This window comes from Oryctolagus cuniculus, chromosome 4 (genome assembly GCF_964237555.1).
Source record: "Oryctolagus cuniculus chromosome 4, mOryCun1.1, whole genome shotgun sequence".
NCBI classification, from domain to species: domain Eukaryota; kingdom Metazoa; phylum Chordata; class Mammalia; order Lagomorpha; family Leporidae; genus Oryctolagus; species Oryctolagus cuniculus.
This window is the reverse complement of record NC_091435.1, coordinates 168299845-168444023: the sequence shown is the minus strand read 5'-3', so window position 1 is coordinate 168444023 and position 144179 is coordinate 168299845. Positions and strand designations below refer to the sequence as shown.

At 41.8% G+C, this 144179-nt stretch overlaps 2 protein-coding genes and 1 long non-coding RNA gene across 6 annotated transcripts in view; 1 reads left to right on the top strand and 2 right to left on the bottom strand.

Annotated features, from left to right (window-relative positions):
* OSBPL10 (oxysterol binding protein like 10) overlaps positions 1-6732 on the top strand; it is a 300684-nt gene extending 293952 nt beyond the window's left edge. For all 3 annotated transcript variants that reach the window (XM_051858914.2, XM_008266099.4, XM_002716244.5), the window contains 3 exons: positions 1-21; positions 3510-3663; positions 5479-6732. The exon at positions 1-21 is cut by the window's left edge and continues 162 nt beyond it. In XM_051858914.2, coding sequence (XP_051714874.2) covers positions 1-21; positions 3510-3663; positions 5479-5523 — 220 coding nt within the window. In that variant the 3' untranslated portion in view covers positions 5524-6732. The remainder of the gene's footprint in view (positions 22-3509; positions 3664-5478) is intronic.
* A 20295-nt stretch (positions 6733-27027) lies between these two features.
* Positions 27028-138497, bottom strand: STT3B (STT3 oligosaccharyltransferase complex catalytic subunit B). 2 transcript variants are annotated; one of them, XM_051858910.2, is made up of 16 exons: positions 137684-138495; positions 97071-97179; positions 83826-84113; positions 65876-65941; positions 63556-63655; positions 52691-52789; positions 50540-50686; positions 49596-49644; positions 48106-48260; positions 44124-44335; positions 42269-42456; positions 41526-41697; positions 39867-40040; positions 36408-36521; positions 33371-33583; positions 27028-28643 (listed from the first exon to the last, which is right to left on the bottom strand). In XM_051858910.2, exons 1-16 carry the CDS (start codon positions 137995-137997, stop codon positions 28563-28565), a joined length of 2481 nt encoding a protein of 826 aa, XP_051714870.1. In that variant the 5' UTR covers positions 137998-138495; the 3' UTR covers positions 27028-28562. The 2 variants fall into 2 exon arrangements, with proteins under 2 accessions (XP_051714870.1, XP_051714869.1); XM_051858909.2 differs by having other exon boundaries at positions 28593-33089; positions 137684-138497.
* LOC138849409 (uncharacterized) lies at positions 102228-137231 on the bottom strand. The gene is made up of 2 exons (XR_011388236.1): positions 111161-137231; positions 102228-103830 (listed from the first exon to the last, which is right to left on the bottom strand). It is a non-coding gene; the product is annotated as an uncharacterized lncRNA (long non-coding RNA).
* Positions 138498-144179: the final 5682 nt, after the last annotated feature.

Below are 144179 nucleotides of genomic sequence, written 5' to 3'. Positions count from 1 at the left end.
GCAGGGGCCCATGGAGTCCAGGTGAGGCCCCACGGCCCCTCTCCGGCTGGGTGGGCGTAAAGCTGCACTTGAGAGAGACACGCAGGGGGCACGGCTGAAAGCTCAGCCAATGGAGATGGCAGCGGGTCATGGTCCTCTGGCAGCTTTAGGGCTTTCTGCCGTGTGTCACTACGGTGTCAGTTGCTTCAACTTCAGTTAAGTCATTCTGTATTTATGGGGTGGGGTGTGAAGATAGTCTACAGAAGCCTTTTAGTTAAAAAAATTGTTTATTTGAAATGCAGTGTGATAGAGAAATGAGATAGAGATCTTGCACCTGCTGGTTCACTCCCTACTTGGCTACAACAGTCAGGGCTGGGCGAGGCCAAAGCCAGGAGCCAGGAACTCCATCAGGTCTACCACATGGATGGCAGGGGCCCAAGCACTTGAGTAGATGATGGCTACTGCTTTCCCGGGTGCATTAGCAGGGAGCTGGATTGGAAGTGGAGCAGCTGGGGCTTGAACTGGGCTGTGCTATGGGATGCGGGCTTCACAAATGGTGGCTCAATTCACTGTGCCACAACACCTGCCCTGCAGTGAATTTTTAAGCTATCCTGAAAACACTTGTCAACTCAACTGATACGTTGCTGACTGCAAAGTTAAGTGCAGAGAATTGCTGGTCATCACAGAACTCTGCAGCCATGCCCTGAGATTCTGTTTTTCTTCTTACCAGATTGCCAGCACCTGATCTTTTAATAATGATGGCAAAGAAGTGGGGAAGTGGCCAGTCTGTACCCTGCGCTTCCAGCCACAGTGTGTGCATGGATCGGTAGCTTTAAACTCGTGAATTCCGCTATATCTTGTATTCTACTTCCGGGACTCTAGGGGAGAATTCTGAGATTCAGAACAGATTGAAAGAAAACTTAAAAAAAAAAAAAAAAACAATAGAAGAAAGAGAAGCCACCTGTGTTTGAAATAGTTAAATGATGGAGTATTACTCTATTACTATAGCCACTCTGTGGGATAAATATAATACAGCCACTTAAAATGATACTTACACAGGTACAAGCAGGATCTTCTGGGTATATGCCATTTTAATTTTAAATCTAGGATATTAGCAAAGTATAGTCCATGGGTCCATTTCAGTCTGTGGCTGATTTTGTAAATAAAGTTTTTTTTAAAGATTTATTTATTTGAAAGTCAGAGTTACACAGAGAGGAGAGGCAGAGAGAGAGAATGCACGCACATGAGGGAGAAATCTTCCATCCGCTGGTCCACCCCCCAAGTAGCCGCTACGGCCGGTGCTGCGCCGATCCGAAGCCAGGAGCCAGGAGCTTCTTCCGGGTCTCCCATGCAGGTGCAGGGGCCCAAGGACTTGGGCCATCCTCTACTGCTTCCCCAGGCCATAGCAGAGAGCTGGATGGGAAGTGGAGCAGCCGGGACTTGGACCAGCGCCCATGTGGGATGCCGGCACCGCAGACGGCGGCTTTACCTGCTATGGCGCAGCACTGGCCCCAAGCCGGGAAGTTTAAGAGCCAGCATTATGTTGGATTCTGGTGAGGGCCTTGTGCTGCTTCCACACATGGCAGAAAGTGGGCGTGCAGTGGGGCGCCCTTGCTTTGTCACAGCCTGCTCCAGCCGTTCGCCCCCTCCCTTGAGGATGTCTGGCAAGAGGGGGCTCCACCCCACGACTCAGACACCTCCCACCAGGCCCCAGCTCCCCATGCTGCTGCTGCGCTGAGAAATTACGGTTCCCACACAGGTTGGCAGGGGAGCGCCTGCACCGAAGCCATCACTGGGCTAAGGTGAGATTACAGCCGGTTCTGGGGCCGGGTCGGCTGTGACGGGGGAAGCCTGTGGCCCGGAGGAAGGCGTGCTGGGGGAAGGCGTGTCATAGCAGGGCCGCGTGACATGCAGAGAGTCTACTAAGGCTGAACCTAACACAAGGAGCCCAAACCCTGGCTTTGTGGTAGGCTTAGTGCCCTCTTTCTTCAGATCTGTTGGTTCTGGTGTAGCAAAGGCACCCTTCCCTGTGTCCACCTGGACAGCACAGACTCATCAGTCATCGTTCCAGCCCAGCCTGGAGGGCAACAGGAGCAGAACAAGGCAGAGATACGGGTCCGCCTGCCCGCTCTGCCTCCCAGGGGGCATTCCCCGAAGGAGGAGCCCTGGGGGCCCCCTCCTGGCCTGCCTGGTTGCTGGGAACGAACCTGATTGCCTGCTGGTTGTCCTCTCCACCATATCGAGCCGAGTAGCTGCTCCGCATCAGGACTTTCCCTGCGCCACTTTCTGTCCAGTGATGTGGACTTTCCCTGAGCTATGGAGGAATGGAGCCCAAACCCTTGCTCCCTTTAGAAGTGCGGCAGCTGCCGCAAGGGCTCCTGTTCTCCCCAGCAGGTCTCCAGGGCCTTGTCTGCAAAGGCAGAGCTGGGAGGTGGGGTGGGCATCAGTGTGGCAGGTGTGTCCATGGGAGACCTGTTGCCTGTTCCCTCGTGGTGGTGCCTAGCCCTGGCCAGGCCCCCAGGCCCCAGTGAGCCCTCTTGGAAGGCGGCAGAGCCAAGTTATCCTCTCGTCTGGCCATGCCTGCAAAATGTGCTCTTTGAGCTTGGTCTGAGCGAGGTCCGGTCTAGACCAGGATCCTTCTCCCCTCACAGCTAAGAGGCAGGGCCGGCCGCCCTGCTGCAGCTCCTCCCCAACACTTTGCCTGGCTGACCCCTCCCCTGAGAGGGCTCCCCGGGCCTCCTTTTGCTTTGGTTGGGGACCCTGTGCCCGGCTGGGGGAAAACTTCATCCGTGGGCCGGTTCTGCTCCCACCACCCTCCTCTCCAGTCCTTGAGATTCTGTGTCCTCGAAACTTGGGCCTCTGTCTTGGGCTGGTACTTTGTGCCCAGCCCCACTCCTTGCGTTTCCTGCCCTCACCTCCCTTCGCGGTGCTGGCCAGCCCCTCATGTGAGCCGTCAGGGCACAGCACAAAGGGCCTTATAGCTCGGTTCTAGAAGCTTCTCTTGTGAGACAGTGGGGGCCAGAGCCTTGCGTGCTCTGTATATCCTTACAGCGGGATCATGGTGGGCCCTGGGGCAGGGCAGCCTGCAGCCACCCTTGTGTTTGTCACTCGCCCGAGGGGGCGCACGCGGCGCCTCCTCCCAGCCGGGCAGGGATTCTGGGATTCCTGCAGGCTGCCCTGCATGATGAACGAACGCACGCGGCGGGAAGCAGCTGTCTGTGCAGAGGCGGAGGGCGTGTGCACCCACTGGTCCCTGGCTGCCTGCTGGGGAAGCAGGTGTTGTTCGCCGCTTACCTGCTTGGCGGTGTTGGGCCGGTCGCTTAAGGTCACATCGCAGATGACGGTAATACAGCATCTGTACGCTGACCACTCCCATTTCCAGATTGGTCCTCAAACGGATCCCAGGGTGCAGCTCCTGGTCCCGGAGAGCCGTCCCTGGAGAGGCCTCGCCTGGGTGCTGCTTCCCGGCTCTGGCTGCTCCCAGCCAGCCGGCCCCACCTGATGGGTGCCTCTCCTCCGTGTGTTCCCAGGAACCTCTGGCGGGAGGTGACCCGATACCTGCGGCTGGGGGACATCGATGCAGCCACGGAGCAGAAGCGGCACCTGGAGGAGAAACAGCGGGTGGAGGAGCGGAAGAGAGAGAACCTGCGCGCGCCGTGGCGACCCAAGTATTTTATCCAGGAGGTAACCCTGTCCCCCGGCCCTGGGTCCCTGCTCTTGCGGGCGTGTCTGGGCGGGAGGGCAGATGGGCGTTCCTGCTAGCCAGGCAGCTGAATGAATGGGGACAGGCGGGCAGCGGAGGCCCTGGGGCGGGCTGGGGGCTGCAGCCCGGGGCCAGGCTGGCTGTAGGGTAGTTTTTCTGCTAATGTGTTCGCGATGATGTCTGGAGGCCTCACACTATCTCAAGGGCTGAACTGTGCAACTGACACTTCCCCTCTCTCCACCGACTGCCAGCCTGCAGGGAGGGAAGGGAATGGGTTGCAGGCCTGGGTACTGTTTTGGTTTTTAAAAGAAAGTTAGTCGTCATCCCGACGGCTGTATCAGTAGCACTGATTGGCCTGAAGTGCCTCAGAGCCCACCTCCACACCTGCCAGGGTGATTGACAGCTGCCGTGCATGGCTTTGCCTTCCTTGGCAGGGTGGACACACCTGCATATGTCTTGTGCCTAACATGCTGCTGCTGGCACCCAGGAAAGTGGCATGGCGAGGCAGAAATCACATCCACGTGGCCGCCCGCTGCACGCCTAGCTGAGGCCCTCGTGCTAGGGAGGAAGTTCATGGAGTAACTGGGAAGAAGAGTGGGCAGTTACGAGAGCGTGGGAGCCACAGTTTTTAGCCCAGGCCCTGAGGAGCCCCCAGCCAGAGGGGGGAAGGCAGGAGTCCACCTCTGAAGAGGGCGATGCTGCTCACCTCCCGGCGGCCATGGACTTGGCCGTCTCGTTCTTGAGGAGGAGTCAGAAGTCTGATACTTGCACAGTGTTCAGGGTGTTAAACACCCAGGAGCCGTCGAGGTGTGTCTGTGGGTCTGTCTTGTTCTGTGCAGACACAGGCTGTGGGGTGGATTCAGGCCACGTCGGGAGCAGCTGGAGGTGGACTCGGGCCAGGGGCGGGGAGCTGTCGCCACTCCTCCCCACAATCAGGAACCCAGGGCTGCGGACCGAGACTTCAAGGTTGCATTCTGGCTCGTACCGGAAGGCGGCTTGGGGACACTGTGGCTTTCCGGGTCATGGAGTTGGGGACCCAGGAGAGGAAACCCCTTGAAGCATCCTGCTCTGTGGTTCTGGTCTCTCTGAGACGGCTGATTTGCCTGGCTTCCAGGGACAGTTCCTCTCCATCCACTGGGTTTCCTTTAGAGCCACTGTGGAGGAGACTTGGGGACCTGTGCCCACCACTCACGGTCTGCCTTCCACCAGAGCCGTCACCGCGGGGATACGCCCTTCTAGTTGAGCACCACGCTGGATTTCCCAATCCAAGTCTCGGCTTTTTCTCACGTGGCGTTTGACAAGCAGTGGTGGTCATGTGTGCCGGTTTCCCGGTGACCGCTGCCTCCTGGAGCAAGGCTTTGGTGGGCCTTGCCCTGCGGGCAGGGGGCTGTCAGTGTCTGGGCGTATTTTGCGTGTGCAAACCCTCAGCTTTCCTCCCTGGCCACTCATCCAATCACCCTCTTGCCCTCGTCCATCTCAGAGTGCTTCGTTGTTCTTGTCGTTATTTTTGGTTTTTTGCCAAGCCGTCTTCCTTGATGTAAGCCCACAGAGCCTGCTTGAATTTTTGGTCATTTTGGGTCTTGGTTTCCTCCTGAAAGACCAAGAAAGGAAGATCCGCGGGGATGTCAGAAGCAACAGGCTGAGAAGGGGCAGCAGGAGCAGCAGCCTGGCCTGGGTGCTGGGGTGTCGGGGACAGGGCACCCCCCAGGCTGGCGGCCACCCTCGGCGTCCACTCCTGGGCCTCTGCACATCCCGCGGAGAGGGCTCCGTGTAATGTCTCCTTCCTCCTCCTACAGGGCGACGGCTGGGTGTACCTCAGTCCCCTCTGGAAGGCACACTGACCAGGAAGAGGTGCAGAGCTTTCTCAAACAGCCCTGTTTCGGGGAGGAATTAAAAGTGGTGCAGTATCACGGTTCCGTGGGCACTTGCTGAAAACTCTTGCTAGCATTCGAGAAATGGTAACGGAGGTTATCTACTGTGAAAACTGCACCGGCAGACTCCGCTGGGACATCGGATCTCAAGAGCCATCGGGGCATGTGTGTGGACATACTGTGTCCACACACACACACACACACACACACAGGATGATGCACCTGCTGAGTGCTATGACACATGTAAATACTGCACTCACCAGGGTTTAAGTGGGTCACCATAAGCTTTTTATCAATGAAGTTTGAATTTTTCTATTTTTCACTTTGCCAAAAACGTTTTGCACTTACCAAGTTGTTCTGGAGTGGCACAGTCCAGCTGATGTCCACGTGGTAGAAGGTGGCTCATTCCTGGTAAAAGGGTGAGAGGCGATCAAGTCAAAATTATTGTTGTGATTCTGACCTCTCTCTCTGCCTTAGCATCTTGTCTGTCCATTCTCAATCAGGACGGTTACTGCTGGAGGGGGGTGGCAGGAACTGTTCAGGGTTCGTACCTGAACCCCTTGGGAGCTGAGCCAGGCCCCACAACGTGTCTCTGGGACAGTGTCTCAAAGCACTGGTCATATATTTTTCAGAAGCTGTTCCATTTACAGAAAAACACAATCATAAGGAGACGTCACTACTTTCATGATGAAAAAAAGGGCTTTAGAAGTTAAATACACACAAGCACATACAGACACGCACAACCACCACCCCTAACTTATATGTAGTTTGGGGAACGACAAAATAACTTCCTGCAAATTTTGTTTCTAAGTGCATCTCTCTGGTTTGATCCAAACTCCACAAAAAAAAAAAAAAAAGCCACTGTGATGAGAACATACATAACATACATAAAACCTACATACATGTGCTCCATGGTTTCAGTTGAATTGTAGTCTGCAGTCTTGACTTTGAGATCAAAGACATGACCAAGATAAAAATCAAGGGGAAAAATGACTTGATTTTTGCTCAGTGCTTAATTTATTTTTTACTGTACCACTCCAATGATATTTATAAAATCCAATAGCATGAACGCTTCTCTGTAGTAATACTAATTTTGTGCCTTTTGTCTGATTTCTTAAGACCAATTGTTCACACTTTGTAGATATTAGACAAATATATTTCGATTAAATATTATACTTACCTGTGTGTCTGCATTGTGTTTTCTGGGATTCCAAAGTTCTCATAAATCGGTGGCTCTGAATAACTTGTTTTCTTGGGTAGATGTTTCCAGTTATTGATATGAATAGCAACCATGTCCATTTCAACACAGTTTCTTATTTAATGCCAACACATAGAAAAAATCCAACGGATAAGCATTATGTAGGGTGTGTTTGCAAGTGCGTATCTGAAAGGCAGGGAGAGAGATCGAGATCTTCCTTTCACCGGTTTGCTCCCCAAATGCCTGCCAGGACTGACTGGGCCAGGTGTGGCTTGGAGCCTGGAGCTCCATCCAGGTCTCCCAGGGGATGGCAGGGAGCTAAGTACCTGCGGCCTCCCAGGGTGCGCATTCCCAGGAAGCTGGAGTGGAGGCAGAGGAGCCAGGACCCGAACACCTGCCCTGAGGGTACGTCCAAGGTGTGTGCAGTGTTGCGTGTTGTGTGGAGCTGTTGCCGGAAGACGTCATATTGGTCCTCTCTAGGGCATAGCCGTAAAACACCTGTGTGAACGGAGTGTTGGGACCTCGTTGGGCTGTGGGGAGAGCAGAGCAGATGCTGTTTCGAGGTGTGGGGGTGTAGGGGACCCTCACTGAGAAGACTGAAAAGTACCCACTGTGGTGATTCTGGTTCTTGCAGTCTTAACGAAGCGTTCACCATCTCGCTTTGCTTTTGGGGTGGGTGGGTGTGAATTTTGTTTTATACAAGCTGTGAAATATCACATGCTGGGAGAGTTATATCAAAGAAGTTCAGCTCCAGTAATAAACACTCGTGCGCCCCCCGATTGCAAGAGCTAAGTGTGTCAGTATTTTAAAAGCCTCTGAGACCTTCCAGGGTGCCCCTTTGAGGACTGTTGCTGCTGTGTAAGGCTACTTGTGTATTTGTAAGCAGCATTTTGGTTGTGCCTGGTCTTGGACTTTGCACAAATGGACTCCTACTGTGTCACACTCTCGTCGGTTTATTTGGGCCACCATTTTATTCCATGTTGCTATGAGTTGCTCTATTTGATTCTCCTTTGCTGAATTCAGTTTTTTTTTTATTGTGGTACAAAATAACAGCTTGCCATTTTAACTTTCAGTGCACAGTTCATTGGCATTCAAGTGCGTTTTATTTTTGTGCAACTGATACGACCATCCACCTGCAGATGTGGGTACATGCTCCTACATGAAACTGTTCCCATAATGGATAACTCTCCAGTGTCCTCCCCACTGTCCCCCTGCCCAGTCCTGGCAGCAGCCACCTATATTCCATCCCTCTGGACTGGACCACCCTAAGGACCTCACCCATATATACGGGATGTCAGCATTGCCGGCGGCTTAACCTGCTGCGCCACAAGGCCAGGCCCAACACTTGGCTTCCATGTCTGGCTTATTGCACTTAGCACAGTGTGTGCAAGGTTCATGCTGCGGTGGGTGTGTCAGAATTGCCTTTGGTTTTGAGGCTGAATATTACACACACACACACACACACACACACAAATATTGCTCATGCAGTTACTTGTTAGGTGTACAAATTTCCGATTTTCTGCTTCCAAGTGGTTTGGGAATTTACCCAGCCGTGGAGTCACTGGATCAGTTCCGAGGCACTGCCTGCTGTTGGTCATGCTGGCTGGCTGGACCCGTTTGCAACCCAGCCGGCACAAAGCGTCCTCCTTTCTCCACATCCTCACCGGGGCTGGTTCTTCCTCTTTGCTCGTTGGTTGTTCTACATAGGAACCACCCTGAAGGTTGGGGTGTGCGCTCTCCCTGTGGTCTTGGTTTGCATTTCCCTGATGACTTGTGCTGCTGCGCTGCTTCCCTGTGTTTGCGCTCATTCGTGTCTCCTTTGGAGACCTGCCTGCTCAAGTCGCTGGCCCACGTTCGAATGGGAGTGCTCGCTGGACAACTGTAGGAACTCCTTCCACATTCTGGATGGAAGTCTCTTACCAGATGAGTGATTTCCAGATACTTCCCTTGTAATCCGTGGGCTGTCTTTTCACTCCATTGACAGGGACACTTGATGCGCAGAAGTTTTTAATTTTAATAACTTTTAATTACCTTTTTAAATGACTTTTAATGACTTCTTTTTTCCTTTTGTGGCCTGTGTTTTTGAGATTCTATCCAAGAAATCATTCATGCTGTGAAACCTTCGCCCTGCCTTTTGTTTTCTCATAGTGTTAGGCCCTGCATTTAGGTCACTTCGTCAGTTTTAGTGTGTGGTGAGGATATCCGGCTTCCCCGACATTTGATGGAGGACTGTCTTTTGCCCACTGACTGATGTTGCTATCCTGTTGAAAATCCATTGCTGCATACAGGAGCCCTGGCTTCTGTACTCTATTCTGTTCCATTGGCCTGTCTGTTAAACCATACTACCTTGCTGCTGCTGTTTTTTTTTTTTTTTTTCTTCAGTTGGTTTGGTCATCAGGCTTCCTTGAGTTTCCATGTGACTTTTTTTATTTTTTTATTTTTTTTATTTTTTATTTTTTGACAGGCAGAGTGGACAGTGAGAGAGAGAGACAGAGAGAAAGGTCTTCCTTTGCCGTTGGTTCCCCCTCCAATGGCTGCCGCGGCCGGCGCGCTGCGGCCGGCGCACCGCGCTGATCCGATGGCAGGAGCCAGGAGCCAGGTGCTTTTCCTGGTCTCCCATGCGGGTGCAGGGCCCAAGCACCTGGGTCATCCTCCACTGTACTCCCTGGCCACAGCAGAGGGCTGGCCTGGAAGAGGGGCAACCGGGACAGAATCCAGCGCCCCAACCGGGACTAGAACCCGGTGTGCCGGCGCCGCTAGGCGAAGGATTAGCCTAGTGAGCCGCGGCGCCGGCCTCCATGTGACTTTAGAATTGGATTTTCTGTTACTGTAAAAAAAAAAAAAAAGTCATTGGGATTTTGATGGGGATTGGATTGACTCTTAGATCACTTCGGCTGGAGCTGTCATTTTAGCAATGAGTCCCAGTTCATGAGCACAGCATGTGTTTCTGTTTATGTCCGCCTTAATTTCTTTCTGCAATGCTTTATGGCTTTTAATGGACAAGTTTTTCACCTCCTTAGTTAAGTGGATTTCTAAGTATTTCACTCTTTTTGGTATAAGTGGAATTTACTCAATTTCCTTTTCAGTTTGGTCATTGTTGCTACATAAAAAAACCTGGATTTTTGTGCATTTATTTTGTACCATGCACCTTTGCTGAATGTGTTTATCCTAATTCTGTAGAATCTAGAATTTTTAGATAACATTATGCCATAGGCAAAAAAGATAAGTTTACTTTTCTGGTTTGGATACTTTTTCTTGTTCTTATGTAGTTTAGCTTTTTATTTTGATTTTTATTTGAAAGGCAGTGAGACAGACAGATGGAGAGACCTTCCATCGTCCGGTTCATTCCCCAAGTACCTGCAACAGCCAGAGCTGGGCCAGGCCAACGTTGGAGCCCAAAGGTCGGTCTGGGTCTCCTACACGAGTGGCAGGGATCGAAATACTTAGGCCATCACCTGCTGCCTCCCAGGGTGTGCGTTACTGGAAACTGGATTGAAAGCAGCGTAGCTGGGACTTGAGCACGCGCTCAGATACGGGATGCAGGGTGTGCTACGTGGAGACGTAACTGCTGTACCAAGTGCCCAGCCGTATTGCTCTGAGTGTCTACTTGAGCTGGCTGGAATTCTCAGTACTCTGTAGAACACACGCGGTGAAAGCAGCTGTTCTTGGGTCGTATCTGATCTTAATAGACAAGCTTTCAGCCTTTTCCCAGGATGTTGGCTCTGGGTCCTCACATCGGGGTTCAGCATGCTGAGGTAGCTTCCTTCCAGTTTGTCGAGGGCTTTTATGAAACGGCACTGAATCTTGTCACTTGCCTTTTCTCCCGCGTGAGTTGAGATGATCGTGTGATTTATTTTTTTCCTCCCTATTTTAATTGATTGATTCCACTGATACTCGTAGTTTGAACTACACTTGCTTTACAAGAATAAATCCCACTTTGTTGCAGTGTATATAATAATTTAAATTATTTTTAAAAAGATTTATTTATTTAAAAGAGAGAGAAGGAGAAGTGGTGGTAGGGGGGTTGTTTTCATCCGCTGGTTCACTTCCCCAGTTGGCTGCAACGGCCAGAGCTGCACTGATCCGAAGCCAGGAGCCAGGAGCTTCTTCTGGGTCTCCCACGTGAGTGCAGGGGCGCAAGGACTTGGGCCATCTTCTACTACTTTCCCAGGCCATAGTAGGGAGCAGGATTGGAAGTGGAGCAGCTGAGACTAGAACTGGTGCCCATATGGGATGCTGACGCTTCAGGCCAGGGCGTTAACCTGCTGTGCCACAGAGCCAGCCACTAAATATAATGTTAAATTTGTTAGTATTCAAGATTTTTGAATCGCTTCTAAGGGATATTGGTGTGTAGTTTTCTTGTACTTTCTCTGTTCTGATGTCAGGACATGCAGTTCTCATAAGTTAGATTCTCCTCTCTAATTTTTTTGGAAAATTGAGAAGGACCAGTGTTTATTCTTTACATGTTTGGTAGAGGTCACTGTGTGAAGCCAGCTGGTCTGGGCTTTTGTTAGGTGGTTTATAATTACTGATCCAATTTCTAGTACAGGTTTGTTTAGATTTTCTACTTCTACATGATTCAGGCCTGAAAGCTTGGAATTTGTCAATTTTATCTAGGTTATCCAGTTTGATGGTATAAAATTAGTCTTATAAATTCTTTATTTTTGTAGAATTAGTAGTAATGTCCTCTTTCATTTCTCATTTTAGTTTTTCTTTAAAAAAATTTTATTTGAAAGGCAGAGGCAGAGAGTATTCCATCCACTGGTGCACTTCCCAGATGGCCGCAACAGCTGGGCTGTTCTGAAACCAGGAGCCAGGAACAACTTCTGGGTCTTCCATGTGGGTCTCCCATGTGGGTGCAGGGACCCAAGGACTTGGGCCATTTTCTGCTGCTTTCCCAGGCCATAGCAGAGAACTGGAGCAGAAGTAGAGCAGCCAGGACTCGAACTGGTGCCCACATGGGATGTTGGCACTGCAGGCAGCGGCTTTACTTGCTACGTCACAGTGCTGGCCCCACAGTTACTGTTTATTAGTCAATGTTGTTCTTTTTGAAAAATGAACTTTTACATCTTTTTTAATTTTGCTTTGATCTTTATTTCCTTCCTGTTGCCAGCGTTGGGATCAGTTCCTAGTTCCTCCAATGGTAAACTTAGGCTGTCGCTATGGAAGTATTTCCTATTGGGCATTGTTTTCATGGCATGCCATCCTTGTGCTTTTGCTAATTTCCCTTGTGATTTCTTTCACCTGTTAGAAGCATGTTAATTTCCTCATTTGTGGTTTTTTCCAGTGTTTCCTTGTGTTTATTTCCAGTTTCATTATATTATTTAAAAAGTGCTTTTGTAGGATTTTTTTCTTAAAGCTCATTAATTGCTTAACAGCACCTGTCCCAGAGAATGTCACGCACACGTGAATGCTCTCTGCTGTTGTTGGCTGGAACGGTTTGTTACGCACGTGAGGGCCGTGTAGACTCTGCTGTTGCTCAGATCTGGAGGTTTTACCCGTTACTGAAGGTAACGTATGGAGGTCTTCTACTTATTCGTGTTTCTGCTGTCAGTTCTGCCAGTGCTGATGTATTCTGAAGCACTGGTGTTGGATTCCTCCTTTTAATTTTGCCTAATACCGGTGCTCTTCGATTACGGTGTCATGACCTCATCAGTGGTCTCACTTTCCGTGGTTACTTGCAGTCAAATATTAAGTGGGAAACTACAGAAATGAACTCATGGACTCGTTTAGAATTTCGAGTCGCGTGAGTGGATCTCAGTAGCTCCAGTCTCGTCCATCCTGGGCGTGAATTACTGCTTTGTCCAGCATCTCCATCCTGGACATGCTGCCTGCCCATTAATCAGTTAAGTAGCTGTCTGGGTTCAGTTTCCTCTTCTGTATCAGCTATGACTGTGTGTCACGTGCCTATGTCATTCACTCCATCTCCTCACGTAGGCACTGTATCCTCACGTTATCACAAGGACAAATATAGTAAAATAAGATATGGAGAGAGCAAGCAAGTGTGAGAGCACATTCATGGAACGAATTACAGTATGTAATTGTTTTATTACTAACCTCTCGTGCCTACTTTATCATCATAGCTACATTTATGGGTACGTATGCAAAGGAAAACACAGTATTGGGCCGGCGCCGCGGCTCACTAGGCTAATCCTCCGCCTTGCGGCGCCAGCACACCGGGTTCTAGTCCCGGTCGGGGCGCCGGATTCTGTCCCGGTTGCCCCTCTTCCAGTCCAGCTCTCTGCTGTGGCCAGGGAGTGCAGTGGAGGATGGCCCAAGTGCTTGGGCCCTGCACCCCATGGGAGACCAGGAGAAGCACCTGGCTCCTGCCATCCGATGATCAGCACAGTGCGCCAGCTGTAGCGCGCCAGCTGCGGCAGCCATTGGAGAGTGAACCAACGGCAAAAGGAAGACCTTTCTCTCTCTCTCTCTCTGTCCACTCTGCCTGTCAAAAAAAAAAAAAAAAATTTGAAAACACAGTATTTATAGCGTTCTGTACTGTCCAGTTTCAGGCCTGGACTGGGATTTGGAATAGATCCCCCATGGATAAATGGGAACTGTTCTTTTTCTGCCCTTCCCTTTGAACGTGTACTTTTCCTGACAACTGCTCGCTTGTGGTATACGGTGTTCTAATTCATTCTGCCAATGTCTGATTGAGGAGTTTCATGTTTAAAGACATTACCTCTATAGAGGGAAGAACTGACATTTGTAATTTTGTTACTGTTTTATTACTGTCCCTCATTTTGTGTTTGGTTAATTTTTTTTTTAAGATTTATTTATTTGAAAGAGGTACACAGAAAGAGGAGAGGCAGAGAGGTTGGTCTTCCATCTGCTGGTTCACTCCCCAGTTGACCGCAATGGCTGGAGCTGTGCCGATCCGAAGCCAGGAGCTTCTGGGTCTCCCACGCAGGTACAGGGGCCCAAGGACTTGGGCCATCTTCTACTGATTTCCCAGGCCACAGCAGAGAGCTGGATGGGAATTGGAGCAGCTGGGTCTTGAACCGGCTTCCATATGGGATGCTGGCGCTTCAGGGCAGGGTGCTAACCCACTGCGCCACAGCGCCGGCCCCACATATAACATCTTAAAGTAATAGTCTTTTAAATTGATGCTGCTTACCTTCAATCACATACAAAAACCAGCCCCGTACAGCTCTGCTTAAGCTGCATTTATATACTGTGTACTCATTAAAATATATATAATGATGCCTTTTCAAAACCATAAACAGTAGAGCTATGAATCAAAAGTACAATACCAGGGGCTGGCGCTGTGGCCCAGTGGGTAAAGCTGCTGCCTGCAGTGCCGGTATCCCACATGGCTGCTCCAGTTCCGATCCAGCTCTCTGCTGTGGCCTAGGAAAGCAGTGGAAGATGGCCAAGTCCTTGAGCCCCTGCACCCGGAAGAACCTGGCTTTGGATCAGCACAGCTCCAGCCATTGCAGCCAGTTGAGTGAACCAGCAGATGGAAGACCTCTCTGCTTCTCTGTGTAACTCTTTCAAAAAACATTAAAAGAAGTACAATACCCACTTTTATTTTTGTCCATATATTGCTTTTAGCAGAGATCTTTACGGTTCTGTATACTGAGAGGAATTCTGGGGGTCAGGGAGTGTCCCTCAGCCCTGTCTGTCTCTGAGGATGTCCGTTTCTCCCAGACACACTCCTTGGTGCACACCACCCAGCACACACGCTTCGTGCCCCAAATGCCTCACACCGCCGGCTGGGCTGCCTCAGGTTTCCGCCGAGGAATCTGATGGTGCGCTTACTGACAAGTCGCGGCTCTTTGGCTTCTAACAGTTTGATGGTCATGTCCAGTGTCAATCCCTCTGGTCCCCCTACTTGCAGTTGATTGGACTGGAATTTGTAGATTCACGTCTGTCTGCTAATTTGGTTGTTCCTCACTCGCTGCCTCTGCTCCTTCTGGAGCTCCCCTCGCGCCCACGGTCACCTGCTTGCCGGTGTCTCCCAGGTTCCTGAGGCTCATGTACCTTGTCTTCCCAGACCAAGTCCAACGACTCTGTTCATGATTCTGCTTCCTATGTGGGGCTGCAGCCAAGTCCACGGAGTCAACATTCCAGTTGTTGGTTTTCAGCTTTCAAATCTGGTTTTTCAAATAGTTTTAGTTCCTTGCCCGTGTTTTTCTCTAGTTCTTTAAGCATATTTAAAAAGTTGTTTTAAAGTCTGTATCTAGTATGTCTAATGCTTGTATGTGATGGACAATTTATGCTGCATTTTTTTTTTTTAAAGATTCTGAGATTTCACTCCCCAAATGGCTGCAATTGCTGGAGCTGAGCTGATCTGAAGCCAGGAGCTGCTTCGGGCTCTCCCACTCGGGTGCAGAGGCCCAAGTACTTGGGCCATCTTCTACCACCTTCCCAGGCCCGAAGTAGAGAGGTGGATCAGAAGAGGAGCAACTAGGACAGGAACTGGCGCCCAAATGGGATGCTGGTGCCAGAGGCAGAGGCCTATTTTCTTCCTTTTAATGGGCCACGTTGTGTTTCTTCATATACCTTTTGTTCTTCCGTAGATTGGGCCTTTGAAAAAACGTCTCCTCATTGTTGCACACCGGCTCCATGCCAGGGAAGGCTTCAGTGTAAATTACGCTCTGAGCCTCGGACTCTGCCCAGGCTCACGGAGGCGAGTTCTCGGGACTCCGGTACGTCTCGTGTCGGACTGTCCATCTCGGGGCCTTGGCTGCACTGTATCCCTCTACCTGTATATTTCTTGTAGAACTCCTGCAGCTTTTATGTAATGCCTGCCAGTTTTCACAGCTTTCCCCACCTTAAACTCTATGCTGTTACTTTTCCTTGTCTAAACTCCAAGCTAGACAAAACAGCCTAGTTCTTCCTGTAGCTGCCCCCCCCCCCCCAACAGGTGAGACTGTTGCAAGTAGAGTCTACTCTGCTCACCTCTGGATGTTGGAACTGAGCTCCCTGCATCTTTCCAACCGCATCACACCTAGGAGAGGGTGCAGAAAGAGGAATTGGGAAACAAAACAGAATTTGCTGCCATTTTGAATAGTTTTTCTTGACTGGGGGAAATTTTTGGTTTTTCCAGGTCTATGCTTTCCAACACTCATTTTTTTCTTTAAAAATATGCACGTTAAGGGTAACCTTTTAGTTGTCTTGTTCATGTTTTCTTGGAAAGATGAGGACCTACAGCTTCTTAGTTTGTCATCTCTCCCTTTTTTCATAGAACAGTATAATTAGGCATATGTAGCCACAATCCAACTCAGGAAATGTAACATGGCATTACTCTAAATTCCCTATCGACATCTCCAGTGCTCTCTCCCGTTTATTCTGAATTCTGAGCCATGATGTCCTTCCTTTGCTTTATTTATTTCACAGGTAGATTTATAGACAGAAAGGTCTTCCTTCCATTGGTTCACTCCCCAAATGGCCGCTATGGCTGGTGCTGTGCCAATCTGAAGCCAGGAGCTTCTTCCTGGTCTCTCATGGGGTGCAGGGCCCAAGCACTTGGGCCATCCTCCACTGCCCTCCCGGGCAACAGCAGAGAGCTGGACTGGAAGAGGAGCAACCAGGACTAGAACCCGCTGCCCATACGGGATGCTGGTGCCGCAGGAGGAGGATTAACTGTTTGCCATAACTAATACTATGTACCTCTAAACAGTTTTGTACTATATATAAGTGCAAATACTTCGCTTGGCTTTTAATTCAAATTATGCTTTCATCATAAAGGAACATGTCCCCCCTTGTGTACTGTTTGATTATATGAACATACTGCTACCAATGACCTCTTTCTGGAAGACTTTTGAGAACTGCAGAGACACAGGGTAGGTGTAACTAACCATGTTTGAGATTTCATTGTTGCACACCCTAAGACTTATTTGTACATTTTAAACTTTTCACGTACATGTTGGCCATTTCGATTTCTCCTCCTGTCAGTCTATTTATATATGCTGAATATTTGTCAATTACAGAGTTGGTGAAAATACAGCCCTGTTTGTCCAAGATACCTAGTACACATCTGTGGCTCCACATGGATAAAAGATGTAGAAAACCTGTGTAACCTTATTTCAGACTTGCTGTAAAGGTATAGTAACCGAAATACCTAGTGTTAGACACTAAATAGATCAATGGAACATACGAGTCCAGAAGTAGACTTTATATCATTTTTTTCATAAAGGTGACAGTTAAAAGATGGAAAATAATGTTCAACAAATGCTGATCAACTGAATTTAGAAAAAAACAGCTAATATACAAAAGTAAACTCCAAATATGGTACAAACTCAAGTGTAAAAGGTGACTTTGTATATAATATGAACTGAGGTTTGCCCAGACAGGTTGCTGCTACTTACATTCCTTGGGGGAAAGGGAGTAACAACTTGACTAGCACCTGACACGTCTTTTCATTAACAAGCTACAGGTCATTAAACTCCAATCCATATTAATCTTATTTTGCCAAAGGAACACGTTTCATCTATGTCACCTATCTGAACAATATATAGACAGGGCTGAGGTTACAAGACAATGCACTGTTAGTCACTCTGGCTGCCCTGTAGGCTTGGGTTGTCAGCCTGATGATTCTACCTTTCACCTAAGCCCATCTCACAAAGGCAGACAGTGGACGTTCTAACCAAAATGCCTGCAGGCTGCTTTCAAAGACCTGTTAACAGCATTCCAAGTCCCGGTCCAAGAAGGTGGAATAGGGAGAGTGCGTACTGCTCCAGTTTAGGAGATACTTCAAAGAAAAGTGGAGAGCAGTTCTCAGGGGTGTTAGGGAGAAATCGCCAGAGGAAACTCCATGCAAATCAGAGGTGCACTGTGGACGTGCACAACTCAGGACCCCAGCAGCAGAGAGCCCCAGCACCAGCTTTGGAGGGGAGACCAAACTGCAGCAGCCCAAGCCTCTGGTGCTAATGCTGCAGGAAGAGCAAGGCACTAGTCTGGATGACACCGTACCTGCCAATCTGGAGGAGAGAATCAGGCATTTTTCTCTCCCCAACCACCCTGCACCAGGGTAAGAAGCCAAGATGGGTCAGGTGCTGTTTTGGACATACGTATAGCTGTGCTAGCTCAGTCCCGCATTCAACAACCAGATGCCTAAATCTGAGAGAAATGGCAGGTGGCTTGAGTGCCAGGCGCTGTATATGCCTGAGGGCACAGGGTGTGACTGGGACTTTGGCAGTCACTGTGGGCAACTCTACACACGCAGGACTCCCTGGTGAGGGTCGTTAATGTGGGAGCTGTACTTATACTGAGGACTGCACAAATCCTTTGGGTGTTTTTTTTTTTTTTTTTTTAATAATTTTTTTTGACAGGCAGAGTGGACAGTGAGAGAGAGAGACAGAGAGAAAGGTCTTCCTTTGCCGTTGGTTCACCCTCCAATGGCTGCCGTGGCCAGCCCGCTGCGGCTGGCGCACCCTGCTGATCCGATGGCAGGAGCCAGGTGCTTCTCCTGATCTCCCATGGGGTGCAGGGCCCAAGCACCTGGGCCATCCTCCACTGCACTCCCTGGCCACAGCAGAGAGCTGGCCTGGAAGAGGAGCAACCGGGACAGAATCCAGCGCCCCGACCGGGACTAGAACCTGGTGTGCCGGTGCCGCAAGGTGGAGGATTAGCCTAGTGAGCCACGGCGCCGGCTATTTGGGTGGTTCTTATAGCACCAGACAAATATTGTACCCACTGGGACTAGCGCCCAGAAGATAGTTAGACTATGACAACAGAGCAGAACAAACCTCCCTTGTCTAAAGATAAAAACTACCACAAGGGAAAAAAAAGTATCTCCACAAATGCCTAATAATAAATGAAGCAATTCAAGAAACAAGAATATGGAAGATAATATGAGGCCCCTAAAAGAATACAACACTTCAATAGAATGTGAAGACTGAAGAAATGCCAGAATTGGAATTCAAAAACCAATCATAGGATTACTAAAAACTAATCAGAAGCAAATCCACAAACTAATTAAATCTATACATGACTTCAAAGAATTTCTCCCATGAAATCAAGAGCTTAAAGAGAAATCAAAGTGAAATTTTAGAAATGAAGAATTCAACAGAATAAGAAATGTGGTAGAAAGCCCTAACAGACTCAGTGAAGAAGATAATATCTAAGTTAAGGACAGAGCTCTGGAAATTTTACAATTAGGGCTTTTGGCGGGGGGACGGGGTATGGGGGTGGGGGTGTGGTGGAGTGCGGGGTCTTTCAGATGACCCAACATACAGTTCCTGAAGGTGTGGAAAGAGAACTGGATTAGAAGGACTTTTTAGTGAAATCATTACAGAAAACCTCCCCAATTTCAAGAAAGAAAGGGACGTCCAAGTACCACATAGAACTCTGAGTAGACAGGGCCAGAAAAGATCTTGGCAACAAAACATTGTAGTCAAACATTCCACAGTAAGATAGATTCCAAAATGGGCATGAGAGAAAAGTCAGATTTTTAAAAGATATTTACTTCAAAGAGTTACACAAAGAGAAGGAGAGGCAGAGAGGTCTTCCATCTGCTGGTTCACTCCCCAGTTGGCCACAACGGCCGGAACTGTGCCAATCTGAAGCCAGGAGCCAGGATCCGAAGAGCAGCAGCCAGGATTCGAACCTGTGCCCATATGGGATGGTGGCAATGGAGGTGGCTTTACCTGCTACATCACAATGCCAGCCCACCAATTACTTTCCTAAGATCTCCAATTAGACACACAGATGACTTCTCATTAGAATGGCCAGCTATATTCCAAGTCTTAAGAGAAAACTGGGAGCCAAGGCTGTGGCGCAGTGGTTAAAGCTGCTGCCTGCAGGCATCCCATATGGCCACCAGTTCAAATGCTGGCTGCTCCACTTCCAATCCAGCTTTCTGCTATGGCCTGGGAAAGCAGCAGCAGATGACTCAAGTCCTTGGGCCCCAGCACCGTATGGAAGACCTGAAGAAGTGTCTTGCTTCTGGCTACAGACTGGCGCATCTCTGGCCATTGCAGCCGTATGGGGAGTGGACCAGTAGATGGAAGACCCCTCTCTTCTCTGCCTCTTTTTAACCCTGCCTTTCAATTAAATATTTTTTAAAAATAAATTTTCAGAAAATGAAGGATAAGAAAAAAACTGTAAACCCAGTACACTATGCAAAGCTCTCATTTATGAATGAAGGTGAAATAAACACTTTCCATAACCAACAGAAATTCAAAGAATTTCTCACCACTCATCCAGCCTTACAAAAGGATGTGTTAAAGACAGCCACAAAGATGGTCATTACCACAAAAGAAGGTAAAGGCAGGAAATCTCCCAGTAAAAGTAAAAAAGAAGTCCAAAGCGATAGGAATATTTATGGGAAAATGGCAGAGCAAAGTCATTACTGATCAATAGTCACCTTGAATGTAAGTGGCCTCTACCCTCTAGTTAAAAAAACAGACTGGCTGAATGGATTAAAAAGATAAAAGCCATCTACCTACTGACCACAAGAAACACATCTCAACCAACAAAGATGCATGCAGACTGAAAGTTAAGGATGGAAAAAGATATCCCACGCTAACAGAGGCCAAAAAAGAGCTGGTGTCGCCACCCAAATATCAGACAAAATAGATTTTAACACAATAACTTAAAGACTAAGAAGGGCACTATGTAATGATTAACAGATCAATTCAACAGGAAGATATAAATATTGTAAGTGTAAATGCACCTGATTACATGGCACCTGGCTATTTAAAGGAAATGGGAGCGGATCTGAAGGGAGACAGACTCCCATACAGTAATAATGGGGACTTCAATGCCGCACCAGAAAATCAGTGAGGAAAGTGCAGGGTTAATCGACACTACAGGCCAAATGGACCTAACAGATACCTATAGAACTTTCCATCCTACAGTTGCAGATTATACATTCCTCTCAGCAGTGTATGGGACTTGCTCTAGGATTGACCACGTTCTACGCCACAAAGCAAGTCTTGACAAAAAAATTAGAACCATACTGTGCATCTGGAAACGCAGAAAACCTTGAATAGCTAAAGCAATCTTATACAACAACAACAAAAACCCAGAGATGTCACAATACTAGATTTCAAGACATACTACCAGGCAGTGATAATCAACAGCCTGGTACTGGAACAAGAACAGATGGATAGACCAATGGAACAGAAAAGAAACACCAGAAATTAACCCACATATCTACAAGCAACTTATCTGACAAAAGAGCTAAAACCAATCCCTGGAAGCAAGGACAGTCTCTTTAACAAATGGTGCTTGGAAAACAATCTCCACATGTAGAGTATGAAGCAAGACCCCTACCTTACACCTTACACAAAAATCCATTGAGACTGGAATAAAGACCTAAATTTATGACCTGATAACATCAAATTAGAGAACCTTGGGGAAACCCTGCAAGACACTGGCACAGGCGGCATAGGCAAAGAATACTTGCAGAAGATCCCAGCAGCACAGGCAATCAAAGCCAAAGTTAACAAATGGGATTACATTTAAAAAACAAACAAACAAACAAAAAAAAAACACTCAGCAAAGTGAAAAGGCAAACTATGCAACTGATAGAGGTTTAATAACCAGAATATATAAAGAGATCAAAATACTCAACAAAACAAACAACCGAGTGAAGAAATGGGCCAAGGACTTAAATAGCATCTTGCAAAAGAGGAAATCCATACAGCTGACAGACACATGAAAAAATGTTCAGGATCACTAGCTGTCAGGGAAATGCAAATCAAAACCACAATGAGGTTTCACCTCGCCCCAGTTAGAATGGCTTTCAAACAGAAATCAGCAAACAAATGCTGGTCCTCACCTTCTGCAGATCAAAAGGTACCATAATCCACTGTTGGTGGGAATGTAAGCTGGTAACACCACTAGAGATACCCCAGAAATCTGAATATAGATCTACCATATGACTCAGGCATCCAATGCTTGGGAATTTACCCAAGGGAAATGAAACCAGCATGAGTTACCTGTACTCCCATATTTATTGCAGCTCAGTTGAAAATAGCTAAGATATGACATCAATCCAAATGCCTGTCAACTGAAGACTGGATAAAAAGTTATGGGACATGTACACTATGCAATACTACACAACAGTAAGGAAAAAAATTTTGGTTGTTTTCAACAAAATGGATGAAACTAGAAAACCTCACACTTAGTGAAATAAGCCACTCCCAAAGGGACATATACCGTATGTTCTTCCTGACCTCTGATAATAGAGCACCTAAAAGGCAATTTATAGAATTGAAATCGACACTTTGAGGAGTAACTTTGAATAGCCCTTGTCTCAACTCTTGGAAGTTTTCTTCCCCATACTATTTGTTGAACTCTTAACATAGCTAATCATATATATATAAATTAATTGAAAACAGATCTTATTAAAAAATGGGAGTAGGAGAGGGAGGAGGAAGAGGGGTAGGAGGATGGGTACTGCGGGAAGTATGTCTCTAATGTTGTAATGATAAAATGAATTGTTATTAATTCCTTAACTAAAAGGTTTCTGGGGGAAAAAAACGGCATTCCAAAAAAAACAATGTTTTCTATGTAAATAAAGTTATTCAGAGCCACAAATTAGGACCGGCAATGCTTAGCTGCTGAACAGTGAGGCTGGAGAAGACTTCAGAAAACTTCCATGCGGGTAGTTTCATTTGGTATAAAATACTTTGAAATCCATGTATGAGTTCTTTACTGCAATTATAAAAATTTGCAGTAAAAGCTATCCTTTAATTCCGTTTTCCACAAACTTTTTGAAGAAACCTCATTATGCAAATACCATTAAAAAAGCTGGTATGCTAATACTAACCAGACAAAATAGGCTCTCTTAACAGGCATTACTGAAAATGTTACTTCCAAAAACCTTAAGTTTCAATACATTGCTCTTAGTAACAGAAGAAACAGTAATTACGTAAAATTCAAACATGTTTACCAACTGCCAGAAGAACTCACATTGCTTTCAGGAATGTAAGAAAAATATCCACAAAATAAAGTTTGAGGAACTATGGAATTAAGATGTTAAGTTTAGGGGCAAGTGTTGGTACACTGGTTAAGATGCTATTTGGAACATCCCCTAATTCACACTGGAGTGACTGGGCTGGAATTCTGCCTCCACTGGTTTACTCCCACAAATGGCTGCAACAGCCAGAGCTGAGCTGGTCCGAAGCCAGGAGCTTCTTCTGGGTCTCCCACACGGGTGCAGGGACCCAAGGACTTGGGCCATCTTCTGCTTTCCCAAGCCACAGCAGAGATGGATTGGAAATGGAGCAGCTGGGACTTGAACTGGCGCCTATGTGGTATGCTAGCACTGCAGGCGGTGGCTTTACTTGCTGTGCCACAGCGCCGGCCTCTCAGATTTTTCATACTATGCATTCTCCATGAACTTTTTGAAGACTCTGTAGTAAGTATGTATGTATGTGTGTGTGTGTGTGCATGCATTAAAAAAAATTTAAGCCAAAATGAACATTTTAACTCCATTTTCCACAAACGTTTTCAAGTCTCCTCATATAAACTTTTTTTTTTTTTTTTTTTTTTTTTTTTTGACAGGCAGAGTGGACAGTGAGAGAGAGAGACAGAGAGAAAGGTCTTCCTTTGCCGTTGCTTCACCCTCCAATGGCCATCGTGGCCGGCGCACCGCGCTGATCCGATGGCAGGAGCCAGGTGCTTCTCCTGGTCTCCCATGGGGTGCAAGGCCCAAGGACTTGGGCCATCCTCCACTGCACCCCATTTCCACTGCAGAGAGCTGGACTGGAAGAGGGGCAACCTGGACTAGAACCCGGTGTGCCGGCGCCGCTAGGTGGAGGATTAGCCTAGTGAGCCGCGGTGCCGGCCCTCATATAAACTTAAAAATCTATTTCCATATATCCCTGAAATAAACTGTTTTCAGGAACATATTGGTGGTGGTGGGGAAGTCAGTAAAATATTTATTTAAATCCATCACCATCTCGGTGAAAGCACTATGTGCTCTTTGGCAATAGTGCGGGGAAAAAGCGAGCCAGGAGAGTCAATCTTAAAAACGGGCAGGGAAATTAGGTAGCAAGGTGGCAGCAGGGGAAGCATTAATGCAAAGGAATAAAAATGCTCAATAATGAAAAGTCGCAGGCAAAGAACCTGCAGGCACTGACACAATCATTCAGTGATGCTAGCAACAATTTCATATTAACCTAACTGAAAACTTAGATGACAGGGATACATTCTTTTAAAAACACAATTTATGAAAACCAAAGCATATACCAAAAGTATCTGAAATAATCCTGTGCCTATAAAATAAAATCTACAACTTAAAACCTCTACACTCAAAAAATGATTTCACCAGTAAATCTTACCAAAATAGGTAATTAAGTCCAGTTTAACTCTGTGAACAAGTCTGTAATTCACCAGATAGCAAAATACCAAAAGGTGAAATATTGTAAGCATTCTCTTTGAAATAGGGCAGTTGACTTTTCTATGCAGAAACACATTGGATGTCTTAGCCAGTGTACCACAGCAAACACAATAAAAGTGTCATTCTGATTATCTATGTTATGATGTATGATAAAGTTCACAAAAAAAGTTTTGACAATTAGGAAACAACTTTGTAAGATAGTATAAAAGCACATTTTGTAATAAAAGTTTTCTAGGGGCCAGCGCTGTGGCGCAGCAGTTAAAGCCACTGTCTGCAGTGCTGACATCCCATATGGGCGCCAGTTTTGAGTCCCAGCAGCTCCACTTCCAATCTAGCTCTCTGCCTGGGAAAGCAGTAGAAAATGGCCCAAGTCCTTGGGACCTTGCACCCATGTGGGAGACCCGGAATAAGCTCCTGGCTCCTGATCGGCGCAGCTCCGGCTGTTGCGGCCATGGGGAGTGAACCAGCGGATGGAAGACCTCTCTCTCTCTGCCTCTCCTTCTCTCTCTGTGTAACTCTTTCAAGTAAATAAATAAATCTTAAAAAAAAAAAAGCAAACTATGAAACAAACTGCCAAATTCATGGACAGAAGGCTCAGTATTTTAAGTGTTGATTTCCCCAAAACTAGTCTATAGTGTCAATAATGATCAAATGCTCCACAGGTTTTTCTCTGTGACTTAAAGGATAAGGCTCTTATCTTTGACTATATTACGTCACTACACAACTCTCTGGAATGTAATAAACCATACAGAATAGGATCTGTTGCAAAGGGTACTCTAGAGCAACATTAAAAGGAGTCTTTTCACTATTTGGTGCTGCTACAATTAGGTATAAACATGCCAACAAGACAACACAACACACACAATAAAAACAATTCACACTAAACAAGTGGACTGCAAAACTAAATAGGTCACACAATTTTCTGGAGAATACCAAAAGAAATTCTCTTTGTAGCTCTAGTTTTGGGAAAAAAAATTTAAAGCAGGGCATATATAAATCAGACATGGGGCCGATGCTGTGGCAGGACACAGGCACATAAAACATTCTAAAATGCTACATATACGTTAAAATTATTCTTAGACAATTTGCAAGGCAAATGAAGGGGTCACATACAAGACAAAGAAATCCTACTAATGTTATTGATTTTTGAAAAGACCAATGGAAATATGCACTTTATAAAAGAGGAATTTACAAATGGCCAAACTTATTTATAACCTGGAAAGGCAAACTAAATACAATGAGAAATCAGGCAAAATTTAAAAATGACAAAGGCTGATTAAGGTGTGGAAGCAACAAAAACTTTCCTACCTTCATTGATGGTTCCACTTTTATGTAAATACCCACAGAAATGCATGCACATACACATTCAAATGTAAAAATACGCCACAATATTCTTAAAGCCGTATTTGTAATTTCTGCAAAACTGGAAGCTGTATCAGCAATCAAATACTGTGTGAGGAGCTAGAAAGACATGGGGAATACTACACAGCAATGCAGGTGAGTAACAATAGGTGCATCCAAGAACCTGGATGAATTTCACAAATACTGAGCAACAAAAAATCATATATATGTGTATATATAAATTCCCCTCTTTCGGTTTACACAGTTCACAGAACAAGTGCACCTAAGCATGTTTAAGTGGTAAAAACATCAGAGCAATTACCAGCAGAAAGTGAGAACCAGCCAGGTAGGACTGCCTCCTGGACCGGGAAGAGGGTAGCACAGCCACTGGGGAGGGAGCATGTGGAACAGCAGTACGCCCCTGGCTCCTGATCTGGGTCGTGGTTACAAAGACGCATGCTTCGTAGTAATTCACTAAGGTCTACATTTTATGTTCTTTCAATAAAAATTAGATCATGACCATTTCCTTACTGTGTGCTTTCTCTCCTACTATTGTAATTGCAGATTGCTTTTGAGCTCTGCGTTTATCTGTCCCTCGATCTTATGGTTTGGCTAGGATTTGAGTGTTTTCCCCAAGGGTTCATGTGTTGAAATGTTAACCCCCCTCCTTGCTAACCCCTGTTGTGATGTATTAAGAGGTTGGAGATGCAATCAACTGGAGTGTTTTGACACACAGCCTTTAAGGGAAAACTTGGATTAGGTAAAAATCATTAGAGCAGAGCCCAAGCGACACACACGCAACCCATGATCCTCGTTTCTTGCCATGGGATGCCTGCACGGCCTTGAGACTGCATGGCAGCCCCTTGGCCTTGAACCTGTAGAATCATAAACCAAATGAGCTTCTTTTCCTTGTAAGACTACCCAGTTTCAGGTACTTGTTACAGTAATGTAAAATACACCACTACACTACACCTACCTCCACTGAGGGTCCTGAGCAGCAAGGCAGAAGCCTGAAAACCCCCATCAAGCAGCAGCAGCTCCGGCAAGACAAACAGCTCTGAAGACCGGTTGCAAAACAATGCACTTAACACTACCAAACCCAACACTTCAGTATGACTAGTCAATTTTACGTGCGTTTTGTGACTTTTTTAATGGAGCAGCTCAAATTTTATGATCTTATGGCCCCTTTCCTTTAGACACAGGATGCTCCTCTAAATCCAGTATAGATTCTTGATCACGGCCTAGGGGCTTAATGAATTAAAACTCTACAACTACAAACTCAAGTAGTAATAATGCAAGTCTCAACACTGAACTGTGTCTTTGGACCTGCTGCCTCCCTGCCCTATTTATACTATAAAGCACTACAGCCTAAAAGCTATTTTATAGTTTAGAAACTTCATGGTCACAATCTTCAAATTCCTCTGTGATACACAATTTCAGAGATCATACATCAAATGAATTTGGAGCTCTAAACAATGTTCCAAGCCGGCCATCGTGTGTGCCAATGAATTCAAACTAAAACTGCACCGCTACAGTGTGGTGTTCTAGTGCTTAAGCTTTGTGAAAGTGAACAAGGAAGGATGTTTGTGCTCAGTACTCTGTAACTCCTTTCACAAACATTTGTCAAAGACAACACTTAACACAAAATTTGAATTAATTTTATTTCCCCTACAGTCAACAACTTCTCTGCATTTGAATTTTAAAGCAACAAAGTAAAATAAAATCCCCCAAATGTCAAGGTATCAGAAATCCAGATTTAGTTACACTTTATTTGTGAAAATGTTCAGCCATTTTATTGGTCTGTAAAAGAACCATCATCTGGGTCAAAAAAGGAATTCTATAAATCAAAGAATATTCTACACCTTGAAAAAGAAAATCAGCAGTAACATTCTCACTGAACATTGTAAATTACAGTTTTCTTCATAAAAGGTACATACTATTCTGCACTTCTCCACCAAAAGCAGTGGTGTGTTATGCTTGTTATATATATATATATATATAAAAAGTTATATCCTGTGGCAGGAAAACCTTTTCTCTTTCACTAAACAACTGGAGAAATTTTTCAAGTCTGTATAAAGTTGCCTATAAGCTGGAAAGTGAACATGTTCAATCTCCATTTATATTTTAGTGCATTTTTTGACAACTGTCATACTTAATAAAAGTAAGAAAATGCATATAGCACTAAAGAGTGTTTCATCAAATGGTAAAGGTATTAAAAAATATGGAGCAGAGAACAAAATCACTGTAATGGATGGAACTCCTATAAGATGAAAAAAAAATCCAGGCAAAGTTTACAAATCCTTTGTCATTCTATAGCGTCACAGAAGATGAACTTTGGATACCTTTCCACCCGAAAGGTGTCTGCCTAAATCTTGCATGTAAACATAGTGCTAATCTCCGTACAAACTGCTAAACTTCATCTTGGTAAGCAACATTCTGTGCAGTCGCCATGATTTCCAAAGGATATAAATTTAGCCCTTGAATGAACAATAATGTACGCAATCTGCTCTGCACGTACCTGGTGAAAACATACGCTAACAGCTGTAATAATGCATCAACATAAACTACTGGAATCAAATAGCTACTCAGAGGCCCACCTTTCAAAGAGCACACAGTAATAGAACATGTACATTTGATGAAACATTCTTTGCACTGGAGAAACATGAAAATAAATATAGTTCAAAGAAGTGTAATTACTTTTCTAATGCCTCTTCCTCATACATGTACTACTTTACTGGTTCAGCAAGCTCTCATCACATTTTATCATCTGTATTTTACATATTGCTATTTGGGTAATTCAAATAAATCCAGGTCTTGTAGAAGAAGGAAAAACACTGACAAGTACGCATGTGCCAGGGACCAGATCGGAGGGCTCTTTGGTGCAGTTAGTCCAAATTCTCAGGTTTGAAGGATAATATGTACCAATAAAAAAATCTGCTGCCAGACGTGTGCAGCAGTGCTCTGTCTTGCTTCACACTACAAATTGACAACAGCTGTTCTCAATAAGCCAATTTTATTTCTTAAATCAGGCATTGCCAGAAAATTTTGTACATTAACCTGGACCAGTGATGGTTCTGTACCCTCTGTTGCTGTGAAACACGACATGAGCAAAAGGCAAAGACCGGTTCTCACAAGGACAACTGCTTCAAGTCAGGAACCAGAACATTGTGTTTAAACAGTCTTCTTAGATATTTTCTTGCCTTTTTTAAAAACTAGCTTATTTTTAATGTAGCCACGCTTCCTTTTGGTAGTCTAAAAAGAAAAAAAGAACACATGGTGTTAAGTGCAGGTTTTCTAGACTAAAATTTTGGTGATCGCATAAGACTATTTTCATAAACTCATAGCTTTTCCTATGACTGGACTCCTTGAACAGTGATCACCACTGTTTTACATCGAGAAGTCCAAGACGACTAGTACTGGGTCCCTAACTTTTAAGACCAACGAACGATCAGAGCATTTCTCAAATGCACATCACACATGAGCGAACCTCAACCACTAAATGCTTAGCAATAATGATTACTCAAATTTCCAAACAGGACATAATATAACACTAGACTAAGGACTTAGAAAATGGTAATGCTACTCCTGGTTTAGTCTCTAGGGAATTAGTTGTGCCTCAAAAATACAAGTCAGGGGTAGGCATGGTAGTTAAGACACTGCTTGGAAACGCCTGCATCTGTTACAGGAGGCACCTGGATTTGAGTCCCAGCTGTACTCCCGATTTCCAGCTAACGTGCACCCTGGGAGGCAGCAGGTAAAAGCTCAACTGTGTCCCTGTCACCCAGGAGCGATGTGGATTGAGCTGGTGGCCTTGTCCTGGCCCAGTCCCAGCTTTTGCAGAAATCTGGAAAGTGAGCCAGCAGATCGATCTCTGTCTACCTGCCTTCCAAATAAACAAAATTCAGAAATTCAATTTAACTTAGTAACTTTTAGAGCCCAGGGATGACTGCACTTTTCTACAACACTGAAAGACAAACTCCACAAAATAATCCTCTTTTAGGTAGGAAAATAAGGACTTAAAAATGAAAAACAACATTCCTTGATTCTCTGAGATTCACTTTCCACAGCAATCCAGTATCATTTTCCCTTTGTTTTGTTAAAGTTCTCCATCTAGCTACGAAGCCCCTCATCTGGTCTTTGGCTAAAGGGAGTTAGCTTTTGGTGCACTTTTTGCTTTATTAAAATTTATTTATTTGAAACGCAGAGAGATCGAGAGCCAGCCAGCCAGCCACAGACATTTCCCATCTGCTGCTTCATCCCTCAAATGCCTGGCATGGCAGGGCAGGGCCAGAGCAAAGTGAGAGCTGTGACCCAGGTAACTGTGTCATTGTCTGCTGTCTCCCAGAATGAGCTTGGCAGGAAGCTGGACTTGAGAACGAGCTGGGACCAAACCCCAGTGATTCCATTATGAGAGGTGAGCACCCCCAGGGGCATCTCATCCACTATGCCAAACACTTGCCTATACTAAAATACTTTCCCAATACATGCTTCCTAGTATAATACACAAACTGCTTGCAGTTCAGATGCCCACAGTCCACATCAGGGTGCCTGGATTCCACACTTGGCCCTGGTTTTTCACTTTAGCATCCTGCTAATGCAGACCAATAAGAGGCAGCAGTGAAGACTCAAGGGACTGGGTTCCTGCCACCCACATGGAGATCTGGATTCAGCTCCCAGCTCCTGGCATTGTCCCAGCCCAACTTGGGGCTGTGGTAGACATTTGGGGTGTGAATCAGCCGAGTGGAGCTTTCTCTGTTTATCTCTCAAATTAATTAAGAAAAAAAAATACTGCAAATCTGGTAGAAATTACTGCAAAAAATATTCACGGATCAAATAGGCATATATGCCTATCAATCTGACGCACATTCCTAGATAATTTATTTTTTGGAAATAAGAGATTTAATGAACACACAAGTGCTAGGTTAGGAAAGGCTGAAAGACTCAAGAGATTATTCAGTTTTCACATTTATATACAACGCATAGATGATGTGTCAGAGACTCAGGGTAAATGCTGCAAGGTGTTTCTTTATATTCATGATGTTCAGTTCAAAACAATTTTTTCTAACAAGGAAAAGAACACAAGGCTAAACAAACCCTTAAGACTACATAAATTAGCCATTGTTAACTTGTTAACCAAATAGGTCACCTTATTATTAAATAAACTTAGACAAAAAGGAAAAAAAAAATTGGAGAACACAATTTTCAAAATTAACGACTAGCCCAAGGAGTTATTTCCTTTGTTTTCATTACACAGATTTCTTTTAAAAATTATTATTACTTTGAAAGGCAGAGTTTACAGAGACAGAGGGGGAAAGACAGATCTTCCACCCACTGGTTCACTCCTCAAATGGCTTCAATGGCTGAGGCTGTGGTAGGCTGAAGGCAGAAGCCTGGAGCTCCTTCTGGGTCTCCTACAAGGGTGCAGGGGTCCAAGCACTTGGGCCATCTTCTGCTGCATTCCCAGGTGCATTAACAGGGAGCTGGATCAGAAGTGGAGCAGCAGGGACTTGAACCTCACCCATATGGGATATTGGCACTGCAGACAGAAACTTAACCTGTGATGTCACAATGCTGGCTCCTATACAGATTTCTAATAAGAAATATTTTCTCTAAGATCTTGTAATGTGTCTTAGGACTGTGCAAGAATGTAACTGAGCCCTCAGGGTATCCCCTACCCTGCTCTGGAAGTGAACCATGCAAACCTGGACTGCAATCCTAGTACCTCAGCCATGCCAGCTTTGTGGTAGAAGGAAAACTCCCAGAATGACTGTTGTACCCACAACCTCAAAAGTCAAAACCTTTCTCCAAAGTCAAAACCTTGGTTTGGAAAGGAAGACAAACACAAAACAAGAGGCTAAAAATGCTTAAACAGATATTCAAAGTCCACGTTACTAGCTACTAGAATATATGTCCTAAGCACACAAATCTTTATTTACCCTTTCATACTTAATTTATAGATGGTAGGAAGATAAAATTCAGAATAAAAAACTTTATACTACATCATCAGTTAGGAAGTTCAACAGCAGCCCCCACATCTTTTGTACTTTTTTTTCCAGAAAAAAAAAAAAAAAAAACAGATTTTTAACCAGGTTATGATGCCTTTGGAGTAACTGCTTTGGGACAAGCAGCATTTGCTCTGACTTTTGCACTGGTGTGACTCACTAGTCTGTCCTATCTTCATGCCTATGGAAACCCAGATCATTTGATTTCTTTGTCGTTTGATCTGAAGACTGGTAAGTGAATTTGACAGCACAAACACAACAAGGGCCAGCTGTATGTGGTGTCTTTAAACACATTAGTCTAGATAGGTAGTCTGTATCTGGCACAGAAAATACTCACACGAAAAGTCTCTATTTATGTATCATAGCACTATTCATCACTGTTATATAGTACAAACTGAAGTCATCTGTATACTGAATATATTTGATGTATATTTTAAGTGACAAAGGGACAAGGCAGTTGCTTCTATGACTTAAAATAGCTGATCCACCTTACATAAAAGTAAATGCCCCTTCAGAAAGACGGAAATCAGTCTAATAATAATCAGTAAAATTAAAACTGTACCTTATAACATTTTAATATTTTCACTGCTCATTATTTCCAATCTCCCACAGCTCCACAACCTATATTAATATCCATTTTTAGTAATCTTTCATAGCGAAGATTAGAGCTCTATTTAGCTTAAGTGAGCAATAATGACCCCCAATAAAATACTTCAACTTATTAAATATTTACTAAAGGATTTCAATAGTCTCATAAACCTTTCCTATAATCTGTCAACAATGATCACATTAAAAATAATTAATGTTAAGAGAAATTGGTTTTTGCCTTAGAAGAACTCACCTAACTGAAGTCCATTTTTTTAAAAGATTTATTTATTTAGTTAGTTAGAGAGGCAGGGTTACAGATGGAGAGGGGGAAGACAGAAAGTTCTTCCACCCGCTGGTTCACCCTCCAAATGGTTGCAACGGCCCAAGGTGGGTTGATCTGAAGCCAGGAGCCAGGAGCCAGGAGCTTCTTCTGGTTCCCAAGTGGGTGCAGAGGCCCAAATACTTGGGCCATGTTCTACTGCATTCCCAGGCTACCAGCAGGGGGATGGATTGGAAGAAGAGCAGCTGAGACTTGAACCAGCACCCATATGGGATGCTGGCACTTCAGGCGGCTGCTTTACCTGTTATGCCACAGTGCTGGCCCCTTGAGTCCATTCTTTATTCATGAATAGTATAGTAACATACTAAGAATGGAACATGAAGACGTAATATAAACTTGTTTATCACAATTTTACTGATTGACAATTTGATATTTTTACTTTCACAACGGTTTGGAAAATGATGGACAGATACAGCTTAGTTTATAAATAAATCTTACTAATGAGAATGGCATAAACTAAAGCCTCAATATTTCTAGAAAAATCTCAGCTTAATTCACTGACTACTACCATGCCAGCCAGAAGCTGCTGCTTTGCAATAATGGACAGGGGAGTCTGGTATTCAGTTTGTATATAAACCTAGTTTTCAGTAGCTCTTCATACACAAACCAATCTTGACTTACTCTTTTATAGAGATGGCTTCACTTGGGGCTGGCGTTATAGTGTAGGAGGTTAAGCTGCTGCCTGTGAGGCTGGCAAGTCCCATCTCCATATAGGTGCTGGTTTGTGTCCCGGCTGCTCCACTTCCAATCCAGCTCCTTGCTAATGGACTGAGAAAGCAGCGCAAGATGGCAGAAGTACTTGGACTCCTGCCATCCACGTGGGAGACCTGGATGAGGCTCCTGGCTTGAGCCTGGCTCAGCCCTGGTCATTGCAGCCATGTGGGGAGAGAAACCAGAGGATGAAGACCTCTCTCTCCCCATCTTTCACTCTGTAACTTTGACTTTCAAATAAGTAAATATATCTTTAAAAGAAAGAAATAATGAAGGAAGGTTGGAAGGAGGGAAGGCAGGCAATATGGGGGGAGCGCATGACTTCACTTGACACGCACCTTCTTTGACAAATACTTCTGTTTTGGGAAGATGTTGGTGACTCGAGGTTTGTGATCCAGCGTTTCCCTGTTATCAGGAGCTTTCACTTTATATATCCTGACAAGCCAGTGTTCTGATGTAAAGGCTTCTTCTAAGTGTTTGAATTTAATGTCCTTGTTCCCAATCTCAGCATTACGTGTTCGGTCAAAACCTGGGGGTGTACGAAAGTCCAGCTGCAAAAGTAACATTAGTACTGGATGTTAACCATTTGGATAACACAGTGTTAGAAGGTAGCAAATGCTATCATTAGAGCAAGGCTCTTTCTTTAAACAAGGAAAAGAGAATCAAGTCATACATCTTAACTGTTCTCAAATACTCCTACCTAGATAGGTAGAAATCAGCAAGAGAAGAACTAAACACATCAGAATCAGAAATTCCTAGAATGCCTAAGAGCAGAGGAGCAGCCTACAGTCACAGAGAAACCACACACCTGAGCAGTCATTGGATATGTGATTAAGACACCCACATTCAACACTGGAGTACCTGGGTTTGTTGCCCGTTTCCAGATCCTACCACCAGCTCTTGCAAACACAGACCCTGACAGCAGCAGTGACGGTTCAAGCAACTGGGTGCGTGCCACCTACTTGGGAGATCTGGATAGCATCTGGGGAGCCTGGGTTCAGCTCCAGCTATGATGGACATTTGGAGACTAAACATGCAGTGGGAGCCTGCTCTTTCAAAAACCCACATGTGCATGCATGTATGTGTATACACACACACACACAGGAAACAAACAAAAAAATCACCCAAAACCTAAAACACCAAGTGACTTTCATCAAAATCCTTTCGTGTAGGTACACAAGGCTGGTGCTCAGAAGGGTGCCCTGCTCCGCCTCCTGCCTGCCTGACACGCCCTTTTGCCAGTTCTTTGGCATGACTGGCTGGTGCCTGGATTTTAGCCCAGACAGCACCTCTACTTTCCTGAGGTGGTTGTTTGATAAGACTCTCCCATTACTTCCTTACAGCACCTTGTACTTTTATTCTATGGGCATACACTGCTAACATTTTTATGTATTTTTAACATTGTCTGTATTCTCCAGCTACATGATGACTTTATCTTAGAAGTGCAGCCTTATCTCCCAGTGTTATTTCTTAAATAAATACAAAAGGAAGGAACACTACTGTATCCTGAAAATGGGAACTATAGGTTAACAAGCCAAACAACAGGAGGATTGATTCACAAAAAATAAAAAAAGGAAAGAAACAGTGCGGAGGGAAATTACAATCAACTGCATTCCAAAGCTGGATGCCTTGTTCTTATTTATCTACGTAACAGAATCTGTAGTTCCATTTAACCCTATATTATTCTTGATTAGAGCAGGCATCAAAACTGAACACATACCAGAAACATGACTTTAAAATTGCTAATATGAGAGGTAAAAGGGGCCTTCAATGCAACCATTAATGAACAGAGAAACTAATGGTTAATGCCAGAAATTCATTCTTAACATGTGGTGTTTCTTTCTCAGCATGAGTTTGCAGACCAGGCAATGACCTACAAAAGAAAAGCCCCAAAACCTAAATCTAGATTTTCATGTTTTGTGTGTGTCCCCTATCTGCAGGGTAATTCCAGGTGAATAATTATGACAGACATCTAACAGTATGGATCTACCTTGAAGCCATGCTCTGAGCAAGAACAGAGCAATAAGCAAACTTTTTAAAAAACTTAGTGCTTTATAGAGCTACACTGATATTTTACACAAGAATAAAACTTATTTCACAAATTGAGGTTTTTCAAACCCCTTCAATTTGGATAGTTATATTGGGCCTTGGTGACAGCATAAAAGTTAAACAAGCAATTTATGCTCTGATTTTAGATAATCCACAAGTCAATTTGGAATTGAGCCGTTTTCACTGAATTCTTGGTAAGAAGGTAGTAACTTGGTATACAGTTACGTAATCTAAAAGCTATTAAAAAAATCTTTGAAATGGCTGAGGAGGGAAATACTATTTTCCTCAAGCCTTGTGAGTTTTTGTCAATATATTAACAAGAGAAAAACAAAGTTCAGCAACATGGGCTGTGCACCTCACACTTAAGAAATCTCAAAAAAATCAAACTCAAGAGTAGTTTAGAACTATAGCTCAGAACAGCGTGAGTTTGTAGAGAAATGACAGAGGAAAATGGTTCCGGGCATCCAAGGCAGAAGAGTGAGGGAGGTTAACATAACTAAGAAACTAATGTAACGATGTAGATTCCTCTGGTGCCTTCGCTGGGCTGGTTAAGAGTGAACTGTCTTTAGGAAAGGAGGATTTGTATCTTGCCTTTTGGATAGTTTTTTCTCCATTTGATGCTTTGCAACTGCCTTTGTCTCAAACATTTTTATGCCATAAAGGAATATCCTGTCCAAATCCCCATGATTTACAGATGAAAACTAACAAGTCTTGGGAGGCTCTAAATGTGAGGGTTACACAGATTGACAGGGCCAGATCCCCACACAGGAATTATGACATCAAGTCTGCTGCTCTTCTTGCGGCTACAATGCCTCTTTGCGTATTCATTTTGCAGACTTTTAAGCTTTTCTATCACATCCTTCTAATTTAATGGGACACTCTGAGCCAGGCAGTTCTAGCCATCCGTGGTAAGAGAGAATACCAGTGGACAGCTGCAGTGACTACACATTTCAATGTAATTTGGGACTTTTTCCCACCAAGCAGCAAAGTGCCTTACATAACCCCATTTCCCCGCTGGGAGACCTCTCCCCTGGAGAATGATGCCTTCCAACAACGTGAGGTCAGAAGGCCAGGTGGCAAGCAAAAGCTGGACTTGAGACTAGTGTCAATAAATATTTTGGAAAGAAGTCTTTGATCTAAAATTCCGCTTTCTAATTTCTCACATGAAAGTTTCAGAAATCTAAATTCAATGAAAAAGTGAATCTTTAGATAAGTACATTTCTCTATAAGTGCAGTCAAAAACATCATTATCTTGTTTCCTAGACACAAAGACTTTTAGAAAATATTCTTTTGAATAAAGATCACAGGGAAACCAATGCAACTAACCTGCATTTCTCCAAATCTGTAGTATGACATTTTATACATAAGGCAATTCAACAGAGTGGGGGATCCTGCTTTGTCTACCCGGAATTCTCCCTGTGGGGTGAAATAGTCACTTTCCTAGAAGAAACAAACCAAAAATTGCCTTGTCAGTTCAATTTAACACATTCAAAGTGATATATCAGTTTTTGAGGTGTCTTTATAAAGCTATATTCAGTTACAACTAAAAAAGCCCAGATTTTTACCCATGTTATGAAGCTTTGGAACGCTGAATGACACCCATGCCATGGTTTGGCGTCAGGTGGGCTGGATCTTCCCAACAACTGTCCTGCCCTTATCTCCATTACTCCTTCTGAATTCCTGTAAATGTTCTTCCAAAATTTTTCCATACAGACTCTTAAAATGGACTTCTTTAGTTACGGAGGGGAATGTTAGTAATTTCAATCAGGTTAAGTTACAAATTGGCAAGAGGCCGGCGCCGCGGCTCACTAGGCTAATCCTCCGCCTAGTGGCGCCGGCACACCGGGTTCTAGTCCCGGTCGGGGCGCCGGATTCTGTCCCGGTTGCCCCTCTTCCAGGCCAGCCCTCTGCTGTGGCCAGGGAGTGCAGTGGAGGATGGCCCAGGTGCTTGGGCCCTGCACCCCGTGGGAGACCAGGAAAAGCACCTGGCTCCTGGCTCCTGCCATCGGATCAGCGCGGTGTGCCGGCCGCAGCGCGCCAGCCGCGGCGGCCATTGGAGGGTGAACCAACGGCAAAGGAAGACCTTTCTCTCTGTCTCTCTCTCTCACTGTCCACTCTGCCTGTAAAAAAAAAAAAAAAAAAAAAAAAAAACAAAAAACAACAACAAAAAAAAACAAATTGGGAAGATAGTTTATTCTAATTTCTGACTCAGAAATTCCTCATTTAGGAATTTACCCTACAGGTAAATGGCTGAAATAATGAATGTAGGAAGTCATTTATTGTATCCTTTTGAAACTACATAAACTGGAAACCACTCAAATGCCCACGAATAGGGACAAGTTAAATAAATCATAGCCACACAAAATGGAACACATTGTGCAAAAGCAAAAAAAGGAACAAAGTTCTCCATATTCAAACAAGGAAAGATTGTCAAGATGTATTATGCACGGGTTACACATCTTGCTACTAGTTATCTGTTTGAATAAGAACCACACAAAGCAGCAGAGACTACCAGGAATGTTTTTCTTTTTTAACTGACAAAATCCTATACATTTCCAGTGTACATCATGTTTTGAAAAACACATACATGGTGGAATAGCTAAATTAAGCAAATTTAAGGTCACCAGTGAGGGTTCAGAGTGAGTGAGCGAGCACACAGCACGGTTAGAGTTGCAGCCCCAACTCTGCCCCAACCCTGCCTGTCTCATAAGGAATTGGTCACAGATTCCAAATAAAAATTGGGAAAAGACATATATTACCTCACACATTTAAGTACTTGTGGTGAGAATACTTAAAAATCTATTGTCAGACAGTATTAATTATAGAAAGACTATTTTTTCTTTTTGGGGGAGCTAAATATTTGCTACATATCTCTACTTTTTGAGTGAATATATTGATTAATAAAGTTTAAAAATTAATTTAGAAAGCACAGAAATTTAGGATTTCTACATATATAAAATGTCAAAGCATGTATTTGGAAACAGTGATTTCTCATCTTCCACATCATAACATCGTAACTTGGCATTGCTAAGGCACATCCACAAATGAAAATCTCAAACCAAGAGTTCAATTTAATAGATTCATTTAATACGAGGCAATAATGCTCATTATCACAATTTAGGAAAATCAACACATCGGACCAGAAAATCCAGGGCTTTAATTCATGTTCGTCACTAAAACAAGTGATTTTCCCCTGAATGACTCTATTATACTGGATCAATAGCAAATTTTACTATCTTTTTTTTTTTTTTTTTGGCATGACCATTCTCGTTAACAGCTCTCAGGTGAGTAGGAGAGAGAAGATAAAATCTTCTACATAAATATGCAATCTAATGTTGAGTATAGACATGGGTGTTCCAAAACAGGTTTCCAGAGAGGTAGGTAACAAGTCTATGGGAAGGAAGGAGTCCAAAAAGGAGACAGTAAAAACAAATGTAGCAGATCAGTTGAGGATTGAGGGGACAGTATATTGGCATAGTGGGGAAAAAGCTGGCAGAAGAAGAAGAGATCAGCAAAGGAAAGCGAAGCATAAAAAGGCTCATGGGGGCCAGCACTATGGCATTATTAGGTGAGGCCTCCACTTTGACCCAGCAGCTCCACTTCCAACCCAGCTCCCCGATAATAGCCTGAGAAAGCAGTGGAGGAGGCCCAAGCACTTGGGCTCCTACACCCACTTGGGAGATGGGAAGAAGCTCCTGGCTCCTGGCTTTGGAATGGCCCAACTCTGGCCACTGTGGCCATCTGGGGAGTGAACCAATGCATGGAAGACCTTTCTCTCTCTCTCTCTCCCTCCCTCTCTCTCTCTCTGTAACTGTCTCTCAAATAAACAAATCTTAAAAAAGAGGCTTGTATTCCATGTTAAGGAATTGGGACTATTTACAACGTTTCATCATAGAGAATATTCTATTTTGCATCAGCCAGTAGGCTGAGGCTTCATCCACATTACTAAAAACTCTTACAACAGCACTACAAATTCTTGATCTGTCCATTACTGATAACCTAGTCTGCATTATCACTCTTATATCTCCAGATACTACAACAAGATCCAGCACTCAAAGCACATATGCTGACTGGCTTAAATTAACTTGTACACAGAGGACTGGTGCTGTGGCATAGCGGGTAAGGTCACTGCCTGAAGTGCTGGAATCCCATATGGGCGCCAGTTCAAGTCCCAGCTGCTCCACTTCCCATCCAGCGCTCTGCTATGGCCTGGGAAAGCAGTAGAAGATGGCCCAAATCCTTGGGCCCCTGCACCCTTCAAGGGAGACCTAGAAGAAGCTCCTGGCTTTGGATCAGCGCAATTCTGGCTGTTGCAGCCATCTGGGTAGTGAACCAGCGGTTGGAAGACCTCTCTCTCACTCCGCCTCTGCTTCTAACTTCAAATAAATAAATACATCTTAAAAAAAAAAAATTAACTTGCACACAGTACCAAGCTGACAGAGTTTCCATTCTTAACACATCTGTCTGGTTTTAAGGTCTTTCTCCATAATCTGCTGTAGGCTTCTAAGCCAGGAAGTGTTTAATGATCAGTGTCATATTACACTGGGAGAGGGAACAAAACGAAAGCAAAGACAGCAATTTCAAGGGATCTCTTCACACGGCAGAATGGGAAGTATCAGGGAGGAGTTTCAAACTGCTCAATCTAGGAAATGTCTCCAGTATGGTTAATAAATAAAGTCAGAGTAAGTGACTAATTTGGGGGGTGGGATGAAAATAAATGTAATTCGCAAGATAAGGAATTCCTTGGACATTGTAAGCTGTTTTCATATACGTGAATTATCTTACCCGAATGTCTTTTGGATGTTCCCCTTCAGCTATCCTAACCATCCAGAGAAACTTGTTGATATCATCACCAGAATAGCCAATAACCCCTCCAAAAATAACCAAAACATAGTCTACATCCAGAGTCCTCATTATCTTATAGGCTGCTGTTTCATTAGAAGACATAGCTTTTCCCACCTAGAAAATAAAATTAAAATGAATATACACTTTTACCTCAAGATGAAACTCAACTTTTATATTTTTGCAGAAACTACTTACTATAAATTCAACAAACTTACTAAAATGTATAAACATCTCACCTACTATAACCAATTTATAGCAGATATGTCAAAATCAAAATGTGTTCTAATATCTTGCTAGTAATTAAGTTTTAGGAGATTAACATATTAAAATCAGAGACAAGCTCAAAATAGACAATTTCTTACAACCCCAGACCACAGCTGGCAGTGATCTTGCTAGCACATGTCTATACATTCTTCTATCAAGTGTAGCAGCCAGCAGACGACTAGGTAAAACACTAACACAAATTACTTTAGCTAAATAAAACCTAGTTATCAATACAAAATATTAAAGCACAAGGAGGTGATTATCTTAATTTCTGCAGAATATTTTTAATAAAGAAAATACCATTTGCATAACAACCAATACACTGCCTTTGCTTTATATATTTGCAAATAACTTTCTTGGTTTATAACACAGAAAGTCAAACATTTTTTTTTTTTTTTTTTTTTTTTGACAGGCAGAGTGGACAGTGAGAGAGAGAGACAGAGAGAAAGGTCTTCCTTTGCCGTTGGTTCACCCTCCAATGGCCGCCGCTGCAGCCGGCGCACCGCGCTGATCCTGGCAGGAGCCAGGAGCCAGGTGCTTTTTCCTGGTCTCCCATGGGGTGCAGGGCCCAAGCACCTGGGCCATCCTCCACTGCACTCCCTGGCCATAGCAGAGAGCTGGCCTGGAAGAGGGGCAACCGGGACAGAATCCGGCGCCCCAACCGGGACTAGAACCCGGTGTGCCGGCGCCGCAAGGTGGAGGATTAGCCTATTGAGCCACGGCGCCGGCCAAACATTTTTAAAGTTTCCAATTTTGCCTACCTTTCCAGTAAGCTGAATTTATTATGAAATCTACCAGAAATCAGGCTACAATTCTGCTTACATACTATTCTTAAAAACAAAATAAATAAGCATATTTTGAACTAACTTTATTGGATACATGTGTAAAGAAATATCTTTTTTTTTTTTTTTTGACAGGCACAGAGTGGACAGTGAGAGAGAGAGACAGAGAGAAAGGTCTTCCTTTTGCCGTTGGTTCACCCTCCAATGGCCGCCACGGCCGGCGCACCACACTGATCCGATGGCAGGAGCCAGGTACTTCTCCTGGTCTCCCATGGGGTGCAGGGCCCAAGCACTTGGGCCATCCTCCACTGCACTCCCGGGCCACAGCAGAGAGCTGGCCTGGAAGAAGGGCAACCGGGACAGAATCCAGCGCCCCAACTGGGACTAGAACCCGGTGTGCCGGCGCCGCTAGGTGGAGGATTAGCCTATTGAGCCGCGGCGCCGGCCAAGAAATATCTTGAGAATTCAGTAGGCAAAGAGTCCTTTCACCTACATCTTTCATGTTTAATCCTAAGTGAAGACTGATAAATATTTCTGTTTATCAAATCCTTACCAGTGCTATGTGACTGTTATTCCAGGTGTTATTATCCACCAAAGTAGTTCTGTTAGCCATTCCAGCTATCTGATAGCCATAATCCCACCAAGACATCACCCGCGCATGTTCATCTGTATTTTGTCTCAGCCAAAAGTAAGCTTCTCTAAAATCATCTAAGATATTCCTCGTGCTGAAAAGAACAACAATATCCCTTTAAATGAGATCTTATAAATGTGAAGTGGATAACTAAAAATCTTGAGGTGCTAAACCACTAAATAATTTCACACTTTAAGGATGATAGTTAAAACAGCTTCCATATAAGGGGAGAAAAATCAACGAAAGCTAGAGTAACGCTTCTTAAGCTAATATGCATACAAATCTCTCACATATCTTATCAAAAGTGATTCCTCAGTTCTGGGTAGGGCTTGATCTTCTACAAGCCTAATAAGCTCCCAAGTGAAAGAGAAGGCAGGAGGCCAAGGCAACACGTAAGTTGGCTGCACCCGTCCCTGCTGAACCACAGATTCTTTCTGTGTTCCACTCCCAGGTTTCTGACTTAGCAGGCTTAGTGTGTGACTAAAGTGTGAATTTAGTCGCATGGTAATGATGATACTGTGTGTCATAGACCACACTGAGAAAAACTGAGATCCAAAATGTAGAGCCTCGCGAACAATACTCGTCTTTGAATTCTACCTTTCATAACAAAAGACAAAAAGAAAGGGTGGTTATGAAATCTCGTTGCAGTCAAATTATTTTCCTACCCATCATGATTGTAAGAGGCGAGGACCACACTTGGACTAGAGTAGGCGTTGCTTGTGACCCAGGTACAGTGGACTGCAAACATCATCAGTAACATCAGCATCAACATGGTGACAATGCTTTTTATGTTAGGACCTAATCCCTCTTCAGTTTTCTCCTGTTCAGTTACGTGTTTCCTCACTTTACCTGCCTGAAAAATACAAAACCTGGTTAGACAAATCCATCACTTCAAGTTGGGAGATTGTTAATCTATCACTTTCATTCTATGACTTAGAAAAGGTACAACCATTAGACACTCTTCCATGAGTGATGAAGTGTTTACTAAAAACCAACAAAATAGATTCTAAAATGCCAATTGTTTCCTGGGGATATGCCCAATCTAGAAGCTAGCTCTGTAGCAGAACAGTATCTTCAACAAAAGGCTGCTTTCAAGCCCAGTTGTTCTTATGTTTTAATTAAATACAAAGAAGATAACCAAATGGCTCTATTCCTGCAATATAAAATCTTAATATATAAATCCTTAATTTTAATTCCACATCCTTAAAATAGATGCCCAGCTCTAATCCAGACCACAGAGAGCTTTAGTGTAGGAAAAAGTTGCAGTTGCTTTTTAGAATCATCTTTCAATTTCCAAATCCTAAAACCAAGACTTGTTAAAACTCAAAATTACCTTTCAGAAAACAAAACAAAACGAAACAAAAAACATGACAGCACCATCAAGAAACCCACCAAAACAAGGGAAAGAGGACAGGTCTATGCTCATCAAGTTCCACATTACAAAGCTGGTACAGAAACCATAAAAAAACTGAAAAATTAACAACAAATACAAAAACAGATATGTGTTTTATTAAAATAAATCTTTGTGAATTACCCTGATCTTACAATAAGGAAAGAAGTTTCACTGCTTATTACTATTTAAAAATCCATTCTATATATATATGTATATTTTTACAGGCAGAGTTAGCGAGAGAGAGAGAGAGAGACAGAGAGAAAGGTTTTCCTTCCATTGGTTCACCCCCCCAAATGGCCTCCACGGCTGGCACGCTGTGCCGATCCGAAGTCAGGAGCCAGGTGCTTCCTCCTGGTCTCCCACGCAGGTGCAGGGCCCAAACACCTGGGCCATCCTCCACTGCCTTCCCGGGCCACAGTAGAGAGCTGGACTGAAAGAGGGGCAACCGGGACAGAATCCGGCGCCCCGACCGGGACTGGAACCCGGGGCACCGTTGCCGCAGGTGGAGGATTAGCCTAGTGAGCTGCGGCGCCGGCCAAAAAACCACTCAATATTAAAAAAAGTTTAATATGTCATCCAAGGCAAGTACTCCAATTTTTACAAGTTTTTCTATACTTGCAAATACAATACTGCTGTTATAAATCTGAAAGATAATAGGTTAAAAATGCTTTACATTGTATGGGTGCTTTATTCCTGGTATTTTTCACTAATCAACCAAATATCACTTTGAAACATCTTTCAATACCATTTTAAAGCTTAGCAGTAAATGTGGACCTCAATGACAAGAACTTATCCACATGGTTTCAAGAGGGGTTGATAATGCCAAATATATGCAATTTAGTAGACTACCAAGTTTTGCTCTCAAAAATGGAAGGTTATTAAAAACTTCAAGGTTTTTGGGTTAACAACTGACCAAAACTAAGAATTTCTTCTATGATTACATTTCTAATTTCTTGCTTGAGATAAAAGCCCAAATGGGATTTAAATTTCGAGGCAGTTAAGTGATGAACTAGAAACATATTTTCTCTAAATCCTCAGATCAACCACATTTCTTACATAGCTCTTACAACAGTGAAAAAACTTAAAAAGCACATGAAATTTCTAAAGGTCTTACTTTAATTTCCCACCTTATCATACAAATTTCCTGGATTTCTTTTGTCATCCTCGTCACTGCTGTCTTCCACAGGTGGATTTTCCCTTTTCAAGTCATCCCCCAAATAGTGCTCAAAAACATTTGAGAAGGCAATTGCAGACAGCATACAGACAACTGGAGTCAAAGTCAACATCAGTCGCACCATCACTCCAGCAAAGTAGACAGCGCTGATCGCATACAGAGCAACTGCAAAGACAAATTCTCTTACCACACTTCAGAGTCAAAAATGTTCACAGGAAACTAAACTTGAAAGCTGACACCACAGCACACAAGTCTAAAAGCAGACAACTGTTTCACAAAAGAACTGTTTTTAAATTAGTTAATACCAATCAATTGATTAAGTCATATTTAGAGATAATTAATGTTGAGTAAATAAAACTATACATCAAAAGTACCAAAAAGGGTTATCATGACTAAAATTAGATATAGGGAATTTACACTTAATTTATCATTATTTGTCAACAGCATCATATGAGGGGACTTCAAAAGGCTCAGGGAAAAACAAAATAAAAGATATGTATATATACTTATACATACATATATACATAATAACTTCAACATAACATACATCAAGTTCAAGACATTTCTGTAAGTGATACTAGCTTGCAGTCAATACCTACAGAAAGGAGCATCCTGGGAATTTACCTATGTCAATGCAGTCTTTTTAACATTATTGCATTTTTACATCACTGACTAAGGAGAAACGGGTGTCCTCTACAGAAGACGACAGATAACAAGGTGGATGCCCGCTGACTTCCATCCAAACTTTCACAAAGCTGTCACTGTCTGGGGAGAGGAACTGACCAGGGGCACTGTCACGCAGGAGGCCTCTCTGGTGACCCTTCCCAGGAGTCTTCCTGCTGAAACTGTAGCCAACTTTCTCAAAACTCTCACAAAACAGCGGAGGTCAGGGTTATCTGGCCCACCAGAAAGTCAATCAGAAAAGCCCCTGGAGCAGAAACTCCTGCCATGACCTTTGCTCTTATCTTCTTGCCTTGACTGCACCAGTCCCACCTCTTGGAAGTCCATGCTCTGACTGTGCTGCGTCTTCAGGAATTACACTAATAAAGCCATGTTTCATCTTCTATTAAAGTTCTTCAAGGAACTGTTTCAGGATCTTGATCCCACTTGTTCAAAATTTCCATTCTAAGCATTCTCTCATCTGCAGATCTGGGCACAACAGTTTGGCACCATGCAGCAGAAAGTCTGCTCCACTTTAATTTTCCCATCAGAACTGAGTAAGCTGGGGCTGCATTGTGGTATAGCCAGTGAAGCCACTTCCTGCAATGCTGGCATTCCACACAGGGCTCAGCTCATGTCCTGACTGTTCCATTCCAATCAGCTCCCTGCTAATGGCCTGGGAAAGCAGCAGAAGATGGCCCCTGCACCCACATGGGAGATCCAGACGAAGCTCCTGACTTCAGCCTGGACCAACCCTGGCCACTGCGGCCATCTGGGGAGTGAATCAGTAGATGGAAGATCTCTCCCTCTCTTCAATTAGAACATGAACAAGATTAATCATCCCTTCCCCCAAATTGATGTAGATGCTCTGCCACTGTGAGTTTTCATCTTCATCTTCAACACAGTCTTTTCGTAAACTGCTGATTTGCCACACTTTTTCCATAAACTTTGTGTAAAGCAATGATTTTACCACTTTTCTACCCACACTTCATCACAAACTGTAAGCTTGTTCTTGCTTTACTTTTAATGGAATTCATGTTTCTCTGATAGGGACTCTTTTCAAACTCAGTCTTCTCCTTCCTAGTGTCTCAAGCTAAATCCTGTGCAGACGTAACATGTTGGTAAAGCCTATTTTGGTGCAAAATAAAACTTGAAATCCATGTATAGCTTTTTCATAATATGCATTTCCATGAACGTTTTGAAGACCCCTTGTACATTATAAAATCTACAGATGACAAACCAAAACATCTGTGAGTTATATCATTAAGGCACAGTTTTGATAAGGCAGTGTCAATATCTCCCAAAAGTGTGCTTTAAATCAAGAAGAGGATGAGAATGTTAAATCATTAATCAAAGGAAGAACCTGTGAAGTTACTACCAAGAAACAAGTTTCCAACAACCAGAGCCTCCTAGATAATGCGCTAACCACAAGAAAAGGGTTCACCATTCTGGCTAAAGGCTATTACTTTGGACTGTATTTGGACTTACTGGGTTCTGTTATTTTTACTCATATGATTCATTTATTAACTGCCCATTGTATTGCAGTGTATAAATATATAAAAACTTTTTCTTAACCTATTCTCTGCTAACAACCTTTGAAACGTTTCTAACTTGGGGCTCTTAGGGATAAAATTGCTATGTGAATTCTTTAATACATCCTTTGTGGCTACATGCACTCTCTTCTCGTGGATATATATTGGGGATGAGATTGCTCAGTTCATTCCTAAAACCCAGGTAGGCATATGTTTAAGTTAAAAAGTTTTCAATTAACATGGCCTTACACAGAGACCATTAATCTAAATAAAATAGAGAAGAATAAGTGTTATGGTTTAGTCAGAACTCTTGTGGCTGCTGTTTTTTCTCTCCAAACTTCACTCTGGAATAACTTGAGGTGTCACTCACAGGAGTGACAAGGTCCATACTTGTTCAAGTCCTAATACTATAAGGTGATTGCTTGTGTGATCCTGTGCACACCACAAAGTTTTTCTCAGCATCAGTTTTCATCAAGCGTAAAACAGTCCAGCATCACCCACTGTGATAATTAAATCACACAGAAGCCTGTTGTTTGCTCATTTTTATCTATTTACATTTTGATTATCAGGTAGCTTTTATTTATTTTAGAGATTTATTTATTTAAAAGGTAAAATGACAAAGAGACAGAGAGATCTTCTATCTGCAGGCTCGCTCACTCGCTCTCTCTCTCCAAATGGCTGCTACAGCTGGGGACAGGACAGGAACCAGGGGTCAGGAATTTCATCCAGACTGCCCACATGAGTGGCAGGAACTCAGGTACTTGAGCCATCATCTGCTGCTACTCAGGCACATCATCAGGGAGCTGAGCCGGAAGCAGAGTATCTGACATGGGACAGACATTCAGCTCAGGCAGCAACATAAGCCACTGCACCAGAACACCTGCCCTAACAATTAGCTTGTAAATATTTTGCATTTTCATTCTGTTAGTTGGAAACAAACTACCAATGAGGATGGTGCTCACTCAAAGGTGATCCTCATTCCATTATAAAGTGTTCTTTGCTTTGAAACTTGGGAGAATGGATACCACTGAAAACTTCCTGCTACTTAATCAAACCTAACTTAGAAAGTGAAATTGGGCCTGCTGTTACTGTGCAGTGAGTTAAGTGGCCAGCCACCTGCAATACAGGCATCCTGAGTGCAGGTTTGAGTCCCGGCTGCTCTACTTCTGATCCATCTCCCTGCTAATGTGTCTGGGAAAGCAGCAGAAGTACTTGGGTCCCTGCCACTCATGAGGGAGACCCAGACTGAGTTCCAGATTCCTGGCTTCAGCCTGGTCCAGCCCCAGCCATTGTGGCCACTTGGGGAGTGAACCAGCAGATGGAAGATTTCTGTTTCTCCATCTGTCTCTGTAACTCTGCTTTTCAAATAAATCAATCTTTTTTTAATAGAAAAATTTTAATAAATCTTACAAAAAGAAAATGAAGTCAACATATGGTGACTACAAAGTTAACACGTCCAACTCTTAAACATAGACTATAGTAATATTAACCTCTCAGAAAACCAAAATATACAAAATGTAAAATTTAGATGCTAGGTCTAAGTTAAACAGCTAATAATTAGAATGTTTATGAGGCAAATTCAATGAATTTTTTCATGTTTAAGCACCTATGCAAAATTAAGAGAAAATTAATCTTGAATATACAGGCTGAAGCAAAGAAAAACCATATTTTACAGTGAAGTAATAATCCCCAAAAGGGAAATAATTTTTCTAAATCAAAGTATTCATTAAAAATCTCTCTTACCAAATACTCTTTCGTCGTTGATATTTTTGATGCAGAACCACAGGCCTGCTGGGAAGGTACATACAAGAATATGTAGATCAAAGAAGAAAGACACCCAAGTCGTAGGCTGATGCTCAGACACTGATGCAATAATTGGAATGTGTATTTTTGCATACCTGGTATTAAAAAAGTTAATATTTTTACAACTAAATGATAAAACAGGAGTTCCTTTTAGATGAAGAGATCATTCTGATTGTAGATATGGTTCCTACTCCATACTCCTTTTTGTTTAACTGGACATTCCAATGGAAATATGTTTGGTTCACACTAGTAAAACTGATACTAGTATGTCCTGCATAAAATTGAGAGAATTATCTAGAAACCATCATAAAACTATTGTCTTTGGCTTCTAATACAAAAATCTTTGCTCAAATTTGCAGTTTATCTCAACATCTCCAATATTTATATCAATGAATTTGAAGTTTTAGAATTACCTGAGGGAGAAATACCTTACTGAGTAAGATACCACATTGCTACAACGCTTTGCTTTTGACAAAGAGCTGGCATGGACGAAGGTGAAGGAATTGGAAAGGAATAGACAAATTATTCCTGAAATATCTTGAGACTCCAACATAGTCAAACTTTAGAGAGTGCAAAAAGCAGGATCAAGTATAACCAACAAACGCCAAGCCAGTGATTTAACCTAATCAGAATCCTCTGCAACTGGGGCTTTCCCTCAAACCCTCCAGTGATCCAGAGGACGAACTCCTGGAAGCATGTGCACAACTGTTAGTGTCAGTCATCTGCTTATGTCCTTTACATCAACCTGGACATGAGCCTTTTTGGGATCACATCCAAAGGTGTGTTCAATAAACTGTGGTAGGCTTCTATTGGGTCCCCCAGAGAGTAACAAAAGAGACAGACCTGCAGGAAGGGAGGGAGGTAAATTATCACCCAGTACTTTCCCAACCTTTAGGAAAATATCTGAGATTTACAAGTTCTGTTGGAATGGCTGTGCAATTTAAAAACCAATGTTTAAAAAATGTTTAGATAGTAGCATTCCAAAGAGAAATGCAACAGATATTCATTAGTGTACTGCTCAGATGAAAAACAAAAATGAAGAAAAAACCAGAAACTTGGATCATGAGGTATTAGAAACAAATTGTTTTCTTCGTATCTATGGCATATAGCCTTGTAAAGTAGCATCTCTCCTTAACAATTAGCATTAAGAGATGAAAATTTTATATAGAGACAAAAGTACAAACATTATCTGAATGTTTCAACAAACAATATTAAAATAAGGAGCTGGTCATGCAGAACAGAAATACAGGACTAAAAGCACATTCAAAATAAGTATTATATATGTATCCTATAAAAACACATCTACATATACCTTTTAGGTACTTTAGAAATGCTTCCCAAATGCTCATTAAAATGCTAACAAAGCAAGAATAGAGAGAGGAGCAAAAAGAGTAATATAATACGAAGTCAAATAACTTATCTGCACTTACCCAGTGTCCCACAAAGAATAAAACCTTCCACTCCATGGTGCAATGTAACCTTGGAAGGAAAAACGCCAACAACTTATTTTATTATTGTTTTTATTGTTTTGGCTTTTTCAGTTTATTGTTACTTATGGATTTATTTAAACTAATGCTCAAAGAATTTCAGTTTTCTTTTATAGGTACTAACATATTCATATGGCCAGCAGTTAGTTAATAAGGTAGTGAACCAAGAAAACTAAATCCGTGGAGATCTTGTTTCCACAGAAATACACACTTAAGTTCACAGATAAAATGCCTTCCAATTCTCTCAAGTTTTTATTAGCAAAGAAGGTAAGACGTTATCAGATAATTTTAAAATGGTGAGTTATCCAAATGACACAATCCAGAATGCTAAAGCCTACCAAATAATTACAAAAATGCTTTTCACATTAATACTGTTTATTCTTGTCAGTTCTTCATGATTTTATGAGCTATGTATGCTGCTATGTTAACTTGAGAGATGGAATATGTGTAGAAAGAATTTAATATGTTTCTAAGGAACAATGAAATAAGGATAAGAAACTCGACTGAAACTGACTGGGTTCACTATTTACGGGAAGAGAAAATATATGTACACAAGAGAGAGTGAACATGTAGCAGGATTAACACTAGAAGTTCCGATTTTTTTTTTTTTTTAAGTTTAGGCCTTTTCACCCAACAGGAGGAAGTGTGAATGTGGATTTATGAGAATCTGCTGCAGCAGAAATAACTTTGGTTTAAAAAAAAATCAGAATTTGTAGAAATACTCTTCAGATTTTAAAACTTTGATTATTCTTTTTATTTTGCTCATACAGAAACCCACCACAGTATCTGACCTACTAAGATAAATGGAATATGTAAAAATTTCATAGAAGCAGCTTTTTGAATAATAATCTAGATGCAATTCATAACCAACAAGTTATGATACCTACCTGTATATGTCAGATAGATGACACTAAGGAACACAGCACCAGCAGCCAGAGATACACCCAAAAAGAAGAGAGTCTGGAATTCTTGTTTTGTTAATCTGTCTCTCAGATATTGCAAGAAAGCATAAGCTTGTAGCAAAGCAAAGACACCTAATTAAAGAAACAGGTCATATAAATAATGAACCAAACACTTTTATAAGGCATTTAAAAACTTCTATTTGAAAGAGCTCTTACAATACTCTGAGCCATTCATACCAGACTAATTATTTCATCTTGTTAACATCTCATTCCTTTCTCGAATGAATTAAATAGCCAATTAATATGTTCAAAAAAATTCCATTACACATTACTTCATAATGATCAGAGTCCCCACACTTGCAAAAGACAAAAGAAATCCTATTTGAATGATGGAAGCCTATTTAACATATTCAGTTCCTTCCTTTCCCTTATCTTATAGTGACATGGTGAGGTGGAGAGATAAAATTGTCACTTATAATTCCAAAAATGTGCTTTCCTGAAGGATTCAAATGACCTGAATCAGGAGAATTCTGAACTCCTTACTTTTCAGAATGAAGAGCAAGATGTGTGATAGGATGTGACGAGTGAATGAATGAATGGTAGGCTGTGACCTTATATACACACTTCAATAAATTTCCAATTTAGAGCTGGAGTTCAGGACATGCGAGCCTGAAATACAGCATTTGTGAAAACAGAACATCCCCTGGAACAGGTCATAAAAGAATTCTGAATGCCCTATAGGAAACTCATAAGCTCCTCCTTCCAGAGGGACCCGCCTGGTACCAGAAGAAATGGATGAGAGCCGGCGCCGTGGCTCAATAGGCTAATCCTCCACCTTGCGGCGCCGGCACACCGGGTTCTAGTCCCGGTTGGGGCGCCGGATTCTGTCCCGGTTGCCCCTCTTCCAGGCCAGCTCTCTGCTATGGCCAGGGAGTGCAGTGGAGGATGGCCCAGGTGCTTGGGCCCTGCACCCCATGGGAGACCAGGAAAAGCACCTGGCTCCTGGCTCCTGCCAGGATCAGCGCGGTGCGCCGGCTGCAGCGGCGGCCATTGGAGGGTGAACCAACGGCAAAGGAAGACCTTTCTCTCTCTGTCTCTCTCTCTCACTGTCCACTCTGCCTGTCAAAAAAAAAAAAAAAAAAAAAAAAAAGAAGAAATGGATGAGGATACAGATGGCCAGGAACAGTTGAACAAATAGGACTGGCCAACTTTTCCTCAGTTTATGACCATTAGATAGCACATCATTTTTTCTAACTACACTGGTACATGACTGTCTACTTTTTCCTTGTATTTTAATTTCCCGTGTCATGTAAAACCTATACTAATATTAAATAAACCTGTATGCTTTTCCGTCATTAAACTGTCTCTTGTAAAGGGGTCTCCGTTATTCGCCTTATGACACTGAGAAAAACATACTAATATTTTCTTCCATACATCAGTAAATATAAAGGTGAACACAAAGGTAAAAATTAAAGCAACAGAAGAAAATTATACGTAATTGACAAAATGTACAAAACGTTATACAAAAACACTAGGTGTAAATCTTCAAACAGGCTATGAGAACCATAATCCATCTGAAATACTGATTTTTTAAAATAAATAACCACAAGAACTTTAAAAAATCCATTTTAGGTTAAGTATGCATTATCAAAGATTCCAATTTTGGAAATATAAAGACAGGCGATTGTGTATCTATATAGCATTGCCATACATTTTTCAACACTGAATATATATTTCTCTATCAGAAAATATTCCATGGTTTTCAAAGTGCTATAAAACAGCACAGTAGAAGTTACTACCTTTCTTAGCAAGGGGGTGAAGGATGGTTCAAGTTTTACTGAGAATCTGACGATAAATATTGTGGGATATCACTTCAAAAAGTTATATAATGCAGATTGGCATTTATAAAATGTGACAAGTAAAATGACTACCCATGGACTTCCTTGTACTGAGAATCTCTGATAAAATTTGACAGATATCCCATAATTGTGACTAGGGTTATTTGGTGATTGCTGAAAATTAAAAACCACCACCACCTAAGTATTAGTAAAAACCTGTTATTTCCTTGGAATACTGGCCAATCATACATTCACATATTCTTTTAGAAGAAGGAAAATAAGCGTATTTTTTTAATACCTGCAGCTGCCATGTGTTCACTTGTTCTGATTGGCTGGAATCCCACAAAAGGTATTTGCATGGATAATATTAAACCCACAATGTAGAAGGTGCTATATGCTAAAAAGACAAAATAAAAAAAAAGGATAGTTTACTACCATTAAGTTTTGAAAACACATGCACATGCACAAATCTTTTTTAAACCACAGTTCTCAATGAACTTACTTTAAGAACAGAATCTTAGAGCGAATGCTAATGCACTTCTTAGCCACACGATAAATCACGAACAGTCTGTCCAGTCGTAAAATCTTAAGTACCTTATTTTAAAAAACATGATTTATAATAGGAGACTTGAACTGCCTTCCTTTCCCACAAATGAATTAACTTTTTTTCCATCTTCCATCAATAATCATTGACATGAACTAAGAAGCCATGTAATATACATGAAGGAATTTCATAGAGATTATAGAAAATGTAATAAGAGAAGTTAATTTAGATGCAAACAATTTGAGATCCACGTATAAGAAGGTGGGACGAGTAGTTGGCACAGCAGCTGAGAGGCCAGCATCCCATAGCAGGGTGACTGGGGTTCAGCCTCTTCTAGCCCCCTGTCGCCCACGCAGGAGACTCAGGCTGAGTGCTGGGTCCTGACTCAGCCTGGCCCACCCGCAGTTGTTGCAGGTATTCAGGGAACAAACAAGCAAATGGAGATTTCTTTTTATCTGTCTTTTTCTGCCTTTCAAATGTCTTTCAAAAAGTTAATGGAAATGTATCAATGGAAAGAACGAGGCAAGGATTTCAAAAAGTTCTGAATCAGTAAATGTGAAGTGAGAAATATTTCTTCCAGGTATTAACCCAAAATACATATGACCTAATAAATACGTATGTGAGAACTTGCTATTATCTCAAAAGCTCTCAGGTATTTCACAACTTGTTTATAATCTCACAGTATTTTCTGCATAATATTCACAGGTTAAAAAAAAATCCCATATCCACCAAGCTTTCAGTGATTAAAAGAAAAGAACTAAATATAGGTATGTTATTGAACTTAGTGTTTTTGAAACGAATCTTAGTTGTTATTAATACTGAGTATTACTACAATATTCCATTCTCAGCTTATTTAAATGTATACTTTGGGGCCACCACTTGTAGTGCCGGCACCCAACATGGGCGCTTGGTGTTTGAGTCCTGGCTGCTCCACTTCTGATCCAGCTCTGTTATAGCCTGGGAAAGCAGTAGAAGATGGCCCAAGTCCTTGGGAGCCTGTAACTGTGTAGGAGACCCAGAAGAAGCTCTGGCTCCTAGCTTCCGATCAGCCCTGCTCTCTGGCCATTACAGCCATTTGGGGAGTGAACCAGCAGATGGAAGACCTCTCTCTCTGTGCCTCTGCCTCTCAGCAACTCTGCATTTCAAATAAATAAATAAATAAATTTTTAAAAAAGCTGTATACTTAAATTCGGGGAGAGGTTATAGCTTGTGTGAAAGACTTGTTTTGTGTTTACATATTCAGATCGCTATCAGACAAGTTGCTCAAGGATAAACTGACCACCTGGAATCACTGTAATAACATTAATTAGAAAGCAGGCCATCTCTGTGCACTGTGCACTAAACAGCGTGGTATATCTTCAGCCTACACTCTCTTCACCCAAGTTAGATGATAAAGAATATTTATTTGCTTTTAAAAGAATCCCAGGGCCGGCGCCGTGGTGCAGTAGGTTGATCCTCTGCCTGAGACGCCGGCATCCCAGATGGGCGCTGGTTCTAGTCCCGGCTGCTCCTCTTCCAATCCAGCTCTTTTTTTTTTTTTGTCTTAAACTTTTTAAAAAATACACTCTTTGGCTTCCTTTTATTTCTTTGAGGATTACATGAAACGTGAAGCACACAGGAATGGTCCCCGGGGGGCGCCGGTGGCCCCTGCCAACTGCCTGCTGTCCGTGGCCACCTGTGCGTGCCTCGGCCGTCCCAGCTCGGCCCTACTTGGAGGAGGTCATGAAGCTGTTCTCGATGCAGAGGACGGCGTAGGCAAGGTGGCAGCTCGCGGCCGTCTGCTCCAGCAGTCTGCCCGCCAGCAGCAACAAGGCCTGGCCTATGGCCGTCAGCGCTTCTGTCCGCCCCGTCTCGCAGTAGCTGTTGGTCAGCCTGCGCCCGCTGGGGTCCGAGCCATGCTACACGCTCTTCTGGGGCCAGGCTGGGTGCCGCAGGATGTCCCGGCCGTCAAAGGAGAAGATGCGGGCTCCTGGCCTCAGCTGGCCCTGGGTGCCTGAGAACAGGGCCTCCCAGCTGGGGGACAGCTCCTTGTCCTTGAGTTTGACCACGGGCAGCTCCCCGCGGGGCAGCTCCCCGCGGTCGGCACGGCGCACAATGGCCAGGGAGAGCAGTGGAGGATGGCCCAAGTCCTTGGACCCCTGCACCTGCCTGAGACCAGGAAGAAGCACCTGGCTCCTGGCTTCAGATCAGCACAGCTCTGTTGCGGCCACTGGGGAGTGAACCAACGGACGGGAGACCTTTTTGTTTCTCCCTCTCACTGTCTGTAACTCTACCTCTCAAATAAGTATATAAAATATTTAAAAAGAAAAAGAATCCCATCTACAGAAGATAAATCATGGATAATGGGCTCAAATGTTAAGCTGCCTCCTAAGCTATCTGATGAGAGATGGTTACAATGTTAGGCAAAGGGTAAGAAGCTCATTGATTTAATAGGATGGATCAAAATATGTCAATCATGCTTCTCGTGACCTCAAGCTATCTAAAGAAAACGACACATGTAATCTACCCATCAATGTACTTCCACACATATTAATGTTGGAATGGAATTACCCTCTACATGAAACTTGAACCCAATGAAAATGAAGAAAATAAGAATCTCTGTCATGATACAAATTGTCAACCAATTTGGTTGATAGGTCTTGTATTAATGTTTCTTTTACAAATCAATCTCATGTTGAAGCCTAAACATAGAGTCACAGACGCAGAATCAGAAAAAAAGGGAAACAAGATCTCAAACAATCACTTAACAACTTAACACACAAGTTTGTTTTCTTACAACAAAATGAGAATTGGACAAAAATTTTAAGATCCCTCCAACTACAAGGCCTTTAAGATAAATCCAGAGTTGAGAAAACAAGCCAAGACAAACGTTGGACACGCCACAGCACAACTAGAGAGACTAGCCCTGACAGTATCGTACATCATCTCTGGGTGTTCGTTATGGTAAAGTCCACTTGTATCCAAACATCACAACCACTAGAGGCTGCATTTCTCTTACTTATAAATACGAATGAACACTGAATGCTGTAGCACTGTCACAGTATTTGGACTCGATTTTATGACAAATATTGCAAATTGACTATAAACAAAGGAAAGAGGTAAAATTCATAGAACACAACCATTTTAGAGTGAACAATTCAGGGACTTTAGTACACTCACAATGTTGTGCATCCACCACCTCTCTCCGGTCTTGAAATATTTTCATTACCCCCAAAGAAATACCACACTTACTAACAAATTGCTCTCCCTTCCCCCATTTTTCCAGCCCATGGTATCTACAAATCTGTATCTAGGATTACTAGGTGACTTTAACTTCAAAGGTAAAAAAAAAATTTTTTTTTAAGAACATAAAAACTAGAAGTCTTCACTCCATTTATTTCCCTCTACATCCCATTCTCCAGTAATAAACACTAGAAGGTATAGAGGCATAGACACATTCATTATCATATTCTCCTTTCAAGTGGGATCACACTTTGCTTGACAATGTAAGTATTTCAGTAATCATTTGCTTGATAAATAGAGTTCCTTCTGAGACATAAGCTTAAGTTCATTTCCAGGCAAACACAAAGGGAGAAAAATAAGCCTGATAATATTCACAAATCAACACTTTTATGCAACTTTGCAGGAACATTCACTTTCATTAGTAAAGAAGAAAATACTTTATAGAAGCAGATGTCCTGGAGTTGAAGTTAATAATAAGTGATGGAGATGGTTCAAGAAAATACAGGCAATCAAAAAGCCAGGTGGGACTTTATTTGTATCACATCATAAACATAGCTTAATGTCAAATAAAGGTGAATTAACAGAAATAGACAAGGTTTCAAATATATGGTACCATTGAAACTATCCCTATTAGGTTCATTTATACCTGCTTACATGCAACAATGAAACAAATCTAATAAATGTGGTATCTGCAATAATTCAAAGATGAGCATCTTCCAGAAACTAGACCCAAATCATTCCCGTTTTTTTGGATCAATGATCCTGAACCATTTACATAGGGATGCGTGTCCTCCAAACCACAGAAAGAAACAAACTAGGGGCCAGTGTTGTGGCACATGCAGTCAAGCAGCACCAGCATCCCGTGAGTACGGACTGGGATCCTGGATGATCTACTTCCAATCCAGCTCTCTGCTAATGCACCTGGGAAGACAGCTGATGATGGCTCAAGTGCTTGGGCCCCTGCTACCCTTGTGGCAGACCAGGATGGAGTTTCAGGTCCTGGCTTCACCCAGTACAGCTCCAGCTGTTGCAGACATTTGGGGAGTAAAAGAGGATGGAAGATATCTCTGTTTCTCGGTCTCTCCCTCTCTGTTAACTTTGTCTTTCAAATAAATAAAATAAAACTTTAAAATAGGAACAATTATAAAAAAGAAACTAGCACATCAATAAAAATGGAGAAATAATTCAAGTCTTAAACACAATGTATCCCCACTGTTTTTCTCCTGACTTTGTATTACAGCACTTAATACTTTGAATGACTTAACCTATTCATTTGAACATTAACTTTACATGCACGATGGTCAAGTCGTTTTAAAAACAGAAAAATCTATTATCATCAGTCCTTTCCTCTAGGAGCTGGTAAAAGCAGAGATGTACACAACCATAATACAATGAAACAAGTATATGCAATATTGGTGGAAGAAAAAAATGCCCTATAGAAATTTAAACAGGGTTTGGGGGAGCTCTCTTCTGCTTTTGACATGGGTATGCAAGAGGCAATTGACAACAAATATATTGATCTCTAATGGTCTCAAAAAACTCCCAACAGAAATCCATAGCAATCACCCTCCACCAATTCTTCTTAAGAACTCTCTAGAAACCCTGGCCAAACTATTATCCCTGAACTACTCCAACTTTCTAACCAACCATGTTAATCTATTTTTCTTACCCTTTAAACCAGAAGAATGAAGCACTCCATCAAAGTGGTGAGCTCTAAGCAAATATACACCGCCATTAATGTTGTAAATCACTTATTACATCATGAAAATGTTACCACACTGCCATCCTGTGGAAGCACAGTTACTGGCATTCATCACCACAGATTAGCCTTCTAATGTGTTATAAAATATATAAAGGATACACTTTAATGCAAACATTTTTTGAAATCCTTGCATTTTCATAATATGCATTTCCCATAAATTTTCTGAAAACCTCCTCATATATGTGTAAACACACACACACACACACGCATCATTCAACTGAATTATTTTTAACCAAAGAAAAAATATTTTTCATCTAGGACAGACAAAAAATAATTTAAACAGAGCCTAAACATATTTTTAGATTTAAAGTGCTGTACTTATTTTATAATCCAGAGGTAATATACCAGTGCCCTTGACTTGATTTGCTCAAACAAATTGTTCTGTACAACAAACGACACCAAAAAGTCTGGTTCAAGTTCCACCGAAAATCAAGTATTCAAGAAGTTTCTGCTGTTCTCCAAACTAAGCTTGAACTGTCTTCTCTCTGAAAAGCATTACAACTGATGGTGGGCAGAACTCTTCACACTCCTAGGTTACTGTTCTACTTATTACATTCCCATTAATTTAAACCCTTGTTGACATCACATTAGCATTTTGGAGCTGCTTTATCCCCTGGTTGATATTTAATGGAAATAGCCAACAAAATATGCCTTTGCTAGCCAATTTCACTCTCAACCAAAATGGCATCAACCAAAAGAAACACAGTGGGGAAATACAGTAAAATCCAATCAGTTTTGCTTCATTAACAAATATTATTGAAGATTTGTAAGAATGGCCAACTTATTAATAAGATGCCTTATGACTTTGTGATTTTTGGTTACCTGAACCTTAACAAATATGCAGGATGGAAAATGGAAAGAAATTGACATGTATTAAAGATTCAAACTACCAACACATAGAACACAAGAACTCGTTTTTCTTGAGCAGCAGAGAGAAACATAAGATTAACTTAACAGGCATACATAATGAAAAAAAGTAATTTTTCTATTCTAAGGACACTAGTTCACAGCGAACTATGTAGAGAAAAGAGTGTTACTCATACACTTTTTTTTTATAAGCTCCAGATTTGCAAAAACAAAGACTTGTTCAAAAACACCTGAGACAAGCACAACATTAAAAAAACAGCACATATATCTCATACTGATATCTACAATGAAAACAATAATTGAATAGAAAAAACTTTTGTCAAAATGCATCTGGATTAAAATTCTAGTTTTATCATGTCGAAGCAACTACATGAAATCACAAACCATGTTACTACTGTCCTTTGTACCATATCTTTTTTTCTTTTTAAAGACTTTATTTATTTGAGAGGTAGAGTTACAGAGAGAGGGAGAGACAGAGAGAAAGGTCTTCCATCCACTGGTTCACTCCCTAAATGGCTGCAATGACCAGAGCTGGGACAATCCAGAGCCAGGAGCCAGGAGCTTCATCGGAAGAGGAGCAGCCGAGATATGAACCGGTGCTCATATGGGATGCCGGCACCCACAGGTGGAGGCTTAGCCCACTATGCCACAGTGTAGGCCTCTACCATATCCTTTTTACATTCTAAATTAGTGCATTACCATAACTTGGGTTCCTAAATTCATGTAATACCACTAAGACTCCTTTAATGTCTATATAGAAGTTAATTCTTCTGGACTATTTGAGTACCAAATGACATTATTACATCTGTTCAGTTTGTAGAACATTATTCCAATTCACTGAAAAAAGACTTTTCGATCGAGCCAATGATTACTAGTAAAGTGTAGGTAGGACCCTTGCTCTAAATAGTCTGAATCTTAACACAGACACTAGAAGATAAACCTGCTGTGAACTAAATGCGGAGCGACACTAATGGTATGGGGAAAGCAGCAGCAACATCTTCCGTTTGCATGTGCACTGGACGGGGAATTCTCCCCCTAGATAACCTCTAGAACACTGACTGACAAAGCTACAAGGAGATCCTTACGTGGGACAAACAAGTCTAAGGAAAATTCCCTAGACCTTTCCCGCAACTAGCTCCAATGCCCATTACAACATTGATCTGGACACCTAGCTTTACATAATCAATATGGTAAAACTTCTAATTTTAAAGCAAACCTAGGAAAAAAAATAGGGGAGGGCAGTTATTGTCCTGTTTCCCTGTCTACTCTTGGCTCATATACCCTGAAGGTACAATTTAAAAGAAATCCAAAACAAGTAACTTAAGTTAGAGCATCACTGATAACATTCCAGAGAGCTTAGAAAAATCATTTTAATGTTAGACAGACATATTTAATCCTTGTAAGTAGGTTATAACACTACTATCATCTTGGTAAAACTTAACCTGCCACTAATATAAAATCAGGCAGACATTTACAGGATTTAACATCTTATAACAAAACCATTAAAATGAATTTCCATTAAATTCTTTTTAAATTAATTTGATACTTACAACATAACCAAACTTCTGATTAATATAACTTTGTCACTTACCAATTGTTGTTTATCTAATTATTTCTGCATAATGGAAGTGAAAACTATAGAAAAGGATGTTAAGTGCTAAAACTAACAACCTGTACACATACTTTATGATGCTTCCAGATTTTTCAGGACCATTAAATTAGGAGAAACTATATTCAAATCCTGAGACATTTTGAATGAAAGAGAAACACTTGCTTTTTAATACTACTTTCTATCTATTTAAAAGAGTATACCCAATGAAAGTAAAAATCACCAAAAACATTCTTAATTATAGTTAAAGAGATGAAATAAAGTGGAGAATCTGAACACTCTAAGGATTATTTGAGACATTTACTAATTTTATGCGTATATATATATATATATTTACACACATCCCTAAACCATTTTAATTTTCTTTCCTATGAAAGAATATTCTCAAGAGCCAAAGTCCTTTCTCAATTTTCACATTTTTAGGTAAAATATCCAAGGGGAGCTGGACACTTCTTGTGCTTTAAACCTTATGTAGAAAATATTTCCATCTGATCACTAGAACAATATATTCATCAGACTACTAACTTATTGTTCTCTTTAGGACCTATTTATTTGGAAGTCAGAGGTACAGAGAGGAGAGACCAGAGAGGGCTTCCATCCGCAGGTTCGTTTCCTAGATGGCTGTGAACAGCCTGGGCTGAGTCAGGCTGAAGCCGGGAGCCTGTTCCGAGTCCCCCAGGTGGCGGGCAGGGGCCTGAGCTCTTGGGCCATCTTACACTCTTATCTTAGGCCGTTAGCAGGGAGCTGGAATGGACATGGAGCAGCGAAGACTTTGAACCAGCGCCCAAAAGGGATGCCAGCGTCACAGGCAGAGGCTTACCCAGTCCCAGACTACTTCTAATGTCTCTTTCGGCTCTTCCTGACCTATGGGCATTTCAAAAACAGTACATCTCTTTTCATTTTTTTCTAATTTTTATTTATTTATTTTACTTGAAATACTGGAAGAGATAGGTATCTCTTATCTGCTGGTCTACTCTCAAAGGTCCACAAAAACCAGGGATGGGCCAGGCCAAAGACCGGAGTCAAGAACCCAATTCACGTTTCACACAGTGGGTGGCAGGGAGTGGATATAAAAATGCATCTCCCTACTCTATTCCCTGATCATTACATTGCAGGACACTGCCCACCCCAACTGTACATCAACCAAAAACCTTAGCTCCTCACCTTAAAAAGTTTATTAAAACCAAAGCTCTCAGGATTATATTTAAAGCTACCCTTCTTTCTTCTGGATACCAATTATTGTATATTGTGATTTCAGGGTCAACAGACATTATAGAATGATATTCAACTATACAGGAGGAACACAGTTTAGCATCATGGGCTCAGTTTCATTACTAGTTCATGTTGTCTCTTCTTGTTTTCTCGTTATGAATATTACATGAGGTAAATACATGTAAAGAATTGAGAGTAGCTTGTGGTACATAGTAAGAATTTAATACATATTATTTCAGTGGTAATTATTATAAACTATACTGAATAGCTACACATAATTATACATTTTGCTTTTATTTAGTTCTAATTTTCTTGATAAACAATTCATATGCTATAACCATCTGTATCTAGTGGCAGTCACTCCTATACTCTCCTCTCCACCATTCTTTGCCTCCCCAAACTTCCAGCAAACACTAAGCTGTTCTCTTGTCTCTATAGATTTGCCTCTTCTGGACATGGCACACAAACAGAATCCTATTCTATGTAATCTTTTATGTATGACTTTTTTTCATTATTAGGAATAATAAATAGTATAATTTTACATATATTTTCTGTTCTCTTGGGCAAATACTTAGAAGTGGAACTGACTGGACATACGGGAACTCTATGATAAACTTTGATACTTCAAAAAATGAACCCATTTAAGGAACCAAGCTTTATCTTTGTTACTATTTTCCAACATCATTATAATAATAATAATATAGATACTGGTTTCAAATCTTAATTGCTGTGATTCATTCAACCTATAAAAGTTCTAGATTTATCACAGAAAATGAACTCTGAAAGGCAAGATATGCTCTACCACTAAGCATCTTAGTCAAAGGACAGGTTTTAAGGTGTTCATGAAAACAGACTAAACCCGTCTGTATATTACACCAAACAGGCTTTTAACAGTTTATTCAGGAGCAGGAAAGGTGACGCAGCAGGTTAAGCTGCTACTTAGGAAGCCTGAATCTCACACGGAAGACCCGGGATCAAGCCCCAGCCCTGCTTCCACTACAGCTTCCTGATAACGCAACTGGAAGGCAGCAGATGATGGCTTATGTGCTTGGATTACTGTCCACACATGGACAATACAGATGGAGTTCCTGGCTCTGGCCTATCCCTGGCTGTTGCAGGCATCTGGGAAGTGAAACAGCAGATGGAAGATTCATTCTCTCTCTCTACCTCACCCTCTTCTTCTCTCCTTTTTTTTTTTTTTTTTTTTTCCTGACAGGCAGAGTTAGACAGTGAGAGAGAGAGAGAGATGGAGAGAAAGGTCTTCCTTTCCACTAGTTCACCCCCCAAATGGTCACTACGGCTGGTGCGCTGTGCCGATCTGGAGCCAGGAGCCAGGTGCTTCTCCTGGTCTCCCATGGGGTGCAGGGCCCAGGCACCTGGGCCATCCTCCACTGCTTTCCCAGGCTACAGCAGAGAGCTGGACTGGAAGAGGAGCAACCGGGACAGAATCCTGTGCCTCAACCAGGACTAGAACCCTGTGCCAGCGCCACAGGCGGAGGGTTAGCCGAGTGAGCCATGGCGCCGGCCCTCTCCTTCCTTCTCTTTGCCTTTCAAATAAAAAACTTTGAAAAAGCTTACTCAATTATTTGCCTTGAGGATATAAATCTCTTATGGCAAATAAGCTGAATCTAAGTGTGATACAAAAAATAAGAATGATTTCTATAAAATATATGTCTATTCCTCAAAATTAAGAAAAGAGGTTCACAAGTTTTAAAACCAGACTAATTTCTATAAAGACAAAACTCATCAAGGAAAAGCAAAGATGCCTAAGTATATATGTAAACTTAAATATGTATGTAAAAACAGGGACCTTCCTTTGTAATATCAAGCATTGTTTTTTTATCATTTCACGTGTAAAACATATCAAAACAGAAATATCTGTCCAATGAAAAGAATGTATGTATATGAAACACTCCTTAGTTGACATTTTTAAGTCAAATCACTTACCTATGTAGACCCTTTTGCTGTATCTCTGCATTAGTAATAATACAAATACATGCAGTGGAATAAGGTTGATGATAAACACATAACCACCCCAAGCAGAGACCTATGGGGAAAGAAATGCTAAGTTAAATCAAATACTGTGCAAATATAACACACTAGGATTTTTAGCAATGTGAGAGACATTTATGCATTTATTTAACCTATAAGTGATCTATTTCTCCTTACTCTTATTGAGAATTATATTGATTCCATAAGTCAAATATGCTTTTCAAAATTCACTGGAGAAATGTTCAAATTAGATTCACTTAATACAAAATCTAAGAACATTATTATTTGTGAATTGGCACTAACCAAACTATTACAGAGATAAGGGAGTTTTAAGTTATAGATCAAAGTGCTTTTATTTTACTCATTTTTGAGGGTAAACTGCAAGATGGTTGACTGAAAGAAAAATGAATATAAGCACTTAGCAACAACAACTAAAAGGACTATTAAGATAATCTGGATATGCTTTGAAATTCTCAAAATTAAAAGGGCTAGTTGCTTTAGTGCATTCAATAATGGGCAGTATCGTCTTTTCAAGATCAGGACGTACTCTAATGAAAGCCTGATGGAATTATTTGTCCCAACAGTTACTTTAGGAGAGTGTATGTCCACATATCTAAAATGTTTCAGAATACCCTGTAAGTAGGTACCATTATTTTACAAGGGATACAAGAACACCAGCTTATTACTGCAGTTCACATATTTTTCTTCACTAAAACAATGTTTTCCTGATTGAGCACTGGTCCTAGAGAAGGGGTTTGCTATTGCTGAGCACAACTGAACTGAATGTGTCCCAGGCTTTCACCACTTTGAATTAGTTACAAATAACTTGGATGCTCATGTGACAGTACTTCAAAAGGTCTGCAGAAAAATCATATTAAAAGATAAATTTGGGGGCAAAAATAATTCTGAAATCCATGCATTTTTTTAAATTATAAACATTTTCTACAAACTTTTTGAAGACCCCTGTATTTATTCTCTGACATTACTTTAAAAGTAAAAAAAAAAGTTAACTAAAATTATAATTTTTAACACAAGACTACTATATGGGCTGTGGCATAGAAATGACAGGCAGAAAAACAGAGAAGTAATACTGAACTCCAACCTTAAATAATCATGTAGGTAATTTACAAATTAACCTAAAGAATGTGACCAATATTAAGGTAATGACTTTGGGTAGCTATTAGAATTTTGAAAATTGAGTACAGAATCACTGTGTTCTTGCCCTACCTAGTCAACTATGAACAAAGAAAAGCTAAAAGTAATTTGAAGTATTGAAATGTATTTGTTGATCTTACACATGATCTTTGACCACAGGACTTCTATTTATTTTCTTGCTCATAAAAATTTGTCTTAAGAGTTTTATCTCTTTCACTTTAAAGAATGAAAAGACAGCAGGATGAGCTAGAAGGACATTTCTCCTAACAACCTTTTCTTTCTTCCTCTCCATCTTCTCACTGAGACACTGCTCTATACTCACGTCTCTCTAATGAAAACATGATGACTGTTAAAAACTCACATTATTTTACCGTCAAGCAGTTAGTCAATTTCAACTTGGGAAAGTAATACTTTAGTACAACATTTTAGAGTGTTAATCAAAAGCTTATCACCTAAACATGGTTCCACATTTAATAATTGACGATCAAAATTTCCTATTCTCTAATTTTCGTTTGTAATCTAACTTTTTTTGTTTTGACAGGCAGAGTTAGACAGAGAGAGATGGAGAGAAAGGTCCTCCTTCCATTGGTTAACCCCCCAAATGGCTGACACGGCCGGCGTGCTGCACTGATCTGAAGCCAGGAGCCAGGTGCTTCTCCTGGTCTCCCATGCGGGTGCAGGGCCCAAACACCTGGGCCATCCTCTACTGCCTTCCTGGGCCATAGCAGAGAGCTGGACTGGAAGAGGAGCAACCGGGACAGAATTCGGTGCCCCAACCGGGACTAGAACCCGGGGTGCCGGCGCATCAGATGGAAGATTAGCTTAGTGAGCTGTGGCACCGGCCTGTAATCTAACTTGGACTACATTTTACTTATCAGAGCAACTGAAAAAATAAAATAGAAACAAAAGAAAAATAATACTTAACACGTTAAAATACTTTGAGGGTTGTGTATGTAGGAAAAAATAGGGAAAAGGATGACAGTAATGAAAGAGTATACTCAACTACATCAAAATCCTAAAGACTTCAAGAAAAGGGAAGTGGAAAACTAGCCCTGGATGAGAATTTGTTCTAATAGTCAGACTTGTTGGCCTCAGATAGCTCCAAATTAAAAAATCTTACCATATAGAAATAGGATAAACAGCAGCACATTGTCCAAAAAACTGAACCAGTTTTTACAGATTTTACCTAAAAAACAAAATAAGCAACTGATATAATACAAATGTTTATCAATAATCCTAAAACTTAAAAAATTTGGTTAGTAAACTTGTGTTACAAATAGCAAATGTCTTATTGCAAAAAAAAAATAAATAAATAAAATAAAGTACAGAGGTCATTCAGATACCAGATCTACTTCATATATGCATATTTAACACTCAGCAGCTATTTCAAGAATACCTCCCTTCTGGTTACAGTTCTCAGTAAGAGGAATCAGCTTAAACAGAACAAATTACTCTTCTATCTTAAATTGATTAATATTAATGAATTGGGACTCTAACTAAAGAACAAATTTGTTCAGTAAATGTACATTTTCATATGGCTGATTTGTTTACATACCACACCTTGATACATAATTTTTCTTCATTTGAATATTGTGATAACATACATCTCACAGTAACTCTGAGCCATCTGTTTTTAAAAACTTTTCATCATTACATTCAGAAATTTTCAGAAACTACAATCAATATTCAGAAAATTTATATACCGAAGATATTTTTGAGAAGACCTGATGATATTAAGTACAATTCTCAATTATTCTGAATCAGGAAGGCAAACTGCAACAAAGTAAAGTTCAAAAAGTGGACAAATTTCTACTGTCTTAAAAAGCTAATTAAAGTCATTCCCAAATAAAAGTTCATCTTTCCATTTCTAAAAGCAAAACAAACACCTTCAGCAAACTTTTTTTTCTAAAGATTTCGGAAACACAAGATCTAAATACTTACGCCGATGGCAAAAGGTCATGTCTTTAACATGAGTAGTGCGTACCACTAGAAGTCCTAATACGAGTAATTCTGTAGTAACAGTTACCTCTTTTAAATCCTTGTACCTGATAGGTAAGTTCAAATTTTAGTGTCTACGGAGAACATTTCAAGAAATTATTTACCCTTAGAATTGGTCTCTACTACTGGATTGTAACAAGCTACAGGTGACATATGAACTTTGGAAGAAAGAATTGTATCTCCTGTTTATAGCACTTAAAAATTTATCAAGCTGAATTCTTTTTAACTAGTTAAAGTTAAAAACACTAAAGACAATTTGCTTTAAATTCAACATAGAATGTATATGACCATATATATTTCCTAAATATGTATTTTAAAATCCCTTGATTTTTTCAGCAGAAGAGCTAGTGGCTATATGATAGAATAAAATAAAGTGGGCTTTAGTCCAAAATGTGAATAAGTGAGAAAATTTCCCAAGGCTATCAGAGATTACTCCTGATATCTAATCTCCAAAGAGACTGGAGAGGAAGATAATTTCTAGGAAGGCTAGCAGGTACACCAGGGTGATAGAAAAGAGTTTCCAGAGAAGTCTTCTCTTTTAATGTGAGAACAATGGTAAGCCTTCTCAGTAGAGGGCATTGGAGGAATATAGAAGAAGGGGCTCTCTTATGTCAGAGATGGCTGGGGTTTGGCCAAGGGGTTGTGAGGGCCTCTAGTGGAGCTGATCCCAACCACGGACCCAGAACACAGCCCCTCTCTAACTCTGCAGCCTTGATCTGGTGATTGCCTTTCCTGATCCAGTAATCAGAGCCTCCATGACCACTTTGAAGCTACCTGCTCCACTGACAGCTGGCCTCCACTGCACACCAAGCCACAAAGGTCACCGGCTCTCACTTCAAACTTCCCTCCCCTGCCACGGCCACTCCACTGCTGTTTTACTGTTTGTTCACCAGCTCCAAATCAGCTCCAGTTTGACCAAACCACTTAACTCTCTACTGCCAAATGGCAGAAGCACACCCCATCCAATGATACATGAACACTTCCCAAGTTTGTCCTTGGATACCAATTTCCCTCTTAATAGCTCTTTTATCATAGTTAAGATTTCTAAAATTTTTCCCCATTGAATTAAGAACTTTTTTTTTTTTAAGATTTATTTACTTGAAAGTTAGAGTGACAGAGAAGACAGGAAGAGGCACAGAGAGATCTTCCACCTGCTGGTTCATTTCCCAGATGGCCACAACAGTCAGGGTTGGGCGAGGCTGAAGCCAAGAGCTTCATCCAGGTCTCCCACATGGGTGGCAGGGGCCCAAACACTTGGGCCATATGCTGCTGGTTTTTCCAACGCCATTAGCAGGGAGGTGGCTAGAAAGCAGTGCAGCCAGGACACAAACTGGTGTCCATACTGGATTCCGGCGTTGCAAGCCCCAATTGACTTGTTTCTATAAAACTTATTTAATTTACTGTGTTTGTTTCTGTCTCTTGACTAGACCTAGACTAATATAAGAAAATCAAGATTTTTTTAATTTCCAAGTATAGTTCATATTCCTAAATTTCTTCTGCCTATAAAAAACAAAAAACAACAACAACAAAAACCTGTGTAGGCTGAGAGAGAATAAGAAAAATAAAGCTAATATATTCCTCAGTATTCACTAATAGGCAGAAAACTTTGCTAGGCTATGTTGGACATACGAATTATAATTAGGTCCTACTCCACTGGGGAAATAATACACAGGGAAAAACTTTAGTCAAAGCACATTATGAGAGAAGCCACACAGTGAGTATAGACACGACAGATGAATGCCAACGGCAGTACAATATTGGCTGGGATAAAATTTAATAAGTTTTTCTGTCTCTCTGCCCATCAAATAAGTAAAGAATAAATATCTAAGTATGAAGGAGAAGATATCTGGTACAGAGGTTAAGACATCACTTGGGATGCTTCACCCCATTTATAGTGCCTGGGTCCTGATTCCACTTCTAATTCCAGCTTCCTGTCAGTGCAAATCCTGGAAGGCAACATGTGATGGCGCATGTACTTGGGTGCCTGCCACTGATATGGGAGAAATAAATGGGTCTCCGGCTGGTGGCTTCTGCCTAGCCCAACTTTGGCAGTTGTGGGGATTTGGGAAGTAAATTAACATATGCAAGATCCCTGATTGTCTGCCTTTCTGATCTAATTAATTACATCACAAGATGTTTGCTGAACTGGAACAAAACCTTGAGGGCAATGAAGCAGGAATGATGGAAGGCATCCATCTACTCACAGGAATTCAGTGGCAGGTACACACACACAGAGGTAGCAGGTGCACAGGACTTTAAAATTATGAACTAACGAAAAATTCACAATCTAGAGATGACTGTAAATAGAGAAGTAATTAGTACCATATTTCACAGAATCTATAATTACCACATCTTAATTTCAGAGATGCTAAAATATGAGGGGAATGTTTATGTCTTGGGAACTGATGACAAATAGTACACACATAGGTGAAATGCTGAAACAGAGGCAGATAGTATAAGCCTGCTGAGAAAAATCAGAGTAACAAAACCTAATTTAACGAATGAGTAAGGTTTCAAAGAGGCAAGCCTTGAAGGATTCTAAATGGGGAAGAGGAATCAGTAACAAAGGAAACAGAGAACAGCACCTGAACCATTCAGAAGGAACCGAGATGTCTTTTAGAAAATGTTGTCTGAGAGACAGACTGGGACTTTGATTGTTATGATCAGGATTTGGTCTTCATTTATGAACAATACGGAGCCCATTAATGCAGCCTCGAAAATAGGGAAGTAGCATGTTCAGATACGCTATTATAAAAGGTAACTCCAGTAAAAGAATAGATCAGGATATACCTTTATTAAGAGATAAAAGACTTGGAAGGCTAGGAAGGTAAGATTTTTGAGCTCTAAAGTTCAAGCAGTAGCAACGCAAAGGAAGCTGTGAGACTTGGAGTAATGGACAAAAAAGCTGGGGACTTCCAGCTTCCTGCCTTGTTGTACTACCCATTAATGGGGAAGAGAAAGGCCAACAGATGGTCAGTTTGAATGGGTGATTTTTAAATAGTGTTTTGACAAAAATTAGAAAAAAGCTGAAATATATAGGGACATATTAAAGACATAAATCAGAAACTAAAAGCAGAAACAGATAATTCATTTAAAGCTGGAGATCAACAGTCTCAGTGATTGACACAACTTTTAAGAGAAACAGAATACACAGAAGACTTGAACAACATACCCAACTTGATCTGCTCATTAATTGGGAATACTCAACCACAAACAGTAGGATATACATTTTTTTTAAAGTCTTCAGGACAGACCACACGAAGAAAACTTTTTATAAATAGACTATGTATTTAGGCTTGGAGGCCCTAGCTGTCACAACTGCGCAGTTCTACCATTGTAGTGCAAAAGCAGCTATAGCCAATCTGTAAAACTTTATTTACTAAAGCAGGTGGCTTGTCTGTAAAGCCATAATTCACAGGTTCCTAAGCCGTACCATAAAACAAGTCTGATTACATTTTTAAAAAAGGATTATCTGTTTATTTATTTGAAAGTAGTCAAAGCAACAGAGAAACAGAGAATCTTCCATCCATTGGTTCACTCCCCAAATGGAGCGAATGGCCAGGGAGGGGCCAGGCCGAAGCCAGGAGCTTCTTCTAGGTCTGCCACGTGGGTACAGGGCCCAAGTACTTGGGCCATCCTCCAATGCTTTCGTGGGTGCATTAGCAGGGAGCTAGACTGGAAGTGAAGCAGCTGGGATACTAACCGGGGCCCATGTGGGATGTTGGATTGGGAGTAGCGGCTTAACCTGCTGTGCAGTGCGGGTGCCAAGTCCCACTGCATTTAACCATGCAGGCTGTTCTTTAACAAGGAAATCATAAATCAAAGAGAAAGAGTATGCTGGAGAAATCCCTAAATATTTGGAAATTAAATGACATCCAAAAAACCACATGTTAAAGAAGAAATTATCAACTAAAAAATTTTTCAAATGCATTACAATGAAAATACAAGCTTTTAAAATACACAGAACAGAGCTGAAACAGTGATTAGAATATAACTTTAAATGGCTGTATGAGAAAATTGGGAATAGGCAAAATCACAGGATTCAACCTCAGTACATTAGAAAAGAGCAAACCAATGCAAAGCAGAAGGAAACAATAAAGGCCAGTGGGCATTTGGCCCAACATTAAGACACTGCTTGGGATGCCCACATCCATATCAAGAAGGGGCCTGAGTTCAAGTCCTGGGTTTAATTTGGTTGCCCAATTTCCTGCCAAATGCACATCCGGGCAAGAAGCAGGTGACTCCAAGTAGTTGGGTCCCTGCCACTTACATGGGAGACCTCGATTAAGTTCCTGGGTTCCTGGCTTCAGCCTCTACCCACTCACAGCCTCAGCCTCAACTGTGCCCTGGCTGCTGCAGGCATGTGGACTGTGAACCAATGCATGTGAGCGTGTGTGCCTTCACATTCTCTGTCTAGTAAATGTTACAACAAATTTTTAAGAAGAAACAGAAACAAATATAGGAAAAAACTCAACTAAACCAGAAGCTGAATAAAAATTAGTTACACTAAGAAAGAAGATATAAAGGAAAACTGAATAATTTGTGCCAACAAATTAAAACTATTTAGAGGAAATAAAAAATTTTCAAATATACACATTAGTAAACTCATTTAAGAAACAAGAAATTACAACGGAACCATATAAAGTAAACATTGAATTATTAAAAATATTTCGGAGTCCAGTCAGTTTCAATGGTGAATACTAAGACAGAGGGGCCAGTGCTGTGGCATAGTGAGTAAAGGTACCACCTGCAGTATCGGCATCCCATATGGGCGCTGGTTCGAGTCCCAGATGCTCCACTTCTGATCCAGCACTCTGCTAGGGCCTGGGAAAGCAGTAAAAGATGGCCCAAGTCCCTGGGCCCCTGCGCCCACATGGGAGACCCGGAAGAAGCTCCTGGCTCCTGGCTTCGGATTGGTGCAACTCTGGCAGCTGTGGCCATTTGAAGAGTGAACAGTGGATGGAAGACCTCTCTCTCTGCCTCTCCTTCTCTAACTCTCTCAAATAAATAAACATTGAAAAAAAATCTTTCAGAAAATAGAGGACATACTATCCCAACTAATTTCTGGAGCCCAGTATAACCTGGATACCAAAGATAGACAAAAATTTCACAAGAAAACTACAGACCATGCTGCAGATTACACACCAGAGAAATCCAGATCACCCAATTAACTCCAGCCTCAGTCTTCCCACATGAGGCTGCAGATGACACAGAACAAGGAAAACCATTCTGTATTATGCAATGCGACTTGTGAACTTGGGCAACCAATCCATATGAATGTAATTTTCTGATCTGTTAGCTAAGAACATAACACATCATCATTTTTTATGGTTGTACATGACAAGTATATACAGATAAGGTGAGACAATGTGAAGCATGAAGTGGGCAAGGTTTGAGGATGGGAGGATAGCAGGCAAGGACAAATAATTGCTCCTTCTTGATTGGTTGGGGATTGCCAGCAGTATGGGCTAGAGCCTTGATGGTCACCCTCTTAGGATTCTGAGTGAAGGATTTCAACACTCATTTAGGAAAGTGGAACAGGGTTTTTTGTTGCTGTTGTTGGCATTTACCCAGTGTAGCATCCACTTAAGTATTTCTAATATTATGTATAATTTCCCTGTGCCAGAGGTTGCAGGATATAAGTCAGAAGAAACTAAATTAGCACAGTTTTTAGTCAGATTTTTGTTACTAATTTACAGCATTACAACTTCTTAGCCTGTCTGCACCTCAGTCCCCACATATATAAAACAGGATAATAATAGTGTGAGAAATACATGAGTTGGTGTATGAAAAACCTTAGAATAATAAAAGGTATATGGTAAGCACTCAATAAATGCTAAATATTAATGCTGATAATTTTTATTACTATAATATAATTAAAGGCAGTAGAATGTTATAAAACAATTTTTTCATAGATATAGTGCTTAAAATATATATTATAATCGTAAAAAAAAAAACCCTACAGGCTGATATCTATCATCAATACAGAACTGGCCTAATATCAACAATACAAATTGAGGATAGTGTAAACAAAGGATGATTCACTATGAACAAGTGAAACTGGAATTTATCTCCAGCAAAACTGTTTTCACATCTGAAAATAAACCAATGAGGTGATTCCCTACTGGGAGTGATTTTGACGCTCAGGGGACACAATGGTTGAAGACATTTTCAGTTGTAAAAACTGGGAGGTAGAGAATGCTACTGGCATTCAGAATGTAAGGGCAAGCGATGCTGCTAAACACCCTACGATACCCAAGATATATACAACGCACAACAATTACCCAGCCCAAAATGTCAATACCGTTGAAGTTGAGAAATCCTGAAATTAATAAAATGAGAAAACCATGTCATCACCTCAATAGATAAAAACAAACAAACAAAAAGCACTGGAGAAAATATCCCTTCATCATAAAAACATTCAAATTGTAAGAAAAGTTCAGGAAAGTATTTATAATATGATAAAGGTCATCTGCCCAGAAACTATAACTAACACCATAATGATAAAGAATTCCCTCAACCTAAAACCAGAACAGAAAGAATGTCCATTCTTACCACTTGTATTCAACTTTGACTTAAAGGTTCTTGCCAATACAACCAAGCAAGGAAACAATTACTGTACACAGATTAGACAGTAAGCAGCAAAATACTTTCTGGTAACGTGATCTTGTATACAGGTAATTCCATGGAATCCAAAAACTAAAAAGCAAATTTTAATAGGAAAGCTTTCAGTAAGGTCACAGGATACGTATGAACAATATATAGAAATCTATAGTCTTCTGAATTTTAAAGTGTAGTATGCAGACAGTGTGCCAATTTTGTGAGTATAGCTATTTAGATCAAAGGAACAGAATAAAGTCCAGAACTAAACCCATGATTTCCCCTTCAGATCAAGAAAGGGCAAGTATGTCCATTCTCAAACCTTTTTATTCAGCATTGTACTGGAACACCTACCACAAACAATAACACAAGATAAGAAAAGTACATAGATTGGGAAGGTCTATACATTAGAAAGGAAGCATAAAGCTTTTTTTCCTCCAAGATAATATGATGATCTATGTAGAAAATCACAAAGCATCAAACAAAACTACCAGGATTGAGAAGCCATTACAGACAACATTGAAAAATAAAAGGTTAATTAGTAGAAGCCAATTTTACATACCAGCAATGACCTGGAATTTAAGACACATACCATTTAGTGCATAAAAATGTGGTAATACTGAGGCATAGAATCCATATAGAAAAACTCAAATTAAAGAAATCAAAGATCTAAACAAATGGAATGTTAGTCTTTGTTCATATGAAGACAGTCCCTGGAAAGCTCACATGGAAAGACAAAAGACCCAGACGGTCAACATGATATTAAAGAACAAGAACAAATCACAGGATTGATATTATCAACACAACTACAATAACTGAAACACTCTGGGACTGGGAAAACTATATATAAATGGACTGGGAAAATGCCCAGAAATATGCCCACATGGATACAAACTGACCTTTGACAGAGCAGCAAAGGCAGTTCAACAGAGGAAAGATAGTATGGTACCAGAACAACTGGACATGCACATAATTTTGAAAAAAGTCAATCTAGACAGAGACCTTAAATTAACCCATTAACTCATAAATCTAATATGTAAAACTATAAAATTCCTAGAAAACATAGAAATCTGAATAACTCTGGGTTTGGTGATGAATTTTCTTTTTAAAGATATAACCTCAAATGTACAACCCATCATTAAAATTAAAAACTTCAAACTCCAAAAAGAATCAAAATTTTAATAAAAGTAAAATCTAGCTATAGTTTGGACATGACATAAAAACCACAAATAGACTGGCTCCTTTCTAATGTAAAAATCCAGTAAAAATTGAAGTGAATTCAGATAACAGTCCAAATATATTTTCTGAAAGATTTTAAGAGTTAATACAAAGTACTCAGAACACTGCATCCTGCTTTTAATGACGGACACATGCAGATCAACAGAAGACAAAATCTTGGTTTTGATGTCTTATTTGAGAAATATTTGCCTACTCCAAGGTCACAAAGATTTTCTCATATGTTTATTTCTAGAAAGGAACTTTAAGTTTCATGTTCATATCTGTGAGCCACATTGAGTTGATTACGTTTCTGTGCAAGATAAGGGTTGAGGGTCCTTTTTTGTGGGATGTGGATATCTGGTAGCTCTAACATCTTTCTTTAAAAAAGATTTATTTATTTGAAAGGCAGAGTCAGAGAGAGAGAGAGAGAGAGAGAGTTTTCCACACGCTAGTTCAGTCCCAAATGCCTGCAATGGTTAGAGTTGGGCCCATCAAGAGCCAGGAGCTTCTTCTGGGTCTCCCACACATGGGCAGGGGCCCAAGGACTTGGGCCATCTTCTACTGCTTTTCCAGGCACCATTAGCAGAAAAGTGGATCCGAAATGAGCAGCCAGGACTCAAACCGGGGCCCATATGGGATGCCAGCACCACAGGTGGCAGCTTTACCTGCTAAGCCACAGTGCCAGCCCCTGTTCTAACATTGTGTTGGAAAGATAACCCTTTCCCCAGACTTACCTATCATAGTAGCCTTATCAAAATCAATTAACTTTGTGTTAATTATAGATTTGGATATGTCTATTTTGGTACCAAGATTAAAAAGATACACTGATACATTAGACTTTACTAAATTAAAATTTTAAAAAGGCAAGCCACACATTGGCAGAAAAATGTTTGTGAAACACATACCTAGATAAAAGACTTATTTTTAGGATATACAAAGAACTCTCGGAATTCAAAATAAAAACAACCAATCTAATCAAAACATGGACAAAAGACTTGAACTGACATCAAAGCATAGGGAAGGCAAATAAGCATATGGAAAGATGCTAATCAATCACTGAGGAAAAGCAAACTAAAACCATGAGATACCATGACTTACTTACCAGGATGGCTAAAATTAAAAAATCTGACATACCATGTGCTAGGTAAGCAGAGTAAGTACTACTCTCACATAATGGTAGAGGAAATGCAAAATGAAAAGCAGACAACTTGAAAAAGTATTTGACACCTTTTAATGTAAGTTAAACATATACCTATCATTAAAAATGAGCATTCCTGCCTAAACATTTACATAAGAGGAATAGCAGTACATCTGCACACAAAGATTCGTATGTGAGTATTTATATTCTCTTTGGTAAAATAATTTTTGCCCCAAAATGAACCTGTAGTACATCTATACAATGGAATACTACAACAACAGAAGGTAACAAATTTCTAAAACATGCAGCAACATGGATGATTATATTGAGTGAAGGAAGCCACAAAGGGTTCTCCCTACTGTTTCTATTACGTGGCATTCTGGAAAAGAAACCCTTGAAAGCCGTGAACAAACAGAAATTCTATCAGGCTTGCCAGAAATAGGAGCTAAGGAAAGGATTCATTACCAAGGCATAGCAGGCAACCTAAAACACAAAAACAAAAGCAAATAACAGAGGCAATTTGATAAACACCATTCCAAGCACTATTTTATCTCATTAGTTAAGTACTTTTCTAAACTGTGTACTTTGATGTTGGTGAAATGTACTCATCTCTCAACATGTCCCCACCATGTTCTACAACTTTACATGTATTAACTCACTTAAGCCATGAGAGAGGAACCATTATTATTTCCATTTTACAGTTAATTAAACAGGCACAGGGCGTGGGGTTAAAACAACTTCAAGTGATAGAGCTGGAAATCAAACCGAAAGGTAACCAAACCATGGTGGTTTGGCCCCAGACTGAACTGTAAATTACCGGATCCTGATGAAAATATACACAAAAATGTGTATAAACACCAGCTTCTTAAAAGCAATAGTGCTTTTAAAAATAATACGACAGAATACTTCCTCTTTTAAATTTTAAAAATATCTACCTTGCAAAAAAGGTCTAATGGTTTAAAAATAAAAACATCAGATGAAGAACTAGACAATGTAGATTTCTATTTTAGCAAATACAAACTGCTTTCACCTTCATAACCTCATCTTGGCTAAAAACAACTTTTCATAGTAGTTAGAATTATAATCATTTTCACTTTCAATTGATACTAATCTAACTTTAAATATCAATTACATACTATAATTCTAGGCCAAAACATTTTATCTGTCTTACTTATGAAGAGACAAGAATGAGACTCAAAAAGTGTCAAACAAGTTGTCAAGAGTCAGAAAAGAAATTTTTTTGTCAGAACACAATTCTTTTAATCTGAAAAACTGAAGCTATTTCTACTTTAAACCTAATTTACTCAATCTTACTTTAAAAGAACAACAAAAATCTTACAACACTCTGGTTTCTGAGAATATTATATCATTCTGTCAACCTATAGTCCCTCAAAGCAATACAAATACCCACGATTTCTCTTTCCAGGTTATCAACATTTAAATAGCATCTGTTTCATACTACGTTCTAGAAAAATTGCTGTTGAATGAATAAAATAGTATACCATTTTAAAAAATGTGATATAATGGAGAAATTAATCCTAAAATTCATATGGAATTTCAAAGTATCCTCAAAGACTTAAAACATTTCTGAAAACGCAGACGAAGTTGGAAGACTTATACTTCCAGATTTTAAAACTCACTGCAAACTACAGTAAGCACAAACAGTGATTTTTGGCATAAAGACAGCCAGAAAGATAGATGGGAATGAAATGGAATGGAGAGTTCAGGGGAAAAAACTATACATCTATGGTCAACTGACTTTCGACAAGGGTGCTAAGACCATCCATTGGGAAAAGAGTAGTTTTTCTTTTTTTAATTTTTTTAACTTTTATTTAATGAATATAAATTTCCAAAGTACAGCTTATGGATTACAATGGCTTCCTCCCCCATAACTTCCCTCCCACCTCCAACCCTCCCCTTTCCCGCTCCCTCTCCCCTTCCATTCACATGGAATTCTCTTTATATCCAGAAGATCAGTTTAGCATATATTAAGTAAAGGTTTCAACAGTTTGCACCCACATAGAAACACAAAGTGAAAAATACTGTTTGAGTACTAGTTATAGCATTAAATCACAATGTACAGCACATTAAGGACAGAGATCCTACATGAGGAGTAAGTGCACAGTGACTCCTGTTGTTGACTTAACAAATTGACACTCTTGTTTATGGCATCAGTAATCACCCTAGGCTCTTGTCATGAGTTGCCAAGGCTATGGAAGACTTTTGAGTTCACTGACTCTGATCATATTTAGACAAGGCCATGGTCAAAGTGGAAGTTCTCTCCTCCCTTCAGAGAAAGGTACCTCCTTCTTTGATGACCTGTTCTTTCCACTGGGATCTCACTCGCAGAGATGAAAAGAGTAGTTTTTCAACAAATGGTGCTGAGACCATGAATACAACAAAAAACTAACAAACCAAATTCAGTAGCATATTGAAAGAATTATACACTACAACCAAGTGGTACTTATTCCTGAATGAATGCAAGGATGGTTCCACAAACAAAAATCAATCAATGAGGACACCATATTAGAAGAATGAAGAGGGGCAAGGGTTCCACATGATCATCTCAATTCATAAAGGAAAAAAAAAAAACTAGATAAAATTCAACAGCTTTTCATGATAAACTGCTTAGTAGAAGCAGGCACTTGGGCTAGTGGTTAATATGCCAGTTAGGACACCTGCATCTGGATTCTGATTCCAGCTTCCTGCCAATGCAGCAAGTTCCCTGCCCCCATACTGGAGACGTGGACTGAATTCCACACCTCAGTCTGATCCGTCCTGGCCATTTTGGGCATTCAGGGAGGGAACCAGCAGACAGGAAGTTGTCTGTCTCTGACTCCTGAATAAATTAAAACCACACACACACACACACACACACACACACAAGAAACCAAGAATAGAAGGAAGTCATCCCAACATAATGAAACGCACATACAGACAGCCCACCATGAACATTCAGTGGTGAAAAACTGGAAGCTTTCCTTTAGAAGCAGCCATCACCACAAATGGCACCAGGAAGGAAGGAAGCTGCCGACGCGAAGCCCGAGTATGACTAGCGCTTCAGTTTGAGGTTGCTAAGAAGCTCCTCCAAGGGAAAGCCTCTAGATCCTGGATCTGTGCACCGGCTCTTCAAGAGTTACCAGCAGGATGTTCAGAAAGAAAGAAAGGAGAGATTCTTTTTGAAAGACTGGGCTTCAGAGCCAAGAAAAACAAAGTCTGAAACCTCTTCTTGACCTTGGAGATCACCTTGAAAATGGACTGATCACTCAAATCAGGAAACTGAGGGCTTCTAGAGTTTGCCACTAAGGCTGAGAAGGCAGCCACTGAATCTGATGAGCAAGGGGACTTTCATCTCTTCCTCCTTGGTGTTTTCCTCCCACTTGTAAATGAGGAGGAGCCATTATTACTTCCTGCTTTGAGATGATTTCTCAGCTTGCTCTAGCATCAGGTAAAACTGACCAATTTCTTGGGATCCTGGGTACAATACTTGGTCTAGAATTAGCTTTAAATACACCTGATGGTAAATAACAAAAAACTAGCCAGAAGATCAGGGCTACCTGACTACCTGGTTTTTGCTGTGAAAGACATTATGTACACAATACTGGGGTCTCTGTTTATGAAAGCAATCGGTGAGAGATTTTTTTCTCTCAGGGAGTTAATGCTCAGACAAGGTATCTGTGTACGACAGCTGCCATCGATGACTGGGAGCACAACTTTATTTTTATAAAATAACAGTGAAGACTGAAGGTAGGCCTGTGTTAGCAAAAAGGGAAATAGTTTTTAATAATTAGTTTCTTCTTTGAACAAGAGGTGTCAGATTAAGATGGGAAACCTTCAAGCATGTTGCTGTGAACACCACTTCAGCGCTCACAGTGCATTTCAGGAACTAAGACACACGGAGCAGCCATGAAGGAAAACTGAATTGCAGAAGACTTGCTGCTGCAGCTTTAAATCCAAGCTGAATGAAAGCCAACCTGCACATCATAAAAACTCCAAAATACTGCTTCTGGTTATATAGGGGGAGAAACAGTGTTTGCTTTATATGTCTTGTTTACTCATCTTGCCCTGTAATGTTTCTAGTCATGACAACAGAATAAATTCTAACTTTAAAAAAAATTACATAAAATAAAAGCTTTTCCTCTAAGCTCAGGAACAAGGCAAGGATGCTGCTTTCACAAATTCTATTCAACCTAGCACCAAAGTTCTAGCAAAAACAATTAGGCAAGACAAAAAAATAAAAGCCATGTTTTCCGATGAGGTTATAGCTAAAAAACATGAAAGATGCCACAAAAAAAAATGTTAGAATAAGTTAATTTGGAAAAGCAACAGGATACAAACTCAACAAAAATCAGCTGCATTTCTATACATTAAAAATGAGCAGTTTGAAACCTGAATTCAGAAAACAATTCCATATACAACAGCATTAAAAAGAATGAAACACTTAGTAATTAAGGTAACCAGGGTTTGGAAGACCTATACAATGAAAATCATAATACTGTTGAAAGAAGTTAGACATATGCAAATGAAAATACAGCCATCCCATCTTGACAGACTGGGAAATTTAATAATGTTAAGATTTCAATACAACCAAAGTGATCTACTAAGTCAAGGTAACCCCTACTAAAAATTAAAAAAACTTATTTTTACAGGAAAAACTCATCCTAAAACTCATATAGAGTTTCAAGGAATCCCAAATACTCAAAACAAACTTAAAAAAGACAAAGCTGGAGGACTCAACAACTCATGATTTTAAAATATACTACCAAAAGTACAATATCAAATAGTATAGTACTGGCATAAAGACAGACATATGATAGTACCTCAAAAATTCATGGAAAATAGAATTAAAAAATAAGTTTATTTTGGTGCAATGCACATATAAAAGGTTTTCCAAAAGTTCACAGAAATGACTATTATAGAAAAACTACATGTGGATTGCAAAATTTGTTATCCAAAATACTCATAATTCAATCTTTTTTTTTTTTTTTTTTTTTGACAGGCAGAGTGGACAGTGAGAGAGAGAGACAGAGAGAAAGGTCTTCCTTTGCCGTTGGTTCACCCTCCAATGGCCGCCGCGGCCGGCGCGCTGCGGCCGGCGCACCGCGCTGATCCGATGGCAGGAGCCAGGAGCCAGGTGCTTTTCCTGGTCTCCCATGGGGTGCAGGGCCCAAGCACCTGGGCCATCCTCCACTGCACTCCCTGGCCACAGCAGAGGGCTGGCCTGGAAGAGGGGCAACCGGGACAGAATCCAGCGCCCCGACAGGGACTAGAACCCGGTGTGCCGGCACCGCTAGGCGGAGGATTAGCCTAAGTGAGCCGCGGCGCCGGCCTCATAATTCAATCTTTTCATTGGCCATTTGAAGTACCTCTATATAGATATAAGAAACAGAACACAGAGCTCAGAAATAAATAGTAACATACATGGTCAGTTGTTTTATTAAATATTTTATTCACTTAAGGAGTAGAGTTACAGAGAGGGGGAGAGAGAGTGAGGTATTCCATCCATTTGTTCTCTCCCCAAAAGGCCACAACAGCTAAAGCTGGGCCGATGCAAAGCTAGGAGCTTCTTCTGTGTCTCCCACTCCCACTCGGGTGCACGGCTCCAAGCAGTTGGGCTTTTTTTTTTTTTTTTTTTTTGGACAGGCAGAGTGGACAGTGAGAGAGAGAGACAGAAATGTCTTCCTTTGCCATTGGTTCACCCCCCAATGGCCGCTGCAGCCGGCGCGCTGCGCTGATCTGAAGCCAGCAGCCAGGTGCTTCTTCTGGTCTCCCATGCGGGTGCAGGGCCCAAGCTCCTGGGTCATCCTCCACTGCACTTCCGGGCCACAGCAGAGAGCTGGCCTGGAAGAGGGGCAACTGGGACAGAATCCGGCGCCCCAACCAGGACTAGAACCCGGTATGCTGGCGCCGCAGGCGGAGGAATAGCCTAGTGAGCCGCAGCGCCGGCCAGGCCATCTTCTACTGCTTTCCCAGGCCAGAGCAAAGAGTTGGATTGGAAGAGGAATGGCCAGGACTAGAATTGGCACCGATATGGGATGTTGGAGCCACAGGCAGAGGCTTAGCCCACTACACCATAATGCCAGACCCCACATGGTGAGTTTTAATAAGCATGCCAAGATCATTCAACAGAGAAATGACAATCTTTTCAACAAATAGTGAAAACTGAAAGTCTACCTATAAAAGAATGAATCTGGGAGCTGGTGCTGTGGCGCAGCGGGTTAAAGCCCTGGTCTGCAGCGTCGGCATCCCATACAGGTGCCGGTTCAAGTCCCAGCTGCTCCACTTCCAATCCTGCTCCCTGCTAATGTGCCTGGATATGGAAGGCCCAAGTCCTTGGGCCCCTGCACCCATGTGGAAGCGCCTAGTTCTGATTAAGCTCAGCTCTGGCCATTGCAGCCACTCTAGGAAGTGAACCAGTAGATAGAAGATCTCTCTTCTAACTTTCAAATAAATAAGATAAATTTAAAAAAAGTATCTAGGCCTTCACATAGTCACATAAAAAAATTAACTAAGGATATAAGAATGACCTAAATGTAAGAATTAAAATTAAGAAACTCTTAAAAACATAGAACAAAAGTTTCACAATACTGAAACTGGCCATGATTTCTTGGCTATAACACTAAAGACATGGGAACAAAAGACAACACAAACTGGACCTCATGAAAATTTTCAACAGAGCAAAATGGCAACCCACAGAAAGGGAAAAAATATGTGCCAATCATGTATCTAATAAGGGCTTAATATCACAAGTATATAGAATACTCCTAAAATTCAACAACAAAAAAGAACAAAGAACCCAACTCAAAACTGGAAAGGTCTTGAACAGGTATTTCCTAAAATAGATAAATAAATATGTGTGTGTGTGTGTGTGTGTGTGTGTATATCACTGGTCAAAAAGCACCAGAAAAGATGTTTATTGCAGTGTGGAAGTTTAAGAGCACGGAGCAGACATCTCAGCTATAGTGACAGTCCCCTTCGGATGTGTCACATGGTAGAGGGCATCAGGGCACGAGGACATGCCAGAGGAAGAGACACAATGATGAGAGGAAGCCAAAGAGTGAGGAGGGACCCGTCTTGCTCTTTTTATTTATTTGAAAGGCAGAATGAGAGAGAGAGAGAGAGACACCATCCCTTGCTTCACTGCCCAGATACCTCCAACAGCTAGGGCTGGGCCAGGGGGAAGCCAGAAGCCAGAACTTGATCCTGGTCTCCCACAAGGCTGGGAAGGGCACCCGTGTCTTCAGCATCATCTGATGCTTTCTGATGTTTTGAGTATTAGCTGGACCAGAAGCAGACCCAGAACACAAACCTGGCATTCCACCAAACGACAAAGGCCTCCCAAGAAGCATCATAACCACTGTGCCAAAAGCCTGCCCTAACCTTCATTTTCATAGGTGTTTTTCTTTAAAGTCAACCTTAAGAGATTGTTTACAATGGCTTTATCAACATTCTCTTCTAGATTTACATGTCAAAACAAAAATGTCTACTACTCAAGTGGTTTTAAGTCATAAAATATTAGCAAAAAAAATTACGCTGCCATTTATCTAGTTGTCTAAAAACAGTTAAATGTTGTAAAAATATTGAATATAAAAATTTTTAGCCATTTTATCACTAAAGAAATGTAAGCATAGCTTAAAAATTAAAATAATGAATATAAACTTTAAGTTAACTCAGTCTTAAGTAGCACCACATTCCATATAGAGAAAAAAAGATTGAATAACTGGGTAAAACAAGTAAGGTAGTCTGAGAAACAGAATATAAAAATCTCAAGCCATCAAACCATGTGTCAATCTTCCTAGGTAACTATTTCTACCCCTCTCTCTGAAAACAAACCAAGAAACAAATAAAATCAACAAGTTACTTTTTAATAGCCCCTATTATGGAGATAATCATTATCTGTAAATCAGGCATAACATTAAAGTTACATCTATAACTAAAGAAAGAAACCAGTACCTAATGTATTTTAAAATAGTACCCTTTATTATATTTATTATAACAGTAAGATAGCTATCTGTATGCAACTAAAACTGTTAAGAGACAAAAGTGTACAACCCAAAGCATTTCAGCAGAAAGGTCATATGGTATTAGTGGTAACAAAATACTAAGTGCTACTTACCCACAAGTAGTACGTGAACTGAAGTGCAAAAATGGCAATGCCTTCGTTATCAAAGGACCCAGCTACTGACCGAGATATATAGCCCGGCACTATTGCAATGAAGCAGGCAGCCAGAAGTCCTGCTCCTTGGTTCCAAAGCTCTCTGGTGAGCAGGAAAGTAGATATAGACGTAAGGCCGCTAAAAGTTGGTGCAAGGAACACACATACATCTCTTATGTGAACTGTTATGTTCAATGTATTTAAAATCCAATGGATAAGGCCAGCAGTTATCATTAACCCTGGATACACCTAGAAGAAAAAAATTGATAATTACATATAAAATGATGTAACTATGAATATATTTACTCTTCTTTAAAATTACATATTACTTATAGTACATTTAAGACATCAGAACAGTTTGCCTTCTTTTTATATTACAAAATATAAAGAATAAAGATACTTCAAAAAGTCCATGGAAAATGGATACAAAAGATGTTAACTTTGGTGCAAACCATTTTGTAATTCATGCATAGATTGGGTCTTCACAAAAAGTGCATTATGAAAACAACTATGCAACGCTCTGCACCAAAGATTTCATAGTCTCTCTTCTCCCACGGACTTCACTTAGAGGCACTGCTCCCACAGAACACACTGGGATACGCCACTGTCACGTGTGCCCTTCTGCTGTGGGGCTCCAGGAAACCTTCTGAATCACAGGGGAAGACAGCAGAAGGAAGGGGACGAAATGCATTCCCAGGGAGAGTTCAAGGAAAGTTTGCAGTGGGGATTCTACAGAAGGAAGGAGGACACTGTGGAGCAGCGTGGGCAGGGACACCACACATGACATCTGTGGCTGGGGGCTGGAGGAGACTCCAGCTTCTGAGAGCGAGGTGAGCGCAGACTGTGGTAGCCTATGCCACTGGATTAGGGAGGGCCTTGAGGATTGCGTAAACTTGGAGCCTGGCCTGGAGCCCTGAGGTTTGGGGGTGGGGAGGGGGAGAGAAGCACATTTCTTTAACCACATCCCTCCACAAGGAAGCCCAGCAATCAGAGGGAAGGTGCTATCTTGATACCAGTAGAGGTGCGGCAGCTCTCACCTGCAGCCAGGGTATTTTTACCAGAGGGAAAAATATAGTTCCCAATGACTTCGAGTCTGGCTGAGAGGGCTGACAGGGACTTAGGATTCGGAGGTGCTCCCATCCTCTCAACCGATCACAGCTCTGAGCACAAACTGCCAAGGTGGAGCACCCACAGGCAGTTCGCTCTGGGAATTGTCGCTGTCTCTCTGGATGGGGAGACTTGTGGGCTGAGAGGGGATCCTCTACATTCCATAACTACGAGAGCCTTGCACACTGTGACTGTGGGAATTCTGTGTCTGCATAGGGCATGGGGTCAGCTGGGCTCTGGGCAATAACTGTGTCTCACGTCGAATGCTGAGAGCGCCCTGTGTGCAGTGCGTCAGTGCACAGGGCTCCGTGTTCACACTGAAGACTGCACAGATCCTTCATGCAGTTGTTGGGACGCGTGGGTGAGAGCTGTACCTGCTGTGGCTAAACCTGGCCACTGATCACCTTAGAAGAGAGGAGCCGATGCTGAGATTACACCACAGGCCTGATCAGACTCTGCCCTCTGCAGACAACAGAGAAGACCGACAATGCCCAACGTGGCTGTCACCCCGAATTCTCAACCCACACTTAAGCACTGACCAGAGCTCCCTGGTCCCACCCAACACACACCTCTGGGAATTCATTGAAGTAGCAGACACTCCACTAAGCCACAGAGATATAGTTTAGAGATAAAACACATCAGTGGAGAAAACCAACAAGTGTTTCCACAAATGCCTAAAAATAAGTATAGAAGTACAAGAAACAAGAACAAGGAAGACAATGACTCCCCCGAAGGAACACAACACTACAAAATTAGAACATAAAGATGAAGAGACTGATGAAATGCCTGAAAGGAATTAAAAAGAAGGATTATTGAATACTCAAAAGCAATGAGAAGTAAATTCATGAGTTAAAGATATCCATTCATGAAATGGAGGAAATATTTTCCCACAAGATTGACATTTTGAAGAGATATCAAATTGAAATTAGAAAAGAAGAAATGACTATCTCAAATGAAAAAACACAGTGGAAGGTCTGGTAGTGTAGCGTAGTAGGCTAGGCCACTGCCTGCGGCACTGGCATCTCATATGAGTCCCGGTTCATGTCAAAGCTGCTCCTCTTATAGTCCAGCTCTCTGCCAATGGCCTGAGAAAGCAGCTGAAGATGGCCCAAGAGGTTGGGCCCCTGCATCCACATGGGAGACCCAAAAGAAACTCCTGGCTTCCGATTGGCCCAGCTTCAGGCGTTGCGGTCATTTGTGGAGTGAACCAGTGGATGGAAGACCTCTGTCTCTCTCTCCCTCTCCCTCTCTCTGTAATTCAACCTCTCATATAAATAAATCTTTTTTAAAAAATCTTTTAAAAATTTATTTATTTATTTGAAAGTTAGAGTTACAGAGAGGTAGATAGAGAGAGAGGTCTTCCATCCGATGGTTCACTCTCCAAATGGCTGCAATGGCCAGAGCTGCGGATCTGAAGCCACGAGCTTCTTCCAGGTCTCCTACACAGGTGCAGGGGCCCAAGGACTGGGGTCATCTTCTACTGCTTTCCCAGGCCATGGCAGAGAGCTGGATCAGAAGAGGAGCAGCCAGGACTTGAATCAGTGCCCATATGGGATGCAGACACTGCAGGCTGGGGCTCTAACACACTGTACACAGCGCCAGCCACAATATATCTTAAAAAAAAAAATTACTTGGCCGGCGCCACGGCTCACTAGGCTAATCCTCCCACTGCGGCGGCGCCAATACACCGGATTCTAGTCCTGGTTGGGGCGCCGGATTCTGTCCCGGTTGCCCCTCTTCCAGTCCAGCTCTCTGCTGTGGCCCGGGAAGGCAGTGGAGGATGGCCCAGGTGCTTGGGCCCTGCACCCGCATGGGAGACCAGGGGAAGCATCTGGCTCCTGGCTTCGGATCAGCACGGTGCGCCGGCTGCAGCGGCCATTGCAGGGTGACCCAATGGCAAAGGAAGACCTTTCTCCCTCTCTAACTGTCCACTCTGCCTGTCAAAAAAAAAAAGGAAAAAAAAATTACAGTGGAAAGCCTTAATGGACTTGGTGAGGCAAAAAAGAAAAAACATTCAAGCTAGAAGACAAATCTTTGGAAATATCTGATAGGTAAAAAAGAAATCAGAAAAATTAAAAACAGCATTTAATATTTATGGAATACTATAAAATGACCCGAAATAGGGGTCTTGAGTTCCTAAAGGTATGGAAAGAAAAGAATGAATCAGAAAGCCTATTAAGTGAAATAAAAGAAAACTATCCTAATTTGGAGAAAGGGACATCCAAATACAGGAAGCACATAGAACTCCTAATAGACATGACCAGAAAAGATCTTCACCATGACACATTACAGGCAAACTTTTAACAGTAAAATATAGAAAAAAGATTCTAAAATGTGCACGAGAGAAACGCCAGATTACCTTCAGAGGATCTCCAATTAGACTGACAGCTGATTTCTCATCAGAAACCCTAAAGGCTAGGAGAGAATGAAGAGACATAATCCAAGTCCTAAAAGAAAAAAACTGTCAACCCATAATACTGTACCCTGAAAAACTCTCATTTATGAATGTACGTGAAATAAAACTTCCATAGAAAACAGAAATTGCATGTAAATTTTTTTATTTTTATTTTTTTTATTTTTTTATTTTTTATTTTTTTTTTGACAGGCAGAGTGGACAGTGAGAGAGAGAGACAGAGAGAAAGGTCTTCCTTTGCCGTTGGTTCACCCTCCAATGGCCGCCGCGGCCGGCGCACCGCGCTGATCCGATGGCAGGAGCCAGGAGCCAGGTGCTTTTCCTGGTCTCCCATGGGGTGCAGGGCCCAAGCACCTGGGCCATCCTCCACTGCACTCCCGGGCCACAGCAGAGGGCTGGCCTGGAAGAGGGGCAACCAGGACAGAATCCGGCGCCCCGACCAGGACTAGAACCCGGTGTGCCGGCGCCGCTAGGCGGAGGATTAGCCTATTGAGCCGCGGCGCCGGCCTGCATGTAAATGACTTAAGTTCTCCAATTAAAGGGAACATACTGTCTAAATGGATTAAAAAACAAGACCCAGCTATTTGCTGCCTATAAGAAACACACCTCACCAACAGATACGTGCAAACTGAAAGCGAAAGGATGGAAAAAGATATTCTATGCTAATGGAAATTAAAAAGGAGGTGTAGCCATGCTATTATCAGACAAAACAGACTTTAACACAAAATTTTTTAAGAGACAACGAAGGCTACTATATAATGATTAAGTGAGCAATTCAAAAGGAAAATGTGATTTTAATAAATGTATCTGACCCAATGCCAGGGTGTCTGACTATTTAAAACAATTGTTAATAAAGTTAAAGGGAGAACAGACTCCAATAAGATAGTAACAAAGGGCTTTAACACTCCATTTGCATAATGGACAGATCAACTAGACAGAAAATCAACAACAACAAAAAAAGAGAGCTAATCTTCTTTATGGACTAAACGGACCTAATTGATATCTATAGAACATTTCATTCCATAGCTGAATAATATTCTTTTTAAGTTAATGGAACTTTCTCTAGGATAGACCATATACCAGGACAAAAAGCAAATCTTAGCAAATTCAAAAAAATCAAAATCATACCATGTATACTCTCTGACTACAATGAAATAAAGCTAGAAATCAACAACTTAAAAATCTCTAGAAAATATGTGAACACAAGGAAACTGAACAACATGCTCCTGAATGAACAGTGAGCCACAGAAGAAATAAAAAGGGAAATCCAAAAATTCCTGCAAACTAATGAAGATGACAATACACATATCAAAACTTGGGGGGTACAGCAACAGCAGTATCAAGAGGGAAATTTATAGCAATTAGTGCCTACATCAAGAAATTGGAAAGGCATAAAATACATTAACCATCAATGTTATCTCAAGGCCCAGAAAAACAACAAAATCAAAACCAAAATTAGCAGGAAAGATATAAAGAAATAAACAAAATTGAAACAAAAAAATACAATAGATCAATGAAATCAAAGCTGGCTTTTTGAAAAAATAAATAAAACTGATACACTTATTAACCCAACTAACCAAAAAAAAAAAAAAAAGGGGGGGGGGGAAGAGCCAAATCAATAAAATGAGAGAATGAGAGACAATAAAGGAAATGTAACAACAGACACTACAAAAATAAAAAGAACCATCAGGAATTACTACAAAGAGCTGTATGCCAAAAACATAAGGGAAAAGACCCAAATCAATAAAATCAGAGATTAAAAAAAGGAAACATAACAAGACACCACAGAAATAAAAAAGAACCATCAGGAATTACTAAGGAGCTGTCTGCCAACAAAGGAAAATCTAGAAAAAATGGATAGATTTTAGACACACATAATCTACCAAAATTGAGTCAGGAAGACAGAAAACCTGAAGAGACCAATAACCAAGATGGAGACAGAATCAGTAAACAAGATCCTCCCAACAAAGAAAAGCCCAGGACTGGATGGCTTCACTGCTGAATTCTACCAGCCTTTTCAACAAGTAACTCACTCTAATTCTTCTCAAACTGTGCAAAACAACTGAAAGGGAGGCAATCTTCCCAAACTCTATGAAGCCAGCATTACTTTAATTCCAAAACTGGAAAAAGATACCACAAATAAAGAGAACTATAGACCAAAAATGAACATAGATGCAAAAATCCTCAACAAAAAACTAGTTAATTGAATCCCGCAACACATCAGAAAGATCATTCACCTGGACCAAGTGGGATTTTATCCCTGGTATGCAGGGATGGTTAAACATTGGCAAATCAATTGTTCTACATCACATTACCAAACTGAAGAATAAAAACCATATGATTGCCGGCGCCGCGGCTCAATAGGCTAATCCTCCACCTTGCGGCACCGGCACACCGGGTTCTAGTTCCAGTTGGGGCGCCGGATCCTGTCCCGGTTGCCCCTCTTCCAGGCCAGCTCTCTGCTGTGGCCAGGGAGTGCAGTGGAGGATGGCCTAAGTGCTTGGGCCCTGCACCCCATGGGAGACCAGGAGAAGCACCTGGCTCCTGCCTTCAGATCAGCGCGGTGCGCCGGGCTCAGCGCGCCGGCCGTGGTGGCCATTGCAGGGTGAAACAACAGCAAAAGGAAGACCTTTCTTTCTGTCTCTCTCTCTCACTATCCACTCTGCCTGTCAAACATAAACAAAAACAAAAACATATGATTGTCTGAATAGATGCAGAGAAAGCATCCAACACCATTTCATGATGAAAACTATAAGCAAACTGGGTATAGAAGGAACATTCCTCAACATAGTCAAAGCAATTTATCACAAACCCAAGTCCAGCATCCTATTGAATGGGGAAAAGTTGGAGGCATTCTCACTAAGATCTAGAACCAGCCCACTCTCACCACTGCTATTCAATATAGTCCTGGAATTTTTAGGCAGAGCCATTAGGCAAGAGAAAGAAATGAAAAGGATACAAATTAGAAAAGAAGAAGGCAAACTATCCTTTCTTACAGATAAATGATCCTATGTATAGGGTAACCAAAAGACACCACTAAGAGACTACTAGAACTCATAAAAGACTTTGGTAAAGTTGAAGGATATAAAATCAACAAACAAATCAATACCTTTTGTGTACAGACAATGCCACAGCTGAGAAAATTTCTAAAATAAATTCTGCTCACAATAAAATAGCTACAAAAAACTAAATACCTTGGAATAAATTTAACCAAGGAGGTGAAAGATCTCTACAATGAAAATTACAAACCATTGAAGAAAAAAAAGACACAAAAAAGGGAAAAATATTCCATGTTAGTGGATTGCAAGAATTAATATAATTAAGATGCTCATATTATGAAACCAATTTATAGATTCAATGTGATACAATTCAAAATATCAATGATATTCTTCTCAGATCTTGAACAAACGATACTAAACTAAAATTCATATGGAAACACAAGAGACTACACACAGCTAAAGCAATCTTAAACAACAAAAATAATGCCAGACTCAACACAGTATCAGATTTCAAGACAGACTACAGGGCAGTTACAATCAAAACAGCCTGGTACCAGCACAAAAACAGACACATAGATGAATGGAACAGAATAGAAACCCCAGAAATCAATCCATTTATCTGCAACCAAAGGATTTAGCTCTGACAAAGGAGCTAAAATCAATCACTGGAGAAGGGACAGTGTCTTCAGCAAAAGATGCTGCAAAAACTGGATCTCTGGATGCAAAAGTATGAAACAAAACCCCGACCTTATACCATACACAAAAATCAGATCAAAATGGGTAAGGATTTAAATCTATGACCTGACACCATCAAATTACTAGAAGAAAACATCCTGGAAACTCTGCAAGACATTGGCACAAGACTTCTAGGAAAACACTCCAAAAACACAGGCAATAAAGGCAAAAACAAATGGGATTCCATGAAGCTAAGAAGCTTCTGCACTGCAAAGGAAACATCCAAAAAAGTGAAATGGCAACAGAAAGAATGAGAGAAAATATTTGCAAACTATGACTGATAAAGGACTAAATATTCAGAATCTATAAAGAGCTCAAGAAACTCAAAAACAAAACAAAGCAGTTAAGAAATGGGCAAAGGACTTGAACAGACTTTTTTTTTTTTTTTGACAGGCAGAGTGGACAGTGAGAGAGAGAGAAAGATCTCCCTTTTGCCATTGGTTCACACTCCAATGGCTGCCGCAGCCAGCGCACAGCGCTGATCCAATGGCAGGAGCCAGGTATTTATCCTGGTCTCCCATGGGGTGCAAGGCCCAAGCACTTGGGCCATCCTCCACTGCGCTCCCTGGCCACAGCAGAGAGCTGGCCTGGAAGAGGGGCAACCGGGACAGAATCCGGCGCCCCAACTGGGACTAGAACCCGGTGTGCCGGCGCCGCAAGGCGGAGGATTAGCCTAGTGAGCCACGGCGCTGGTCTTGAACAGGCATTTCTCAAAAAATTATTGGCTGACAGACTCATGAAAAAATGCTTAGATCCCTAGTCATCAAGGAAATACAAATGAAATCCACAATGAGGTTTTATCTCACCCCAGCTAGAATGGCTCTCCTACAGATATCAGAAAGCAATAAACGCTGCCAAAGATGTAGAGGAAAAGGCACCCAAATCCACTGTTGGTGGGAATGCAAACTAGTTTAGCCATGGTGGAATTCAGTAAGTATGGAGATTCCTCAGAAATCTGAAAACAGATTTACCATATGACAGCAATCCCACTCCTGGGAATTTACCCCAGGGGAAAAAAAAAAAAAAATCAGCATATGAAAGAGTTATCTGTGCCCCTTTGTTTATTGCAGCTTAATTCAGAATAGCTAAGATAAGGAATCAACCCAGATGTCTATAAGCTGATGATTATATAAAGAAATGTGATAAATATACAATGTGAATACTATACTCAGCTGTAAAAAATAATGAAATCCTGTCTTTTGCAACAAAATGGATGCAAACAGAAATCATTATACTTAGTGAAATGAGATAATCCCAAAAAGAGAAATATTGTGTGTTTTCTCTGATCTGTGGTAACTAAAAGAGCACTAAAAAGTGATGTATATGAGCAGAATGGACATTCTGGAGATTTACATTGTTGTTTATGGCCTTTGTCTATACTGCTGAGGAGCAGTGATTCTTTCATAGTATTTGTTGAATTCTTTACTTAGTGGAGGGTTAATCTTATGAATATAAAATAAACTGAAAAGTATGTAAAAAAAAAAAAAGAAAAGAAAAGAAAAATTCACTTGAAAGAGAAATAGAAAGATCTCCCATCTGCTGGTTCACTTTCCAAATGCCTCCAACTGGCAGAACAGGTCAAGACCAACCCAGGCACAGCGAACTCAGCTGAGAGCCTCTCGAGCAATCACTTGCTACACCCTGAGAGGCACAAGACCAGCAAGCTGGAAGCAGCAGTAGAGCTGGTATTCAAACCCAGGCACTCTGATACGGAGGCAGGCATCCCAAGTGGGGTCTTAACCACTATGCACAATGCCCACACCAATGTATCTTTAGTTTCATTTTTCCATTTTTAAAAGTTCTGTCATATGTGGAGGAAAGCACATCTAAATAAAAGATCAGAGTGCCTATGAAACAAGAATGAAACTCAGATTGAAGAGTTTTAACAATGTTAAACTATAGATCACTTTCTCATCGATCCCGTAACTTTTTCATCCCTCAACAGTGTCCTAACTCTAACTTATCTTCAAGGTTGGGGTTATAATGCAATCCATTTTTTTCATACTTGTTGATGTTTAAGGGAATGAGAAAAGGAGAAAGCACAATAAAGTGTATTCATAAATAACTCTCCCCTCCTCTCAAGCTCAAGATTTGAAATGTAAACAACTCTAGGAAAAAAAGACCACTCAGATGGTCAACTTAGAGATGTTCTGAGACTCTTGAAAGCTTAAAGTTTTTATATCATTTAATGTTCTTAGGAATAGAAGGAATATAATAAAATAGAAGAATCAGGTAACAGTTAGAAGAACCAGGTAACAGTTACACTTACCCTTACAGTAGAAGAAAATCAAAAAACAGTAAGAAGATTAAAAGAACAGTAGGGGCCGGCACTGTGGCACAGCAGGTTAAAGCCTCAGGCCTGCAGTGCCAGCATCCCATATGGGTGCCAGTTAGAGTCCCAGCTGTTCCACTTCTGATCCAGCTCCCTGCTAATGCACCTGGGAAAGCAGCAGAGGATGGTCCAATTCCTTGGGCTCCTGCACCCACGTGGGAGACCTGGAAGAAGACCCTGGCTTCATATCATCTCAGTTCCAGCAGTTGCAGCCATCTGAGGAATGAACTAGTGGGTGGAAGACCCCTCTCTGTCTCTACCTCTCTATGTAACTGTCTTTCAAACACAAAATAAATCTTTAAGGAAAAAAAAACCCAGTAAATAGGACACTATTTTTGAGCTACTACTCAGTAATCAAAATGTGCACTTACAGGGTATGTTGGGTTAAGCTGTCGCCTGTGATGCTGGCATCCCATACAGGCACTGGTTCATGTCCTGGATGCTCTACTTCTGATCTACTTCCCTTCTAATGGTTTAAGAAAGCAGCGGGGCCAACGCCGCAGCTCAATAGGCTAATCCTCTGCCTGTGGCGCCTGCACACCGGGTTCTAGTCCCGGTTGGGGCGCCAGATTCTGTCCTGGTTGCTCTTCTTCCAGTCCAGCCCTCTGCTGTGGCCTGGGAAGGCAGTGGAGAATGGCCCAAGTGCTTGGGCCCTGCACCTGCATGGGAGACCATGAGAAAGCACCTGGCTCCTGGCTTTGGATCGGCACAGTGCGCTGGCTGCAGTGGCCATTGGGGGTGAACCAACGGAAAAGGAAGACCTTTCTCTCTGTCTCTCTGCCTTTCAAAAAAATAATAAAATAAATAAATAAATAAAAGAAAGCAGTGGAGGTGGCTCAGGTGCTTGGATCTCTGTACCCACGTGGAAGACCCAGGTGAACCCCTTGGCTACAATCTGCTATGTCCTGGGTGTTGCGGCAAATTGGCAGGTGAACCAGTAGATGAAGGATCTCTTTGCCTCGGCCTCTCCCTCTTTCTGTAACTCTGCCTTTCAAATAAATCTTTAAAAAAAAAATGTGCATTTACATCGGCTTTCTTATTCCACTCCAGTACTGAAACTGCAGTTATGTTAAAAATTTCCTTTCTTGGCTATATTATTTTTTTTTTGACAGGCAGAGTTAGAAACTGCAAGGCCACCCCCACCACGATCTTTAACCCACATTTTTCCCCACAATGCTTGAAATTGTTTTACTTATTTATTATCAAGTAACTGCTCACCTTTACATGAATATAAGCTCTAGAATGGCAAGAATTTTTTCCCTAGTTTTTGTGTGTTTTTAACAGTAACTGACATAAAACATATGCTCAATACCTACTGAATGTATGGAAGGGAAAGAGACTGAATTCCAGAGAAGATGGGTATTTGGCACTGAGGTTACGAAGTCACTTGGGGTATCTGCATCTTTTATCAGAGGGCCCAGTTTGAATTCTAGCTCTTCCACTTCCAATCCAGACTCCTCCTAATGTGCCCTCTGGAGGCACTGGCAATGGGTCAAGTACTTAAGTAACTGTCCACTGTCCACACATGGGAGACCTGGATTGACTTTAGGTTCCTGGCTTTGTCCCAGCTCATCCCTGATTGTGGGGGCATTTTGAGAGTGAACCAGCAGGTGGAAACATCTGTGTTAGTCTGTCTCTTTCTCTGCTTTTTCAAAAAAAAGTATAGAAGGAGGGAAGGAAAAAAGTACATTAATTAACCATCATGCTTAAAAATAAAAATTGGGTCATTTTACATTCTATTCTAGATCCTAGTGCATGACTCCGCTAATAATATTCAAAGAAAATTTGAAAACATCTTTCAAGGTAGACCAACATACCTATAGAGTAAAATATATGGCAGGCTGGGCTAACACACAAAAAACAGCCCAAATGGGACTAGGATGAATTTGAAAGGACCAAAAGCAAAGAAACAAAGCAACCACATAAAGGTGTAGTCAACCTCACAAGAATTCTTCAGATGCCAAAAATGAAGAGGAAATTCAAAGTAGGTTCTGATGTAATGGAAGCCCACACAGAGGAAGAGAAAAAAACCCCAAAAAATCCAGGCCCGATATAGGTCGTAAGGATGGGAGGTTGAGGAGTTTTCACCCACAACCATTGGACTAGGATGTAATTCCCAACACAAAGTCAGGCTGTTTATGAAAGTATAGTAGACAAATTCTACCTAACCATCAAGGGAAGCAGTAAAGAACTTTGCCTTCCTTCCAAGCTTTGAACGAAAAATAACTCATTCAAATGTGTGTGCATGTCCATTCCACATCTGTAGCACTGGGTGTAGGAAATGCCAGGCCAGGAAAGCGTGTAGGGGCCAGCACTGTAGTGCAGCAGGTTCTGCTGTCTCTTGCTGCACATCTGTGCTGGCATCTCACATCAGAGCACCAGTTCAAGACTCAGCTGCTCCACTTTGACCCAGCTCCCTGCTAATGGTCTGGGAAAAGCCGCAGCAGATTGTCCAAGAGTTTGGGTCCCTGCCACGCATGTGGGAGACCCAGCTGAAGCTCCTGGCTCCAGTCTGGCCCACTGCTGGCTGTTGTGGACATCTGGGGAATGAACCAGTGGATGGAAGCGCTCTAACTCCACTTTTCAAAATAAATAATTATTTTTAAAATTTATGCATTAGTAATGAATAAAGGTTTACAAGAGAGTCAAGGATCAGAATAAACTCAATAAAGTAGAAGCAAAGAATGAACTGAAATTAGTAAAACAGAAATAACATAGATAATCAGAGTAAATGTTTCTTCGGGCTAAGAAAAATGGCTAATAAAATTGATAAACCTGTGGCAAAGTTCATCAAGGAAAAACATATTAAATACATGTATTATCTCCCTTATAGCTGCCTTGCCCTTCACCTGTTCTTCTAAATTCTCCTTATATCTCAGAATTCTCCATGAAGTCTAGACAATACTTAGTTACCTAATACTTAGGAGATCTGTGGTTTGAAAAATTCTAATTATACACAGCAGGCATTCTGCCTTGCAGTTAAGATGCCAGTAGAGATCACTTGTTCCACTCTGTAGGACATGGGTTGGATTCCTGGCTCCAGACTCCAGCCCCCCTGCTAATGTAGATCCTAGTAGACAGTAGTGAAGGCTCAAGAAATTGGGTTTTTGCCAGGTACATGGGAAACCTGGACTTGGGACATGTTCTGAGTATTTGGGAGCCAGGGGATAGGAATGCAAAGAGGGGAAGTACACATTTCTCTCCATGCACAAGAAAGCATGCTGTCTCCCAAGGAAATAATTACAAAAAAAAATTAGAAGTATCTGGTTATATTGAATGTCTAGATCCTTCCAAAAATTTTTTCAAACCAAGTTGCTACAGAATAAAACAAAAACACATAAATAATCTGAATTCAAAATACACTGTGACAGCAGATCCTTATTCAGTCTTCACTACTTGTCAGAAATAACGGCTAGGGTGAAATAACCCAAAAACAGGCAGGAGTATAGGAGGATGTGTGTGTGTCACAAGTAGAGCCTAAGTAGTAAATTAAATATAAGATAATCAGACATGGAAAAATACATTACCTACACAAAACTTTCAAGAATCCTATGATCTCAGCAACTAATAGCCAAACCACTAAAATTTCATAATTAACATACATAACTGCTAATACTTACAGTACCACCTACTATTCTTCCTAGTGGATACCATGCTCTTTCATCAAACCAATTTAAAAATTCATAGAACCCATGAGATGCAAGATGATGTGTTGATCTATAGTTAAACCTAGAGAAAAGAGAAAAAAAGAAATGTTATAAAACTGGTCAATGGAGAAAAACAGCTTTCTTTAAACTGTGGCTACTTAAATATCTCTTCCAAAGTAATCTTCAGTAACAGGTAGGAAGCCTGAAAATATCAAAGGAATATACTTTTGCCTCTAACATATAACTAAAAATAACTCCCCCTTCCCCTTACAAAAACACATCTACAAAACTAGTAATGTTTAAATTGACATTTGGCTATTGTTTGGAGTCCAGGTGATAGAGGGCTACAAATCTGGATGAAAAAGGGAGGTAAGGGTTTACAAAACTCATCATTGCTCAATGAAGTACACGACTGTCAAAAGATTAAGAAGCAATGACAGAAGACAGCATCAAAACAGAAGAAGGAATATATATATGGGATCTAAATACTCACAGTCCCATAACTAAAAATTACAGGAATAATAAACAGCACTAAAAAACAGACTATACCAATATTGTAAAATAAGAATATGGCCTTAAAGAAAGAGATAATTTCTAAAAGACAAAGAGACAAGAAGAAATGAAACTGGAGAAACCAAAGTCTAAAATGCAAGCACAAGAAAACTGAACTGTGGAGGGAATTCCAGAGACATTCCACGCGTAGTGTAAAGCAGCTATTTTGGGGTAAAGAGGCAGAGGAGAACCATGGAGCAATCCTCAGGGTAAAGGCATTCAGAACAACCTGGAAGATGGATCCCCTTCTCTGTTGCCAAGCAAGGAGTGGGTACCAAGTGTCTGCCGGAGGCAGGAGGATTACACACAGCCAAATGAGTCAAGAAGATGAGTAGTACTGTACACAAAGAGGATTCACAGAAAATCCTCATACCCGAGGCCAGCACTGTGGTGCAGCGAGTTAAAGCCCCAGCCTGCAGCGCCAGCATCACACATGGACGCCGGTTCAAGTCCCGGCTGCTCCTCTCAGAGCCAGCCCTCTGCTATGGCCTGGGAAAGCAGACGATGGCCCAACTCCTTGGGCCCCTGCACCCGTGTGGGAGAACTGAAGAAGCTCCTGGCTTTGGATCGGCTCAGCTCTGGTCGTTGCAGTCATTTGGGAAGTGAACCAGTGGAATGGAAGACCTCTCTCTTTCTGACTCTAATTCTCTCTGTAACTCTATCTTTCAAATAAATTAAAAAAAAAAAAAAAAGAATCTTTAAGAAAATCCTCATACCCAAAATCCTTTCCAGCTCTAAGTTATAATCCTCTCCTCAACAACCAGTAGATGCAAACTTTATAGCATGTTTAGACAATTACCAAGTACTAAAACAAGTATACATCCAAAAATCAAATATTTGAGAAAAATAAGCACCCTATGAAAGCTAAGTACCAAAATTAGCAAATATGAAAAGTAATGCCACTGCAAACAAAACCGGTATCTTCAGAGGACTAATACAAGCCAAAGCAGCCTGAGAGGAAGTATAACCTAGAGGCTAAGAGCACAGGTTCTAAACTCATTTCAGTCTTGTTTCCATTCTCACTGGTTATTATGTCCTGGACAAGTGTGTTTTAGATTCTTCATCTGCAAAACAGTGATAATCAAACTACATCCATATAAGGTAGTTATGAGTGAACAACAGTGTCTCTGAAGACTATGATTAGTGAAACACTTCCAAAGATCTATTTAATATTTAAGATACTGATTAGAAAAATAATTATCAACATAAAAGGATAAATAGTATAAAGGATGAATGAAGATCCAATTAGAACAAAACAAACTATCACAAAAAAATTTTAAGATCTAAAAAGAAATTCTCAAGTCTGTATGCTCATCTTAATAAAGGCATCACCAGGAGCAGGGGTTTGGAGCAGCAGTTACGATGCTGTTCAGATGCCCACGTCTCACATCTGAGCGCCTGGGTTCACGTCCCAGCTCTTCTTCCCATTCTAGCTTCCTGCTGAGGTGCACCATGGGAGGGTAGTGGTCATGATCCCTGCAGCTCCTGGCTCCACTATGGCCCGGCCCCAGCACTTACAGGCATTTGGGGAATGAGCCAGGGAAATATCTGTCTGTATCTGTCTTGCTAGCTCTCAAAAAATAAAATTTTTTAAGAAATCCAAAGGAAATATGAATAGCATCGGACCGTGCAAATATTCTTTTCTATTATAGTAAATCACTTGAAAACTATATGCTTATCAATCAAATCCCCTCAGGCAATGATCTCAGAGCTGAAGTTCATAACCTTTCTTGAAGACGCCTTCTCTAATATCTTATCCTCCCATTCCACTTTCATTTGTGCTTTGAAAACATGTTAGAACCTCTACTTTAGCTCACTTTACAGTGGAGTATTTTTTCTTAATTATTTTTTTGCATCCTGGAGATATGGCTCCTGGCACATAACTCCTCAGGTTTAATTAGTAATTGTTTAGTCCATTACTCCTATTAACAGACTTAAAAGTTTTGCCCACTCTTCACTTAACTCAAGCCATTATGAACACAAAAATGATCTCCAATTCTGGTATGCCCAATTCACACACTTTAAAAAACATTTAAGGGGCCGGCGCCATGGCGTGGTGGGTTAATCTTCCACCTGTGGCACCGGCATCCCATATGGGCACCAGTTCTAGGCCCGGTTGTTCCTCTTCTAGTCCAGCTCTCTGCTATAGCCTGGGAAAGCAGTGGAAGATGGCCCAGGTCCTTGGGCCCACACACCTGCATGGGAGACCAGGAGGAAGCTCCTGGCTCTGGATCGGCGCAGCTCCAGCTGTCTCAGCCATTTGAGGAATGAACCAACGGAAGGAAGACCTTTCTGTCTCTCCCTCTCACTGTCTGTAACTCTACCTCTCAGATAAATAAATAAAAATCTTAAAAAAAAAAAAAAACACCACATTTAAATAGCCAGGAAAAAGAGTGTTACAGATGGACAGTAACTGTATAATCAGAGGATAAGTGCCATATATCAAGGAGGCTTGCTGTATTAGCTTTACTTTTCCGGATATCTGAAATGTTTCACAGCAAATTATGTACGTGTATTGAGGGTACTTCAAAAAGTTGGTAGAAAAATCTATTAGAAGCTTATTTTTTTGAAATCAGTACACTGTTTTCCAAATATATACATTTTATATGAATAAGATATTTCACATACAGGAAATGAAAAAAGTGCACCAAAATAACTTAGCTTTTGATTCCATTTTCCATTAACTTGAAGTATTTTCACTTATCTTTTTATACTGTCAGAACAAATTTCAGTATTTTAACTATAGTAAAAGGATCTGTATCGACATTAACTATGTTAAAAGGTTAACTATTAAATATTAGTAGATAAAAGGGATTCATTATGGTTTTCTCTTGACTTTTGGTTTATTTGAAATTTTCATTAAAGTTTAAAAAGAGAATATCCCCCCTAAATTGTCTCAATCTGCATCTCTATGCCCATGTTGCAATTACAACTATGTATGGAAGAAAGATTAAAAATGACTAAGTGTCACATGGATAGTTTGAAAACGGCAATAAAACAGTTTAAACATGTAAATTGTTAGATAAGATAATAAAATAGATTTTTATATAGGCATTAAGGAAGAGAAATAGCCATATTACAAATTGGGAGAAGTCTCACAGACTCTCCTTTACAAAGAGGCTAAAACACAAACGTTTTTTCTTCTGCAACATATGTAGAAATACTGTGTGTACTGGCCATTCAAATACATTGCATTACAACTGCCTTTGACTGTACTTAACAAATCAGTTAAAAGAATAGGACTTGCTAGAAGCCACGTGTTTTTAAAATTCTTGTAAATCCCATGGTTTATTTCTTCATCCCAACAAAAGTCTAGGCCAAGAAAAGTCTAGGCACTTGATTCAGGAAGAACAGACCAACTCCTAAGGTAGAAACAGGAGACAAAATTATGTAATTCCATTTGTTGAGAAATGGTTACAATTCTTGAGAACAACAATGCTGATTCAAAGCCATTAAAGCTTAAATAGGGCTTGATGAGCTGGTCTAAGACTTATTCAATATATGTTGTATTGATTCCTTAAGAAAAACAAAGGCTAGGCACAAACCTATTTGCGAACTATGGCTGCTTTTATGAATAAGGAGGCAAAGTCACCAATTGCTGTCCCTGAATAAGAACCAGTTTTTGTTAAATACTCATCTGATACATCTGGTACTAGATTTATTTCATCTAGATTTTACTAAAATACCTAACATGTACTCAAAGCCACAACAAAGCACTCTCATGACTATATATCTATCTCACGCAAGATTCTATACAATATACCCTTAACCTTGAAAGTTTTCTTTTTTCTAAAAAGAAAGCATTAGTCCTCAAATTAACCTAAGGCTTCCACATCATCAAAAGAAATCCTTGAGGTAGCAAGGGGTTGTGTATGTTTAACATTTTCAGTCCTTATTAAAATGCAAAACTGTATTAGAAATATTAATTGGAAAAGAAAATGAAAAACAGTATATCGCTAGCCATAACAAAATGATCAAACTGAAGCCACACATGACCCCTGAAGGGAGCTTTTAAAATTATTTCATATATACCTATTTCATAAAATAATTATGTTCTAAATGTTTCAACATAATATAAAAGGCATGTGTAGAATTTGAGCTTGAAATTTATAGCTAAGTAAAGACAAAAAATACATATGCTAAAGAAAGTGATGAGGGAGCCAACATTGTGGCGTACAGGATAAAGTTGATCCCTGTCACGCCAGCATTCCATATGGGCACCAGTTCAAGTCCTGGCTGCTCCACTTCCCATCCAGCTCTCTGCTAAGGATCCTTGGCAAGCAATGTAGGATGACTCAAGAGCTCGGGCCCCTGCACCAAGACCCAGATGAAGCTCCTGGCTTCAGTCTAGCCCAAGCCCTGGCAGTTGTGACCATCTGGGGAATGAACCAGGAAATAGAAGATTCTCTCTCTCTCTTTCTCCCTCCATCCCTCTCTGTAACTCTGCCTTTCCAAACCCAAGAGCCAGGAGCTTCCTCCTGGTCTCCCAAGTGGTTGGTTGCAGGATCCCAAGCACTTAGGCCGTTTTCCATTGCTTTTCTCAGGCCATCAGCAGGGAGCTGGATTGAAAGTGGAGCAGCTGGGCCTCCAAGCAGAGCCCATATATGATGCTGGTCTCTGCATTTTTTTTAAAGTGAAGTCTTGAATTAAAATGACTATCTGAAAATTGTCTTAATAGTTCTTTTAACAGAAATAATAGTTAACAGTTTTAACATTTCTTACCCTCTTTACTTCTTTACTACATTCTTTTCTACATATTTATTAATGTATTTGAAATGCAGAATTATAGAGAGAGGGAGAAACAGGGAGACAAGGTTGGGGAGGGGATCTTCTATCCTCTGGTTCACTCCCCAGATGGCAGAAAGGCAGGGACTGGGCCAGGCTGAAGCAAGGAGCTTCATCTGGGTCTCCCACAAGAGTGGCAGGGGCCAATCCTCTGCTACTTTCCCAGTCACGTAATCACTGAGCTGGATCAGAAGTAGGGCAGTTGGGACTCGAACCAGCTCTTATGTGCGATACCAGCGTGGCTACTTGTGCCACAAAGCTGGCCCATTTACTACATTCATATATAGATCCAGGATTAACATACCTTGAGATGAATTCAGGAGACAACTTGGGAGTTTAGAAACCAGGCTTTATAGAATAAATTCAGACTAGGAAATAATCAAAGAACAACAGCAAAAGGAAAGATTTTGGCAGTGAAAACACAGACTCAATATGGGGAGCAGGGAACTGGGAGACAAGTGACCCACATGCCACAAATGTTCAGTTTTCAAATCTAATTTTCACAAGCCAATACACTTCTAGTTTAGCCCTTCCAAAAACCAAACAAAACCCAAGAAATAAACAATCAGGACCACAATACAGCAAAAACAAACAAAACTCAGGACAGAAAGCTTTTGATCAATGATGGTGATAAAGAGCAGCACATTTAAACAGAGGATGGCAAGAGAGACAGAGACAGAGACAGCAGTAATGTAAAAGGGAGCAGGTGGGTGGAGTACTGCTTCACCACTCGTCAACAAAGTCCCCTTTAAGACAGGGCAAAACCTTGAATCACCCGATTTTTAATTTGCTTTGGGTTCAGATACCAGGTTAACTAAAGTTTCTATCAAAAATCAGGATTACATGGATTCCAAATGAGGGCCCTCAGCTGTTTCTTACAGACAGAGAACAAGCATATGTTTACAGTTTATCTATAAAACACGCCCCCAAAATCATGTCTGACAATAGAATATATGCCTCTATAAAGGGTTATTCTAAGTCTGACACTGGGTTTTACTTTTACAAAATGGTAATCATTTATGTTTTATCTTTCTAATCACTGAAGTTTTAAAACTTTTTTGAACAACTAATAAGTTCCAAGTTTCTGTTAGGCTTTAGGAATAAAGTACTGAAAAAAGATGAACTGTTTTCCTGGAACTTAAATACAATAAACACAAACCAGATAACTACAGATTAAAACAAGAGTTTTGGAAGATATGAAAAGGCCTGGTGAAAGAAAGTAAGATAGGCATAAAGAAAAAAAGGTAGAGACGGCTTTAAACAAAGTAGAAATGAAATCTTATCATATAACATCTATTGAGGCCTTTAAAAGGAGCCACTCACTCAGTTAGGGAAAAGAGCTGTCCTAGGCAGAGAGTATCCAAATGCAAAGGCCTTGAGAGAGGAGCGCCATTATCTTTAAGGAAAAGAATGTTGTCTGAGAGGTGGACTGGTAATAAGACACATTTTGAGCACTATTTATTTTCAGGTTTTTTTTAATGTTAACATTTGTCAGACACTAACATATAAGTTTAGTCACCAAAACCACCACACCACTACCCACAAAACTACAGCAGGGCACAAGTATGTTACATGACTTGTCCAGTCACTCATTAAGTAGTCAGGATGGGATTTGAAACAGGCAACTGACTCTGGTCCCCACATTCTTAAGCATGACCACATGACTCCAAACAGCAACAGAGAAATCAAAGCAATGGATCATCTGCATTATCTTTTGGGCACTATGAATCTTCAAAGTGCCATTTCAAACTGTCCCCAGGACGCCCCAGGGACTACAAAGGTTTCAAAGGTTTTTCTGGGAAAACTTCTGACGAGGTGAGGTACAGGGCACCATTCATTTAATCTACATTTGTTGTTTATATATTGAGCTCTTGTGTAGACTCTAATTTGATGAAAAGCTTCAAAAGCTAAAACAAATGTCTGAAATAAAGAATGGTGTACACATTTAAAACATAAATAAAAAACACTGGCATGATGCTCTTAAAATGTGTTAAGGTACAACTTTGAACCTTGAAGCTTATGCCTTCTTTGAGTTACTTTGGAAACAAAAGGACAGGAGTTCACCATATGCTTTATCGTATCATTTCAGATTTCAACATTTTGTACATACATAATACCTCTTCAACAATCACAGCTAGAAACCTGTACCAGTACTGCTTATAAGGAGGATCGCACATAACTATGTGTGTGTGTTTTTTTTTTTTAACCAAAACGTTCAAGTACTATTCTCACAAAGGAGAACCAAAGTGAGTGGTCCCTAGCCCCCTGCCTAAAATTTCTCCCTTGCTTGAGACTTTTCCTGTACTTCCTGTGAGGATACTTCATAAAGTTCATGGAAAACATTAACAAAAATCCAGATCAGGGCAGGCATTGTGGCACAGCAGGTTAAACTGCCACTTGGGATGCTTGTATGCCACATCAGAATGCAAGTTCAAGGCCTAGCCGCTCTGCTTCTGGATCCAGGTTCCTGCTAATGCACCTCGGAAGGCAGTGGATCCTGTCACCTATGCTGAATCTTGGATGGAGTTTCAGGCTCCTGGCTTCAGCCTGGCGCCAGCCTCAACTGCTGTACGCATCTGGGGAATAAAACAGCAGCAGATGGAAGATCTGTCACTTTGCCTTCCAAATAAAATAATTAATCTTTTTTAAAAAGTCAAATTGAGGGGCCAACATTGTGGCCCAGCAAGTTAAGCTGTGGCCTAAGGTGCCAGCATCCCAGATGAGAGCGCAGGTTCCAGTCCCAGTTGCTCTGCTTCTGATCCAATTCCCTGCTAAAGCACCCGGGAAGGCAGCAGAAGATGCTCCAAGTACTTGGACCCCTGCCATACACGTGGGAGATCTGCATGGAGTTCCTTACTCCTGGCTTCAGCCTGGCCCAGTCCCCATCATGATGGCCATTTGGGGAGTGAACTACTTTATGGAAGATTTTCTCTCTGCTCTTCTTCCCCTCTGTATCTAACCTTTCATATAAATAAATCTTAAAAAAAGAAAGTTAAATTTATTTTTGGTAGGAAAAAACTTGAAATTCATAGTTTCTGCAATATGCATTTCAAAAAACTTTTTAAAAGACTTCTAATATATATGGATTTAAAATTTTTTGCACTAAAATCTTTAATTCCATTTTCTATGAGCTTTAAAACTTATCCACTAAATTTACCAATTCAACTGCTGTCAGTCTCCAGATAATTTTCACTCCACTAAACCTTACTTTCCCACCCAAGAAAGGCTTGTTTTATCACAAACTCTCCTACCATCACAGAGAAGCATGCCACATAATACTAAAGAACTACTTTGTGACAATGTCTAATGATAAATATATCTGCTTTTGTTTCAGTACTACGTGTAATAAAAAGAAAGGATAAGAAAGCATTTAGGCCGGCGCCGCAGCTTAATAGGCTAATCCTCCACTTGTGGCGCTGGCACTCCAGGTTCTAGTCCCAGTCGGGGCGCCGGATTCTGTCCCGGTTGCCCCTCTTCCAGACCAGCTCTCTGCTGTGGCCAGGGAGTGCAGTGGAGGATGGCCCAGGTGCTTGGGCCCTGCACCCCATGGGAGACCAGGAGAAGCACCTGGCTCCTGCCTTCGCATCAGTGCGGTGCACCGGCTGCGGCGGCCATTGGAGGGTGAACCAACAGCAAAGGAAGACCTTTCTCTCTTCCTCTCTCTCTCTCACTGTCCACTCTGCCTGTCAAAAAAAAAAATAAATAAATAAATAAAATAAAAAATAAATAAAAGCATTTATTCTCAGATTTTTCCTTCCTGCTTTTAGAATCCTATTTATGAGGTAAAAACTAGGAATTTCTACTTGATCTAAACAGGCCAGTTTACTTTTATTAAATAATGAATCAAAAAGTTATCCACAGAAAGAATGCAGGGAAGGAAAGAAGGCCAATAGGCATGTTAAGAAGTTGGAGCTATTGGTCATTACTGCAGTATCTTCCAGGAGATATAAATTTTCTTTATTAATTATCACCATAACCATCTACTAGTACTTTGATTTGAACAAACTACTTGTGGGATTTAAAATGTAACAATTAGTTCTGAATCTTTTCCCCTTCCCCTTATCAAGTACTTTCTAATTTTAGAGAAATTTTAAGTATAATTCAATAAATTTCTTCACTGAGTTTCAAAAGTCATGTTTCACTTTTACCCCCAGTTTTTCCTTCAATCATTCAACAATTTAATTACTGATGAGAAAGTTATTGATATACACACATTCAAAAATCAAAGAAATAAAGCCCACTTGAGACTGACTTTGTCTTAAGTCATTTTCTCTTTCTAAAGGAAAAATATGACAACTTTGCAGCTTCTCTAGCTTTCCATTAGATGCCACAGGTGATGTCTCGGTGTCACATTAAGGGAAGCAGTGGGAGTTCACCTTCATTACACATTTCTAGATTCCCTCTTCCAGCCTCCAGCATTAGTCTAAAGTGGTGAAAGACTCTCCCTATTTCTTCAAATGTAGCAAGAAAAATGAGACAAGAAAACCTTGTGAAAAACTACTATCTTTAAAAATATATTGATTGGCTTTATAGAAAAGAGATTTTTGGGGGATGGCGCTGTGGTGTAGCAGGTAAAGCTACCGCCTGCTGGGGCAGCATCCCATATGCGTGTCGGTCAGAGTTTCGGCTGCTCCACTTCCAATCCAGCTCTCTGCTACAGCCTGGGAAAGCAGAAGATGGCCCAAGTCCTTGGGCCCCTGTACCAGCATGGGAGACCCAGAGGAAGCCCCTGGGCTCCTGGCTTCAGGTCAGTGCAGCTCCGGCTGTTGCAGCCAACTGGGGAGTGAACCATCAGGTGGAAGACTTTATCTCTCTCTCTGCCTCTCCTCTCTCTGTGTAACTCTGACTTTGAAATAAATAAATTAAAAAAAAAAAAAAAAAAAAAAAAAAAAAAACACAACCAAATTTTTCTAATTTTAGGGTTCTACAGTGTTTTGTAAAGAATCCTGGGTTGAATGATATTCAATTTCTGGTGTTGTGGTATAGCAGGTTCAGCCACTGCCTATAGTGCTAGCATTCCACACAGGTGGCAGGTTCAAGTCCCTGCTACTCCATCTCTGATGTAGTTCCCTGCTAATGCACCTGGGAAAGCAGTGGAAGGTGGTCCAAATGCCTTTGTATCCATGGAAGAAGCTCCTGACTTTGGTCTGGCCCAAACCAAGCCATTGCAGTCATTTCAGTAGTAGAAGACTCCTTTCTCTAACTCTGCCTTTCAAATAAATAAAATAAAAGAAGAAAATCTACAGCTAAACAAATGTAAATACAGAAATAGGTGCCTTATTATTTCTAAAGTATTTAAAATATATATATGAAAATCTATAAAATTAAGCTAAAAAAACAAAGTATGGGTAAGCTATATAAAAAACCTGACTGTTCTAATGGAGAACATCTGAACACCAGAATTCCAAATGCGATACATTTCACCTATGGCAAGCACTCAAAGGTTTGTACTGTAATTCATGTCCCTCAAATTGACCACTATTTTCTCTTTCTATTTAATACTGCCTTTGCTGCTATAGTTCATGCTTTACAGTTAACAGAATAGTTCTGGGGCCAGCGCTGTGGCACAGAGGGTTAACGCCCTGGCCTGAAGCGCTGGCATCCCATACGGGCGCCAGTTTGAGACCTGGCTGCTCTACTTCCCATCCAGCTCTCTGTTATGGCCTAGGAAAGCAGTAGAAGATGGCCCAAGTCCTTGGGCCCCTGCACCGACGTGCGAGGTGTGGAAGCTGCTACTGGCTCCTGGCTTTGGATCGGTGCAGCTCCAGCTGCTGTGGCCATCTGGGGAGTGAACCATCGGATGGAAGACCTCTCTCTCTGTAACTCTGACTTTCAAATAAATAAATAAATCTTAAAAAAAAAAAAAAAAAGGCAAAACAGGATAGTTCTAATACAATCTATTTACTTACCTCACAGATCCTAGGATACACATTATTACTTTAGAGACTAACCTGCTATATGATAATCTCTATACCACGATGAAGCAAATTTCTGAAAACTCAAATTCCCAGAAAGTATCATAGAATCTTCTGAATAAGTTATCTTCAACTTTCTCTTACAGAGAAAACACAGTATATTAACAACATTGTGAGCTGTACCTGCATTTGGAGCCCTCAGTTTCCTTATCTCTTTCTATATACTACTTTTACAATAAGAGAAGCCAACAGTCTGGGGCCTATGTTGGACTACAATGGTAACATCCCATACAGGGATGCTGGCTGGCGTCCTGGCTGCTCCACTTCTGATCCAGCTGCCTGCTCATGGACCAGCATGTGCTGGCACTATTCATGTCTTCCCATACTTCTGTACTACTGTGGGTGATCCTGTGACACTGTCTGCCCTGCCCATGCAGGAGGCTGAGAGGGCAAGGCACAGTCTCCGGGATGGACTCCACAATCTGACTGCTGGCAGGCAGCAGGAGCCCCAAGCACATTTCCCCCATCCTGGCCAAACAGGTAAACGTGTGTGGCCCAAGCCCACCTGGAAAGCTATTCTAGCTATGTGACCTTCAAGCTGATTGGAGAAGAGGGGTGCCCAATATAGGCCTCATCCTATAGAATTAGTACTGCCCTGAATTAGTTACACCCCCTCTGCCTGCCCTTTGAAAGGTGTGCTTGGTCATTAATAAAGCAGACATGTTCACTGAACTTGTCTCCAGTACTTGTCAAAGAACGCCGTCACCCCCCCATCCCACAGTGTGCAGGCCTCGCAGGAGCCTGCAGTGTATAAGCTGTTCTTGTTGAATGAATAGTAAATCCTCTTTCTAGTCCCTAACTACCCTTTTTAGATAGCACTGACACTCCCTCCTCCACAGGCCTAAATGGATCTTGCACTCATATTCCACTCTTTTCAAACGAATATAGTAGGTAGTATTAATTTGCAAATCATCTCCTTCACTGCACTGAAGGTCCCTGACAGCAGAAATCCCCAACTTAAATGAATCATAAAACCAAAAACAGTTAGCATTTAATGAGTGCTTATTATGCATTATGCACTGCGATAGGTACGTTTATTTCCACTAGCTCATTTATTCTTCAAGACAACTCTAGCTGAGTATAGTTGCCATTCCCAATTTACAGATGAGAAGACAAAGACACAGAGAGGTTAAATAACTTGTTCAAGGTCATTCAACTAATGAATTACAAAGTCAAGATAATTTATCTCATGTGATTTCATCTCTAAGCAAATATGAATCAATCTTCCAAACCCAAGTACAGTACCTTGGGTTTAAATAGTTTAGCAAATATCTGCTAAAGCTCCTCTTGAAATTTTTTAATGTAACCTTGCTTAAAACATTTTTTATAACTGCATCCTAAGTTTTATGCTAGTTTGAGGTTATGAGTTGTGTAAAATGTTTAATGTGTTAACATTCCCTTTCTACTAAACCATTTTTACCGCAATACACTATTCAGGTAGAGAGTAATAAAAAACTGTATAATTAGTTTAATTAAATTTTCATTCATGAACACTCCACATACTTTATTCAATGCCATTTGGGTCCTTCTTTGTATTCTGGCCTCTGAAGTCTTTCATCAATCCTCTCTGTATCACTCACAAAACCATTCAGCATTACACACAGAAATGAAAAACATATGCTGCAGCCAAATGAATTTCTGTTCCATTCGTTCTTTTAAAAGTCTAAAAAGGGTTTCATTTCCACGATTTCCAATCTCAGCATGTGATCCAGTCTTGTTACCCATACCACTTTTCTAACCATATCCTGGCCATAAGGACCTTGTTTTATTCCTCAGCATTATTATACTCTTTCTGCTGCAGGCAATGTTCTCAATCCAGATCTTCATGGAACTAAACTCGTCATTCTGGTTTTAGTTCAAGAATCACTTCAAAAAGCCCTTCTCTCATTTCATATCAATAGTGGTGGTGGCTTACCCATACTTTCTACAAATACCCGTTACACACTAGCTAGCAATATTTTTATTTTTTTCACAGCCTTTATCATGAGCTAAAATTATTTTATTCTTGGAAAATAAGCTCCATTACAACAGAGACCCTACTGTGCTGGGCACATTCATCACATAGTAACTATCTGTTAAGTGAATGAAGGTTAAAGATCCTGTTAGTACTAAAAAGCATTTGTTCTACCATAGTTCAAATATGCCAAAGTCCACTAAAAAAACTTTAAAAAACTGTAATTGTATGATGATTTATTATCTTCTTGTTCCATCAAAATACATAGAAAGACAAAGGTAATGCAGATTACAAAACAAGTATAAGGCAGTACTCAATAAAACCCACGATACAGGTTATATGGGCCTGAGCTTAAATGTTAAAACTGAATTTGCCACTAATTAGAGCCCAAAAGAGGCAAGAGTAACAGAACTTTCAATAGAAAGAATAAGAAATGCCACCACCTCAAAGTAAGTTTTGATGGAAAGTATATCGATATTTGGTGACGTTCTTAAACTAAAATAAAAAAATCAAAATGTAATAACTGAGAACAATATTCTGATCAGAGATTCCATTAAAAAATCAGGTATGCTGAAGGGAACACTGCTACTCCATCATTCTCATCCCTATGTCTGAGATGGTCTGGAACACAAAAACAAAGGCCAGACAATGGAACTCAGTAATTATGACCCAGTTCTGCAACCAAAAGGGTCAGAGAAAGAATGAAAACAACAATGAAGAAGAGACTCAACAAACATACCAAATACACACTGACAGTATTCAGGTAAACACTCAACATGGAATAATTTCTCACTGACCTTAGGGTTGGTTATGTTTCTGAAAAGCTGACAAAAACAGCAGCTGATGATGTAAAAATCTCCTAGAAAACAGAGGCAAAGGCAGGGTCTTTGAACTTTCTGGACGAGAGTTTCCGAGAACCTGATGGAAATACAGATTCTCTTACCAGAAAAATGCATGAGAGAGCTTTGCAGAATTTCGGGACCAGCACTGTGGTGCAGCAGGGTAAGCCGCTGCCTGCAATGCAGGCATCCCATAGGAGCACCAGTTCCTGTCCGGCTACTCCACTTCTGATCCAGCTCCTTTGCTGAAGTGCCCGGGGAAGCAGCAGAGGATAGCCATGTGCTGGGGTCCCTGCACCCTTGTGGGATACCCGGATGGAGTTCAGGCTCCTGGTTTCAGCCTGGCTCAGCCCCGGTGCTTACAGCCATTTGGGGAGTGGACTACCGGACGGAAGATACCGCACTTTCTAACTCTGCCTTTCAAATACATATCTTATTTGGGAAAAAAAAAAAAAAGTTAAACATTTGAGAAACAAACCTAAAAAACCTGCTGACTTACCTTCCTTAAGAGTGGCAGAAAAATCATCCCCTATGAAAGAGAAGAAACTGCTCAGGCAGTTTTGGGAAATGCAGACTTAGTTTTTGACACAGTCATGAAGTCATTTAAAATTTTTTATTACCAGGGCTGGCTGTGTCGCAGCGGGTTAACACCCTGGCCTGAAGCACGGGCATCCCATACAGGCACTGGTTTTAGTCCTGGCTGCTCCACTTCCGATCCAGCTCTTTGCTATGGCCTGGGAAAGCAGTGGAAGATGGCCCAAGTCCTTGGGCCCCTGCACCCGCGTGGGAGACCTGGAAGAAGCTCCTGGCTTCGGATCAGCTCTAGCTGCTGCAGTCATTTGGGAAGTGAACCAGCAGAATGGAACTTTTCTCTCTGGCTCTACCTCTTTCTATGACTCTTTCACATAAATAAAATAATTCTAAAAAAATTTTTTTCTTATTTTCATCAGAAAAATTAAAAACACAGAAACAAGGGATGGTATTAATTAGGCAGAAATAGTATGTAACCATCTGATTCTTTTTCAAATTACACTGGTGTTTATAAGCTTTTCTATAAAAGATTTTAAAAAAATCTGGTCTTTGTTTTTTTTTACTGTCTCCAAAAACTAAGGAGAGAGAGCAGACGGAGATTTAAGAGAAACCTGGATTAACATGGAGTTTTCATTTGTTTCTAGGGAGTCAAAGGAACCATCTTTTTTAAAATCAAAATTTGAAAAGTTGGTTTACAAATATAGTATCGTACTATCTCAAACTGTGGTTGGCAAAACTGTAGTTGGAGCAGGATTACTCCGCCAAAACTTAAACAGATGTCTTTTGTAAATTCTGGAGCAGAAAAAGCTAAAAAAATTACACAAGGCATAGGACTGAATACAAGATTCTGTAACAATGCAAATATTTTTCTTGAAAAGGAGATCATAAAATAGATGAGCTTATAAATAAATTAAAAAGTTTTCAAATAACATTTCACTCAAAGCCAATAAACCTAGACATTACACATACAGGTACAATCAAAGGCAAGCGTAGTCCCAGACATCACAAAGTTAGCAATCTTTCAAGAGGAGGAGGCAACAAGCAAATACAATCAAGCAGAGAAGGTAACACGTGGGGTAGTCAATGGATACCTTGCTATTTTTCCTCCCATTTTAAAAAACTTAAATATAATTATGTATTAAAATATATAATCACATATTTGATTCAGTACGTTTTGACAAGTTATGGATAACATCACTCTTTAAGTATTACCCAAAACCATCATCCCAGAAATTTCTCACATGCTCCTTTCCATCCATTTGCTCTCTCTCAAACAGTTGTACTTCACCACAAATTCATTGTGTTTTCAGGTGTCGTATAAATGGAATCAGAATGCTACTTCTGCATCGGAGTCTGGCTTCTTCCACTTAATGTTTCGGAGATTCATTCACAAAGTAGTAGTCTATTCTTTCTTACTGCTAGGCAACGTCCCACTTTATGAGCATTACAACCCACTCTCCTGTTGAGGGCCTGAGAGTTGATTCCAGTTGAAGTAGTATTTTTTTTAAAAGACTGTCCATTCTTATAAAATGTAAATGAGCACTCTTAGAAAGGTCTTTGTAACGATAACTGTTTTCATTCTTTGGGTAAACGCTTAGCAATTCTACTCCCAGGTTACAGAATTACCGAGGGGGCGGCGCTGTGGCACAGCAGGTTGATGCTCTGTCCTGAAGCACCAGCATCCCATATGGGCGCTGGTTCTAGATCCAGCTGCTCCACTTCCAATCCAGCTCTCTGCTGTGGCCTGGAATATCAGAAGACGGCCCAAGTCCTTAGGCCTCTGCACCCACGTGGGAGACCCAGAAGCTTCTGGCTCCAGATCGGCACAGTTCTAGCCATTGTGGCTAACTGGGGAGTGAACCACTGGATAGAAGACCTCTCTCTCTGCCTCTCCTCTCTCTGTGTAACTCTCTCAACTAAAAAGTAAATCCTTAAAAAAAAAAAAAAGAACTACTGAGGCCAGTGCTGTGGTATAGTAGGTTAAGTCTCTGTCATCCCACATGGGCATGCTGGTTGCAGTCCTGTCTTTTCCACTTCCAATCCAGCACCCTGCGGATGGCCTGGGAAAGTTGTGGAAGATGGTCCAAGTGCTTGGGCCCCTGCACCTGAGCGGGAGACCCAGAATACACTCCTGGCTTCACATCAGCCATTTACGGAGTGAACAAGCAGATGGATGACCGGTCTCTTTCTGTCTGTAACAGCCTCTCAAATAATTAAATGTCTTTAAAAAGAAAAAAAAAGAAAAAAAAAAAAAAAGAAGGAATCACTGAATTTTTATAGTAATTACCATTCAAATTCCCACCAGCAGTATTTAAGAATTTCAGTTGCTCTGTTATCATATTTGTTTTTAAGGGCTAATCTTAACACTGCACTGGGTGCTGTAGATACTAGTAAACAGGACTGTCCTGCTCTCAAAAAAAGCTTGTCTAAATGATTTATGGGAGGCCCCTATAACTGACATCTAACTTAAACCTGGATGGATTACTAAGCAAAATGATAGGCAAAGAGCAGAAGTGTCTAAGAGCAAAAAAGTGTATAAGGGCTAAAAAATGCACATATGTCGTTTTTATAATGCTATCAAAAAATAAAGCTAGAACAAGTTTTGTGATGGCAGGATTATGCTTTAAAAAAAAGTGTGAAAGCAACATAGGAAACACAAGCTTAAAAAAATTAAGACCTGAAAAGGTTACCCGTGATAATTAAATTTCCTTACTATATTGCTGTCACTTTATCTTGTGTGCCTTCACAGCCATTTGTCATTTGTTTCAAGTCTATTTCCCCTGGTCTATTTGGGTTCACACCTCCACGTCCACAGTGCCTTGCATATGAGAAGTATTTGACAAACATTTCTCGATTACTGGAATCAGGGGAGAAGTTAAGTAGGAGCATTCAGAGACAGGAAGAAAGGCTTCTGAAGGGTATTTTGTTACAAGTTTTTCCAATGCTGCATAACAAATTACCACAAATATAGCATTCATTATCTCATAATTTCATGTCAGGAATCCAGACAGTTTAACTCTATCTTCTGCTTAGGGTCTCCCATGGTTGCAATCAAGTTGTCTCCACTGCTGGGTTCTCATGTAGGGGTGGGGAATGTCCAAGACCTGTGAAATCATATGGCCTGGCCCTGCCAAAACAACTGAATGCAGGACTCAAAATTCAATATATCTCGAGCAGGCTAATTTTTAAGTTGATAATTTTGTATGGCCCTCAAATGACATTACAAATATGCAGAACACCCTTACCAGAAAAAGGGTCCCCACCCTTGATTAGGGGAGAATCCACTTCTAAGTTTACTGAAGTCTCTTGACAGAATATTTCTCTGACACTACAGGACTGAAAGCCCTTGTCTCTTACTGGAGCATCTTGGAGGCGAGGCTGTCTTTAATCCCTGGAGCATGGGCCTCACTCATACTGATGCTTGTTTTATGAAACCAGCAAGCAAAGTCTCTGGTCCAAGACAGCTATGAAGACAGGTGTATTATGACACATCATCACGAACGCTACTCACATAAGCCAACAACTGAGACTCTGTACACTACTCTGTTCTTCAAATTCAAAAGTTATCAAGAAACACACTTACCTGAAATGAATTCATCTTGTTAAAAAATGTACATAGACACTTAGAACTTCAAGAATTTGTTTGCAAAGTATAGCTTAATGTTTTACATAAATAGATACCAAAACTTGCCAGGTTAACATATGTGAGGGTACTTCAAAAAGTTTATAGAAAAATAGAAATAAAAGATAAGCTGGGGCCGGCACCGTGGCATAGTAGGTTAAACCTCCACCTGCGGCGCCTGCGTATCATCTGGGTGTCAGATCTAGTCTCAGCTGCCCCTCTTCCAATCCAGCTCTCTCCTACTGCCTGGGAAAGTGGTAGAAGATGGTCCAAGTCCTTGGGCCCCTGCACCTGCGTGGGAGATCAGGAAGAACCACCTGGCTCCTGGCTTTGGCTCGGCGCAGCTCCAGCCATTGCGGCCATCTGGGGAGAGAACCAACGGAAGGAAGACCTCTCTCTCTCTGCCTTTCCCTCTCACTGTCTGTAACTCTACCTCTCAAATAAATAAATAAAATCTTAAAAAAAAAAAAAAAAAGCTAAGCTGATTTGAGTATGAAAAAATTTTGAAATTCACACAGTTTTCATAAAATGCATTTTCCATGAACTTTAACACTCTTCATTTGAGAGTTTCAAATTTCTTGTACTAAAATAAATTGATATTTAATTCCATTTCCCCACAAACTTTTGAAACACCTTGTTACTCACCAAGTAAATGGGAAACATACCAATGTCACTAACAGAAATTATCTACTATGAATGACAACATATGCATGAGACAATCAGGAAATAAAACTAAAGGTAAGGAATAAAATTCAAAAAAGGGAGAATAAAAGCAGAAAAGTGAAAAGCATATTATAATACCAGTAATCACTTCAAGAATGAAAGGTTTTCTATTCCTTTTCCTTTACCCTGTTACTAAGCTCTGTCAGGCTACATAAAGTACCAAATCTCGTGTACGGGGCTATGTCTCCCTAGTTCAGAGACTTCATGTACAACCAAAAGTCATCACTAATGGGGACAGAAGGCAACTAAGGTAAACAAAGTGCAAACCTGTTAAGTCACCCAGCTACAGTTTGTGTTTCAATCAACTTTTTATAAATCCTGCCATCTAGTGGCAGATCAGAACAAAAATAAGCATGACAGATGGATTAACTATATATTAAGTACACATGGGGCAGGGGTACATTTTATTAAAACAATCTAAATCCCATCTCACCAAGTGATCACAAGAAAACTGTCCAGAGAATCATGCTACAGCCTATTTTATAACTTAAAGTATGTTAACATATGTGAGAATATGTTCAAGCCTAGTATAATTATAGACCTTTAACATAAATGGTTGTAGGGCCAGTGGTGTGGCGTAGCAAGTAAAGCTGTCGCCTGTGATGCTGGATGCCTGATGTCCTGGCTGCTCCACTTCAGATCCAGTTCCCTGCTACAGCCTGGGAAAGCAGTGGAGGATAGCTCAACTGCTTGGGCCCCTGCCATCCACTTGGGAGACTAGGATGAAGCTCCTGGCTTTGGTTTGACCCAGCCCTGGCCGTTGTGGCTATCTTGGGAGTGACCAAGTGGACAGAAGATCTCTCTCTGTCTCACCCTCTCTCTGTATCTCTGCCTTTCAAGTAAATAAATAAATCTTAAAAAAAAAAATACACATTAGTGGTGGTAACAACAACAATACAAATCCTAAGGAATAATCTGTCGCTCCCCCTCTTCGCGGAGGAACGACACAGGACCCTGCGCTGTTCTTTTGTCTGCTCGGCCCTCCCCGGGTTTGCTGCTGGTTCTTCCCGGGTTGGCTACCGACCCTTCCACCTCCGTGGAAGGGCGGTGCCCCCTGCCACTTTCCCCACTTCCGCAGGGGAGCGGCACACCGCCAGCCGGCTCTCTTGGGGGCTGCTCAGATGTTCCTCAGGTGTTCCTGGTGCATGTTGTCTCTCTCCTCCTTTATAGTCCTCTTCCACCAATCCCAACTCTGCTACCCACACGCTGAGTACGCTGCTCTCCTCCAATCAGGAGCAGGATCAGCTCCTGCAGGTCATTGGTCGAACTGGAGGCAGCTGCGTAGATGCTGTTTACTCCTCTCCCAGCGCCATATTGTGGGAGAGCAGATGCATAGATTAAGTCTTAATTCCAGTAACTTAGTCTAGTCCGAGTTGCTCCCCACAATAATCAATTTTAAAAATAATTTTTTCTAGGTCAACTCTGAAGGAAAAGATGCAAATACATAGAAAGAACACTGTATTCATTTATGTACAAGTCAAGTGCAACTGAGTCTTAGGCCTCTCTCACTAACCTCTGCACTTACAGACATGTGACTCATTTGGATTCAAGATCTTCCATGAGCAGAGAGCAAGCTCTAAGGATCAGACAAAATACTTCTATCTCTACTTTGAAGCATCAGAGTTGTTCAGATGCTAAAAACATCTTGCAGACTTTTTACAACTACTATCTTCCCACTTAAAGTGAGATGCACAAATCAAAAAGAACAGAGCAAAACTTCCAAGCGTGTATGTGGATATTGCAAAAAAATTAGTGAAAGTATGTAATCAAAAGTGAACTTTAGGAGTGGGAATTTGTACTAGTGATTAATTCACTACTTGGGATACCTGTACCCCACATCAGAGTACCTGGGTTCAAGTCCCGACTCCATCTGATTCGAACTTCCTGCTAATGCTCACCCTAGGAGATGGTGGTGATGGCTCATGTAGATGGTCCCACCACCCACATGGGAGATCCAGACTGAGTTCCCAGCTTCTGGCCCAGTTCAGCTGTTGAAAGCATGTGGGGAATGAACCAGTATAAGGGCTTTCAGTCTCTCTCAAATTTAAAAACCTTAAGCATAGTACATGTAATAAACTAATTGGAAAGAAGGAAAAAACAATGAGAAGGTAACAAAAACATATCAATAAGAAAATGATAGTATTTTAACCCCCCCTCAAAAACAATCTGAAAAAAGTCTAGGATCACATTTAAAATAGTCTACTTGACAAAATTTTGCCAGTGATACTTTTTATTCAGCTCAATCCAATTAATACTGAAATCTAAAAAACCTAGGCCTAAGGGACAAGCTTATCTGTTTTCTCTCTACATAGCACGAATACATATCAACATATTCATATATTACAGAAAAACAGCAACATTATATTTACATTTATTTACTATTATTAGGTACTAGCTAACTCATTAGGCATTATATAATTATGTATAATGTACTATACAAACAGGATTTAACTAACAGTCATTAGATATATAAACATGTATTATAATAATGTAAGTTAAGGAGCCATTAGGGGACTGGTATTGCGACACAGCAATTCCAGCATCCCATGTTGGACTGCTGCTTCCAGTCCCAGTTGCTTGGCTTCCCATCCAGCTCAAAGATAATGTACCTGGCAAAGTAGGTAGAGGATGGCTCTGACACCTACATGGGAGACCTGGATGGAGCCTCTGGACTCCTGGCTTTGGCCTGGTCCATTCACATCTGTTGCAGCCATTTGGGGAGTAAACCAATGAATGTGTCTGTCACTTTGTCTTTCAAATAAATAGTAAATAAATGTAAGTTAGGACATAATCATACTATACAAGTAAGATTTTTAAGAAACATCATTTATAGTAATAATATTCTATGACCCTTGTTATAATAAAAGAAAAACAGTCATTTGGCCAACTAATAAGCACAAGAGTGAAATGAACAACAATCTGCAGAGAATATTCTGGCATGTAGGGTAATTAACAAGGGATCAACTAAAATAATCACTTAATATAAGCAATGTATATTTAGTCTTCTTGGGACATCTTTAGCCTTTAAGACTTAGGGGAGGCATATTTACAAGCTGACAGCATTGAAGAGTTTAGTGCCACGATAGTCAACTGAGTCACAAAGACAAATCCGAAGGGATATTCTTTTAAAAACTGTTATTATAATGTAAATATGCTTCATTTAATAATGCAGTAATTCAAATGAATCAAGACAAAACTTGCAAGGCTGTCAGTTCTAGTTTTCCTCTATGACTCTGGAAAAGTCACTTAACATTCTCAGGCTCCTCATCCACAAAATAAAGCAACCAGATCATGCTTTTCCCAAAATGAATTGCAGGAACACTGTTATGGTTTGCAGGTGCCCTAAAAGGTCACACATTGGAAACTCACTCTCCAATCCAACAGTGTTGAAAAGATGCTTTCAAGAGGCAAATGCATAAATGAGGATTAATGTTACCACAGGGTGGGGTTCAGTCAGAATGCATTTGTTACATACTAAAAAAATGAGTCCAGCTCCTTCTCCAAACTCTGTTTCTCTGCCCCTACTCTTCCGCCTCCCACCACACAGTAATGCAGCAACAGGGCCCTCATCAGTTGCAGTCTCAATATTTCAATAAATCTGTTCATTATAAGTGACCCCATCTCAAAATACTGTTATAGCAGCACAAAATGGACAATTTTTTTTTTCTTTTTGACAGGCAGAGTGGACAGTGAGACAGAGAGACAGAAAGACAATTTTTTTAAAAAAAATCCTGCAGTGATTCCTAAATATGAATACTATAATAGCAGAATACATTAAAATTGTGGTAAGCAGGTTTTTTTCAAATTTAAGTAGTTGTTAAGTTATTTGTTTTGAAATGCAATTTCTGGGATCTGTCACCTGCAAAACACACTTTGGCAAGCACTCTTAACAATTTCTACATTTTTTTTCCGTTAAGAAAGTCATTCTACATTCTAGAAAAACTATCCTGTTTTTTATTTTTTTTTTCTAACAAAGTATCAGCAAATATACTAAAGAGCAAGCTAAAAAGAATACAAGGAGAGTATATCAGTTTTCTCCACCTTCTGAACCATGTTGAAGAAGATGATAATATCAAACTGTATGACAGCTTAGTATTCTCAAACATACTTAAAGTAAGCTTATTCATTTCTTAAAAATAATACATTAACTCCTTAGAGATTAGCATATTTTACCAACTCCATTTTAAAACTTATTTTGAGAATTATAAATGTCACAAATACATTCAAAGAATTTCAGATGGACTTAATTTTTCCCTCTGTTTTACAAATAGCATTATACCATGCTCTCAACCTGGTGGAATCTAGCATTACAGTTATAATTTTTTGACAACATTTTATCATGGTAACCTATCAACATTATAGCCAAGATATTATACTTATTTACTTCTGAAGGCAGAGTAACTAATTATGACACTAAAAGATTAAGAATCTGGGCAGGAAGGAATAAAAATGAGAGGCTCAGTCATGCAATGGCTGGAACCACCAGTGGAAAATATTCTTGGGTCAAAGCCTTAAGATGGTATAATATCCCATTACATGTCAAAGAACCCTTCCAACAAGTATAAAGATGCTTTAAAAAGTTTATGGAAAATGGAATTATACTTATTTTGGTGAAAGAATTTTCTAGGCAGGCATACAGGTTAAAATCGATTAAGTCTGTGAGCTGGAAGACCACGCCTTCACCACACTCCTGTGTGACCTCGTGCCCCTACCTGGCCACACCTGGGTGCCCACAGGCCAATCAGGTTAGTTAACCACTCCATTTTGGAAGTGGGTTAAAAGCCTGGGACACGGTGTGTCAGTGTGTCCGCACTCTCCTTTTCCCTGCCTCTTGCCAGGAGGGGGCTTGCTGTAGCCCTGTGCCTCCAGGATGCGTGGCCTTTAGGCCATCTGCCCCAGGCTTCCTGGCTTAGATGCTCCTCCACGTGGCTGGTTCCTGGTGCTCGGTATGAACCCAGATTTACCTCTGTCTCTCTCTCTCAGATAAAGCTCTCACTCTCCTATGATTTCTCTCACTTAAAAAAGCTTAAAATGTACCATGCTGCTTCGTTTATTTATGCCAGTATTTAGAATTCTTCTCTAAATATTAGGCAAGAACCCTCCCAGGCTTATTAATATTGGGGATTTATTAATAAACATATGGTGATATCGTATGGCATCCCAAATGTCGATAATGGATGTGGCACCCCAGAGGGGACTTCTGGGGAACTTTAAGGGACCACATTTTCATACATATTTAAGGGGTCATTTCCAGTATCTAATCCATGTGTGATTTTATCATAGTACACATTTTCCACAAACTTTCCAAACAGCCTTCATTATATGCACTATTATCACTTCCACTTCTGCCTCTGAATCTTAGATTCAAGAAATTAACGTGATACGAAACAGGTTCTACTTCCCAGCAGACAGAATGGCTCTCATTCAGAAATGAACAAACAACAAATGCTGGCCAGGATGTGGGGGAAAAGGTAGCCTAATCCACTGTTGGTGGGAATGCAAACTGGTAAAACCACTGTGGAAGACAGTATGCAGATACTGCAGAAATCTGAATATAGACCTACCATATGACACAGTCATCCCACTCCTGGGAATTAACCCAAATGTAAAGAAATCAGAATACGAAAGAGTTACCCATATACCCTTGTTTATTGCAGCTCAACTCAAATTAGCTAAGATGGAATCAACCCAGATATCTATCAACTGAAGACTGGATAAAGAAATTACGGTATATGTACATCATGGGCTATCATACAGCAGTCCAAAAAGAAATGATATCCTGTCATTTGCAACAAAATGGATGCATCTGGAAACAATTATACTTAGTGAAATAAGCCAGTCCCAGAAAGACAAATACCATATATTCTCTCTGACCTGCAGTAACTATTAGCATACTTAAAAGGTAACCTATAAGAGTGAAATTGACACTTTGAGATACAATGATTTTAAACAGCTCTTACTTTGACTGTTGAGGAAGTTTTTTGGTTTTTTTCTTCATACTATTTGTTGAACTCTTTACTTAGTGCAGGGTTAATCTTATGAATTAAATTAACTGAAAATAGATATTTGTGAAAAAAAATGGGAATAGGTGAGGGAGGAGGAAGAAGGGTGGGAGTGTTGGCAGGAGGGAGGGTAGGAAGAATCATTATGTTCCCAAATTTGCATATATGAAATGCATGAAATTTGTATTCCTTAAATAAAATTCAAAAAAAAAAGGAAGAAGGAAAAGGAGGGAAAGAGGGAGGGGCCAAATTTTTAAAAGGAAGTCATGCTGCGTAAAGCATTACTTTTACACTAGAAAGTGGTTAACATATAGAACTAATAACACGAAACTATACTTTCATTCATCGAACAAATTTTCCTAACTTTAAGGTAAACAAGTATCTAAGTTCATTTCTATCTTTTGATATTTGTTCAGAAATGAGAGAAAGGTGTTTCATTTTATACAAGGCCTTCTATTTTAGAATTTGAAATTGTTCTATGGCATTTTCAGTTCTGAAGCAACTCAGTTGCATCTGACACATGCCTTCAGTGTTCTTTATAAAATGTGGTAGGCAAATACTCATTGTGAATCTCTGGCTTCCACTATAATTTTTGAAAAAGTATTTTGATTACAGCACTTAAGAATCTTAATTCCTGCCATGTGATAAAATTTGCAGGTAGGAGCAGGTTAGAAAATCAAGTATTAGCCAATTCCTTTCTATTCTCTAGGAACTCCAGCATATCCTCAGAGAGGGAAAACCAATAGCAATTATTCTATCTAAACACATAAGGATTTTCAGCGTTCTGGCAGATTTTGATGGACTGATCCAAATGAATAATTTAGAAGGGAAAAAGGTAAATCTAGAAAAAATTAGGGCTGAGCACTGGTTGTGACTGTCACTCTAGGCATGTCACGGACCATCTTTAGTCAGCACCTGTCTTCATTCTCCTCATAACAAGTCTCCCTTTTTCTGAAACACTGTAACTGACCAAAATTTAAAAATAACACTTGAAAATTTTTCCAAGCCTCAATCTTTCGGAGAGGAATGGGTCTAACAGGTGGTTGCGCTGTGGCGTAGTGGGTAAAGCCACCGCCTGCAGTGCAGGCATCCTATATGGGCACAAGTTCAAGTCCCAGCTACTCCACTTCCGATCCAGCACATGCCCTGGGAGAGCAGTAAAAAATGGCCCAAGTGCTTGGGCCCTTGCACCCATGTGAAACGTGGAAGAAGCTCCTAGCTTCGGATTGGCCCAGCTCTGGCAGTTGTGGCCACCTGGGGAATTGAACCAGAGAGGGAAGACCTCTCCATAACTGCCTTTCAAATAAATAAATCTTTAGAAAAGAAAAAGTCACTCTTGAGGTTGACTTTATTGTTTAACATATCAAGTAGTACTCCCTCTTCTCATGTATAAAATAGGGGAAATAAAATATCTCATAGGACTGTTTTAAGGACCAATAAGCCACAAACTGGAATAAGACATCTGCAACATGTGTGTGTGTGTGTGTGTGTATATGCGTGTATAAAGTTTTCCATTAGAAAAGAAAAAAGTAAACTCAGTTAAAAAACTGTTCAAAGACATGAACAGATATTTCAGCAGAAATAAAAATAACCGTGTTGTGGAAGAGCCTCCGAAGATGGCCGCTCAGCAGTGCCACCCTTGCCTACAGAAGCAGCCTGCTCTTCCTGGCACTGAGCCAAGGGCACACCTCTTTCTCAACAGTAGCCTACAGCACACATGATGCTATATACACACCCACTCAAGCCCTTAGTGACTTGCCAGCTTCCTCCCTCTCATAATGCTCCCTCTTTTCTAACACAGCAGCCATGTTGCAAGGCAGCCCAAGCAGCTACATAAACCAGCCAAAGTCCCTAGCTGAGCTACCAATTAAGATTCTAGATGACTGACAGTTGTTCAGGCATCCAACACATTCTGACTCCAGTTGACTGCAGTCTATGGTGTTTCTAAACTACTGTAGTCATGCAAGCACCCAGGCAGATATATGAAGCAGAGCTTCCCACATAACCTACAGAACTGTAAAATAATAAAGTGCTGCTCTGTCACTAAGTTTTATGGTGGTGATATTACTTTTATAAATATCTAATATATTATGACAAAATTCTACTCCCAGTCATATATCCTAACACACACATACATCAGAAAAGTTTTATTATTCATAATAGCACTGTTCATAATAGCAAAAAAAATCCAAATACTTAATAAATGTAAAAATGCAAGTCAAAAACAATGTATTTATAGAAGACTATCCTTTAATAGCCAAAGTAAAACTTAGCAATCTATTGCTTAGATACATACACACCAGGACATTTTAAAGTATGGCAAAGGAAAAATTAAAACAAAATTCAGTGTAATGGTTTCCTGGTGCCTTAGGAAAACAAAGGTAACAGGGTACACAAAGAACATGGATAGATGTGAAACTGGTAATAGCCACTGGGCTTGGTAGTTGGATAGGAGATTCACAGGTGTTCATTAAGTTTCACAATAAGACAGTATATACATTCTATTTTATAGTCATGTTGCATTTAAAATATACTGCATTATGAATGTATTTGCAACTGTTATGAGTCATACCAAAGTTATAGTATCAAACCCAAGTTACACAAACATCCAGAATGGTTTTTATTTCAAAAGGAAAACCTTTCATATAAAGGCTGGTTGTAATGGACATTTCACTTTAAAAATAGTAAATTCTAAGCCAACTAAAGTATTCTAAACAGGAGAAAAAGTTTCCCTTTTTAATGAACTGACTCATTTTAACAACCTTCAAAGAAATCGTTTATTTAAGCAGAGTCTAGTTGCTCCTCAAGCTCATTTTTCTATTTGAACACATGATTGGCCTTTACAGCTTTAAGATCAGATTTATTTCATCTACCTCATATAGTTTCATTATTCCGTTCCTTTAAATGCCAGAAAGCTGCTTAGCATGTTAAAATAAAAGCCTTATTTAGTTGTGTCTAGAGTAAAAATCATCTTAGGATTGAAATTAAACTTCTGTGGAGCAAGTTAATTTAATTTTAAAAATTAAGAAAACAAAGTTTTAAGTGTCAATGTATTCAACTGTTCACGACAATAGATTTTCAAATTTTTATTTATTCAAAAAAACTTCTTGAGAGGCAGAGAGCATGCACAAATTAGTGTGCAGCAGTAGGCTCCTACCCACTGGTTCACTGACCAAAGATCCACAAAGCACCAATCTGAACCAGGCTGGGGAACTCAATCCAGTCTCCCACGTATGTAGCAAGGACTCAATTACATGAGCCCTCACTACTGCCTACTGTATCAGCAAACTGAAATTAAGAGATGAAGCTGGGATTTCAACATAGGGACAGGGGCCAGTGCTGTGGCACAGCGGGTTAAAGCCCTGGCCTGAAGCACCGGCATCCCATATGGGCGCCAGTTCTAGTCCCAGATGCTCCTTTTCCCATCCAGCTCTCTGCTATGGCCTGGGAAAGCAGAAGATGGCCCAAGTGCTTGGGTCCCTGCACCTACATGGGAGACCTGGAAGAAGCTCTTGGCTCCTGGCTTCAGATCGGCACAGCTCCAGCCACTGCAGCCATCTGAGGAGTGAACCAACAGATGAAGACCTCTCTCTCTGTATCTTTGTCTTTCAAATAAATAAAATAAATCTTAAAAAAAAAAAAGAATGCAATAGGTTAATTATTAAAAAAAAAAAAAAAAACAACAACAAAAAACAGGAACTTCGATGTGAGTCTCAGGCATCCTAACCGGTCTCAGCCACTGGGCCAAATGCCAGCTCCATATTAGATTGTTTAAGTCATATTATTAAGTTTTTAAGCAAAAACATTTGAGCTCATTGCAGCATACCCATTTTAGGACTCACATGTTTATTATATGGCTATTATTATATGGAATAATACATAATTAAAACACCAACCAGCCATTTTGCAATGTTCAATTCATAGTAAAAGGTAAAAATGGAATATAATGGCTTATTTGACACTCAGCATCTACAATATTCAATGATCCTCCCCCCCTCCCCCAGTAATTAGACACAGACAAAGCTATTTCCATTGCAAAGACACTTTACTGGAGACAAGCAACCCACTTCATTCCTAATGACTACTTTAATTTAGTATCCTTTAACCTCTTATGGTAAAGTTTAAATGAGATCAGTCACAGCTGCAATGGGTCCTTAAGGTGTTGCTTAATTTGCATATTAATTACCTATAATAATAAAGTTAAATTAAAAGCCCAGTAAGCCAAACGGCTCATTAACCCAAACCCCACCCAAATTCATCATTTCATCAATTTGGTATAGTCTAAGTAATGCCTATACATACAATCATTTCAATTCTTATTTTTCCTTCAAACTACGATGTAGTGCTCACGCTCAACTCAAATGCCAGCTTCTAAATTTTTACTTCCATCACTGACATTGTCTTCTTTCATTTATAACCTCAAAAATGACAAAGAAACCTTTAGAGCTCGTATGGTTTTTGGATATTATCAAATCTGTCTTCTCTTAATTAACTAGTTCCTTAACAAGTGATGTTAAAACAATTTAAACTCAAGTTTTTGTACCTGGAAGGCATACTCATGAAACTACAATCTCCGTCAAAGCTCTTCCAAGGGTATCTAAGCCACTCATCTCCCACTGCTGATGACAATCAATACTCATAAAAATCATTCTTTTGTAAACATTACCATCTCCTTTCTTCAACATCAACTTTTGTAAGGTTAAAATGATACCTTTATGAAAGGCAAGAGTATGATACACATTCACTACACATATGATTTTACTGGCATCACAGTCAAGTTCAAGATTTAGCATAGTACACGATAGAGACTTGCTATATTATTGACTACCAAAACATAAAATCTTCTTTGAGTACTATGTAACTAGTACCGTATGGGATATTATAGGTAGAAAAGATGTTCTTGCCTTAAAGGATCTTTAGTTTTTCTGTATAACAATAATGACAATGAGTTATTATTATTCATTAGAGAGGAAAGGAGGAACAAAATCACCACAGTGCTTCTCTTTTTTCTTCTTTTTTTTTGGAAAGGCAGGCAGAAAGACACAAATGAGAGAGATCTCCCATATGCTGGTTCACGCCCCAAATACCAGGACTGGGTCAGGCAAAAAATGGAACTCAAAGTTCAATCCCTGGTCTCTCATGTGGTACCCGGACGCAACTATTTGAGCCAACCATCACCTGCTGCCTCCAAAGATATAGGTTAGCAGGAAGCAGGAAGTGAAGGCTGCACCAGGACTCAAACCCAGACACTCCTCTATGGGATGTGGATATCCCAAGTGGCATCTTAAAGCTACCCCACACATGTACCCCCACTCCCACTCCCCAACAGTACATTATTAGAACAAGAACAGACAACTTGGTCTCTGTGTGTTTTTACATTTTATGTGTTAATGTCTTCTTCAAAATGGTAGTCTATTTAGTCAAATGAACAGTTCTAAGCAAAATTTAAAGTTTGTTTTATACTGTGACTAAAAAAACCTGTATCTTTCTTTCACACATAAGGCAAATATGCTATATTAGGTTGTTATTTCTAAAAGAAGTATACTTAGTATTATTTTTTAAAGATTTATTTATTTATTTATTTGAAAGGCAGAGTTTACAGAGAGAGGAGACAGCAAGACAGAGAGAAATCTTCCATGTGCTGGTTCACTCCCAAAATGGCCACAATAGCCAGCGCTGGGCCAGTCTCAAGCCAGGAGTTCCAGGAGTTTCTTCCGAGTCTCTGACGTGGGTGCAGGGGCCCAAGGACTTGAGCCATCTCCTGCTGCTTTCCCAGGCCATAGCAGGAAACTGGACTGGGAGAGGAGCAGCCAGGACTTGAACCGGCATCCATGAGATGCCAGCGCAACAGGTGGAAACTTAGCCTACTACACCACAGTGCTGGCCCAATCAGTTTTAACATAAACTTTAAAATGAGCAGTGGTTGACAAAAGGCATCACTTAAAAACTAGTAATTTTGCACTTATCAGATTACCATTTGTCTCTTGAAAGACAGTGACATGTCCCCCTCACTGCTTCTTTATTCTCAGTATCCACCCAGAGAGTCAATCTTTCTGGTCAGTTAGTGCCAGAAGAAAACGGCAAGGTTATCCGGTGACAATTTAAACTCAAGTTCCAGAGTTTAGCTTCCAGATAATTTTATCTCAAGTGATGAGAAAGATGCCTTCTCCTCTTTCCAACAAGCAGTTCCAGCTTTAAAAAAAAAAAAAAAAAAAAAAAAAAAAAAAAAAAGGCAGGCAACCGCCTCAGGTGGACAAAAAGCCTGGTTAAGTCAAATTACTTCTGAATTTTACGACCTACATACTCTCAAAAATCCTTTGACTAACAAAGATGAATCAAAAATAATTGCTGAACAAAAAAGCAAGACTTGTCATAATTCCATTGGTTTAAAATTGTTTAAAAGGCAAAATAAAATTATATTACTCAGAAATTCAGGGTTTTACCACCTATGAGAAGAAGAGATAAGGGACTGAGAAAGCAAACACCAGGACTTCTGAGCGAGTGCAGTGACCTTGATCTGGGTAACGGTCACGGAGGCATTCATTCTCCTGTACATCAGACTTATACCTTTCAGGATGTGTTAACTATCACTAAAAAAATGACCAAAACTGAATACCTTTCACCTATAAGAAAAGCCTTTGCAGAACATATTTCTTGGCTGCTGTTTATATAAACATGTTATGACTTATTTTCAAAGAATATCTCAAAGATTACAAGAACCCTGCCTTCCAATAATCCTGTACTCCATTATTTTTGCTGTAGATTACAAGATGATATAATTATCTACTGTAACAATAACACCTTCTTAAACAGATTATAGTCTACTTTATAGGAGTTACCAGTGTTCTAAGAATAGGCACAGTGCATTAAGCCACCTTTTCCAATACTGGCATTCCCTATCGGAGGAGTATGGGTTAAGTCCCAGATGTTCCGCTTTTGATCCAGCTCCCTGTTAACACACCTGAGAAGGTAGCAAATGATAAGTACTTGGGCTACTTAAAAACTCCCACATGGGAGACCAGAATGGAGTTCCTGGTTCCTGGCTTTGGTCTGGCCCCAAACTGGCTGCTGAAGCCATTTGGGAGAGTGAACCAGAGGCTGGAAGCTCACTCTTTGCTCTAATCAATCAACCAATCTTAAAAAAAAAAAAAAAAAAAAAAAAAAAAAAAAAAGGAATGGGAATGAAGTAACAAAATTGGAATGGTGGTCACAAGTTGGTTATGATCTTCTTAAACCACATCTGACCAGCAATAAACAATAATTCAGGCTGTGCATGTACTGAAACTTCAGAATTCATAAATTACAAATTGCTATTTGCATTCTATTAACTGTGTAGACCACAGCATAAACTTTTACCTTCAACATTAGGGTGGCTATATATCATATGCTACATTATTTATAACTGGAAGGAAACAAAGAAATACCGTATTTCAAGTTTTAGAAAACAAATCCATTTGAGTTTTTTGTAGATTGGAAAGACTGCTAGATAGACATCACAAAAGAATATCACACCTGAAGAGAAATCTTTAACTACTTAAAAATAACTAATAAACCTGTAAAGCATGAAAAAAATTAAGATAACTCCAAAAGAAAAAGTATTAATCTGGTTGTAAACTAACAATTAAATTTTTTTTTTTTTGACAGGCAGAGTGGACAGTTAGAGAGAGACAGAGAGAAAGGTCTTCCTTTGCCGTTGGTTCACCCTCCAATGGCCGCCGCGGCCGATGCGCTTCGGTCGGCGCACCGCGCTGATCCAAGGCAGGAGCCAGGTGCTTCTCCTGGTCTCCCATGGGGTGCAGGGCCCAAGCACTTGGGCCATCCTCCACTGCACTCCCTGGCCACAGCAGAGAGCTGGCCTGGAAGAGGGGCAACCGGGACAGAATCTGGCGCCCCGACCGGGACTAGAACCCTGGTGTGCTGGCGCCACAAGGTGGAGGATTAGCCTAGTGAGCCGCGGCGCCGGCTAATTTTTAAATATTTCCCTAATAAACAAAATTTCTTTAACTATATCTTTATGCAATAACATTTCCCTTTCAATAAAAAATGAACAGAATAAAGTTTAAACTATTAATTAACAGTCATTATAGTCGAGGTGCACACGATTTTTTAAATCACCAACTCCAAGGAAGCTAAACTAAACCCCAAAGCTCTATCTGTTTGGGTATCTAAACTTCAATTGTCAACTTAGAGTGAGCGGTACAAAGTAACTCCTCATCTGACATTTTCAAACAACTTCTCAAACTACTGCCTCCAAGGTAAGCACAGTGCAAAAAAACAACAAGAAGAAATCGTGGGGGTAAGGAATCTGGGCAGACTACAACTATACCACCTTAGGCATTCATCCCTCTGGTCCTCAGTTTACACAGGCAACCCAAAAGATCCTCTAAAAACTCTTCAGGCTGCTGAATCCTGAGCCTGCTCTGAAGGTACAGCTATCCCCTCCTAACTCCCTTAACAGGAATGTCTTAATACTTCCAACCTATTTACTATCACTTTCTTACCAACACAATAAATCTAAATAAAAACATTCAATTGGATTCATTCAGCTACTCCCAGTAAAAGCCCCATTTCTAAAAATTCTCCTTATTCAGACTTAAAAAGGAACAAAAAAACTTAAGGACCATATCAGTTTTACTCCCCCTTTCCTATATCAAAGCAAAGTAATCAGCCATCATTCAACTAGTGAGCTCAGTTGGATACAGCAGGAATGGTGACCAGGCATCTTCATAGGGCAATATTTTAAGATTTAAATCAGTGCAGATGATTTTAAAAACAAACTAAATGGAGGACATTTTCATTTAAGGCTGCCTTGAAGACAGAAGGTGCAATTTAAAAACTAAATAAATAAAACAGGCTTTGGAGTCAGACCTGAATTCTTTAATCCTTGTGGGGGAATACTAAATTGTATTTTCATCTATGGAAATAAAACATCTTAATTCCAAGATACTATCATATTGTATAAGGCACTGAAAATTATGTTATGTATTACCACTTAAAACAAAGTTAACCTGTAACACTAAGGTCCACAGAAAGAAAAAATGGTCCCAGATGACGTGGTCAGTGTTTACAAACAGTAAAACCGGAAACATGAAAGCATCCACCAACTTACGTACTAGTTACGTTCTAAAATATGTGTACATGTCTCACTGGAGTCTATGAAGCATTTCTCAAAAAATTCTAAATAATGGTGAGATATCCTGACAAGTCTACAAATGTTGGTTAACCTAAATTTACCTAAAATATGGGACCTTTTAGGACAACTGCTCCTATTTTAACAATTATTTTTTAAAAACTGTATTGCCACTTTCTATCCACTTTGAAATTCCAATAATTATTCATGGTCAGAAGTAGGTAAAGTCAGGACAAAGCCACCTTCTCAGAAAAGTGGTTTAGGGCACAGAGTGTAAAGCAGCAGGCAGCACCAGCATCCCATATGGGCAATGGTTCGAGTCCCCACTGCTCCACTTCTGATCCAGCTCCCTGCTAAATGAGCCTGAGAAAGCACCTAAAGATGGCCCAAGTCCTTGGGACCCTGCACCCACGTGGGGGACCTGGATGAAGCTCCTGGCTCCTGGCTCCAGCCAGGTTCAGCCTTTTGGGGCATGAACCAGTGGATGGAAAATCTCTCTGCCTCTAACTCTGCTTGTCAAATGTATAATAAATCTTTTTTAAAAAAGTGGTTTAAAAATAAAGCATCCACCAGAATCATAGAAAGCAGAGGGGTGAAGACAGAGTAGCTGGTTAGCCATTCATTGTTTCTGCTTCCAACAGACTTTGGCCCATAAAGTGTATTTGTGGATCTTCTATTATCTGAAAGTGTTTTCCTTTTTTTTCTCCTGTTTAGTAGAGTCTGACAGTAGCCATTTCTGCAGTTACACTACCTCTGGATGAGACATGTCAGACATAACAGGCTGGCCAATAAAAGTCCCCTAATAATTCAAAGCAATTTAGGAGTACCACATAAACTGATTCTAATAATGTCAACATCAATACGCTTCAGAGTTTCACCCAAGATACCAGATTCAGCAAAGTCAAGTCACTTAACAGGACAAAGTTAATGTACAGACTTACAACATACTCAAGTTACTGACCAAAACGTGTAATGATACAATCTGATCTTAACTTGCAGTTCAACTGACAACACAAAAACAGGATTTAGGGGCTGGCGTTGTGGTGTGTAGTGGGGAAAGTCACTGACTGCAACAACATTCTGTGTGGGTGCCTGCTGAGCCCAGGCTGCTCCACTTCAGATCCAGCTCCCTACTGGTGCACCTGGCAAAGCCGCAGAGGATGCTCTACCTCTTCTTCTCTGTAACTCTTTTAATAGATTAAAAAAAAAAGTATTGATACACATAGTGTTCAAACATTATAGAAAACAAATGCTACACAAAAATAAGAGATCCTCTTTATTATGGAGATGGAGAACAAGCATTATCATTCTTCACATTACAGTTAACAACGCGTTATGTCTGTCTCTAAGCAGAATTTTTTTTTTTTTTTTTTTTTTTTGGACAGGCAGAGTTAGACAGTGAGAGAGAGAGACAGAAAGGTCTTCCTTCCATTGGTTCATCCCCCAAATGGCTGCTACGGCTGGCGCACCGCGCCAATCCGAAGCCAGGAGCCAGGTGTCTAAACAGAATTTAAAAGCAGCAATGAACAGATATGATAAAGTATTTTTATTTATTTTCATTTTATTTGGACAGCAGAGAGAGAGAGATAAACAAATCTTCCATGGGCTGGTTCACTCTCCAGATGTCCACAACAGCTAAGACTGGGCCAGGCCAAGGCCAAGAGTTCAGAACTCAATCGGGGTCTCCCACATGAGTGGCAGGGACTCAAGTAATTGAGCCATCATTTAGTGCCTCCCAATGTGTGCTTTATCAGAAACCTGGAATCAGAAGACGAACCAGGACTGGTACACACTGGAACCAATACCAATGGTAGGAGTCCCAACTGCTGTGCCAAATGCCTGCCCCAATAAAGTACATAGGATCTAGGTGGCAAGTATATGGGTATTCACTGTAAAATTCTTTTAGCCTGCGAGTATGTTTGAAAACTTCAATACTTTATATTTCAAGTTAATTTTAGTATTGTTGCTCCCTAAGATCACTAAGTTTTCAATGGAAACAAATGTGATTTGGTTGAGAATATTACCCTTTCCATTCTTTATTTCTGAAAGCATGCATGTGCTGATGAACACTGAAGACAGACCCTAACTACCCCAGGACCCATTCAATGCCTCATGAGAGCCATGATTACTACCCATGGGAGCCACCACACTGACCAGCATGAGAGCAGATTCAATTCCAGCACCCAAGCCAACAGCTCAAGGCACTCCCTGCACCTCTTCCCTGCCTGTACTTGAAACCTAGAATGACCTCACATGCTAAACCTAGGAAAATCATAAAGTACAATGAAATCCATGGAAGCATACTCATTCTGAAGTGTGGCTGGACTACTGTTGCTACTAATCTAACAAAATGACTTTAAGAGTTGGGGCTGTTTGTGTTCTAAAACTCTTTTTAATCCACTTTGTCTTCTTCAGAACTGAGGTCTAAAGCTTCTTTTTTGTCATCTGCAAAGTAAAGAAAAACATGGAGAGCTCAAAGTACAGGAAGTTGTCCCTAACAGCTTCTGTCCCAAAGGTTTATCATTCCTTTGAAAACATGTCTGTACTGGGGCCGGCACTGTGGCGGAGCATGCGGAGTCTGCCTGCGGTGCCCGCGTCTCATGTGAGCATTGGTTGAGTCCTGGCTGGTCCTCTTCCTATCCTGCTCTCTACCTATGGCCTGCGAAAGCGGTGGAAGAGGCCCAAGTGCTTGGGCTCCTGCACCCGCGTGGGAGACCCGGAAGAAGCTCCTGGCTTTGGATTGGCCCAGCTCTGGCCCTGAAGGCCACTTGAGGAGTGAACCAGCAGATGCAAGACCTTTCTGTCTCTCTCTCTCTCTGTATAGAGCTCTGCTTCTCAAATAAATAAAATCTTAAAAATAAATAAGAGGAATTAAGAATACAATAAAACATATCAAGTTTAAAAAAAATTAAAATAAATAAGAAGAAAACATATTTGTTCTAATTAACATCTTTATACCAGAGTTTCTATGGAAAAATTGCACTCCATTTTTCAATTTACAACTTCCTGCCCTACCAAAAAGGCATCTGCTGCTTTTTTGGTAAATGCAGCCAAAACCCAAAACTCATAATTCTCTATAGGGAGGACCCACTTTAACGTGTGAAAGCAGGAAAAGACAGTGCTCTATACTAAAAGGGAGCTTTCCCAGAAAAATCTACGACAATTTAACAAGATATCAGTTATCGAAAAGGTAGACCTGGCTTACTTAATATAAGTGTATTAATAGTTACAACAAAAACATAAAAATTACACTGTGCTCCCAATAAAAAAGGTACAGTTAGGCACTGTTAAACTAGTTGATCAACCAAGTGTTTGGCAAGTAAAACAGTCTCAAACTGCTTCCTCATGTCTGATCAACTCACCTGAGAGGAAAACTCCTAAAGTGGCGAGACTGTAACACCGCTAAATTCTAACACTGCTAAATTCTGAAAACGGGCAGTGTTCAATAAACATATTCAACATCATATGCCACCCCTTTATAACAGCTGGTAAGATTTACAAAATAACTTGGGTGACAAATTTTAACAAGTATAACATTAAGACTTACACAATACAAGAACAACTGTAAAAATTGCACAAACAACTCACAAAGTTAGAAAAACTTCTCACTAAAGACTTTAGAAATGAAACCTGTGAGAGACATGGAAAAGGGGATTTGGGAAAGTGTGAGTAAGCCTGCACAACTTAGTTTGTGCACACAAAACTTAAGAGAAATAGTTAAATATCATTAAAGGTGTATGCCACTGCTACATGATAAAATGGTAATCTGAGCACCTCTCATATAGCACACACACTAAAATGTCAGACTTCAGACCAGTTAAACTGTTAGTACTATTAGTAAGCTTAGGAGAAAAACTGCTTTAGAAATCCCAAGATGTTAGGCAATCTACACACCCTCAATTTTAAATTTCAACAGGAATGATTATAAGAATGAGATGAGAAGAATGAACGACATGTCTAACCACCTAAGCTCTTCAAAAAAAAAGGGGGGCTGAGGAGTACTTTTTGGGATCTGAAACCTGATTGTTTCACAAGTCACCCAAATCAGGCATCACATTAGACTCATACTGACAAACCTCCATTCACAGCAAGGTACAGGGACAGATCTCAGTCCATAAATATTTTTCTTACTAACCAGAATTACTTAACATTATGAGTATAACCATTTAATCAAGAATGAATAAATGGGGGCTAGTGCTGTGGTATAGTGGATAAAGCCGCCTGCAGTGCCGGCATCCCATATGGGCGCTGGTTCGAGTCCCGGCTGCTCCACTTCCAATCCAGCTCTCTGCTGTGGCCTGAGAAAGCAGAAGATGGCAAGTCCTTGGGCCCTGCACCCTCGTGGGAGACCCGGAAGAATCTTCTGGCTCCGGATCAGCCCAGCTCCAGCTGTTGCGGCCATTTGGGAGTGAACCAGTGGATGGAAGACTTCTCCCTCTCTGCCTCCTTCTCTATGTAACTCTGACTTTCAAATAAATCTTTAAAAAAAATGTGAACATTAAAATATGTAATATTATCAATATGAATACCTAAATAGTCCTTTAAGGCTAAAGAGACAGATGTACTTTTAGGTGGATATATATGAATTAGCATTCAAATGGTACAGACTTAGAGGAGGAACCAGAAATGTGTTTTCATACATAGAAATTTAGCAGTGAAACATTTTCTGTGAATGAATGAGTATGTCCTCCAAGGATATTCTTGAAACTGATGAAATCCACGTTTAGTTCTTAGCCGTGCACTCTTTAAGAAAATTTAGATATATATTTACATTTTCCATGAAACAACCAGCTAAACCCTGTCATGATTACCTTATGCAGTTATAGTCTTGAGCTCTGGCTGACCTGATGCAGATTTGTAACCTTCCTTCAAAATAAGGGAAAGATAACAAAAACCATATCCTCATTATCTGTGAATTTTTCTGCAATCTTTAATTTCAGCCTCAAAGTTAAATTAAACAGTAGCTAGTCTTCCACTTGTAAAAATGGTAGTCTTTGAAAATTCACAATTTTTTTTGTTACCCAAAATGTTTGGTCAACCATACACTTCTGTTGTAATTTGGAAAGACAGAACTTTCTCTGTTCTCACTGTTCAGTAAACACTAGCAGTTTTTCACTTTCTAGTTCCAATTTCATTTTTATCTAATTTGCTTAAGTGTTTTAATGCCAAAACTACACAGAATACTGTGTTTCATTAACAGGTTTCAGAGGTATTCTTAGGCTCACAAATACTCCACATTAATATTATTTTCTTCTGTGATTCCAAGTAATATAAATCTTATTAAACAAAGTGTTAAAAAAAAAAAGCCTCAAAAAAAGAGGGATTAAAGACATTAAAGACATCTTGGGAAGAATGTCACAGTAATTAACTGTTTATCCAAACTGAACCCTCTGGTGTTCACTGGATGTTGCGGTATCAATTTTTCTCTCCATAACAGCAGACGGTAACTCCGGCATGTTAATAGATGGGTAACTCACTCTGTTTAAAACATCTATAGATTTAGTTACTCTCAAGAGCGGTCTCTCTAGTTCAAATGCTGAAACAAACCTCCTAAAGTTTCGTTACGTCTAATGAAAGGGAGTGCGGTGAGCTCAAGGCTGACAGGGTAACTAGTTCAGGAGGCATACTCTCAGGTGGGGAAAACTTAACGTGGGCTGGGGAAAGCGAAGGCAGTCTTGCTACCGAGCTAGCGCACGGAGCAGCGGGGTGTCCACACTGGCTGGGGCCGCGTCCTACCGACACCACGCAGGTCTCGCGCACGGGGAGGGGGAACCCTGGGGATCGGATACACGGCGCTGCAGTCGGTTCTCTAGCCCACAACCGTCCTGCAGCGGCCAATACAGGAACTAATGCAATGCTTTCGGATCGCGTGCACAGCACACGGAGGGCTGCAGTCGGGCCAACAGAGTCCTGATCCTGCTCTGCACAGCAACCCAGGATGATTGTGGAACACCGAAGTGCTGAGCGCACTTAAGGCCCTGGGGGAAAACAAAACAAAACAAAACAAAAAGCCACTCTTGAAAATACCTAATGCTGGATAAATACGAGTCGCCGGCTTTCGGATCACTTTCAGGGGTATTATTTCCTCGCCTCCGCCGCCACCCTCTCCGCTTCCCGTCTCGCACCAGGGGAGCAGCACAGCCCCGCAGCGCGCGGGGCTCCGACCCCTCCGGACTCCCCTCCAGCGGGCACCGGGGCAGCCCCCGGGCCGATCCCACCCGGCGCAGCACGGACCGCGCGAGCCGCGGGCGGGGAGGCGGCCACGAGTCCGCCGAGCAGCGAGCTGCCCGCCGGCGCCCGCCCCGGCCCGGCTCGGCCCGGCCGGGGGTCTCGGCGCCGCCGCGAGACCACCCCCCGACCCCGCCACCCCCTGCCCCGCCTCGGGGCAAACTTCGCCCACGGGCAGGGGGCGCGCCGGCGGCTCCGGGACGCGGGCGGGGGTCCCGGGCGGGGGAGGGGCGGCGGGCACTCACCACGGGTCGAACTCGTGGATGATGCTCTCGAAGCGGATGACGGCGAAGAGGCGCGAGCTGAAGCCGGCCAGCCAGGCCAGGAAGAGGATGGTGAACGACAGCAGCGACTGCCAGCCGGCCGGCTGCGACAGCCCCCCGGACAGCCCCGCGGGGGCCGGCTTCGCGGGCGCCGCGCCGCCCGCCGCCTTGTGCGCGCACTGGGCCCCGGGCCCGTGGGGGCCCTGCCGGCTGTTCCCCAGGGCCATGAGGCCGCTCCACGGGGACGAGTTGAGGGACGACTTGTGCTTGCTCTCCGGGGCCGAGGGCTCCGCCATGTTGTGCCCCGGCGGCGGGTCTCGCTGGCCGCCGCCGCCGCTGCCGCCGCCGCCTGGTGCGAGGGCTGCTGGGCGGGGACCCGAGGAGGAGGAGAGGAGGAGGAGGAGGAGGAGGAGGAAGAAAAAAAAAAAAAAAAAGAGGCGGAGGGAAGCGCTCTGCGCGCTCCCGCCCTCAGCGCCGCGAGGCCGGGGGACGGGGGGTGGAGGCGGCGGCGAGGAGTCTCCGCCTCAGCTGCGGCCGCGACCGCCGCGCGCTCGACCCGGATGGCCCCCGCGCCCCACTAGCCATCCGTATGCCCGGCGCGGCGGCGAGAGCCGGCGGGACGAGGGCGCCCGAGGAGGGAGAGCGGCAGTCGGAGGCGGCACCGCGGCCCGGAGAGGCAATGACATTCCCCCTCCCGCCCGCCGTCCGCCCCGCCGACAGGAGCAGGGGGAGGAGCGCCCTGGGGCCGGGCGGGGCTCGGCCAGCCTCTGGCTCCGCCCCCCGCCCAGCAGGAACTGGCCCCTCCGCCTGTCACAAAGCGACAGGTCCGTTAGGGGGCGGGCCCAGAGCCGCCGCGCCCGCCAATGGGGCCGCGAGCTGAGGCGGCGCGGGCCCCCACCCGCCTCCTCCTCAACCGCCCGCCCCCTCCCCCTCCAGGCCTCGCGCCCATTCGCCCCGAGCCGCCGAGCGGCGCGGCCGCGCCTGCTTTGTCAGTTGAAAGCCGCGGTTTCGCGCGCCTCCGCCCGGAAGGGCGCCGGGCGACTCCGCTCGCCTCATGGAGCTGAGAGGCCGGGAGGTGTTCAAGAACAGCGCGGGGCGGCCTCCGTCAGACTCGGCTTAAGGGGCTCGCAGAGAGAGCCGAGGCGGCCGGCCGGGCGCTCGCCGCCTCTCGGCGGGCGTGACTTTTAACCCGCTTTGCGCGCTGCGGGCCCCCCGCCACGTGACCGGGCGCGCAGGCGCAGTGCGCGGGGCGCGGGGCGCGGGGCTGCACGCCGGCTCGGCCGCCCGGGGCGCTCGGCCGCCGTCGCGGGGTGCGCGGGGTCTGCCCGAGGGTGCGAGCGTCCGGCCGAGGGCTGCGTTCCCGGCGCCCAAACTTGGGGCTCCTGGAGGACCTAGCGGGGCCGGCGGAAGGCGACCTGCTCTCGGCTCTTCCCGCCGCCCGAGCCTCGCTCGTTCCTGAAGTAACGAGTGACCGCTGGGACGTTCGGGGTCCGCCGGACGCGGGGCGTGGGGGCGTGGGGGCGTGGGCAGTCGCGGGGAGGAGGGGGCCCTAGGGTCGTGGGAAGTCGCCCGACTCGGGGCGGAGCGGGTCCCAGGGGCATGGGGGAGTGGGCAGTCGCCGGACTCGGGGCGGAGCGGGTCCCAGGGCCGTGGGGGAGTGGGCAGTCGCGGAGCGGAGCGGGTCCCGGGGCCGTGGGGGAGTGGGAAGCCGCCGGACTCGGGGCGGAGCGGGTCGTGGGGGCGTGGGAGGTCGCGGGGCGGCCGGGTCCCAGGGCCGTGGGGGAGTGGGAAGTCACCCGACTCCGGGCGGAGCGGGTTCTAGGGCCGTGGGGGACTGGGAAGCCCCGGGCCGGCCTGGGCGGAGCTCCCGGTAAACCCTGGGTCAACTTCGGAAGATAGTTCCCTTGTCCATTCTCTTAGGTCGGTGGCATCTGCATTTAAAGGGGTATTTAGAAGGGCACTCTATTAAGTCACTCAAGTTTTCCCTCTTTACAACGGGTATAAAGAATTGAGGTTTTATTTTTTTATTAATAAATGTGAATTTACAAAGTGCAACTTTTGTATTGTTGTGGCTTCCCCCCCACCTCCCTCTCTCCCGCGGCCCTCCCCCTCCCACTCCTTCTCCCATCCCGCCCTTCATCGAGTTTCATTTTCAATCACCTTCATATACTGAAGATCAACTTAGTATACACTAAGCAAGGATTTCAACAGGCTGCCCTCACACAACCGCACAAGGTATAGGGTATTGTTCGACTAGTAGTGTTGTTTTAAGTTTCATAGTTAAACACACTAAGGACAGAGATCCTACGTGGGGAGCATGTACCCAGTGACTCCCATTGTAGATTTAACAATTGGCACTCTTATTTATGACGTCAGCAATCACCCGAGACACTTGCTATGAGCTGTCTAGGCTATGGAAGCCCTTGAGTTCACCGACTCTGAACTTGTTTAGTCAAGGCCGTATCACAGTGGAGGTTCCTTCCTCCCTTCAGAGAAAGGCGCCTCTCTCCTTGATGGCCTGATCCTTCTGCTGGGGTCTTGTCCACCAGGATCTTTCATTTAGGTTGTTTTTTGCCACCGTGTCATGGCTTCCCATGCCTGTGAGACTCAAGAATTGAGATTTTCAAACGGGTAGACAAATATATCTACTTTGACGCTGCTTTTCGAAGGTAGTGGGTCCATCCACTTTTTTTTTAAGATGTATTTATTGGGGGAGAGAGAGGTCTTCCCTCTGCTGGTTCACTCCCCAAATGGCTGCACTGGCGGGAGCTGGATGATCAGGAGCTTCTCCTGGGTCCCCCACGCAGGTGCAGGGCCCCCAAGGACTTGGGCCATCTTCTGCTTTCCCAGGCCACAGCAGAGAGCTGGATCCCAAGTGGAGCAGCCAGGACGCGAACCGGCGCCCAAATGGGATGCTGGTGCCTGCAGGCGGTGGCTTCATACACTCTTAACCTGTTGTTAACTTTTCTCTGGCTTCCTTACAAAAATTAAAGAAATGTTCTACTTAAGGGAAGCATGAAAAGGTTTCCAGAAATTGACTTTCTCACCAACAATCTAATAGGCGTTTATTGAACATCTAAATTTTAATGGGAAATAGGTAGAATATTAACTGGTCCGTGTTAGAGAGAGCTGACATGCCTTTTTGCAGAGCCCAGACGGTACATGCTAAAGTGACAGCATTTACAGCATTTTCTTTTTGCCCTTGTTCAACCTAAAATAACAATTTTTAGGTGTTTTAATGTATTGGGATATTTCTGTTTTACCGCTTCATTTGTAGGTACTACCTATTAAGTTCTATATTGGAAAATTGTTAAGGAAGGGCTGGCTGGCATTGCGGCGTGGCGGGTTAAGCTGCTGCCTGCAGTGCCGGCATCCCCTGTGGGCGGCATTTCAGTCCTAGCTGCTCCGCTTCCGATCCAGCTCCCTGTTATGTGTCCCAGAGAGCAACGGAATATGGCGCAAGTCCTTGAGCGCCTGCACCTTCGGGCTCCTGGCTCCTGGCTCCTGACTGGGGCATGGCCCAGCCCTGGCTATTGGGGCCATTTGGGGAGTGAACCAGTGGGTGGAAGAGCTCTCTCTCTTACTCTCCCTCTCTCTGACTGTAACTCTGCCTTTCAAATAAATATTTAAAACAGCAACAAAAAGAAAATTGTTAAGGAACACATACAAAAGCAGATGAGAGTAAAAGCAATGTAAGACCCCTTTTATTCCTGAATTTCATTCATTCACACATTAATTCATTTATTAGCTCAGTCTTTGTGCTAAGCACTATGTAGGTTACCGAATAAGTTGGAATTCAACAGGATACAAGATGAGAGACATGGTTCCTGCCCTCACTGGCAGCCCCTAGGGAGGTGGCGTGTCACCCAAATCATCACACTGTTAGGAACTGAAATGCAAGGGGACCCACACTCTGGAGGAGGGCATGGAAGAGTTGATCCACGTGAAGACGGGAAATGTCCCGAGGAAGCAGCACAGGGATGTGGAAAAAGAACGGAAAGAGTTGCAGAGACAGAAGCACAGGCCAAGGCCCTGCAGAGGGGCAGGGAGGCGAGCAAGCCAGGAACCCAGAACAGGGCCGGTACGGCTGCAGCACAGAGTGGACCGAGGTGCGTTGGGGGAAAACTGCCCACAGCGTGCTGGTCAAGCTAGGAAGCGTTTCTGCTTGGTTTTCAGTTGCGAGTACTGGGAAGCAGGATGCAGTGTGGAGATGGAGTGCAATGTGGGAAGCACTTTGTAGAGAGCGAACTCAGCAGTCTACCTGAGATTTCAGAGTTGACTTGTGAGGAATGTGATTGTGGAACCCCTAAGGAACTCAGATAGCGACATTGTGACATCACAATTCCAAGCCCTCCAGTGTGGAAAAAGGGTTTTCATTTTGTGCATGAAGCTTGGGTGAGTTTGCCTCTCTGCGTGTATGGCTTTTGATTCTGCTAGGAGTCTAAAACGTCCTCCCTGAGTTCAGATCTCTTGGGAGTCAGAGAATCAGACACTAACGGTGTACTGTGGTGAACAGAGTGCTTGTGACATCATAGGCCCAGCTCTACTTCCAGATTTCCAAGGAGAGGCAGCATTTGAGTTGGAACTTGGAGGATGAGCAGAAGGTCATGAGATACACCTGGGAAGAGGGAGGTGGGGATTCCACGCAGGAGCAAAGTTCTTCAAATGAATACACAACATGTAATGTTAATGACAATGCATTGGGAGAGGAGTGTGAAAGCGAGATAAGAAGCAGATTATCAAGGACTTGTTTGCCTAGTTAAGGAGTTTAGGTATCAGCCCCTAAGCAGGTGGGAGCTGCTGAAGCATTTTCAACATGATCAGATTGGATGATGCAAAAAAAACATTTTGACAGCAGTATGAAGGATGAAGTATGAAGGGTGCAAATAGAACCAGAGAGACTAGTAAGGAGGCATTTGCAGAAGTTTAGGCAACAGATGGAGGTGCCTAACCTGGGATGGTGGGACCCAGAGAACCGGACAGGTCAAAGAGGTGTCTAGAGAACGGAAAGAAACTGATGGAAGGCCAAGGGGAAAGTAGGGCTTAGGACAAATGTAGCACATCTGGCCTGGCCATCGGGCTGTGAGGTGGTGTCTCAGAAGTGGGCACACAGGACAAGGAGCAGGTGTTGAGGGAAGCCGATCACTTTGGGACGTGTTTTATTCTAAGTCCCTGTGGCTCATCAAGAGGAAGTGGCTAACGGGCTCTTCTAGAGAGCTGAAGCTCAGGAGGAAGAGTCTGTCTAGAGATGAAAGTTTGGGACCCTGTGGCCATGGAGAAAATTTTGCTGGAATCAAAGAGAAAATAAGAGAAGGGTTGAAGAGAGAGCCCTAGGGAACACACAAATTAAGAAGCTTGAAGACGTGCCTTCAGGGAGCCCAAGATGGAGCCATCAAAGAGGTGGAGGAAGCTGCTGAGAGATGGCCCCCCCACCGTCACCGTACCCCACCCCCACCCCCCCACCCCCCCCACCCCGGCTAGGAAAGGGAAGTTCAGCCAGGGTTGCCAGACACGGAAGTGACGTGGACACTGTTGACAAGCGCACCTTCCTGTGGCACGCAAGGCTTCACCGGTTACCTCGGCAGGGCTGATTTTAGTGGAGTTGTCAGGGGCAGAAACCAGACAGCTGATGAGGAGGGATCAGGAGCCAAGGACTTGGAGGAGGGAGTCTTTCTAGAAGGCTGTCTCTGGACGCACACGCAAAAACAAACACGACCAAGAAAAGACTAAATTATCGACGCGTGGTCAGGCCTGAGCGAGGGTTCTGACTCCCACAGAGACACACAGCAGGACGCCTCCTGGGGGACACGCCGCGCTGCGGGGTCTGGCAGCATCCAGCATAGGAGTGACTTTTACAGATGTCTGGTGACTGGGTAGACGAGTCAACTCTTGTATTGTCCCCTTCTGACAGACGTCTGCCAGAGCCCTGCCTGGTAGCCCCCGACACCAATAGATGAGAAAGAAGCAGAGAAAGGAAGCAGGCGGTGAGCCTGTGGACTCCTGGGCCCGCTGCTGAGAAGTGGTGTTGTGTGTGGGGGTGAGAGCACAGGCCTGGAGACAGCCTGCAGGTACCAAAGCCTGACTCCCCCCAACCCGCCCCAAGACACGCAGGTGCTGCACCTCTCTGAGCCTCGGTAGTCTCAGCTGGCGACAGTGTGGACAGGGATTGTACCCTCCTGGTGCGGCTGTAATAAGGAACAGATGGATAAATAGAACAGTGCCCAGCACAAAGGAAGCCCTCGCATGCATTTTGGTTATGAGGGACTACTGCCACACCCAGAACCGTGACAGTGACGCTGTGACAGAGAGGGTGTGACGCCTACTTCCCTGGATATCCTGAAAAGAATCTGTCAGAATGCTCCTGTGTCTTTCAACCGGAGAGCACCTGTTCCCTACTGTTCACTACTGTGGCATGCTGTTCCACTGCCATACCAGCTGGATGGACTAAGGGGCAGCTAAAGTGGGAAGGAAACCTTGG

What these genes read in the sequence shown, in the direction of transcription:
- STT3B (XM_051858909.2), bottom strand. Translation starts at nt 137,997, where the DNA reads ATGGCGGAGCCCTCGGCCCCGGAGAGCAAGCACAAGTCGTCCCTCAAC. An exon ending in GAAGAATAGTAGGTGGTACT is followed by an intron (nt 84,114 to 97,070) that starts GTAAGTATTAGC and finishes TTTTTCTTCTAG; the next exon opens with GTGTATCCAGGGTTAATGAT. An exon ending in GTTTATCCTATTTCTATATG is followed by an intron (nt 63,656 to 65,875) that starts GTAAGATTTTTT and finishes CTTTCCCCATAG; the next exon opens with GTCTCTGCTTGGGGTGGTTA.